At 52.4% G+C, this 143,378-nt stretch overlaps 1 protein-coding gene across 1 annotated transcript; it reads right to left on the bottom strand.

Annotated features, from left to right (window-relative positions):
• Nucleotides 1-76,223: 76,223 nt before the first annotated feature.
• Nucleotides 76,224-142,217, bottom strand: RGS9 (regulator of G protein signaling 9). The gene is made up of 20 exons (XM_079904708.1): nt 142,198-142,217; nt 141,623-141,703; nt 130,145-130,241; nt 126,569-126,619; nt 125,124-125,230; nt 124,876-124,927; nt 124,564-124,622; nt 123,417-123,493; nt 117,479-117,560; nt 110,680-110,751; nt 101,912-101,941; nt 101,121-101,182; nt 99,139-99,252; nt 95,769-95,884; nt 92,026-92,113; nt 91,415-91,553; nt 89,648-89,733; nt 87,052-87,169; nt 77,828-78,285; nt 76,224-76,466 (listed from the first exon to the last, which is right to left on the bottom strand). The coding sequence occupies exons 2-20, from the start codon at nt 141,677-141,679 to the stop codon at nt 76,316-76,318; spliced, it is 2,016 nt and encodes a 671-aa protein (XP_079760834.1). The 5' UTR covers nt 141,680-141,703; nt 142,198-142,217; the 3' UTR covers nt 76,224-76,315.
• Between the last annotated feature and the right edge of the window lie 1,161 nt (nt 142,218-143,378).

Genomic DNA, 143,378 nt, shown 5'->3' with positions numbered 1-143,378 from the left:
GCCGGGGCTACAGTTATCTGAAGGCTGGACCTGGAGGATACAGTCCCAGGTGGTTCATTCACTCAGCTCCTTGCCAAGTACACCTCTCTATAGGGCTGCTGGAGCCTCCTCACAGCATGGCCCGTGGCTTCCCTTAGGGTGAGTCATCAGAGAGGGGCGGACGAGAAAGAGGTAATTTGTTTAAGACCGAGCCCAGATAGTCACACTTTCTGTCTTTTCTGCGGTGGGTCAGCCCTATTCGGGTCAGCTCTAACTGACGTGGGAGGGAATTGCACAGGGCTGTGAACACCAGAAGATGAGGAAAACGGGGGACCATATGGAGCCCAGTTTTCACAGAGTGACAAGCCAGGCCAAGTGCTAAGGATAGAAATCAAATGAGATGTCCCACACCCAGGAAAAGGGCTGTGGTGTGGAGGTACACAGTTGTGATGACACGCAAGCTCTGGTTGAAGGTCACCTTAAAGGTGTGGCCAAAGGGGGCTGGTCCCAGCCTGGAAACCCCCCTGCTCACTGTGAGCCAGCATTACTGCTCTGATAAGCACAGCTGTCCCTGCTGGGCAGAATCAAGTTCAGGCTCAGGGTCTGCAGCAAGTCGGTCCTTAATGGAAGGCCCACCTTGTCCTACCACAAGACAGCTGGTGTGAAGGGATAGCACACACCAGAGAAGCAGGAGGTGGGTCTGTAGCTCAGGTTCCCTATCTCACCTAGAATCCGTCTCGCTTCTTGCTCTGGGAGGTGTGTATACTGCAGCAGTGTGGTGCACAAGGACTTCAGGGGTTCTCTTCCTCCTCTGGCTACAGTGAGATGTACATTTCCTTCTGTCCCTAAAAGGCAGTTGATCCCTCAGGCTTTGTGGTTTTGGTTAGACTTGCCTGGTATCCTCAAGGGCCTGCAGGGTCCAGACCAAGCCTGTTCTGGGAAGGGAGCAGATTTCTTGCATTCCAGAACTTGGAAGGGAGAGAGTTCTTCTCTTAAGAACTTGTTGAGAAAATCACAACTGTCAAAGCGTGAAAGCCCTGAGCAGCGGTGAGACAGAGGAGAAAGGCAGTGGAGGGAAACAAGAGCTCTGCTGCTCTGCTGGAGGAGAACCCCACGGACGCCACTTCAGGTCTGTGCAGAAAGCCTTGCCTCGGCAGGATAGCAGCCAGAGCCCCAAGACTCCAAGGCAGGGGCTCTGTCTGGTGGGTCCGGGCCTGGCAGCACGTGGGCTCCCCGGTGGGGCATTGCTCCATCACCGTCTGGCCACAGCGCGGGGCGGGGGAGCGGATGGAGAACTCTTGAACTGGGATAGCACCTCAATAAGGAGGAAGCTCATCCCTGACCAACGTCCCCCTCTGCATCTCTCACTGAGTAGGCAGCTCAACAGCGTTTCCGAGGAGCTCAAGGGATGTGACTGGCCCAGCAATGAACTTGGGAAAGTCTGTACCACTGGGCTATGTCCAGGCACAGGCTGGAGGATGGGCACTGGCAGCCCTCGCCTGCCCCATCGTGCCTGCTGGACTTCAGAGACAGAACATGAAGGGGATTTGGGAATTGGTCTTTACAGATGGAGCGAGAAGACTCCAGCTTCTCCCCAGGGACCCTGGTGCACCTGCATTTAGGCAAGAAGATGTCATAGGAGCCACAGGTAAGAGTGAGCTATGGCATAGAAAGAATATGATGAACCTTGGAACCAACCTACCTAAGGGGGAAAAAATGGGACCAGAATGGGTGTGTCAAGACCAGCTCTCAGGCTCTAGAGGACTCCGTGTCTGGAGACCCTTATAATCACTACCAAGACCATGTTTTTAGCCACCAAAGGCAGGGAGGGGGGGGACTCTGAGAATAAAGATGATTCTGAGGTTAATTTTCCCATGGAGTATTCACACTGAGCATGACCATCATGGAAACAGCTTAGGTCAGGAAACCTGAGTCGAGGTGCAATTCTGTCGTTTACCAGCGACAAGACCCTATGAAATGGAGCAGGGCCCTAAGGTCCTTCCCCACCATGTCCTCCACCTGCCTTTTGTCTGCGGAAAAACTTTAGCCAAAGAATAAGTTTAATCAGAAGGTGAGAAAATGCAGAAACAAAGGGAAACTGTCCAACAAGACTAAATAATAATAGTTTAGTCACTAAGCGTCATCAAGGACTTTTAGTTCCTCCTCGAGGGCTGTAGATAATATTCTGAGCCACGTCCTGTGAGCTGTCCTGTAGACACTGAAACCCCACCAGATGGAAGAAGTTAACTACATGATGACCAGACTGTAGCCATGACATAAGCTGCCACAATTCTGAGAATTGGCCTCAAGGAAATGAGAACAAACTGACCCTGGAACTGAAGACTAACTACTTAAAACAATCAAGATGATGCTGGTCAGACGCCGCATGACCAAATTCAAGATGACAGTCAGAGCTGCCTGTGCTCTTTCTATATGTAGGCCCTTCCCTCCACCTTTAAAAGCTCTGGCCCACTGGTTGTGGTTGGCCTTTGGACAGGAGTCCACCCTGCCGCCTCCCCTGCCCCCCCCCCCCCCGCCATTGCTGGCGTTCAAAATAAAAGCAAACTTTCCTTTCCACCAACCTAGCCTCTTTATTGGCTTTTGAGCGGCGAGCAGCTGGACCCCACTTTCGGTTACACCTAGACAAGTCACTTCCTTTTGGGGGAAGTCAATTTCCTAATCTGTGCAGCAAAGAGATTGAACTAGTTCATACGCAAGGGTTCTGGCTTAAGAATTCAAGCTACCTTTGTTCTAGAACTTGTGGTTCAATTGCTGATATACAATACCCACCAAGAGGAGACCCAGCACTTTCACGACCGTTACTAAAAGTTCACCTTAAACTTCAGTCCCCAAATCTGCCCGCAGGACTGATATGCCACCTTCAACCCCATGTACCATGATTTATCTTTCTGACACTGAGGCCTGTAGTGATTCTGACACTTAGATTTCTGCTAAATCTCTACTGTCGTTGCTTCCCCCCGACCACCCCAGTAAGTTTCTTTGATGTTCTATTCCCCGCCAGCTCTACCTGCCACAAGTTTGTGTGGCTGTTTCTTTGCAGCAAGAGCTAGGAAAACCCTATATCCCACCTGGGCCCTGTCTGCTTTCCATCTCACCTGTGCCCATCACTGTCCTAATGGCCACGCTTATAATGGTCCAGTTCCCTCTACTTTGTCCCAAAGGTTTTGCACCCTCTGCTTCCACGTTTCTATCTTTAGGGATAGTGTAGGGGGTCAATTTCTATTCTGGACAACAGCCCTTCCCCTCACCAGAGACGTGTCTGAAAGGCATTTGAACATTGACTTGAACTCTGGTTCTCTGTACCATTTCCCTCTCGTCATTAGTCTACACACAAGGAAAAAGCCTAATTCCCCATCCGCGTGACGAACCCCCCAAATGTGGGAACCCAGCACGTACGTATCTTCAAGGCTTTCCTTCTCTCAGCAAAGTAGCCCTAACAGCTTTCGCTCGTCTTCATTTGAAGAGTTTCCAGTCTTTTCACCAGGCCAGTTGATGGCCACCAAATGTGCTCCAGTTTCTCCATGTCCCTCCTCAAGTGTTTCCCAGAACCCACGACGGAGCTCCAGATGCCGCTGGCCCGAGCTGGGCAGGACCTGCTGCTTTCGATGCTGCGGCTAAGACTGCCTTTGCTTCCTGGCGAGCACGTCACACTACCGTCTCACGCTGATCCGCGAGCAACTGAAACTCTGCAGCGTGTTTTTCTTAACATGTGCTCTCGTTAAGCCCTTCTGTACTTGGAGGCTGGATGTCCGGGGCCCAAGGGTATGATCACGTATATATCTACCCAAGAGCTCCTTCCGTGCGGTTCAGGCCCTGTCCTAGCCTGACGAGGTTCCTCAGACCCGAGTCAGTCATCCAACTGCCCCTCTGCCTTTTGGTCAACAGCCAGTTTGATCCGCATGCTTTCTGGAGCTCAGTCCAAGTTATTGATTAAAAATGTTGAATAGAACCGGACCAACGATATAACCCAGTGCTATTAGAAATATTTCTTGGGGTCAGAGGTCGCACAGGGATGGTCCAGCTGCCAAACGCAGCCTGCAGATGTGTTTTGTTTGGTCTGCATGGTATTTTCTTTCCTTTTTTTTTTTTCAACTTTGATTCAGTGGCCAACATCTGGATTTCGGCTTCTCCTCAAAGACTGACTATATCTCAACACTGGGTCCGCATGGCAACAGCCCGCGGGCGTGGCCGAGGCAGCTATGGGTAGCTCTGTGGGCTGTGGACTGCACGTCCCACCTGGATGTATGTGGCGACTACTGCAGCCGTTAGTCAACACGAAGGCTCTCCGCTGTGTCTCTGTCCCCATCACTGTCTGCTATCAAGCACCCCGCGCAGTCCTACTACACGATGACATCTGTCTTGCGCCTGCAGGTGTTCTGGCAGCCCCTACTCCCCCTTCACCAGCGCTCTTTGAGTATGACAGTCAGCTACTTACAAGTCCACCTAGTTGTACCTTCTCCCAGGCCATAGAGTCTCCCTCGGGTTTTGCGAGAGGCCTTGCCAAATGCTGTACCAGACTCTATTTTCAGGGTTTCCTGCACCTCCTTGATTTACCAGATTAAGAAGGTGAAATCGGGATTAGCTTGGCTCGTCTTGGTCCTGTGATCTCTGGCGGAGAACCGGCCAGGCCACAGCGGCCACTGACACTTCCAGGGCTTCACTCCTTTTTTCCCAGCATCCATCCTGCTCTGTTCAGTCTGCGTATTCTCTTCCCAGAGAAATCCAGACGGAGAAGCAAGAGGAGAGGAGGAACTTCACTTCCTTTCCAGCATAAGTACTGGACCCTTAGACTGAAAAAGCGGGTCCACCCCTTTCATCTTCTTGTGTTAATTATCACTTTAAAAAAAGAAAAGCCCTTTATACTGCTGTAGTAGAGACAGTGAGAGGTTCACCAACCATCTACACTTTCCCTTTTTCAATCATTTTTATTTATTATTATTTTTATCGTTCAGCAGCGCCGCACAGCTTGCGGGATCTTAATTCTCCGACCAGGGATCAAACCCTGGCAGTGAAAGCGCTGAGTCCTGACCACTGGACCGCAAGGGAACTCCTGTGCTCTCCCTTTCACACTGTAGGGCTGTGTCTGGGAAGGGCTGCCCTGCCAGACACCACATTGTCAGCCCCCTTTGCATCCAGGCGTGCTGTATGACTCATTGCTTCCAGCGGGGTACGGAAGAAGGGGTGAATGTCACTTCTGGGCTGAAGAGCTCAGCCCAGCTCAGCTCACCCTGCTTTGCCCACTTCCACCAACTCCTGGTGTGGATTTCCGTATCACTGTGTGGAAGGCCACCTGCCTACCCAGACACCCTCGTTAACCTGGCACACGGGTGAGAAGCTAGCTTGGGTGACATCCCACCACTGAAATGTTGTGCATTGTTGGTTCGGGCGGCTAGCTTTGCCCTAACGGATAGAGTCAGCCCGAGCACCTTTCTGAAGTCTCAGCTGGCAGACGTCACTTTTCGAATTCTGGACCACTTCGGTATCTTTGCCCTGGTGAACTGCTTTCCATCTTGGGGTGTATGTGTCCTTTTAGAACCTCGGCTCTCCTGACACCCCCTTTGCAGCCAGTCTCCTCAGACTGCCCCCGCCCACTCTGCTTCCTCACTGGGACCCCTTGAAATTGCATTGTCAGAACGACATTTTTGCAAGTTTCCTGCTCTCTGGAAGCTTGTTTCTGTCACAGCCCTTGCAGTGGAATTGTGTACAAGACTCCAGCTCTGTTCCCAACATCACACAGCCTCTAGGAGCTTCTTGGATATAAATTATAGCAGAGACTGTATATTGGTTCGGATAGCACGAGATGCTAAAGAACCCCGAAGATGTACAAGGGCTCACGCCAAACTGATGTTTATGACTTACTTACATAAAGTCAAAACAGGTTTGCCTAATGGGAGACAGGCTTTCTTTCCTCTCATTCAGGGATCCAATCTCCTTCCGCCTTATGACTGCACCATCTTCAACACCTGGCTTTCCAGATGGTTCAATGGCCGTTGCTCCTGCATCGCCTGACCTACAAAAGAGTCTGGGAGATGTCTTCTAGCTGTGGACCCAGGGAGAAAAGAGTCAGTAAGCAGCGCGTCCATCTCTGTCACAAAGTGTAGTATTCGGGCTTCCCTGGTGGCGCAGTGGTTGAGAGTCCGCCTGCCGATGCGGGGGATGCGGGTTCGTGCCCCGGTCCGGGAAGATCCCACATGCCGCGGAGCGGCTTCGCCCGTGAGCCATGGCCGCTGAGCCTGCGCGTCCGGAGCCTGTGCTCCGCAACGGGAGAGGCCACAACAATGAGAGGCCCGCGTATCGCAAAAAAAAAAAAAAAGTGTAATATTCTTTGTACTTTGAAAACCACTTTCATAGAGATTAACTCACATTTTTCCTTTTTTTTTCTGGCAGGGTTCCGAAAAATGTATTTAGTTTTTTAGAACATCGATAAGAAAGTAAAGAAAAGTTTACAACCCCCTCATCCAGAGAATTTGAGAAGTGTTTGACATAATACTACTTTGTGTGTTCGTTATTTTCGGCTAGTATTCTTTCATCGTCATGTCTCAGTACTTCTCTGTGGTAGTATTGTTCTTTCTGGAGCACAGTCTTTCTTGATGTGGTCACCCTGAACATATTTGTTGAGCCCTCAATGGGGGTTAAAGAGTTTAAGATGTGAGGAGTCTTCTGAAGCCCCATCTTTCCCCCAGAAGCACCCATGGGTGCTTCTCTGCTGTCATGTTTGTCCAACTTAGAGACCCCCTGGCTGGGCTTCTGCTCTGCTGCGCAAGGGCTTTCGATTTCTGAATCATGGGATTCTTTTCCCCAAAACCCATCCTGCTGCCAGACTCTGCCCAAGCCACCGGGGGGTACAGTGGTAAGAGAGAGAGCCCGCGTTCAAGGAATTCCATCAAGGAGGCAGGGCACACATCTGTACTCCCGTGTGAAGATCGAGTCAAACAGCCTGCCCGAAGTTGCACCTGCCGTCACTGGCAGCCGAGGCCTGGGGTGCAGGTCTCTCAGCTCAGGTCATCCTTTGCACTGCACGTACCTGGGTTAGCGGTCATGCTTTCTGCACGTTTGTGCGAACGAGTTCGAGTCTGCCGGACGGACGTCAGAAAGAAACTCAACTTTGGGGAAAGAAACACTTTCAGAAACATGAAATTTAGATCTCGCCCCTGATACTGCGTTAGGTTGGCAGGGTGGTTTCACCCCCGGCTTCTAGGCTTGGGGGTGTGGAGACTGAGTGCTAAGTGGGGGGCTGCAGCCGGGGCCTCCCGCATGGCCGTTCTGCCTAGTGGTTTGTTCCAGTCCAGTGAATTTCTCCTCCCAGACATTCGCGCTAGGGATTCACTGGTGTCCTTCTGGCCAAAGGCCCAAACGTTTGGTTTGGGGCTTTGTCTCTCATGTTACTGCTTACCTAACATGCTTTCGTTCTACCTCCAAGGAACAGGGCTGCAGAAAAGCCACCATCTACAGAGGTCCCGGCCATGCTCAGCTCCCGCCCGCTTCAGCCTGGGCCGACTGCACCAGCCACACGCGGGACTTGCTTGGGAGCCAGCCTTGAAGATGCTCGGGTCTGGGCCTTTCTCAGGCTGCTCCAGGCCAGAGAGAGACGGGCTGCGTGTCGTCATAAAATAATCCCAGACGTGGGGGGAAGGGGTCAATGGCTTGGCTAGAGGTGAGGCTTTCAAGATTCATCTGTACAGAATGGATTAAAATCACCTTGGACCAAAAATCTGATGTTTATAACCGTTTTTGAAAAAGTATTACACCAAGTAAATTATGTTCATTGTAAAAACAATTCAGAACTAAAAGAACTAACAATCACTCCTATCATGATCACTCGGATAGAATTATTCTCAACAATTTGGTCTCTACTGTGAACTCAATTGTGTCCCAGCCGCCAAATTCATATACTGAAGCCCCAAGCCCCCACGTGACCTATTTGGAGATGGTGCCTGTTTTTGGAGGGGGTGGGCAGGCCACGCCTCACAGCGTGCGGGATCTTAGTTCCCTGACCAGGGATCAAACCCGTGTCCCCTGCATTGGAAGGCGCATTCTTTACCGCTGGACCGCCAGGGAAGTTCTGATGGGGCTTCTAGGAGGTAATTAAAGTTAACTGAAGTCATAAGGGCCGGTCCTAATCCAACTGGTGGCCTTGTAAGAAGAAGAAAAGAGCCCTCTCCCCTCTCACACACCTCCACGTGGACACACTGAGGAAAGGTCACCTGAGGACACAGACAGAAGGTGGCCGTCTGCAAGCCAGGAAGAGAGGCCCTCAGCAGAAACGTAATCAGCTGGCCCCTTGACCTTGGACTTGCCACCCTCCAGAACTGTGAGAAAATTAATTTCTGTTGTTTAAGCCCCACAGTCGTATACTTTGTTCTGGGAACCTGGTAGACTAACACAGTCTCAATGCCCTTCTTTCTGTGTGAAACTTGATTTTTATTTACTAAAACGGAAAATCTTATATATATCTGTCGAAGTTGCTTTCTTTTTTAAAAATTTTTATTGGGGTAGTACAGTTGATTTACAATGCTGTGTTAGTTTCAGGTGTACAGCAAAGTGAATCCGTTATACATATACACACATATCCACTCTTTTTTAGATTCTTTTCCCATATAGGTCATGACAGAGTATTGAGGAGAGTTTCCTGTGCTGTACGGTAGGTCCTTATTAGTGATCTAGTTTATATATAGTACTGTGCATATGACAACCCCAAGCTCCCAGTTTATCCCACCCCACCCCCTGGTAACCACAAGTTTGTTTTTACGTCTGTAATTTCTGTTCTGTAGATAAGTTCACCTCATTTGCTTTCTTATGTGAACTATATAGTATGAATTTGTTCTGTGTCATTAATTTTCTTACTTTTTTTCCTGAAGTGTAGTTGATTTACAGTGTTGTGTTAATTACTGCTGTGTGTCATTATTATTTCACATGTCATATATAATGGCTGCAACGTGTTCATCATAGAATATTCACTGGTGTGGACCTGCTACAACTTATTTAAGCAATATTCCATTGTTTGGACATTCAGGTTGTTTTGAAGTTTTCACTCTTACAGACGGTGCTACAAGGACGCTACTTGCAGCGTAGGCTCTGGACCCCGAGGACCAAAGTTCGAATCCTGCCTCTGCAACTCACTGGCTCTGTGTCTCAGCCTCTTCACCTGTAAAATGGGGATCATAAAAGAACCCACCACCCAGGGTGGCTGTGATGATTAGATGTGAGGCTCCAAACACAGAGCTTAGAACAGAGACGGGCAAACGCTCAAGAAGTAAGGAGCAGATTCAGAGCTGTCTCAAGGGTTCCCAAGCTCCTTCCCATCCAGATGAGCTGTGCCTTCTCTTCTCCAGGGTGGCTGCAGCAGGGTCTCTCCAGCCCCCTCCTCTCCTTCACCTTTTGCCCATAGTTAAGTACAACTCCCGCTTCCGTCAGCATGAGGTGCTGGTACCCGGGGCCACCCGAGCGCTAAGGGCTGTGGTCAGCTGCCCCCATGCCCTTGCATGCCCCCCATCAAATACCAGGCTCTCGAGAAGGAAAAACAGGCTGTCCCCAAAGAGGAGGGAGCAACAAAAACCGGTCTGTGGTTCCTACTGGAAGAGATTTAACCCGAGTGTGCTGAACAAGGGAATGTGCTTCTTTTCCAGGAGACTCTAGGTGGAGAGGCTGGGTTCCCAGCTAAACCCTATTTTCCTCCTTATTACGAATAGCAGTTTCATCTCTGCGGACAGAAAAGGAGACGGGAGAACAGAGAGCGGCAGCCTCACTCCCTCAAAAAAGAAAGGAATCCAGATTTCCAAACACTCAGACTTATTTCTCTTTCCAAAGGCAACTTCAGAAACTGTCCACCCTTCCATCAAAGAAGGGAGCTGTTTGAAGCCACCCTCTCCCCAAGCCCACCTGCTGATTATTCAGGAAAATATGATATTGACACGACTCTTTAGAATATAAAGGCTTTGCAGTGTCTGGGTACAACCCTAGGACTATCTTGCACCCACACATGATTAAAAATTTAGATGGCTAACTTTGAAACAATCAAACGCATTAGAAGCTTCTTAACGAGCTGCTATCTGAACTAAAGCGCTGCAAACTTCAGAAAAGTGCTTCTGTGGAAATTCTGTTGTCTTTGATCTGGTAAAGTCACCGCGGGGTGGATTTATTTCAGGTTTATTTTTTGGCATACTGGTCCTCCCGAAATATTGGGGGATATCTTTCTTAGCAAGATGTGGGAGAAAACAACGGTGCCGTCTCTTTCATTTATCTGCATTTTGACAGGAGTGCAGTTTATTAAGTTGGAAAGAGGCAGAGACATTATCTGAATCCCGGAGACTGGTGGGGATCGCCTCCCTTTTGTACCAGTGGGAGTTGGCGACATTTTGAACCTGCTCACCATTAAATGCCTTCCTGAGTGGTGGGAAAGCCTTTAAAGAGAAAGCTGGTGCGTTTATGATGCAAATTTGTTATGTTGACAGTCTTTGAAATCTGTCACATTCACATCCAGTTTAATGCCTTGCACCAAAAAAAAAAAAAGTCCCTTTTCTTTTAAAACACTTTTAAGATTTTCAAAGCCATTTTCATGTAGCAAACTATGGTTATACCTAATATATCCTGAAAGTATTTTAGCAGAGGAACTTATAGGATTCGGTTTTAAGTCACGTCGAGTTTTAAAACATGGCAGTCTTCAGATACGCTTTGACCAGGATATCTCTTTTGGATTAGTTAAAAGCTGTTCTTGATTTCCAGGTACACGAAGCCGGCACATAAGCATGTATAGGTTTAGGCAGTTGTTCAGCATAACAAAAGTTGGCCTTCTGAGTGGTTGCCTATGTTATTGCAGACTTTGGGTGTCGGAACCTTTTAGACCATTGACTACAGAGGTCTCCTATAGGCTATTGAAAACGTAGCTGAAACCCTGAGGCAGTGGGTCTTGTCCTCCAGGGAAAATGAAGCAATGTTTGGAGACATATTTGGTTGTCGTAGCTGGAAGAGAGGTACCAGGGCATCTAGATGGAAAGGCCAAGGACGCTGCTAAACATCTTAGAGTGCACAGGCCCTCCCAGCAAAGAGTTATCCACCCCCGACTGTCCATAGTAATGCACTTGAGAAACTCTGTCCCAGGAGCAGGCAGTGAAGGTCTCTCCCCACACGTCTGAACTGGGTGTCTCCATGCCTGTGCACTAAGCTAGTGCTTGCAAGCTTGCGAAGTGTGTGCACACCAGGGCTAGTTTTTGACAAGTAGAGATTCTCAGACCCACCTCCACACCTCCTGAAACAGGTCCTCCAGGCAGGGAGTTTCGGGAATCTACATCCTTTCAGATGTTCCCTAGGAAATTCTGATGCCGTTAACCCACGGTGAGCACCTGGGAACCATCACACTGAAGCAAAGCCGTCTCTTCATTTTTAAAGAGTCTCTGCCCGGCTCAGAATGATAACGGATACTTTGTAGACAACTCGGATGATCATGCCTACTGCTTTCCTGGTTCAGGACATACCACCAGCAGGGTGGCTGGCAGAGACGGGAGTCCCGAGTACAGCAAAATGTGACATGATCCCTAAAGCGGAGGTGTCAGACAAGTCACTTTAAAAAAGCAGATACAAATTCCCCAAGCGCAGCACTCATTAGGAAGAGCTGGGCAGAGAGACAATAAACAACTGAGTGAAGAAGTAAACAATGAACACATTAAAATGTCCGGCAGGAGCTTCCCTGGTGGCGCAGTGGTTGGGCATCCGCCTGCCAATGCAGGGGACATGGGTTTGAGCCCTGGTCCGGGAAGATCCCACATGCCATGGAGCAACTAAGCCCGTGCGCCACAACTACTGAGCCAGCGCTCTAGAGCCCACGAGCCACAACTACTGAGCCAGCGAGCCACAACTACTGAAGCCCACGCGCCTAGAGCCCATGCTCCGCAACAAGAGAAGCCACCGCAATGAGAAGCCCACGCACCACAGCGAAGAGTAGCCCCCGCTCGCCACAACTAGAGAAAGCCCGTGCGCAGCAACAAAGACCCAAAGCAGCCAAAAACAAATAAATAAAATAAATTTTAAAGAAAATAATAAAACTTCCACTAGTGGTAAGCACTTTGCAGAGAATTAAAATCGGGGGGCAGAGAGTGGGTGGGTAGTTACGTGAGTTTGCAGGGTCAAGAGACGTCTGTTTAGCTGAGATCTGAACAAGAAGAAACCAGCCACGGGGATGTAGCAGCCCAGGTCAACAGCACATTTGGGCAAAGGCCCTGAGGCAGGAATGAGCTTGAGGACGTTCGGGGGATGGGAAAGGAGACCAGAGAGGTCAGGCTGCATGGCCCCGAGGGAGAGTGGTGCGACGTGAACTCAGAGGACCAGCAGTGCAGGTGCTGTGTGTCCTGCGGTGGGGAATTTGGGTCTCATTCTAAACACAAGAGGAAGCCACGGAGAGCTTTAAGCAAGGTGGTGACAGGATCTGCTTTTGTTCTGGTGTGACCACCCTGCCAGCAGGCAGAGAATGGACTGCAAGGGCAAGAATGGGGGAAGGGGGGATGACATGGGAGGCACGCAGAGGTGGTGGACCCAGGTGGCAGGGACAGGTAGAGACAGGTAGGTGGATCCCAACTAGGTTGACGGGAACTGCCAGCGGGTTGGATGTGGGCGATGATGAAGAGAGAGGAGTCAGCAAATGGCTGTAGACACGTCGTCGGCAGAGACGGGGTGGGTTTCAGGAGGGAAGGGGTCGGGGCTCTGCTTTGTCTCTGTGAAGCCGGAGGTGCGCCATCCACGGGGATGTATCAGGCGATGATGAAACATGCCTGGGGTTCCAGGAAGAGGTAACCACACACTGGCTACCACTGACCTGTGGGTGGTACTTAAGTCATCACTGAGGGCTGGACGGAAGTAGGGACCCAACCTGGAGAGGGCGGAGCCAAGGAAGGGAGCAGCAAAGGCAAGGAGAGGACGGGAGAGCAATCAGGGAAGGGGCAGAAGATGCTCCCGGCAGGAGAGAGTGGCTCGTGCTGCCCCTGATGGGGTCCGCTGAGAGAAATGGCCACCTCGCACGGAGGGCTGGGTAGGATCCTGCCAGGAAGCCCTCTGGGTGTGAGGATAAGACGAGTAGCCGCTGACAAGACTCTGACCAATCAGCGCAGGCTCAGGAGGCATGAACTCTTCGGTGCCTGAATGGTGGGAGGGTCCAGGAGGTCCCGGGGGGAAGGGAGGGCAATGGGGCAGCCGGCGGCACCCGGAGGACTAGAGGCTGGGGCTGTTTACCACCTTGTACCCCCAGGGCTCCATATTTTCACCCCCCCCATACAGTGCAGACTGTACGGGTATCACAGTCTGTGATACACCTAGTCCCTGCCTCTATGGTATCACCAGTGTCAGTGTTTGTAAGAGTCTAGTCATCACCTGCATTAGAAGCCCCGGGGTCATCCTATAAAACCAGCTCACTGAGTCCCACCTTCGACCAGGCAAATGGGACTCCGCTCTTCGGTGATGTGCACGCCGGATGAACTTAAGAACGACCGTGCAGGGGGAAAGTCCTATGAGCATGAAGGACTTTGTGACCTGGGAGGTGGGTACGCTCCCAGCGCCTGACTGGGCACCCCTGATGGTGGGATGGGGGTGAGGGCCGGGTGACTGTGGTCTGCCTTCGTTTGTGATTGAATCCAAACCTCACAGTTTTGAACTCAGCCTTCCACCCAAACAAACCTTCTCAGGCTCGCTAATCCGTGTGACCGAGCGGATTTCAGCTGGGTCCACACTTCTTTATTGGTTGGCAAGACATTTTCATCTCGAACGGAGGCCCTCCTGCAGTTCAACTTCAAAGTGGCAAAGCCAAGAAGGCTGGAGAGAGAGCTTCAGAGACTGTTTACAGATGCCTTATCGCCCAGCGGGTGGGGAGAGCAGGGGTAAAGGAACGCATTTCTCCAGAGCAGTGCAGAACTGGCCTAATCTGTTGAGGCGATCTAACAGTAGCTTAAAGGATCTCGCCTACGAGGAGGGAAATTAAGTTTTCTGGCTCGTCGGTCACCCTGGATCCAGGCTGGGGGTTTCTAATTCGTAGATTTGTCCTTTACGGGCTGCTACTTACAGGACTCTGGGAGCAGATGGTGAGGGTGTGCAAACACACACACCCGCACAGGAATATCATCTCGTGCACGGGTATTTGCGTACGTGAGTGGGTGTCCGTGGGATTAAGAGAATGAAACGCCTCGCCTCTGACCGCACTGGGGAGGGAAAATGCCCACTTGGAACCACAATCTCTATTTCTGGGGGATTGCTTTTACCAGGTCACCTACAAATTCCTTTAATTGACTGACAGGACCGAGGGACAAACATATATTCCGTTTTTTCCTCCCCTCACCTAGGAAGGTTCCGTTCTTCCCAGTGCTTCTCCCTGGAGAAGGGAAATTGAATGTTTCTGAGGCGCAGATAGGCCGGCTGGGAGGTCAGCCCGTCTGGAGCTTAGAGGCACAAAGGACCCACTGGCGTGCGCATCGTTCCCCCATCCTCACCCCAAGCTGTGAGCGTGACCCGGGCATGGAGGCTTCTCCTTGGCGTCAGGGAGGCCCCGGCTGCTGGAAAAAAGCCAGCTTGGAACGTGGCCTGATGGACTTGGCCCTGGTTCAGAACAGAGTCCGCCGCATAAGCCACCATAACGGTGCTGGGGAGACAGAGGGGCCCCCATGTTTGGCTAAACGGTGGGGCATTTCCTTTGCACAGAGCGGACTTAATCACGTTTAAGTATAGGCTTGTTGGGAGTGAGGGTGGACAGTCAGAGCCATCCTTGATTTTCCCACAGGAGGGCTTGGCTTTCCTGGTGTCAGCCACTCAGCACCGGGGGTGCCCTGGAGGGGCTGCAGCCCAGCTCTCGTCTCCCCAGGGAAGCCAGGCTGCGGCCCAGCCACAGATGCCCAGGAGCATCTCCTTCGGACCATCTCAGGACTCTCCCAGTTTAGCCAGAGTCCATTACGGGTTCTCGGAATTCCCGGCTTTTTTCCCTCTCTTGTAAGGGTTTTCATTTTCTGATCGACTTCTTTTTTTTTCACTTTTTATGTGATCTTTTTAATTTTTTTAAAATTTTATTGAAGTGTAGTTGATTTACTGTGCTGTGTTCATTGCTTCTGTACAGCAAAGTGATTCCGTTATACATAATACATACATATATACATTCTTTTTCATATTCTTTTCCATTATGGTTTATCCCAGGGTATTGAATATAGTTCCCCACGCTATACGGTAGGTCCTTGTTGTTCATCCATCCTGTATAATAGTTTGCATCTTGTAATCCCAAACGCCCAATCCTTCCCTCCCCCAAACCTCCTTCCCTTTTGCAGCAACATGGATGGTCCTAGAGGTTCACATACTAAGCAAAGTTAAGTCAGAAACAGAAGGACAAATGTCATACGACATCACATATGTGGAATCTAAAATACGACACAAATCAACATATCTACGAAACAGAAACAGACTCACAGACACAGAGAACACACTCGTGGGTGACTTATTTTTTGAGGCTGAATTGCCCCATGGTCTTCTGGTGAAGCGAAGGCTTGGGCTGCTGTCAGCTACTGTGGAGAGCTTGGACCTTGAAGGACATGTGAGCTCTTAGCGCCTCGAGGAACTTTCTGAGAGGCAGGGTAGGGTCGGCCTCAATAGCAAGAACGCCAAAGCTGACGGGGGCTGGGATGCTGCCTGGGCCCCTGACTATCCCTCTCTCGGTCTCTCTCTCTTGTCTCTCTCTCTCTGTCTCTCTCTCTCCCTGTCTCTCTCTCTCTCTGTCTCTCTCTCTGTCTCTGTCTCTCTCTGTGTCTCTCTCTCTGTCTCCCTCTGTGCCTCTCTCTCTGTCTCTCTCTCTGTCTCTCTCTCTCTGTCTCTCTCTATCTCTCTCTCTGTCTCTCTCTCTCTGTCTCTCTCTCTGCCTCTCTCTCTCTCTGTCTCTGTCTCTGTCTCTCTCTCTCTGTCTCTCTCTCACACCTGGGGGAAGTTGCTTAGCCATTTTGTGCATCACCTTCCTGTTTTCTCAGTGTAAAGTAGGGGTAACGGTAGTGCCCCCCTCATAGGGTTGTTTGCAGATGCGTCAAGGGCTAATGCACGTGCAGGCCTTCAAATCAGGACTTGCCTGGCTCTTGGTAAATTCTGCACAACTCTTAGCTGTCATTGCTCTGCCCCTCGGGCGGTGCCCCTGACAACTGTGTGAGGGGTTTGCTCACCTTCTGAACCAGCCGCCATGTGATTCGGGGCAGGAGCTCACAAAGGCCCCCAGCCCAGGGGCCCAAAGCGGAGCTGAAACAGGACATTTCGCCCTGCAGCTATCGCAGGCGGGGCACCTCTGGGGCGCCTGCCTCTGTCTCTGCCCAGAGGGCCTGGGTGCCGCTCGGGCGGCTGCTTCTGGCAGTGACTCTGGGGCGGGCACCAGCTCTGAGCTGACCCCTTTGAATGTGCCTCTAAGGCGCCTCGTCCTCGAGTTACACCCCCCAGGGGGAGCCCCACCCCAAGGGCCTTCATACCTCCGCTCCATCCTCTCTCGGCCTCAGCAAAGCGGCAGCGCCCGTGCTGGGGTCTCACTAGTTCTTTTTCCTGAGTCTGTGGCTCCAGGCTCCTTTCTCCCCGGTGTGAGACATGCTGGCCTCCTCCCAGGTGCTCCTGGAGGGTCTCCCAGCTCCCACGGCCCCCACCGGGGTCCACCCTTCAACCGAAGCCAGAGCCGTCTATTCAGAGCACCAGTCAGAGCATCCCACCCCGGCTGGAGCCCCTCCAATAAGATACAGTCCCAACACGTTCCTACAGCCTGCAGAGCCCACCTCGATGCTCATGTCTCTCCGACCCACAACAGGCCACTTTCAGATCCTCTGACTTGCCGGGCTGGGTCCTGCCTCTGAGCCTTTGCCCTCGTGGTCCCCTCCACCCGGATTCTGCTTCTCTCAGCTCCTTCGACCCTCCAGATCTCCACCCAAAGTCACCTCCTCTGAGGAGCCCTCCTGGACCACCTGATCCAACGTGGCCTCTCCCCTGCCAGATTCTTCTCTCTTCACTCTGGGCCTTTTCCACCATCTGCACTGCAAACTCCCCAAGAGCTGCGTCCATCTGACACCCTCCTTTCCCCCAAGTCCCAGGACGGGACACGGCACCTGTTGACATACGCACATACACATTTTTTGATGGATGGATAAGATGCTGCCCCTGGACTGTTTTGTGGGAGCTCCTTGAATTCAGGATGGAGGATCAGGGCAGGTTTGAGGCACCGAGGTTGCAAAGGCTGCTGGGCTGCTCACCAGCGACGGGGGCTTGGCTCAGTTACTGCAACATCTCAGGTCTCAGACTCGTCATTTACAACATGGGAAATGCCAACCTGTCTTAAATGGTATCGGTCAGGAGGAGCCTGGCGCCCAGCAGTGAACTGTAATTACTCTGGTGGGCCTGGTCGCCATTGTGATGATGGGGTGGGGAAGTGGATTGTCCTAACACATCCTTCAACCCCCTTCCTAAACGCCGACTGTCATCCCCTTAGCCCCTTACATACCGCCACAAGGTCTAAATTAAAAGAAAACATTTTCCCTGGAAGGGGGACCACAGTCACCCTTTGCCTACACAAACCTCAGTACAAGCCAGGTTGTAGGTTGAGAGCAGAGAGGCTGCAGGGAAAATAAACACCCACTGGCTTAAGCGTAAGAGCGGGACCAGCTTGGGCAGGTGAAGGAAGGACCACGTTACGAGGTCAGGCACCCCACCTGCCCAGAGACATCCAGGTAAACCCAGCTGGAAGGTGGTTACGAGGGGACTTGAACCCGGGCCTCTGTTCCCTGCTGGAGGGCCTGGGCAGTTTGAGGGCCACGTGAGGGTGTCAGGGGCAGGGTGGGTGGGGAGAGGACAGAGCCAGGGGCTGGGCCGGGAGATGGAGCAAAGCTCAAGGTCTCAACCCTGGCCCACGGCCATCGCTGCTCCTGGCTGGAGAGCCCCCGAGCCCCGGTGACCCACCGGCTCCGCCCCAGTTTCTCCACCCGAACCGGAAGCCGGGCTTCCGGGCTTCCCTCCCACCCCTGCCGGGAGCTCCTGTAGGGCGGGGGGCCCACGTGTCCCAGGCTCAAGCCCCTGGTTTGGCCGGGCTCAGCTCCTCTGCTCTGGGGGTGATCACGGTCATCGTCGGGGGCCTGATTGTCAGGGTTAAAGAGCTCCGGTTTCGAAAGCCACTTTGAGCTGTGGGAAAGAGAGGGTTTGAAGGAGAGAGCTGAAAAGAGCAAACGAATGGGCCACGGGGATAAAGAGGCGCTGCTGGGCGCTGAGAGAAAAATCGCTTTGTGTCTCTGCGCTCGCATCACGGTTTTTACTCACTGGAGGCCGTCCTGCCATCACCATGTTTTCTCTGCCTCTCCTACCCATAGACATGGACTATACTGACCCCTGATCAGATCACACGGGCATGGCTGCGGACTAAACAAGTCAGGTTCACAGCTTGCCCATAACTTGGAGACTCGGAGAGAAGGACGGTCACTGAATGGGGGCCACCCCACCGTCCACCCGGCAAGTGCAGGGCAGCAGGGCCTGCAGGAGGGTGAGAGGGTCCGTGGTCAGAGGAAGGCAGGTACGTAAGGAGGCCGCTGTGCCGAGCCTTGACCAAGGAGAGGGGCCAGCGTGACCACTTCCACTGGCTGGACGCAGGCTGAAGTCCCTGCACTGGGCTTGAGCCCCGCTGGGGGAAGCTGGGTGTCCGCCCCGTGGTCTGAAGACAGGATAGGATGGCAGGGACATCGCCAGAGCGGAAGGTCTTCTTATAAATTTATTTATTTATTTATTTATTTTTGGCTGTGTTGGGTCTTCGTGTCTGTGCGAGGGCTTTCTCTAGTTGCGGCGAGCGGGGGCCACTCTTCATCGCGGTACGCGGGCCTCTCACTGTCGCGGCCTCTCTTGTTGCGGAGCATAGGCTCCAGACGCGCAGGCTCAGTAGTTGTGGCTCACGGGCCCAGTTGCTCCGCGGCGTGTGGGATCCTCCCAGACCAGGGCTCGAACCCGTGTCCCCTGCATTGGCGGGCAGATTCCCAACCACTGCGCCACCAGGGAAGCCCCGGAAGGTCTTCTTAGAAGGGTCGTTTCCTTGTCTTGGAGTCTTGATGGCTCAGGAGTAGGGGCAGGGGGTGAAGAGAAGGTCCACAGCATCCTGCTCTGAGCGTTCCTGAATAACAGGTACAGGTGGGCTCTCGGCAGTGTCTGCCAGAGCTTTCCACCCAAGCGCATCTTGCCTGGAGTGCGGGGGCGGGGAGAGGGGTGGGGGGAGGGGGGTGCTGGGCTGGAGTGCAGCTGAGTCAGTGGAAAGGGCTGATTTCCGATTCGAGAAAGCCTGCTCTGACCCTCGCTGGCAACACTCTCTCTTCTGAAGCCCAAAGTGGCTGGATTGCAAATGACGAGAAGTGGGGGCTGGGAGAGAAAGGTGGAGGCGTTTCCCCAGTGGATTAATAAAAGCCTCCAGAAGAAAAAGTTTCAAAGCTTAAACACTTGCTGATCCTCCAGATGGGATTTTTGTATCTACACCGATGCCAGAGGCAACTGCAGCCCATGCCTAATTATCTGAAAACAATTCTTCCCGGAATCGCTCCAAAATGCAGTCTTCTTTTAGCGTTTTGTGGGTAGGGGCGGTGAGAGTCCTCAGGGAGAGGGCAGAAGGAGACAGGCAGCGTTGAAAGCAAGAAGAAATCTGTTTTTTGAGATCCCCTTTTAAAAGGACACCCACTGTAATTAAAATTGCGAGGCAAATCCACTTAGATGTACAAATGCTTTCATTTTTCAGGGATGAGATTGTAATCTTTCCTCTTGCCCTGTTTTCTCTCTCTCTCACTATATATAAATATACATTTATATATACATACAAAAAGACGTCTGTATATAAATGTATATAAATACATATACGTTTTTTCCTCCCCGTTTCTGGGCCATTTGAGGGGAGGTGGCAGATATCATACTTCTTTACCCTTTTTAGGGTGCATTTCCCAAGAGCAAGGACATTCTCTTCTGTAACCACAGTAAATTACCAAATTTGGGAAATTTCCATTCAGACAAGGCTTTTCCCTAATCTACAGTCCATAGTCCATATTCTGATGTCATCAATTCTCCCAATAATGTCCTTTCTGGCAACGTTTACCTTCTGGTTTATGATCCATCTCGAATCACAGAAAACAAGGATGATTTTTTGGTCTTAATTGAACCCCATCAATTTGCATCCTGTTTTGTTTATATTTTCTCTGCTGGGTTTCAGAAAGGATTTCAAACAGCATACCAAAAGGGGGGCACACGTGTATAATAAGATAAAATACAAATTAAAAATATCCCACGAGGGAAATGACACAGAAGGGAAGAAACGCTAGAGCTGGGAACGAGATTACTTCAGAAAGAGACATCGCGTGAAACCCTCCACGGTTGTCGCTGGAGGTGAACCATGCTTCCGTCTTGAGCTTTCTATAGGCCAAAACAAAGAAAGAAACAAGATCAGAGAGACAAGACAGCAGGCGGTGGTCCCAGGGGGAGGTTTCTGTCTTGCTGGGTAACTTTATTTTTTCAGTGTTAATGCCTATGGTGCCTACCCTCTTCCGGCTTCTTCTCCAAGTTTACACCACCCTGGGATGAAGGGGAGAAGGAAGCTTGGAGACACTGTTAATCAACACGATGCAGACTCACCCCCAGGAAGCTGTCCTCGCATTCTTGTTCTTTCTTTCACGACACTGTCATCATTTGTCACTTCCTATGGTTTAACTGAACTTGACAGTCGTTGACATACACGTGAGTGTGCACTGCTTGACGATTGCTTCTCTCTGGCTGGATTGGAAGATCCTGCAGGGTCGGGCCCTCATCTCTTCTGTTCCTTAGAACAATCCCAAGCACCTAACCGCACTCCAGAGCTTTCGTGGAATAAACGAGTGTCCCCAGGAACCTGCCCTTCCCCCTCCGCACCCAGGACCCACTGCCTGTCACTCTTTCCTCCCCCACGAAACCTACAAATCCTGAAGGAGCCCGATCAGTGTCTCTGCTTGAACGTGGAATCCAGACTCTCAGAGGACAGACAGTTGGACAGCCAGCGGACAGCCGATAGGAGTTGCTGACAGGTGGATGCGGGGACTGGCCGAGAGGAGCTGGCGAGGGCCGGGGAGGTGAGGACCCCCGCGTGCCCCCTCTGCGCCCTGGAAGCGGGGCCCAGGTATGCCAGTGCTCCTTGTGAGCACCGGGCAGTCCTGTCCCCCCCCTCGGAGCTCAGGGCCTCGACAGGCGCCTCATGGCTGGAGGGCTCCAGCCCCCACCAGATGCTGGGCTCCCAAGGGTGCCCCGCCACCCACCCTGCCCTCTGGCCCCCTGGGGATCCCTCGGGGAGCGGTCGGCTCGGCCCTACCCCTTGCCTCCTTCTCCCTTCATCCCCTGGTTCCCTGGGATTCAGCCAGAGCCGCCCACATATCTTTTATTAATATTAATTCCAAAAAAGTTTTTTTTCCAGTGCTATTTACCATCTGTTTTTTTCCCTTGGCTGAAAATGATTGGAGATGAAACGCCTGCTGCCTGGTCCCCCGAGTTGTCTCGGAAGGAACGATGGAAGAGACAATGATTCCATTTTGTCCTCCAGCAAGACAAGCCCGGACCAACTCTCCTCCCAGGTCGCAGGGGCCGCCCTCCGTCCAAGGGGTCCAGCCTCCTGGCGTTTCTCGTCACCTGCCTGTTCAGGGTCCTGTGCATCTTGGGTCCAGAAAGACGTCTTGAGCGGGGGGCTCTGATTTCTCTCAGCCAAGTTCCCTCACGTTGCTCTGTCCTGACAAAGTCTGGCGCATTTGATGTTCCACTGAAGTTTGCACCATCGGTAAATATAAATAGCCCGGTCTTGGTTCCATTAGAAGCCCATGAATGGAGCAAAAGTATTCCAAACGGGCTCTGCCGTGAGGCCGTGGGCCCACCGGGATGGGGCTCCTGCTTCGCAGAGGGGAGGCGAGGCCAGGTGGGCTTCTCCTTCCCACTGAGCCAGACCGTTTGGCTTCCAGGCAGATGGGCTCCAAGCCCCCCTAGATCCATGCTGAATCATGGAATCGTATGCCGCTGTTGAAGGGAACTTGGGGGGGGGGTCACTTAGCAGATGAAATTCTGAGGACAGAGCATCCGTGATGCGTCAAGTTCATGGAAGCGGGATGAGAACCCTGCTCCTCGCGCCTGAGTGCACTTCCTGGGGGGAGGATCCCAGGCTTTCCCCACCCCGGGAAACAGCAGCCGGAGATGGGGGTTCCCCGGGGACGCTGTAGCTCTTGTCACCCAGGGCGCTGTGGGCACCTCCACGACCTGAGCCCCCATCCTGCCAACCTCTGTGGGCACAAGGGGCGCCAAGTTTGCCGCAGAGGGACCCGCCATCCCTCCGTGGGCTCGGCACGGGGCCACAGCGGGACTCGTTCCTTACAGGGACTCACTGGCTTTCCCTCGTTCCTGCCCTCATCTTCGGAGGTGGCCACCTTGTCAGGTCATTTTGTGCTACCCTCGGTGTGCAGGTTGAGCTGATTCAGTCTTCCATCAATCTCTCTCTCTCTCTCTTTCACTCCCCTTCTTCTCAATTTCCAAGGGCGGGGGAGGGGGAAAGAAACAGAATCCTTTTCAATCTGTGTTATAGACCACATATCTGTGTCTCCCCCACATTCATGTCCAAGGCACTTGGAGTGTGAAGGCACTTGGAGATGCCCCTTTGGGAGGGAATTAGGACCTGAAGGGGGCGCCCTCGTGATGGGATTGGTGCCCTTAGGAGAAGGGGCGTGACAGGGCTTGCTCCCTCCCTCTCTGTCTCTCTTTGTCTCTCTGTCCCTGTCTCTGTCCTTCTCTCTCTCTCCACTGTCCCCCACCTCCCCCTCCCACCACCACCTGACCATCTGCCCTCACCAGACACCGAACCTGCCGGCACCTTGACCTTGCACTTCCAGCCTCCAGAACAGGGAGAAAAGAAATTTTTGTTGTTTAAGCCGCCCAGTTTGTGATGTCTTGCTACGGCAGCCTGAGCAGACTAACCTACCGTGTTAAACCTCGCGGACGTTTCCAGTAGGACGGTCGCTCGTTCTTTCACTTGTATAGTATTGGCTGAGCTCCTCTGGAGTCAGGGGCCTGGCTGGGCCCTGGGACCCGGGACGGCAGGCATCCTCCGTGCCTTTTACCTTCAAAGTGCTTTGTGGTTCTCAAAGAGGGTGGCTTCAAAGGCGTCGTCCCGGCTCCTATCTGACCACAGAAACCTTTCTTTGAGGAGCAGTGTGCCGAAACAGATACTCTGAGGAACACTCAGTAATACTTTGGTCCAAAGGGAGTTGGGTGCTTTGGTTCGCGTTTCACCGTGGCTATTACCTGATCCCCCAGAATGGAGCCCCACGCTCAGTACCGAGCACCAGGCTGAACACTGGGAAGACCGAAAAGCAAAGAGACGGTAGGGAAAGAGAAACCACAGCGAATCGGAGAGGACAGGGCCCTTGGAACAAGGCGGACCAGGGTTCAAGACCTGGGTTTGCTATTTATGAGCTGTGTGACCTCTGACTAGTTACTTGACCTCTCTGTGCTTCCATTTCTTTCCGCGTAAAGTAAGGATATCTTGGAACATCAGGGATGCCTCAAGATAAAACAGATACAAGGTACTTGGTACTCACACATGTACCATAGGTGGTAGCCATCACTGTGTCATGTATAGGCCGCACCCTCGGCGGGCAGAAATCAGGGGACTCGGCTGCTCTGGTCCAGGGTCTGTGAGCAAATCCCCCAGCCGCCTCCCAACACCCATTCAGAAACCAGATTCCTCCCGGGGCAGCCAGATCCTGGTTGCCTTTTGGTCCCTTCGGAGCCCCCAGCCCTCTGGGCCCCTGTCCCCCACCAGCCCCATCTCCCACGTTGGCCCAGGGAGCCCAAGCTGGGGTCTGCGGATTAATCCTCTATTGCTCTTTACTCAGTGGTCATCGTTGCCCTGCACTTAAGTGGAGGCCTAATTACCAGCACCTAATTCACATTTTCCCTGGCAGGACGATAGCCAGCGCGTCCTTCTTTGATCTGCAAGAACTTTGCTGGAGTTTGAGACGGGCCAGGTTTGTGTTTCCACACTCTGATCTGTTGTATTATCCCCCCCAGAGGAGCCGGGGAAGCTTTTTCAGACTTACATTGTAAGTGTGCCTTGCCATGTCCTTGGCCCCTGTTTGTTTTTTGGTTTTTTTTTTTTTCAGTAAACAGGGTTGCCCCATCCCATGTTTAACTTCGCTATTAAAACTCTCTGCAAATTGATATAAGCTTTTATATACAGGATGGATAAACAACAAGGTCCTACTGTAGAGCACAGGGAACTATATTCAATATCCTGTGATAAACCATAGTGGAAAAGAATATAAAAGAAAGAATGTACATATGTGTGTAACTGAAGCACTTTGCTGGACAGCAGAAATTAACATAGTAAATCAACTATACTTCAATTAAAGATATATACTGATTAAAAAAAAACTCTGTGCGAATCCACTGAAATGTGGAATCGAAATACAGCCTGGACCAGTCGAGGTTTGACCCCCTCCCCCACCCACACCTGGTGTGTGCTGTGTGGTATTCGCGTGCTTTCTTTCTCTCCTCCGTGTTCCTGGGGGTGCTGGAAAGAATACGGGACCCAGGTCACAGAAAGGGGCTTGAATCTCTTTCCCCCGCAGGCTCCCTCCATCACAGTGGACACGGATCCTCCAAGACACGGTTTCCCCTTCTGAAAAGGGGGTTGGCTGAGAATTTCTCGGTGTATTCGTTTGCTGAGGCTGCCGTCACAGGGTACCACAGGCTGGGGGCGGGGGGGTTAAACAATAAAAATCTATTTGCTCGCAGTTCTGGAGGCTGGAGATCCGAGATCAAGGTGTCACCAGGGTTCTTCTGAGGCCTCTCCGTGCCTTGCGGACGGTCATTTTCTCCCTGCGTCCTCACGTGGTCGTCCCTCTGTGTCGTGCCCCAATCTCCTCTTCTTAGAAGGACACCAGTCATGTTGGATTAGGACCCACACTGATGACCTCCTTTTACCTTAATGACCTTTTTAAAGGAGCCGTCTCCAAATACAGTCATGATCTGAGGTCCTGGGGGTTAGGACCTCAACATATGAATTGCGGGCGGGGGGACAGGGGCACAATTCGGCCTGTAACTCCAGATGTAGCGTAGGGGGATGTGGTTGTATTTACCACGTGGTTGTATAGCACTCGTTGTTGGAACCGAATCTGCTGACAGCCCAGTACCTTCTGTCATTTCGCACGTTTTCCTTGCCAGCAGTCACCCACACGTTTCATGCCATACAACGTGAGATGAGGATGTTCTCGTAAAGGGCACCAGAAAGAACCCTTGCTGTTGGAAGATCATCTGAAACAGCATGAGACTGACTGCTGGAGCTGGATCCCAGCAAGAACTGAAGCAAGTTCCATACCTTCTGTGCTGGACCTCGTTTGCAGGCAGGGCTGTCAGAGGACTGTCGCGATGATGAAATGAGATGATGGCTATGCAGAGCTCTTAGCAGAAAGCTCGGAGCGTCCTACGTGCATGACCAGGAGCCCTAGGCATGGGATTACTTGGGATTAGGAGCTCTTGGGATTGCTTCCGGTCGGGCCCTCGGATGAAAGCCATCGATGGAAGACAGTCAGGCTAACGTGGGGTTGGTGCGGTTTGTTTCTGGAGTTGAGTTATTCAGGCACTCCCTGGCTTTTTCCAAGAGAAATGGTTCCAATTCCTTTAAGCTTGCCTCACAGGCCCTTGTTTCCACTGCTTTGATCACTTCTGTGTCTCCTGCTGGACACTCTCCAACCTCCCCAAAGCCCTTTCAGGAGGGCGACACAGACCCAACGCAGCGGCCTAATGAGGAGCTGACGAATGCGGACCCGAGAAGCTGGAGAACTTGGGGGCTGGGGCATGTCACGGGCCTTTTATGCGTGTGGAATCCAGCCGGCTTTGAAGAAGGCAAGGTGCTCGGTTGACTACGACCAGATGCCCCAGAGTCTCCGGGACGGGCTTTTTGGAGATGGTTCAGGTTTCAAATATTCTATTTGATGGTCCCCATAAACCTGTAAAACGTCCCAGAACGTCTAACTTTTCTGCTTCCACACTGCAGGCCCCAGAGTGCCTCCTACACAGGGATGGGACACTGAAGTGTCCCCCAACCTGGCAGGGGACAGATGACATCCCCATGTGGCGAGGTCACGTGGTGGCGGTACTAGATTTCAAAGACCCTTCCCTGTAGCAAACCGGGAGTTATTCTTCATGCCAGACCACTCTTTTGGGAGTCGGTATTCAGAAAGTGTGGTCCCTTGGACAGCAATCCCCAGTGGGCCTTCTTCTCCATCCCCGTGTCTGGCCCTGATCCGTAGCTCAGGGTAAAGCACCTAGTGGGTGCTCACCTGGTGCCGGTCACCCACTGGGAGCTGGTCCCGTCTTCATCCTCCACATATGGTGGCCGCTTTCAGCCCGAAATAGATCCCTGTCTAATTGAACTGTTGAGTTTCATCCGGTTTTTGTAGGGTCGTGTTTTCAATTTGTCGTGGTTGTTTTGAACTTTATTCTTGGCTTTCTGAGCGGGAGCCACTCCACCAAGTTTAGCATCATGTGAGGATTTGATGAGTACAGCCTCCATCCTTTTGTTTAAGTCATTAGTAAAGAGAGGCCCGGCACTTAATCCCCAGAGGGGCGGCATCCTTTCAAGCCGATGCCCTAGTACTGATTATGCAATAAAGCGTGGCTTTCCTTGCTGGCCCTAGAAAGTGCGTTCATTGTAGAACATTTACAAAGTGCAGATAAGCATAAGAAGGAAATAAAAATAACCTGTGATCCCACCATGCAGGTGTAAGTGCTGTCTTTTGGTGTGAGTCCTTCTTGTTTTAGATACACACGCACATTAATCAACGGCGATTAAACGATACACATTTCTGTTTATTTGTGAACTTGAACGTATAGCGTGACTTGAGAGCTAGTTACTCTTCATACTCAGCTACTACACGGACATGCCCAAATCAAAGGCTTTTATATGTAATGTGTACACACAAGCACACATGCGAGTGCAACCCAAGCTACAGCTGACCCCTGAACAACACGGGTTTGAACTGCATGGGTCCACTTAGACAAGGATTTTGTTCAGTAGTAAACATTACAGTACTACATGATCCGTGGTTGGTTGAATCTGTGGATGGGAGGACCCCGGGATGCAGAGGAGCCGTCGACACGGAGGAGACACAGATAGGGAGGATGAACTATAAATTATACTCAGATTTTTAACTGCGTGGTGGGTTGGCACCCCGTAACCCCTGCCTTGTTCAAGAGTTAACTGTATACTCCATGAATACCTCCATGAAATTGTCCAAGAAAACAACGGTAGCACTGTTAATTCCTTTGAGAAAGGCTCTTCACTATACTGGCCTCTAGGAGATTCCCAATGTGTGTACACATAGTAAAGGCTCTGAGAAGTCCTGCAGTAAAAAAAAAAAAAAGAAAAATCCTATGTAATTTTTTCAAACTCAGCATTCCCCAAATTTAATTATCTATAAAACCCTGTTTCTAGACACACCTATTACTATTTCTTCAAGAAACATTTGTAGAAATGCTGTTATCAAGTAAGTCTTGACATCAGGACAAAGAGTAATAATAATTTTTTTTTTTTTTTTTTGCAGTACGCGGGTCTCTCACTGTTGTGGCCTCTCCCGTTGCGGAACACAGGCTCCAGACACACAGGCTCAGCGGCCATGGCTCACAGGCCCAGCCGCTCCACGGCATGTGAGATCTTCCCAGACCGGGGCACGAACCCGTGTCCCCTGCAACAGCAGGCGGACTCTCAACCACTGCGCCACCAGGGAATCCCAATAGTACGTCTTTAAAGCACTTGACTTAAAGTCAGGAGACCAGATCCCACCTTTGCCTTTAATGAGCTTATGACCTTGGATAAGTTACTTTTGTCTGAGCCTTGGTTTAGCAAAATGCTTGGATTTCCCTGTTAACCCCAACATGCCCTGTTTTTGCCTTAAAGTGAAGATGAATTAAGTTGAATCGGTCTGGGATCATGTGCTCCTCACAGCACATGATCAGTGTGTCACAGCGTCACCTGGCTATTTCCTCCGTCTCACGGTAACGGGCATCCTTTATTTAGCACTCCATAGATTAGCTCACTGGGTCCTTAGGGCAGGTAGAAGGAACTGGAGGGGTTAATGCACTTGCCCGGTGGCCACGTAATCAGTGCGGGAATTAGGATTTGAAACCTAGGGCCCCTGCTCTTGTCACTAAGCCGTACCACCCCATTCCTCCCCCCCAGATGGTTGTTGATCCGTTCTAGCATCTTCCCAGGAAAGCTTCAGCCTGCGGCTCACTGGGTAACGGGGCTTCTCTGCTCTTTTCCTTCTTCAGAGGTGAGTAGTCATTTGCCACGTCCCACTCTTGGGGCCCCCTCGTCCTCTGTGATGCCACTAGGATAACAGGCCCACCCAGGCATGCACCAGTCCCTCGGGGATCCCTCAGGTGCACCTCCACAGGTCCTGCTGGTTTGAATAAATCTGGCCTCCAAGTTCTCCACTGTTTTCTCCTGTCTCCAAGGGAGCCTTCCTTCATCACGGAGACTTCGTCTAATCCCCTGGTGGTATCAGCTCTCTGTACCGCCAAAGGGAAAGGACCATTCCTGTTCACTGCCCTATTTTCTTGCCTTCCCCTTCCTGTCTTTAAAGGGAGTGTGTGTGTGTGTGTGTGTGTGAGGTGGGGGGAGGGTAAGTTTGCACCAGCCTCTCCAGCCTGCCTATTCTATTTAATAAGAAATAGCTAAGGGACTTCCCTGGCTGTCCAGTGGTTAAGACTCTGCACTTCCAATGCAGGGGGCCGTGGGTTCAATCCCTGGTTGTGGATTGAACACAAGCTGCGTGGTGTGGCCAAAAAGAAAAAAAATAAGAAAAAAAAGCAATAGTTAAGATCCACTGAGTGCTTTACTACGTGGCAGGCACTGTTCATGTGGGCTCTTATCTCGAGAACACTATGAGGTAGCGTTCTTAAATTGACGGATGAATCCATGGAAACAGAGAGGTTGAGTCATTTACCTAAAGCCACACAGCATGTAGGAGTTCGAGCAGAGACGAACCCAGACTCAGCCCTTCCTCCAGGGGCTGTGCAATTAGCGCCTCTGTAATAGCACCCCGCTCCCACCGGGCCCCTCCCCTCCTCCCCCACTTCCTGCCCACCTGGCACTGAGGGTGCGCCCACCGCCCCCAGCTTCTCCTCCACTCTGCACAAACCTCACTCTCCCCGGTCTCCCCATCAAGTCACACTTGCTCTGGTCCTCCCAGCCTTCTCTTAGTCCCTAAAATGCCCTCTCCTGCTTCCTGCCAAGAAGAGAGGACCTGAGGAGCCCCCAGAACGTCCCTGGGCAAGGTGGGTGATGCCGTTTGGGCCAAGGGGGAGGAAGGCCTCTCAGCATCTGCTTTCTGGTGCCCATCCTCCTGCAGGACCCGAGGGGACGTGATCAGTGTGTCACAGAGCCACCTACCGGCGTCTCTGAGAACAGGCCCTGGAACAGGCTCAGGCCTGAGACGGCAGATGGACACAGTTACTTGGCAGCGTTTTCCGTCTGTTCTGCCCCTTCCCGGGCCAGGCTAGACTCCCCGAGAAGGCCCGGGAAGACCCAGCTCTCTTCCTCTTGTCCTGCTCTGAGGACAAAGCCAAAGGGAAGGGGTCACTTTTATGGCGAAGCATCAGCCCCTGATGATGAGAGGCTGCTCACAGCTTAGGTGTCAGAAAGAAGACGGCACAGAGCCATTTAGAGCCAGATAAACAAGGGGTGGTTTTTCCGTCATATAAATGGAGGGACAGTAACAGCTCTTGCAGGTCGATTGTACATGAAGTGTGTTATTCAGGAAGGACCGTCCTCCTCGGCTGGCCGTCTCCCTTTGAGTCAGGGTTTCCAGCCCCATCTCCAGGGCCCGGCACTATTTGATGCAGAGAGAAGAGGCCACCATTCTGGTTAATTGCCATAATTTGCCTGTTCAGATATTGAGCTGTAAGGTGGCTGTAAGGAGGAGAGCATGGCCACTTCCAAGGAAATCAGTGACCGAGAAGACAGCCAGGGAGGCTGCACCTCAGATGTTGTGTCAAAGAACGCGGGACGCCGCTCCCAGCCATGCCCCCCGACCCTCCCCCTGTTCAGAGAAGAACATGAGAGGTGGGGCGAATACACACGCATATCTAAGTCCCAGCAAAGAGGTGGCGACACATGCACCCACAGCGTCGCCAAGGTTCTCTCCTGCCTGAACCCGTCCCAGCTGACTTGTCCTTCTGAATGGGGGCCTCGTTCTCCAGCCAACATTTGTGAATATCCAGAGGCACCTTGCACAGTATTGGGGTTTTAGGAAATGGCAAGAGGCTTAAATGTGATCGCCATCCTTCTCCAGTGTAAGAGGGAGAGCCTTCATACTTAAATATCGGGTCTAGTTATTCTCATGAGTATATTCCTAGAAGGCAAGTCCGAGGAATTTACACACTCTGTGCTTAAAGAAGATCTAAGCCCAGGAAAAGCTGGAGTGATACAGTCACTTAAGAATAGATACCAGGGTTTCCTCAAGACAGTCAGATGACTGTTCCCAAGTACTTGGTGCAGATGTAGTCTGACAATTGGAAAGGTGACCATGGATTGTGTAAACATGGAAGGCTTCTTAGAGGAGAGATTGAAAAGGGTCTTAAAGGATGAATAGGCTTTGGCAGGAGGAGACAATGCCAAGGGCAGAGGACATACGAGGAAGTAAACCCATTTGTCTGGAACAGGAAGGAAACCCTGTGACTGAAAGTCCCAACCCCTGAAGTGGATTGTAGCCAGTTTGCAACAGGTTTTGAACAGCCAGCTAAGGGGTCTGGGCTCTCTCGGGGTCCTGAGGCAGCCACTGAAGGTTCTTAAACGGGGGAACCAGTAGGATCAGAGCAATGCATCTGGACGACTGCAGCAGGAAAAGCGTTAAGAAACTGATGGAATGGTTCCAGAATGGGAAGAACAGTAGAACCCCATGACTGGGGGACAGAAGAATGCAGATGCTTTTGAGGATAGGGGGAGTCCCTGCATGCCCAGCTGGGGTAGAGGAGCAGGTCTATTGGGTCTTTCTTCCCTGGAGCTATTGACAGGGTGAAGTTTCAAGCACGGGGTGTTTGGTTTTGTTTTGGTTTTTTTTACCATCTTTATTGGAGTATAATTGCTTTACAGTGGTGTGTTAGTTTCTGCTTTATAACAAAGTGAATCAGCTATATATATACATATATCCCCATATCCCCTCCCTCTTGCGTCTCCCTCCCACCCTCCCTATCCCACCCCTCTAGGCGGTCACAAAGCACTGAGCTGATCTCCCTGTGCTATGCGGCTGCTTCCCACTAGCTGTCTGTTTTACGTTTGGCAGTGTCCATGTCACTCTCTCACTTCATCCATCGGGTGTTTTTAAAGGGGCTGGGCCTGAGCACGGTCTTTGGGTGTTCAGATGCAGCAGGAGTTTCCCTGGGCTGGGGCAGGAGGGGGGGCCAGGGTAAGACAGAGGCAGGCCCAGGACATTCATTCCATAATGTTACCTTGAGTCCTGGATGACGGGGGTGGGGGGGCAGCTAGCCTCACGCTCTCCAGCAGAAAACGCAGTCCACATGTAAATTTTAAGTTTTCTAGGGGTCACGTTAAAAAAAGAAAGTAAAAAGAAATAGATGAAAAGAGTGGTATATTTTAACCCCACCTATCCAGAATATTGTCCTTTTAATGTGTCATCAAGGCTTTAAATTGTTATGGAGATCTTTGACACTCTTTTCAGTTTGGTTTGTTTTGTAACGGGTTGGCCAAAAAGTTCGTTCGGGGTCGTCCGTAAGCTGTCTTAGAAAAAGCCAAACTAACTTTTTGGCCAACCCGATACCAACTCTTTGAAATCTGGTGTGTATTTCACCTGCAGAGCACATCTCAGTGTGGGCCAGGCCCATTCCAGGCGCTCGAGCGCCACAGCTGCCACCTCTAGACAGCACTGAGTTAACCTCGAAAGCATTGCTTTGCAAATCCCAGGTGACCTTCTTCCCCAGGGGACATTGCTAATGTCTAGGGACAGTTTTGGTTGTACCTGGGGGTAGAGACCAAAGATGTGCTAAACATCCTTCAAGGCACCAGGCAGCACGCCCACAGCAAAGAATGACCCGGCCCAACCCATTGATAGGGGCCACCGGACACTGGGCGGACGTGGGCACTCAGGGCCAGGTTGTCAGGGCGATGCCACTGCAGACACTCCCGCTAGAGCTCAGGCCTCGCCTCAGACCGGGCAGCCTTCCAGGCGCCAGTGTCAGGCCTTCCTGGTGCTTTGTGATATGGCATGGACTCCACCCTGAGCCACTCAGATAAGACAGATTGTGTTTGGAATGACTATAGTCCTGCAATTACCCTCACCCCACCGCACCCAAACCTCAGCATTGTGGTTGCTGGATTGTGTGCTTCCCGCTCAGGGCAACCGTGCGATGGACAGTCATGGGAATGGCCACCCCTACAGTTGTGCAGTGTGCAACCTATACGACTGTACGAGGCAGCTCCACTTCCAGAAACCAGGGAACTGTGTCTCATTATTGCAGCAGCCTCTTCTGGTTTTCTCCTCTGCCATCCCCACATTTAGAAGCCACAAAGTAACAGAGCAACTGATGATGATGTATGCAGTAGAAGAAGACTCTCTCTTTCCATGTGGGAGCCACAGTTGAGAATCGAAAGTACCACTGAATTTCTCTCCAGGGTTCCTGCTCTTAAGACAGGGATCCTGCTTTTTTTATAAGGACAACTTTCCCTCCTTTTTTCCTTCCTTCCCCACTACAAACATTTATTATAGGGCAAAGTTGTGAGCTCATGGGGGTTGGGGTAGGTCTCTGAGCAGATCAAGGCAGAAGGATCACTGCTGGCTGCAACGACATTTCTGCAGGAAATTAAGATAAACTTGGAGCAAACCGTTTTCGGTAGAACCGGCTCAGTAGATCTTCGTAGGTGATATGATTTTTTTAAATCCATCATCCAAAAACAAAGGCAATTCTGACTGAAAGCAAGAGTATATACAGCATTATGACTATGCATAGGCACTCGGGCCAGGCTTCTCTACTGGCTCACTGTGCTACCTTAGACAATTACTTAAATGCTCTGTGCCTCAGTTTCCCTGTTTGTAAAATGGAAAGATAATAGTACCTACCTCAGAGGGTGGCCATGGGAATTTTAACAAGTCAATACATGTAAAATGCTTCGAATCATGTTTACCACAGAGTAAGTGTTCAATAAATGTTAGCCTGTAAGATAAACAGGTTTTTTGTTTGTTTGTTTGTTTTTTTACTGCAGAATTGCTCAGTCTTTGACATGCTTATGTGCGTACCTGACTCCGGAAGCAGGGAGTGGGGTAAAATAGGTAGTATTTCCCTAGCTTATTTGACCACTGTTTTAGACTGGGCCCTCCAGGAGACAAAAAAGAAAGTGCTGATGCTTTATTTGTGGGGATAAAGGCAGTAGGGATGACGGGAGGAGAAAGGGGGCAAGGAGAGGTGCAAAGCATCATCACACGATGCGTCGTCTCCCTGGGTACCACCTGACCACGAGGCTGCCCAGCAGGCGTGCTTGCTGGGCACACAGGATTTCTCCAGACCCTTCATCAGTGATTCCAGATTCCATATCCGGAGGTGTGAGTTTCCGCCTCAGTGTTCAAGAAGAGCGAGGACGCCAGCCCAGAGCGGGGATGAAGACAGGCAAGGGGATCTGAGGGCGCCCACGGCTTCATGGCAAGGACAACCACGGAGCTCATTCAGGGGGAGTCTTCCCTTGGTAGGTGTTCTGGGAAACAGGCTGCAACCTGCCTGCAATGACTCAGAGAACCACAGTCCTGAATCTGACCCTCCAGGGACCACAAGGAAATTGCTCCAATAGGAAAAATACATGATTCGTTTTGGGAGGACCCCACCTGGTGAGGTCGGAAAGTGAGGTGTGATGCGGGAGGGGAGAAGCCGTGTCCACGCAGCAAGTACTAGTTCCCCAGGGCCACCGTCGCAAAGCACCACAAATGGGTGGCTGGGAACAACAGAAATTTCTTCTCTCACAGTCCTGAAGTCCAAACTCAAGGTGCTGGCAGGGCCAGGCTCGAAGGGAGGAGACTTCCTTGCCCCATCCTCACTTCTTGTGGTGGCAGACGAGCCTTGAAGGTCCTGGGCTTGCGGCCGCCTCACGCCAATCTCTGTCTGCGTCTAACCTGGTTCCTCCTCTGCAAACGTTTCTGAGTCTCCTCGGGGCCCTCCCTACTCCAGTAGGCCTACAGCTTAACCAACTACGTCGGCAACAACCCTACTTCCAAAGAAGTTCACATTCTGCGGTTCTGGGAAGGACACAAGTTTGGGGGGAACACTGCCCACAGGAGGGACAGCACGCACAAAGGGCAGGAAGAAGAAAGGGAAAGCCAGGCCACAGAAAGCGGCTGGAGCGGCGGCGTGCCTCCAGGGCTTAGCCTGACCCAGGAGTGAGCCTTCCCATCAGAACTTTGCTCTGGAGAGAACCTGGGCCCCATGTGGCCTGCAGTTTGAAGGGATCTGAGTTGAGCAACGTGACGTGATGATTTATAATAAGAAAGTATATTTGGTGTTTGTCCCTCGTCTGGCCAGAGCTCCTAAAACCCTTGGAATTTCCTAAGTGATGAGAGCGATCAAGGTGTCTTTTGTTATGTTAATGAAATGACTTTTGGACCCGCACCTAAGGAGGGGGGCTGGTTGCCAGGAGACCCAACCGAGTTATTAGACTGTTGGAAGTTTCAATCCCATCCCTCCACCCGCTACCCCAAGAGGAGAGGGGCTGGAGGTTGAATCAGTCGCCAGTGGCCAATGATTTAGTCAATCCTGCCTAGGTAATGAAACCTCCGTAAAAACCCCAAAAAGGACGGGTGCGGAGGGCACGTGGAGGTCTGAGGAGAGAGTCGTGCCTGGAAAGGGCGCGCAAGCTTTCCCCATACCTTGCACCATACGCATCTCTTCCATCCGTCTGCTCATAAATCACATCCTTTTACAATAAACGGGTATCTAGTGAGTAAAATGTCTCTGAGTTCTGTGAGCCACCCTAGCAAATTAGTGGAACCCAAGGCGGGGGTCGTTGGACCCTCGGATCTGTAGCAGTTCGGTCAGACACGCGGGCGACAATTTGGACTTGCAGCTGGTGTCTGAAGGGCAAGGGGCAGTCTCGTAGGACCGAGCCCTGCGCCTGTGGGATCTGATGCTGCTTCCGGGCAGACCGTGTCAGAGCTGAGCTGAACTGTAGGACGCCCTGCTGGTGTCGCAGAGAATTGCTTGGTGGTGGCTGGGGGAAAACCCCACATCCTGGCATCGGTGTCAAAATCTGGAGCAGGTTAAGCTGGGGAGCCTTCGGGATGGTTTTGAGATCTGGGCTAGGTCTTGAGCAGGCAGTGGATGGGGAGGGAAGGTGGGCACGGAAGGCCCAGAGCCCCAAACACATTGTACGTCGGCTCCGTGCGCGTTTTCGGTTCAGTCCGGATGGAGACACCGTGGCGGGAAGGGAGCCGTGCAAGGTGGCCTCGGAGGCCCAGGGTGCGCGGTCCTGCTGTCTGAGGACGACTCTGCCGGCCCATGTGCAGTGGGACCGTGCCTCTGACGTTGGACTAGGACGTGCTGAGCCACAGTCCCATGGCCCCTGACCCCAGACATCCCCTGGAGGACCCCAGCCTCTCATGGCAGCTTCTGGAGACGTTCCTAGAGATGGGCTTTCTGAGGCACAGCCCCAGACGACCTGCTGCTCCCCCGCCCGTCCCCCATGGGGGCGGGGCGCTAACGTCTGGTCCCTCCCGGGCTTCCCCCCTCCTTCCCCGACGCACCAGTAACCACGGAGGGGAGAAAGCAGGGGAGAGCAGTGCTGGAGAATGCTGGGGTCAGGAACTCGGGGAAAGAATCTCAAATATGAGAGGCTCTGCTGACATGACTCAAGATGTGGGTGGCTGGAAGATGCAGGGGATTTTAGATGAAAAGAGTTTCTGAAGACAGTTCTTCAAGGTCAGTGACAGGAGGGCCCAGGCCCATCTCCTGCCTCCTGCCTCCTGCCAAGAATTCCACAGGCCAGGACCCTCTTCTGGGAGCCGAGGTTGGAGAGTTTCCCAGGGAGCCCCCTCTCAGGGACAGATTCCATCTCTCCCCATTTTCTTCCTCTAGAATCAAAAGCTGAGGAACACCTCAGCTTGAGGGGCCAGGGGCAGGAAAGAGGCAGACACGAGCATGAATTCCATCTCTCCACTGATGAACTGTGTGATCTTGGGCAACTGACTTAACCTCTCTGATCCTGTTTCTTCACCTATAAAAGTAGATTGAGACACCGAGTATAGTGCCTGGAGTAGGTGGTAGATGCTCAATGTCATTTTCCTCTTCAAAAGATGGCTCGTGGGGCAAGATTGCATACGTGAATTACACTACCGACTGGGCCGCCCAGTCGGATTTCACGCATGCATGTCACAGACAGATTGAGAGCTACCAGCTGCCGATCACTGTCATGGGCGCTAGGGATTTGGTAGTGAACAAAACAGGATCCCTAAAAGCTTGCACTCTGATGGAGGGAGACAGAAATAAATCATCAGATGAATAAATCCGATAGACCCTTGAACAACACAGGTTTGAACTGCGTGGGTCCACTTGCATGCAGGGGTTTTTTTCCGTCAATACTACGGTACAACACAGTCCGCGGTCGGCTGAGTCAGCAAATAAGGAACCTAGGATATGGAGAGTCGACTGCAAAGTTAATACACGGTGGCACCCCTAAACCCCGTGCTGTTCAAGGGTCAACAGTATTTAATACATCAATTAATGCTAAGTGCTAAGAAGAAAGAGAGCAGCCCACGGGGGCCAGAGAGCTGGAAACGGGGACACATGGGAGGACCGGGGTGGAATTTGATTGATGGATTGATTGATCGATTGGGTAGCATTTTAAATAGGGACACCAGGGCAGGTCTCAGATCAGATGACCTTTAAAGAGAGACCAGACTCAAGCCAGGCAGAAGCAGCTACAGATGCAAAGCCCCTGGGCAGATGCAGGGGACAGCCGTGAGGTCAGAGCAGCTGAAATGCCAAGAACAGAGGGGTGAGGGGTCAGAAGTGAGGTCGGAAAGGACTGGGTCCGTATCCTGGAAGGTCTTGTTGACCACGGCAAAGACTGCGGGCTTTATCTGCAGTGAAATTCGAGCCATCTTATCAATCCTATTTTTTTCACAACTCAATTCATTGGTGCCAGGCCTGGGGCGAAGCACTTGGCGTACAATTAACCCTTACGAGGGCCCCTGAGGTGTGAGATCACTAGCCTCATGTTACAGAGGAGGAAGGAGGCTCAGGCGTGGAAAGCATGAGTTGATTGCCCAGGCCCAGAAGTCCCTGACTCCATACCCTCCTTCCGTCTTGGACTACCTTTCCCACCGGGCCTCCAACTCTCCAACTTATTTCCTTGTTATCCAAAGAAGAAGGTCATGTCAAGACCCGTGTGAAGACCAACACAGACTGAAGCGAGGCACCCACAAGCCATCGAACGCCAGAAGCTTGGAGAGAGACGTAGAATCTCCTTCTGGAAGGAACCTACCTTGCCAGCACCTTGATTTTGGACTTCTGACTTCCAGGACCATAGAAAGAATAAATTCCTGTTGCTTTCAGCCACCAGTTTCGAGATAATTTTCATGGCGGCCATAGGAAACAGATACAGGTGTGCAGCATAATGGAACGAACGCTGAATTTAGAACAAGATGACCTGGGTTTGAGCCCTGGCTCTACACCTCCTAGCTGTGTATCTTCGCTCAACTCCTTTCCGTTCACCCGGGCCTCAGTGTCCTCCTCTGTAGAATGGGTACACTAATACCTGGCTTCCAGAGTTGTAGTGAGAACAACACGAGATCTAAGACAACATGGGTAAGACCTGGCAGACTCGGCAGAGCTCCTACGCCATGGAAGGGTGGGCTTGGGCAGACGAGCTGATGAGCTGGAATCCCTGCTGCCCAAGACAGCACTCGGGACAGGGCCTAGAAGCAGCAACGCCCGGGCACTTGCTTCCAAACGCTCTAGCATGTTGTTGGCAACGTGGCTTCTCCCTGACGTCACCTCCTGAAGAGGAAGGGTGCCAACGCCCTGGCACTGGATCCTCAGCCGGTGCTTCCTGCCAGGAATCTGGGTGTGTGCGGGGGGTGGGAGCCCCGTGCCAAAAGGGGAGTCTTAGGGCTTCAAAGCCCAAGAAAAGACAGTTAAGTTTATGGCGGACTTAGTCAGGAAACTGTAAACCTAGGACATGGCCCCCGTACAGACGGTCCTTTGAGCACCGTCTCAGAACACACGGAACAGTCTGGGACCTGGTTCCAGCAAAACTGTCTCTTAAAAATAAATTCAGAGTCTAGACAGGGTCATCAGAACCTCTTTGCCACCCCCGGGTCTTCATACGTCATCAGGTTGGGGATCGTGCCCAGCGATAAACCAAGCAATTCCAAGTCCTGGGCCCCCAGCCCTAACCCAGCCCCACCCTGGGTCTGGCTTTCACGAAGCCCCTCCCAGTGGAGAAACACGGGAAGGAAACTGGAAATGGTACCTCGCACAGCCCGTCCAGGCGGGCCAAGTATAAGGCTGAATCAGCCTCCCATCAGGGGCTGACTCAGTCACTGCAGCCTTGATTGGTGAAACCGAGTTTACGCAACAAAAATGTTGCCTTGTGGGCCGTGCACCAGAGATAAACAAAATCGTTTCATAATGATAAACGGATCAGTGAATCAAGAGGACATAACGGTCCTGAACATTTTTGCTTCTAATAACAGTGCTTCAAAATCCATGAAGCAAAACCTGATAGACCTGAGAGCAGAAGGAGACACATTCCCATTATAGCTGGAGATCCCAGCACTCCTCTCTATAGCATCGCTAAATCATGTAGACAGAAAATCAGCAAAGAGGTAGTAGGTTTGGACAACACTATCAACCAACTTGACCTAATTAACTGGAAGTAACCCAAATGCTCATCCACAGGGGATGAAAAACCAAATTGTGCTCTACACCTGGAGTGAAATGCTGTCGGCAACAAAAAGAACAAACTATGAATCAGTCAGTGAAACGGATGAACCTCAGAATTATTATGCTTTGCGAAAGAAGTGAACCAAAAAAGAGTACATACTTTATGAATCCTTTTTCTTTTTAAATCTTTTGGCCACGCCGCATGGCATGTGGGATCTTAGGTCTCTGACTCGGGATCGAACCCGCGCCCCTTGCAGTGGAAGTGCAGAGTCTTAACCACTGGACCGCCAGAGAAGTCCATGAATCCATTTATATAAAGCTCCAGAAAATGCAAATTAATCTATAAAGACAGAAGGCAGATCGTGGTTACTTGAGGAGAAAGGTGTGGGGAGGAGAGAGAGGGAATATTAACAAGGGGCATGAAGAAACTGTAGGGGGACAGAGAGCTTCTCACTCTCTTGGTTGTGATGATGGTTCATGGATATAGATGTACGTCGAAATTTGTCCAGTTGTACATTTTATGTGCAGCCTATTATATGTCCATTACACCTTAAGAAAGCTGTTGTTTAAAATGTCTTAAGGGGCTTCCCTGGTGGCGCAGTGGTTGAGAGTCCACCTGCCGATGCAGGGGACACGGGTTCGTGCCCCGGTCCGGGAAGATCCCACATGCCGCGGAGCGGCTAGGCCCGTGAGCCATGGCCACTGAGCCTGCGCGTCCGGAGCCTGTGCTCCACAACGGGAGAGGCCACAGCAGTGAGAGGCCCGTGTACCGCAAATATATATATATATATACATATATATCTTAAGGCTTTCCAGAAGGCAGAGGAGAAAGTCTCCCCTTGGAATCTTGTTTCCCGGCTGCACGATCAGCCTGGTGCCCAGGCTCCTGTGTTCTGCTCCTGAGACATTCCTGGTTTAGAGAGAGCATCTCTAAGAGGCCCAGTCCGGGGGCCGAGTATCCCAGGTGAAACCCCTCCCAGGAAGGGAAGACAGACAGGGATACTTGGCAAGAAACGACAAAGATTTCACTGGGACAGAGTGACTTAGGGCTCTTGTTCGGGCCAGTGCTGGGCATCAGGTTCCCCTGGCATCTGGAGATGCAACACCCAACTCCACAGGTGTCTGTTTCCATCTGGGACCTGAGGGACTGAGGGCCTCTTGGGGAAAATCTTCTTGTACACAACTGTCGTTCAGTCATTGGCAGATGTATTTGGCAAACATGGGGCAGTGGTGCTGGGAAGGACTGGGTCATCTGAGAATCAGTCGCGTTGGGAAAAGGACTTTGGCCAGAGGGTGGCAGACGAGGCCACAGAACTTGAAGATGAGGGCTGAGCGTGGCTGGGACGGAGCGTGCTGGCCAGGCCTTGACCATGTGAGCCTGGGAGGGAAGCTTTTTGTGTGAACTCAATCATCCCACTAACCTGTGATCTCAATGAGATACCGTACTGACCCCCAGAACAGGTGTCCATAAACCACAGGCCAAATCCGCCCTATGGCCTGCCTTTGTAAATAAAGTTTTATTGGAACACAAACCACCCCGTTCGTTTCTGCTTGGTCCATGGTGGTCATACCACCACGGCGGTTACATAGTCGCGTGATTGTGGTAGAGAACATAATGGTCTATAAAGCCTGAAACATTTACTATCTGGCGGCTAAGGAAACGTCTGCTCACCCCTGGCCCTATTTGCCAGGCTTTATTACGGTGCAAATAATCTGTTTAACCAGTAATTTTAAGACATTTTATTTGAAAGAAACAGATATAGATGAAAGGATAACACGTAGTGTGTACACACACACACACACACACACACACACACTGGAATGTTCTTCAGCTGTAAAAAAGAAGGAAATTCTGACACGTGCTACAACATTGATGAAACTTCAGGACATTACGTGAAAAATCCAGTCACAGAAGGACACATACCGTATGATTCCACTCATGTGAGGTACTTAAAGGGGTCAAATTCATGGGGACAGAAAGTAGCAGGTGGTTGTCAGGACCTGGGGGACGGGGGAGGTGGAGAGTTAGTGTTTAATGGGGACAGAGTTGCAATTTGGGAAGACAAGAAAGTTCTGGAGGTGAGTGATGGTGACGGCTAAGATGGTCAATTGTACGTTATATGCGTTTTATTACAATTTTTTTAAAAAAAGAAAGAGAAAAGGGAAGCAGATAGGTGATGAAGTTGAATGCAATTTTCTGGGAAATTTCTTCTTTAGAGAAGATAGAGCACTTCAAAGAACTTTCAGACGTCTTCCCTCTCCTCTGCTGTCCAGGACGCACAGGTGGGCGGAAGCTGTCCCCAAGCACTGCACATCCAGGGTCACGTGGTAGCCGTCCCAGGTGCTCTGAGAGAGTCATGTCCTCTCCTTCCTCTTTGGTCGAGGCGGGTCCCCTCGGTTCATGGGGCCCACGAAGGCCACTGCGCCCAAGCGGGCTTCTCAGGAGAGGGCGCCGGGGAACAGGCTGCCCGACCCGGTGGGTGGGGTCCCTTGGGGGACAGGTCAGCAGGGAGGAGAGGCAGAGCCAGGACTGGCGTCTCCCCCAACCACTGCATCAGAGATCTCCCGGGAGAAGCACGCAAGATCACGGAAGTAGATGTGGAAAGGCTCTTACGGGTTGAAAGCACGTGATGATGGTTGGCTGTTTCCTCCGCCTCCGAAGGGTCACGTCTGTTTGTACAGGTGGGGCAGGAGGACAGGCCTGGGCCGAGAGCTCAGAGGGCCTCCAGTCGAGCCCAGCTCCCAGACCCCCTGGTTTTGTCACCTCTGGCGAAGAACTTCGTGAATCTGAGCCTGTCTTCGGGGGTGTAGGTGGGAAAACTAACATCTCGAGGGCGGCCATGATGAATCGATGGAGGGTTTATGGAAAGCATGCATGCGCTCTCCCGAAACTGGACCGGACGCCATGGCCCCCAGCCTCAGCTCAAGTTCCCACTCCCCACAGCCAGCCCGTAGCACAAGGCAGCGGATGGGCCCCCCCAGTCTTCTCCAAAGACTGGCCTCTCCTCCGTCCAGCACGAGGGGGCTTTCCACGGGGAGGGTGGTGAATGAGGTTATCGGACACCTGCTCGGGCGCTGGACAGGCTCACGTCTGTGTCAACCTGCCCATCCTGGGCCCCCAGGCCTGTCGGGGTGTTGAATGAAGCTGAGAAACCCACCGCTGGGCCGCCTTCTAAGTCCAACTGGGCGGCGTGGCCTGGGGCAGCGCTGATTATTTTGACAAGCTGATGGACGGGCAGAGCCGTGCGGTGGCCGCCGCTTCTGTCAAGATGGAGCCTTCTGTGCCTGAAGGGCAGAGGGAGTAACAGCTAGAGAGCCGGGGACCGTGGTCCTGAAGGAGGACCTTCCGAAGCACAAGACGGCCTCCTCCTGGCCACCCGGGGGACTGCGCCTGTCACAGCCCCTGTGGGGCTCCCTGTCTGGGGGTGGCCAGAGCCGACCACTCTGAGTGGGAAACCCCCCCCCCCGCCCCCCGGTCACCATCCTTTAGAGGCAGCGCTAGAGAGAGCTCAGGCAGCCGGATTCTTGCAGGACTCGTGCAACGTTGCCCTTGGACACAGTCTAGACCTGGGGGGGTTGGCTGTGATCGGCTTCCCCTCCTGCTGGAGCTGGGGAGAGGGTGCGTGGCAGGGGGCTGGGTGTGAGGGTGGTGATGGAGACACAGGAGAAAGGGCTTGACTTGCCACTGTTGTGTTAGGAATTGCAGACACCTCGGGCTTCTTAAAAAAACTCACGTTGACCCCCTTCACCAAAACAGCAGTTAAAACCCAGAAATGAAAACAATACTGCTTCTGTGCAGGTTCTTCAAATTAAATAAAGGGTGAAAGCAGAAGATAAAATCAAGTAGGTGGCTCTGGGCTAATTCTTCTCGTCTGACTCTCAAGCCAGGCTACACGTGTACAAAAGGACATTCACTTTTCGGGTGTTGCTGAGCGTGGTGGCATTGTCAAATGACACTTTGTTGAAAATATTAAAACCTGGAGGTCACGCCAAACCCAGCTTGAAAGCGGGAGGACATTCTTTCGTCTGCGCACCAGTGCATATTTGGAACCGTAGATGCAAATTCTTTGGAGACAGACGTGCTTTCCTGGCGGCAAGCACAGACAGAACGTTTGAAAGCAGGTCTCACTTGAATTTTTGACAAGTGTTACGAAGACATACCCTTCGCAGCTTGAGAGAGATGGAGAAGGAAAATCAGCTTGCGTGTCAGAGAGTGGGGAGGGAGGGTGGGGAGAGGCGGAAGTGGCTTCTGGAAGGAACCGTCTGACTCAGTTTCCACGTCCACCGAAGGCTCTCTCTGGTGTTAAGGAGGGGGCGGCAGGGAGGCCACGAGGGCACGTCCAGTGACAGCGTGGCAGCCATTGCGGTGGTGCAGGCACCTGGGAACCTGACAAGGAATCTGAATTTCTCCAGGGGCGTGGGGAGAGGGGGCAACAGAAGCTTGGGTTCCTGAAAACTCATGGGTGTTATCTAGTTTATAGTGGTTTGCATCCAGCCCTGAGCCTTGTGGTCCAGCTGAATCCTTGTAGGACTCACGGGGAGTTGCCCTCAAAGTCTACACCTGAGGGATTTGGAATGGGATTGCCCACCATCCTTTGGGGGCAGCCCTAGAGAGAGAGCACAGGCAGCTGAATTCGGACATTGCCCTCAGACAAAATGTAGACCTGGGGGATTTGGCTGTAATCAGCTTCCCCTCCTATTGGAGAGGGTGCATGAGGTCGGGGGGGAGTATAATTTGTCCCTTCGCCCAGCCTTCCTGTACTCGTGCTCTGTCACGTGTAAACAAGACTCTGGGAAGTTAAGGAGGAGGGACAAGCAAGGCATGTTGGGTATATGCACCAGGTGCCCGGAGCTGCCATTGCATCTTCCCAGCAACCCACATTGGAGAGGAGAAAATGCACGTGAGGGCAGCCACGTAACCTGCCGAAGGTCCCCCAGCGAGCAAAGGGCAGGACCAAGATGCAACACAACCTTGCCTGGCTTTGAAGCTCTAGTTCCTTCTTCTGTACGGAGCCACCTACGTGTATAAGAGAAAATCAGATGTCCAATGACTGGATTAAAGTCCCTTAGCAGTGGAAGAAATGAGACCAAAACATGCATGTCTCGGTCACTTAGTTTGGGCCGCTGTCCCTACGCATGAGTGACCTCCTGCATGTCTCACTGATATCTGATAGTTAAGGAAAAACCCTAGTGTGGCCAAGAGAAGTGAGTCTTGTTACCTCCTAAGCTCTCACGTGCTCTCTTAGCTTTCCTAAGCCACCCCCCAAATTCATCCCCATGGCCTTTTAAAACAATTGAGGTATAATTCATATACCACAAAATTCACTCTTTAAAAGTAGACAATTCAGTGGTTTTAGTATGTTAACAAAGTTGTGCAACCATCTCCACTATATAATTCCTCTAAAATCAGGAATTTCCTCACCTCTAAAAGAAGCCTTGTGCCCACGGTCCTTCCTACCCCATCTCCAAGCCTCAGGCCCTGCCAATCACTCGTCTACTTTCTGTCTCTGTGGACTTGCCTATTCTGGGCATTTCACAGATGGACTCGTGTCCTGTGTGGCCTGCTGTGTCTGGCTTCTTTCAGATAGCATAACGCTTTCAAAGTTCATCCTTGTGGTAGCATGTATCCGTACTTCCTTCCTTTTTATGGCTGAAAACTATTCCCTCGTAGGAATAATTTGTATCTATTCATCAATTTGTCCACATCGTTGCCAACATCTGTTACTGTCTGTCTTTTTTGTTGCAGCCGTCCTAGCGAGTGTGAAGGGCTACCTCATTGTGGCTTTTACTTGCATTTCTCTAAAGGCTACTGCTGTTGAGCGTCAATCATATGTTTATTGGCTGCACATCTTCTCTGGAGAAATGGCCAAATCCTTTGTCCATTTTTAAAATTGGTTAGTGGTCTTTTTGTTTCTGAGTTACAAGAGCTCTGGATGTGAAGCCCTTATTAGATGTATGATTTGCAAATATTTTCTCCCATTCAGTGGGCTGTCTTCTCACTTTCTTGATTGTGTCCTTTGAAGCAATTAATTTTGAAGTTCAATTGATCAATTGAACTTCAATTGAACTTCAATTGATCTACTGAAGTTCAATGAAGTTCAATTGATCAATTTTGGGGGGATTTCTTTGCCTTTGGTGTCATATCTAGGAAGCTGTTGCCCAATCCAAGGTCATGAAGACTTACACCTATGTTTTCTTCTAAGAGTTTTAGCTCTTACATTGAGGTCTTTGCCCATGCTGAGGTCATATGCGTATATGGTATGAGGGAGGGGTCCGACTTCATTGTTTTGCTTGTGGATGTCTCATTGTCCCAGCACCATTGGTTGAAAAGACTATTCGTTCCCCACCAAATTGTCTTGACACATTTGTCTAAAATCAACTGATCATAAGTATATGGATTTATTTCTAGACTCTCAATTCCATCCCATTGATCCACAGGTCTATCCTCATGCCAGGACCAAGCAGTCCTGATTCCTATAGCTTTGTATACATTTTTGATTACCGTAGCTTACTCTATGTTTTGAAATCGAGAAAGCATGAGTCTTCCAACTTAGGTCTATTTTTTATTTTATTTTATTTATTTTTAAATTTATTTATTTTATTTATTTATTTTTGGCTGCACTGGGTCTTCGTTGCTGCGCGCGGGCTTTCTCTAGTTGCGAGGAGCAGGGGTTGCTCTTCGCTGCGGTGCGCGGGCTTCTCATTGCAGTGGCTTCCCTTGTTGCAGAGCACAGGCTCTAGGCGTGCGGGCTTCAGTAGCTGTGGCATGTGGGCTCAGTAGCTGTGGCGCACGGGCTCAGTAGTTGTGGCACGTGGGCTCAGTAGCTGTGGCGCACGGGCTCAGTAGTTGTGGCACGTGGGCTCAGTAGCTGTGGCGCACGGGCTCAGTAGTTGTAGCATGTGGGCTCAGTAGCTGTGGCGCACGGGCTCAGTAGTTGTGGCATGTGGGCTCAGTAGTTGTGGCGCACGGGCTTAGTTGCTCCGTGGTATGTGGGATCTTCCCGGACCAGGGCTGGAACCCGTGTCCCCTGCATTGGCAGGTGGATCCTTAACCAGTGCGCCACCAGGGAAGCCCCTAGGTCTACTTTTTAAAGATTGTTTTGTCCATCAAGCCCCTGACCTCGGCCGCCTTTACCAAAAATGCGGGTAAGAAACCAAGAGCCACCTCCTCGCCCCAACCTCAAACCAAATCCTATTCAGTTGCCTTGACAAGCCCAGGCCAGCCAGACACATCGTCCCCTTTCCAAACTGACAAGCGTGTGCGTTCACGCAGGATCACCGTGGACCAAGGGGGTGACCAGCCAAGTCTTGAAGCCTCATCCGTCTTCTGATCATGAATCCTTCCAGGCTTTGAATCTGTCTGTGTCAAAAAAAAAAAAAAAGGAAAATACATTGCCACAATCCAGGCATCTTGTGTCTCATTTATATCTTGCCTCTGCAGTGTAAGACCTGCCCAGAAAGCCCACCTCTACCCCCTTCCTTCCTTCCCCTCCTCCCCGTTCCCACTCCTCCCCCCCCCCACCCTTTTGAGCTGGGTTGAGTCAGCCTCGCCTGTGTCCCGCCCCTGCGGTCTCCGGCCCAAGCTGCCCGCCACCCCCTGGGCAGTTCCTTGGCAGAGATTTGAAACGTTTCTATTGAAATGACATTTGAACAAACGCGGAGGGGTTCAGTTGTACTTCAATCAAATTCCGTCAGATCCAGTTGGGAGCCGGGTCCCTGTGGACAGTGCACACGGAGTTCCCTCTGTTTTCTGATTTGAATTGCTTTGTTCTTGGGCCAGGAAGGGGGAAAGAGGGGGATGCATTTGGCCTAAAATGAAACATTTCCCTTTTAAGTCAAAAACTTGAACGTGGCTTGAAGGAGAGAGTTTAAGCTCCATAATCCCCGGTCCTGAGCAAAGCAGTAACAAGCCTGCCGTTTCCTTTCTGAAGGAGGGGAGTCGGGGCAACAGCTATTGGGTAGAGCAGCCTGGCATCCCCGCAAGCCTGCCCGGAGTGGCATTTCACATGCTCCCGGGGCCACCGCTCAGAAATCGCGTCCCGCAAGGCAGCTGGGCCTGTTTCCTTTCCCAGTCTAGGCAGAGATGCTCTGTGTTTCAACTGCTGGGGGAAACAACCCCAAAGCAGCTTTTCTGCGGCTCCCAGCTCTTTTCTTCCACTTTTGCTGCCTGAGCGGGTTCCCCCCGCCCCTCACCGCACCATCACAACAGCAGCTACCGCTGGTCTTTAACCAGCCCTGCTGCCTGTAACCGGCAGCGGTTCTGTCACAGCCTTTCTTCTCTCCCCACCCACCAGCCATCAGCAAGTGATGGAGTCTTGAGGGAGCGGAGTGGGTGTCAGGTCTTTGGGTTCCGAAACTTTGGTTGTTCTCGCCGCAGACGTGAGAAAATCGGGCCAGATAACACTCTAAATTATCATCCATTTTGAAAACCATTTGAATCGTCGTGGAATAGCCTCAGAGGGATGTGAGCAGGTATCTAGTTAGATTTTCTCATTTTTCTAATGAAAAAGCGTGCATCTGCCTGAGTCCCAGCCTCCAGGCACGGAAGGCTTATTTGACTGGGACTTAGTGCTTCGAGCCTCTCCCTCGTAACACCTTCTGCCGGCTATTTATTTTTAAATTTTATTATTTTAATTTAATTTTTATTTTATATTGGAGCACAGTTGATTTACGATGTTATGTTAGTTTCAGCCAGACACATCGTCCCCTTTCCAGACTGACAAGCGTGGTGTGTTCACGCCGGATCACCATGGACCAAGGGGGTGACCGGCCAAATCTCGAAGCCTTCAAGCCAATAATGTCAAAGAAGCCAGTAATGTCTTCTTTCCCCACATGCTCTTCTAGGACCTTGGCATCCCCCTGCCCTTGAACCAGGGTGGGCCTGAGGGCTGCCTGACCAGGAGAGGATATAGGAGTGACGCCACGTGATATCAAAGGCTAAGTCACAGAAATGCCGTGCAGTCTGCCTGTTGCTCCTCTGGGGTGCTCCTTCCTTCCCCTCCCCCACCCCACACTTCTCTAACACATCTGTCTATACTGCGGGGTTCACCTCAAAAATTTCCTCCCCAAGAAGCTGTCCGTGATCTGTCCTGCTCCCAAGTGTACAGTGCCTGACAGTGGCCAAAGGGATCTGATCACCATACCCGAGAAAAAATCCAGGGCGAGGTGCTTCTGGGATTGGCACAGCATTTCTACGAGGCCCTCTGGGAATCAGCTTCTCTCTTTCCATGTTGTGAAACCCAGCATTTGACTTTCCATCCTTGGTTTGATCCCAATCTAGCTGCGACCTCTCCCAATGCCGTCTCCACACACAGCCATTCTCAAGTCACAAAGACGCGCGAGCGCTCCGCACGGAGTTCTCCTAGCGTCTCATTGGCCAGATCTGGTCACGTGACCACCCCCTAAGGCAATCCATAGAACTGGGGATTACACTTGGCTTCGTCCAGTCACGGTTTCTCCCTTGGGTCTGAGAGAGGCCCATCTGTCCTGACCATGTGGTCACAGCAGTTTTTTTGTCTGTTATCACTTAATGTGAGACAAATATCATTATCTTCCGGCCGGACTGAGTTTGTCAAGGATAAGAACGATATCTGAGTTACCCCTTTGTTCGGAGCAGCACACCCAGGGCCTGATATTTTAAGGAACTCAATGAATATTGCCTGAATATAGACCACGTTCATCTTGGAGTCAAATCCCTTGTGAATCCCATCTTCTTATTACTCCCGGCTCCTCAGGGGGGCCCCTCCGAGGCACCTGGGGAACTAGCTTTTGTCTTCTCAGCATTGTTCCCTACCTGCAACTTCTCACGAAAAATGCCAGTTCCCTGGTTGCTGGGATGGACACGTTTGCTAGGATGGTCTAATCATACACCCCATACCATGGTGATAAATGGGACCCCAGAGCTACCAGCAGCCGTGCTCTCTGCTTGAGAGGAAGGAGATGCCCCCCCAGGAAGAAGCAGTGAGAGTCTGTGGCTCTGAGGTCCTCAGAGCTGCCCTGTTACCCGCTCGGTATCCTTCGAATCAAGACCCGCTTTCCCTTAAGCTGGTTCGAGTTGGCTTCTGTCACTTACAATGCTGACTAATACAGCCCCCTGTCTAGACCTGGCCTCCTCCGCAGGGCTCAGTTCTTTGAAAACCAGTAGGTCAGCTTTGTTCACTGATGTGTCCAGTTCCCAGAGAGGTGCCCCGAGCCATTGCAAGGATGCCATAGAATGAATGATGACAATACGACAGAGGTGGGTTCAAATCCCAGATCTACTGTTTATAAGATGCAAATTACAGGAGCCACTGAAATGTACCGGAATTTAACCCCCTCCTTTTTAAAACGGAAATAACACACTGTCTGCTTCCCTCCTGTGATTGTTATTAGAAATAACAAACATATATGAACAGTCTCCCAGCCTCAAGGGCCTCACAAGAATTCTTTCTGCCATGTCTTTCTCCCTGTGGGCCCCGCTGATCTGACTAACGGGAGCAGCGTCCATGCCTCGTGATGTCTTGGCCTATGGGAGAGGCGTCTGTGTGTATCGGAGCTTCCGCCACCATCGCCTTCCAAGCAGAGTGGTCGGAAGTGGTGCTTATGCGTGTGTTGCTGTGTTTTGAACCAACCAATGCTGGCACAGCCGACTGACGTGAGCAGTGGTCTCGGCTGGCCAGTGGCCCTTGCGGTGCTTTGGTGGAAGAGCTCTACTCACCAGGAGTGACCTACAGTGGCCGTCCAATCAGATTCTCTCACTGAAAAATGAGGTTTGTAGAGAAAAGGAGAGAGAGGTGTGATTACAGGGTGGGGGAAGCCACTGAAAGACACCCAGAGAGAAGAAGACAGGAGATGTCACAGATGGTTTGAGACTTAGAAACTTCACATGGCAACATCCAGGAAATGGGAAGAAAGAAATCTGATGCCACTATGTCAATAGCAGCAGGGACCTACTGGCCAGGAGCTAACAGATGCCTTCTGCTCAAAGGGCAATAGGAGGACCAGGTCACTCTGCTGGATGACTGGCGTTGCCATGGAAATACCCTAACTCTTGAAATGCCCTATTGAAAAACCTGGCTATCAAAATCCCATAACTCCTGTTATGGTATAAGGTGTTCCCGTTCTTTGTGGGGCATGGCTGTGCAGCTGCTATCTCTCTAGATTCCCCGGGTCCCCTTATCATAAACCCCATTAACACAGCCTGAGCACACCCCTGTTCCATACAGTTTAAAAGAACCTATCATACCTTTCTCTCTGCCTAACATGTGCAGGTCTTACCTCAAAAGAAAGTTTGATGTAGACATTTCAGGCATTAGTGAAAAGACTCATTGGTACATATATTTTAAGTAAGGAAACATAAAAAATCACACCACACAGACCGCAGTGTCCAACTTCATCGACAGAACCAGAATTACACCACAAAGGACTGTAGTAGTTATTCTTTAAAATAGCACTACTCTCTACAAAAGACTTGAACAGGACTTCACACACACACACACAAAAGATACCCAAATGGCCAATAAACACATGAAGAGGCATTCAGGTACTCAGCTTCAATAAGGCAATGACATACCACTACGTGCCCATCGAAATAGAAAATACCAAGTGTTGGCAAAGAAGCAGAGAACGAGAAACTCTTACACACTGTGAGATGGGATGTAACCTGGTACAACCACTTTGGAAAACTGTTTGGTGGAATCTACCAAAGCGGAACACACATAGACCCTATGACCCAACAATTCCACTCCTAGGTATATGCCCCAAAGAAACACATTCACCAAACAACACGAAAAGAATTAGAAACAATCAAATGCCCGTCGGCAGGAGGATGGGTAAGATCTACCGCGTAGACTCCCAGTCGATAAATGTAGTTACTCGGTGGATCCTGTATGTCAATGAGCTTGAACAAACTTTAGAGAAACGTCATGGGCAAATCTCATAAACATACTGTATGATCTATTTATAGGATGTTCAGAAAGTTCCACCCACACAAAGTTTAAATCAGGCAAAACTAACCTAAGGTGTTAGAAGTCAGGGTGGGTATTATCTTTATCGAGGGGAAGGAAACTGGAAGGGGGAACCAGGGAGGCTCCTGGGGTTCTTGAAATGCCTGTGAAAACCCATCGAGCTGTCCCCTGGTTCGCCGTGTGAGCCTCTCTATTTATGTCAAACTTCAATGAGAATGTACCTTAAAAAAGAAAAAGACTGCCTGGTTCAAAAATTACACTGAATAGATCAATGTTGATGTGATTCATGTGTCTTTGTCTTTTAAAAACAGTTCAATTCTTTCAAAAACGATTCTTTCATTGTTGCATCAGTATAATTCATCATGGCAAGCTTTCCTTTCACACTGTACAGACAGCTGTGTCCTCAGGCCCCATGCTGGTCGGCCCTTTGTGCGGACTCATCTTGTTTATTGGCAAGGCCAGCTCTGCTCAGCACCTGTGCTCTCTTGGAACCTCTAACCCCATCCCAGATGCTTTGGCTAATTTTGCGTTCAGCAGGGAAAAAAGTTGTCTGATAGACAACAGGGCACGATGGAAAGAGCAGAGAACCAGATCTGCTTCCGTGGAGCCAGATCTGGACGATTAACACATTTCTGCCGCTTCAGGTAAGTTGCTTAACCTCTCTGAGCCTCAGGTTGCTCATCTGTAAAATGTGATCGTGGCAGTTGTGAGGAACGCATGGGATGATATAAAGTAGCCAGCCCCATGCCCGGCATATTGAACTTCCTGAGTAAATGTGGACTCTTACTGTTGTTGTTGGAGAAGGATCTGAAATAAGTTTTTTTCTAATTTCAAAATTAAGGATGTTCTGTTGCCAAACACATGAAAACCACAGGAAAGCACCCAGAAGGAGACAGAAATCGCTCAGCGATAACCCCCAAATTGTAATTTTGTGGTGTGTCCTCTTACTCCTTTCCTGTCCATACACCCTGGTCCCCAGCTTCAGGTGGGCAAGAAATAGATGTTGATTTCCTCTAGTTCAGCTTGAATTCTGTTATGAGCCCATCCCCCTGCAGGCAGGAATTCACCTCATCAGTTCAATCCCCTTCTTTTCCCTGGCGTCGTATCCAAATTCTCAGGGTGGGTGGAGGAGAGAAGGAGGGAGATGAGGAAGAACTGGGGGCCGGGGGATCTGGTCCATGGGTCTGGGCATCCATCTATGTGCTTTGCTGCCCACTGCCCCTCACTCCCATCTGCAGGCCCCGCAGGTCCCCTAGAGCTGGCGGCAAGCCGGGGCATGCCATAGAGGCGGTCTGAGGTCCCATCACAGGATCCTCTCCGCAAAGCACCCTCTCTCTGGGGTCAAAGGCCTCAGAGGAATTGCCTCCGATGCCCTTGGTTCTCAGAGCCTTTGAAGGATACTCCACCTCTGCAGCCCCCGGCAGCCTCCGCCTAAATGACAAGCAAGGCTCAGGGCTTTTTCTTTTTTTGTTTTTGGCCGTGCCTCAGGGCGGGATCTTAGTTCCCCCACCAGGGATCGAACCCGTGCCCATGGCAGGGGAAGCACGGAGTCTTAACCACTGGACCACTGCGGGAGTCCCAAGACTTTTTCTCAGGAACCCTCCAGCCTCTAAACTCTCAGCCTCTCTCCCTCTACCCCCTCCCCAACATCCCTCTGTCCCTCTCCAACTCCAATCTTAACCCCAGGGGACATTTTCAGGGGTGGAGATGGGGAAAAGTTTATCCATCATGCCTTCTGTTGTTGCAGCCCTCAAGACCCTTCTGTTTTTCAAGCCCCAAACCCTGAGCCTCTCCTTTTCCACTGCTTCCTGTTTTACATCCCTTCCCCGAGGCAATAAGCACCAAAGAGCTGAACTTTAATTCCGAGATAGTGTCTGCGAGGAGGTTCAGCAAAGGGTAAAAGGAACTGGAGACGCAAAAATATCCCTTAATGCTTAAAAGACATTGTCTGCACACACACGTGCGCGCGCACACGCACCCCAGGAGGACGCAGCTTTGCGGCCTGATTTTTCCATTTAGCGATGCCGTATGGACCCATGCCTGTGTCATGATGGCATCTTATTGACTTCATGCTGTGCCATTGCATGGGGTGCAGTCACTTACCTTAGTGCACCCAGCGTTGGAGAAATACATGACACATCTTCCTTGAGCCATGAGGGGTTTACATCCCAATAAACCCACTGTAAATTGAAAACATCTTAAGTCAAAAATGCATTTAAATCACCTCACCTACCAAACATCATAGCTTAGCCCGGCCCACCTTATAAGTGCTTGGAGCACTTAACGTTAGCCTGCAGTCAGGCAAACTCATCTAACACAAGCCAGTTTATAATAAAGTGTTGGATATCTCATGTCATTTATTGAATCCTGGACTGAAAGCAAAAACCAGAATGGCTGTCTGGATCCAGTGTGGTTGTCGGTGTGTTGGCTGTTTACCCGCATGATCCCCCGGCTGCCTGGGCGTCGCAGGGGCTGCCTCTGCGCAGGTTCAAAAGGGAGGATCGGACCTCACATCGCCAGCCCAGGAAAAGATCCAAATTCGCACCACCTTAAAGTTGAGAAATCATAAGTCAAACCACTGTAAGTCGGGGACTGTCTGAATCTCCAAATCTTTATTACCATAAATAACATTGCCACGCACGTCCCATGGGCAGGCCACGCTCAGCTGTGGGTTCTAAGACAAGGGTCATTATCTCTCTAAGCCTTAGTGTCTTGATTTATAAAACACTGGCACTACCTCACAGAGTCATTGGAAGAATTAAATAAGATGGTAGATGTAAAGATGTAAAGTGCCCGACAAAAACGTGTTCGTTCAAGGATGATGAAGATGGTGAAGATGGTGATGATGACAGTCACACAACTTCTTACACATCTCTATTTTCCGCAGGATAAAAACCTAAAAACAAAACTGCTGGGTTAGAGGTTCCTTAAAAAACTAAAAATAGAGTTACCATATGATCCAGCAATCCCACTCCTGGGCATATATCCATAGAAAACTCTAATTCAGAAAGATACATGCATCCCAGTGTTCACAGCAGCACTATTCACAATAGCCAAGACATGGAAGCAACCTAAATGTCCATCAACAGAGGAATAAAGATGTAGTATATAAATACAATGGAATATTACTCAGCCGTAAAGAAGAATGAAATAACGCCTTTGCAGCAACATGAATGGACCTAGAGATGATCGTACTAAGTGAAGTAAGTCAGACAGAGAAAGACAAATATCATATGATATCACTTATACATGGAATCTAAAAAAAATGTTACAAATTAACTTATTTATAAAACAGAAATAGATCCACATAGAAAACAAACTTATGGGGCTTCCCTGGTGGTGCAGTGGTTGAGAATCCGCCTGCCAATGCAGGGGACACGGGTTCGATATCTGGTCCAGGAAGATCCCAGGTGCCGCAGAGCAGCTAAGTCCGTGAGCCACAACTACTGAGCCCCCGCGCCACAACTACTGAAGCCCGCACGCCTAGAGCCCATGCTCCGCAACGAAGAGTAGCCCCCGCTCGCCGCAACTAGAGAAAGCCCACGCGCAGCAACGAAGACCCAACGCAGCCAAAAATAAATAAATAAATAAATTTTTTCAAAAAGAAAACAAACTTCAGGTTACCAAAGGGGAAAGAGAGGGGAGGAGGGATCGATTAGGAGTCTGGGATCAGCAGACACACACTACTGTATGTAAAATAGATAAACAAGGGCCGAGAAAACAAAACGGCTGGGTTAAACGATAGGTACATTTTCTAAAATCTTCTGAGAACTATTTTGATTTACCCTCCACGGTCCCTGCCCAGAACCCCGTTGCCAGCCCGGTGCACCTGTCTCCCGCCTGTTGGGCGCGTTGACTGCAAAGGGCTCACAGCTGCACCGTCATTTGGGGCGTCGCCCTTGGCCTATGGGAGCCACCCACGTGAGAAGCGCCTGGCAGGTTAGCCCCGTCCCCAGGGCGGGCCGCAGCCAGCGGCTGACTGACACGGGGTGCCAAGGCCAGCTCCCCGGCCTCAAGGTGGGACAACCCGTGTTTCCATTCCTGCTCCCAAGCTCCGCATGGGATCAGGTTAAGACCGGACTTCAGCTGAACCACATCGTGGCTCTAGCCGCTTCCTTCACTTCCTTAAAGGCTTTTCTCCTAAGAGCCTTCCTCGATCAGTAGATCATTTCCCTGGGAACCCCTTCCAGAGAATCCATCTTGAAACACCCATCCAATAGCAGTGGGGGGCGTCAGGTGGGAGGTCTTAGGTGCCTTGTGTGGTTGTCACTCTTTAAAGCGCGTGACCACACAGCTAGGCAGCACGAGCGTGTGTGCTGGTGGAATGGGGGTCTCCATCCCAGGACACCCTGCTCTGAATGGACGCATCTCCCCAAACGCACGTGCACGGGCTGCCCTCACCCAGCGAGCCAGTGAGCCTCGGGGCGAAGTGGGAACAGACAAGCCATGCAGTAACAAACAAACAAGCCAGCGCTACGAGAAGGCGGCAGGGAGCTTCACTGCCCTTCACGGAGAGAGGCCGAGGAGGCCAGCAGACAGAACCTGGGGGTCCAGGAGCGTGAGGGGGTGGGCAGGCGGAGGCAGCTGAGACGAAGTCCAGAATGGGGCCAAGGTGAAAAGCGGGCACCATGACCTCGTTCAAGTACATCCGTGCAACAAAGATGCTCACTGAATACGCAAACCACCTGATGCTTGCCTGGTAGGAAAAATAATAATAAAACACCTGGCACTGCCTTTGGGTAGATCAGCCAATATCTTTATTCTCTCTCTCTGTCTCTCTCTCTGTGTTTGTCTCTCTCTATGTCTCTCTCTGTCTCTCTCTCTGTCTCGGTTTCTCTCTCGGTCTCGGTCTCGGTCTCTCTCTCTCTCTCTCTCTCTCTCTCTCTCTCTCCCCCTCGATGACTGAAGTACCCACTCTGTATGGCCTTCTGCTCAATCCACACTGGTAATAGTGACAAGACTTTGATGTGCTCCTTATTCAACAGAATGTTGTTTGGTTCAAAGTGAGGAACAGAGGCAATTCTTTGCTTTTAAATTATTAGCTCCCTAAGTCTTCTGTAATGATGTAGTTTGACTGAAGTGTGCAGTTTATTAAGTACATAAAGACGACATTATCAGAGCGGAGAAAGGCGGCGGCGAGCTCTGCCGTTCAGCCCAGCAGCAGGGGTTCTAGGGGCTTTGATCTCAATCAATGCTAAGTGTCTTTGTGAGATAGAGAGCGAGCTGAAATTATCTTTGGCATGGCAGCAGCATCAATTATTCAAGTCCTTTTCCTTATGAATTAAAGTGTTCAACTTCCACCCCATTTGTGGGATTGGGGCATTTTTTTTCTTTTATTGTTGTTTTTCCAGTCAGGAAAGGCCCTTGGAATAAACCTCCGAGCGTCTGCTAATCATACCCCAGCTGATGACCTTTGAAAGGTCACATCTCCTCCTCACTAATTGCTTCCCCACCCTCACTCGGAGCCCTGGTCCTCTTCGAGGTGACCCGGAGGACTGCAGAGAAAACAGGGGCATTGTTTCTATCTGGCTTCGTGCCAGGATGGTCAGCAGAGGCCAGTGAAGTAGCCCCTTGACAAGAAGTGTTGGTTTGAAATCTGATGAAACGGAGGCGTCCCCGGGCTGTTAGAACACCCCCGCCCTGGCTGACCTCAGCTGCCCGCTGTACCCCCCAAGGAAGAGGTCAGCTATCAAACCGCCCTTCTGATCAAGACCCAGTTCCTTTGAATACACCCGCCCTCTGGGATGGTGATGTTTCCATCTGCAGGCCGAGACCCATGAGCGAGTCATCTAATCAATGTAGTGGATTGTGTCCAGCAGAACTGAAGAGAAGAGAAAAGGAGAGATCAGAATGCATGGGATGTATTAGGCTAAGTATTGTTCCTTGAAACTCTATTTCAGATCTGAGTGCCCTGGGTCAACATACAGCATCACCACCACCGCTTCCTCACCAGAAAAACCTTGAGACAAGGATCTGGGGGCAAGTGGTTTATCTGGGGGGGGGGGGTGATTCCAGAAAGTTCTGTGCTAGGCGGGGTAAGTGAGAGAAGAAGGAAGAAAGCCAATGAACTGCAAGTTAATTACTGGGCTGCCACCATGGGCCACTGGAGCTCCGTCCCTCTGGGGACAGTCTGAGTTGTCCCACCAAAAATGAGGGAGCTGAAACCTTGGTCCACAAATACTTGTCCTTCATCGGTCAGGGTCTCGCCTGGATATTAGCGCCCTGTCGCTTCTAGGAGGCTCCATACATAGACCAGATATGCCCCCGTGGCCAGAGAGCCCCTTCAGGCAGAGGGATGGGACAGAGTGGAGAGAAACTGTCTGTGATGACGCTACGGGAGACCAAGGGAATGTACACGGAGCACAGCCTCCTCTGCTCCACCACATAAGATGTATTTTGTATCATGGATGGCCGTCAGAACAGTCTGAACTGAACCCTAGAAGATAAATGTCAGAGATCCATCACCCATACCCCTGGAGTGTTCTTTAAGCCTTCTAGACTTTTCTCCAAAGCTCTGTATCAACTACATTCCCTGACTCACTACACTTACAAGGTAGTGACGTTGGCACAGCAGAAGCCCACGTAGGTCAATGAGCCCAGCAGAGTGCTGGCCTGGAATGGCTACTCAACAAAGGGTGAGTTGAATTTGGAACCAGTTTATGAACCACGGGGGCGGGGGGATCACTGAGCACCTACTGGATGCTTGACGTGGCGCTTGGTGCTGTGGGCAATCAGGGCGTCGAGGTACTGAAGATCTGATCAGAAGACAAGGCGAAGCAAAAGGCGCCAGCCTGAGAGCATCACGCAGCCGGTCAAAGACCGAGTCAGGAAGCGGGACCTGCCCCTGTGTGATGTTTAGGGTCACGGTACCTGGGTATCTGGTCAAGCATTATTCTAGATGTTTCTGTGGAGGTGTTTGGGGATTAGGTGAACATGTCAACGAGTGGATTTTGAGTACAGCAGATTGCCCTCTATCACATGGGTAAGGCTCATCCAATCAAAGACCTCAGAAAAACAGGCTGACCTCCCCCAGGCAAGAAGGAAATCTGCCAGAAGACAGCTTTTGGACTCAAACTGCAGCTCTCCCCGGCCTCCCTCCCCCATCAGATGTTAGACTCACCAAGTCTCCACTATCATGTGAGCCAATTCCTTAAAATCTCTCTCTCGATATCTGTCTATCTATCTACCTACCTACACACCTATCTGTGTATCTCCTTTTGGTTCTCTTTCTCTGGAGAGCACTGATTAATGACACCTAGATTCTCCCTTTTCACTCACCCCCACCCCCCCACAACCCGGTCACCAAACTCTTTGCTTTCACCTCTCTATTATCTCCAGAATCAATCCCTCTTTCCCACCCACACCATCCCCTCCACACCATCTTCTTACCTGGATCACTGCACTCAACACATAACCAGACTCTGTCTTCCCACCACCTTAGGGACCTACGGCACATGTGTTACATGTTGGCAGACTGGAAGCTGAGAACTTGACCTTGCCTGAGGTGACCTCAAGAGCTGAGCACAAAGGAGAAGAAGGCCAAGTAGGGGGTGGAAGGGGAGAGAAGAGGGGTACCTAAGATCTTCCTAGAGAAGGTGCTGCTGGAAGTGAGTCTTGGGAAAGTGGATCAGTGTTTACCAGGCAGGATGATAAAAGAGTGAGAACATTTCTGGAAGAAGGAAGTGGCATGATGGGTTTAGGGAACCAAACTCTATTTAAAGTGGTGTTTTTAAAAATGTACGTTTAAAATTGTAGTACCCACAGTAGGTGAAATGGGTGCTTACATATTCTGCTGAGAGTATTTTCCTGGAAGGCGAATGACCAACAGGCATGAAGAGCATTTGAATTTTTCTGCTCACTTGACAAGCAATACTCCTAGGAATTTTTTGGTAAGAAACGCCTGTAAAAGTGAAAAATTAGAAATATCCCAAATAGCCAACAAAATGGGATTAGTTCAATAAATATGCTATATTCCTTACAATTGAATACAATCTGATTATTTAAAATGATGTTGAGATGAATATTTATTGTCATGGGAAAGTGTTCATGACAAATTAAGTGAAAAAAGTAGGTATTAAACTGGGTGAAAGGTACGTGGGAACTCTCTGTACTACTTCACAACTTTTCTGTAAATCTAAAACTATTCTCAAATGTAAAAGTTTGTCTAAATACCTTAAAAACCAGATATTTACAGCACTGTCTTATTTGTACTGATATTTGACATACACACTGAAGAATATATTTGAAGGTGATCCTAGTGGTTATTCTGTGTGGTAGGATCAGGGACACTTATTTTCTTCTTTTTACTTATCTGGATTTTCTATCTTTTCTACAATGACTGTGGAGTACTTTTGTCATGCTTTTAATATGAAAAATAAAGTTTATCTTAAATTTATCTTAAATGTTCTTTAAAGGGAGCTTATCAAAGAGGGAAAGAAGAAAGACCAGTAGCCAGAGGAAAATAGTATCAAGAGATGGTTTAACATTTTATTTTAGTCTTTATTCCAATTCTAAAATAATATATTCTAATCATGTAGAAATCTGAACATTACTAAAATGTACAGAAAGTGTAATCATCACACATAAGCCTGCCTCTCAGAAATGATCACTGGGGAGTGGACTCTGGTGCTCCACTGAGAGCCCACGGATTCCTCCGACCATTTCTGGAGCTCCTCTCCTGGGTCCAGTGTGGCTTTGCTTCTCACCACCAGCACCTGTGACTCTCTTTGAAGGGCTACCTTCAGGATCCTGGCGCTGCTTTGCCTGAGTGTGCAGAGAGGGAGAGGTGGCTGGGCAGACTATACGCGAAGGAGTAGAACATGTGGTGAGGCATAATCTACACTCCTGAGCTTCCCTGTGGGAGGAGACTGCAGCTACTCTTAACTACACTGAGACTGCATTCTGACTTGGCTTCCTCCCCATCCCTATCCTGTTTCCCCCTCCCTGACCAGGTTCTCCTGGAAGCACTTCCGTAGTCAATCACCTGCACACGAATCTCCATCTCAGGGTCTGCTTTTAGGAAAACAGCTATGTTGTTGCTGTTGATGCTCAAATGCACCTCCTTCCCTTCTTTTCTCTATACATACAGCACGTGTTGCACGGCTCTGACACACTGTACTTTACGGACAACTTGGCTCTGATCTTCCCAGAAGCCAGTGCTGAGAGAGCCATGATTGGTCACCTGATTCAAGGCATCCATGGGATTAAAAAAAAGAAAACATAGCTGGAAAGAAGCAGAGGTATGTTCTAGCATTGAGTGCAGAGAAACATTTACCCTGTGACTTGCAGACAGCCACCTTCTCAACAACTGCCTGCAGTGATTACAGTAACAAAGTCCATAGCTGAAGGCAAAGGGCTGAAGTGGTATGGCTGAGGAAAAGATGCTCTGATACAATCCAAGGTTTAAATTCAGCATGTAATCAGGGATGGCACAAGCAGACGCCTGTGGAGGCAAGGTGGTGCACACGAGGCACCAGTGAGAACAAAAATGATCGGAGGGCGCATTTCCTGTGGGAGCCACTACACAGCTCCAATGAGGAGCTGCCATGTGGGAACATTGTTGCCAGATCTTCAAGAGGACCTGAAAATCAGAATTTATATGTAAAATATCTCAATTTTTAAATACTGGAAATCTTTTTTGTTTTTAAAACACCAGGCCAAACAAATATGATTGTGGGCCAAATTCAGCCCATGACTAACAATTTGCCACCACTGTTCTACGGGGGGAAATAATGCAGAGAAAGGGAAAAATGAGGCATGCTCTTCAAATAAGCCAACCAAAAAACTACCTCGCACAATTTACCTTTTCACTGCATTTGTCTATTGCTAAATGCGTATTGTACAGTCCGCTTTATCTTCTATTTTCATTTATCACAAGCGTTTTCTAACACCATTAAATGTCACCTATGAAAATAATATATATATATATATTTTTTTTTTTTTTTGCGGTACGTGGGCCTCTCACCACCGTGGCCTCTCCCGCTGCAGAGCACAGGCTCCGGACGCGCAGGCTCAGCGGCCATGGCTCACGGGCGCAGCCGCTCCGTGGCATGTGGGATCCTCCCGGACCGGGGCACGAACCCATGTCCCCTGCATTGGCAGGCGGACTCTCAACCACTGCGCCACCAGGGAAGCCCTATGAAAATAATTTTAATGGCAATATTACAGAAGTACTTAAAGTGCTAGGGAGTTTTTGTTTGTTTGTTTGGGGATTTTTATTTGTTTGTTTGTTTTTACTTTAGGAAATAACACTGCATTTCAGATAATTTCCTCCAACTAGACTCCTAGGTGTGGAATTACTTTGTAAGAAATTTTTTTAAGCTCTAAATTCATATCAAGATTTAGAAATGCTGTTGTATATATCAATAGTTCATTTCTTTTTATTGCTTTTTTATTGCATTCTACTGTATGAATATACCAAAGTTTGTTTATTCATTCTCCTGTTGATGGACACCAGGATGTTGATGGAATAATAAAAAGGTCTTTAGTGCCAAGTTTAAGAACCACTGAGATACACACAGAACGTAGATGATCATAAATACCAATGAGGGAAGGAAAAAATAATATTATGACCTGTATACCCCTCATCATACATGGTGGGTCACGTGGGTGAAGAGAAAGGTGAAAGAAAAAGTTGTTTGAGGACTAAGCTTTTTTTTCTGTATTCTACATAGGAGTGATAACACCAGGGAATTTCAGTTTTGTCTTGGGAAAAAGAAGAAAGAGTTGAAAGTCACCAAAAATGTGGCTTATGAGGTCAAATATGCAGAGTCAGCCTACAGGGAGAGAGGACTAACGAACACATATCTAGACACATAAGTAAGTGGTGGGGCTGAGGCATTTGCCTATGAAAACTCTTGTGACATCGAGTGGCCACACAAGACACATCCTCCCTGGGCACCATCAACGTGCACTCATGGTCTCTAACCACCAGTGGGTCCTCAATGCTGCCAGGCACCCTCCGCATTCCTCTGGCCCTTTCTCACTTCATTCTCCTCCAGATTCTGCGCTTGAATCTCTTCTCTTCTCTCCCTCTGCTCTGTCCCTCAATATCCTCCTCGAACACCAGGCCTTCAACGCTCCCATCATGTCTCTGAGGAAGCCCACAAAAGCTACATCACCCTTCCCGTCTCCTCTCCCAGGAACCCATTCGGCGTCTTCAGACTCAACGTCATGAATGTATCTCCCCCAAACCACTTCCTCCTCTTGGTTTCCTGGTCCCATCAAAGGCAGCTCCGTTCTCTAACTCACAGGGTTCCCCAGTCTCAGCGCCTTTGCCTTCACCCTCTCCTTTCCCCTGATGTCATGTTTCACGCCTGTTCGACCTCTGGGCTGCTCTTTCCTTTCTAGTCCCATTGCTGTCACCCTTGTGCAGTCCCCTTACCTCTCCAGCCCTATGGAGACTTCACAAGCTTGCTGTGGTTCTACCCATCTCAAACCCTGTCCCCAGATTTATTCTTCCAAAGTGTGGCTCTGATCAGCCACTGTCAGGCTCAAAAGCTTCCTGTGACTCTCCCATCACCTGTCAAGTTAAGTCCATCCTCCTGAGCGCCGCTCTGGGGTCCAACTAAGTTACAATATCACCTCCTCCTGGCCCTTCAGTAAACCGAGCTCCTCACTGTTCTGGAATGCTTCCCCCCTCTACCCTCTGGCCACCGCATTGTCCTTGTGGGTCCCTCTAGAACTGGAACCCTTTCCTTCTCCTCTTCCCATCATTTAAGTTTCAACCTAAGCTCATCTGTGGAACCCCTGACGGTACCAGTGGGGTGATTCTCCCTTCTCTGCAGCTCTGGGCTCTCCAGGCGATTGATCACATTCTGCTTTGTATCATTTTAATGCAGGTTTCAGCGCTCTGACTACCCGAAAGCCCTTGAGGGCTGAGGCCATGCGATCCATTCTTGCACCTTCCAGCAGCAGCCATGCAGTAAATCCTCGTAACGGGTGTTCAGTGAACCCTTAAATCACTCAGGTTGTTGAGACTTGCCGAGCCAGGACACATGTGTGGATAAAGAACTCTTCCCTGGCTCTGCTGCTAAGCGCACACACACACCAGCTCACTGGCGTTTCCTCACAAGCAGCGCAGACGCATCCCTCATTACAGACCCGCCCAACTGCTCTCTCTTCAGACCCAGATCTCTTGCCCTGAGGGTTTCCGGCCAACACCCCCAGACTAGAATCTCAGTCTCAGGGCTTAGATGACTTCTTAGGGCCTCTTCCTTTGTCTTCTCGTCCCCCGCTTTTCACTTCTGGGACAACCCCCAGGCGCAAGAGCAAAGCCAAAGCTTGACCCCAAGGCAGGGTCCCTTCGGAACCAGCTCGAGAGCAAAAGAAACCCTGCCTTCCCCGAGATGAAAGCTCTGTGCAGCCGGATCACCCGTGGCCTAATGCCACGCTGCCATGGCAACATGAATTTTAAGCAGTCATCGCAGAACCCGCCTCTCCTGTTTCAGCAACCCTGGAGCCGGCCTCTCCCGGGTGGGTCTTCCCACTATGAGCGTGCCGCGTGCACTCGGGGGACCTGAGTCACTTTCTGGGGTCAGGACGGCCCGACCTGGTAACTGATACCCTGAAACCTGTTAAGTGTGACGTCTGGGTCACACTTACGGCTCCAGACATAGAGTTTGTTGCTGGGGAAGATGTGGAGGCACCAGCAGCCTCAAGGGAATCACACCCAAAAGAAGGCTGGAAACAGAGTCTCACTCCTCTACCCTCCAGGAACCGGACCTTTCTGTGTCTTTTGCATCCATGCAAAGATGACTGACCTGTACGTGATCCCAAGGACGTCGCTGCTTCTAGGGAAAATAAACCACATATTGAAACAACACAAAACGCGTTGTAACTGAGGTCATAATAAAGGCTCCTCCGCTTCCTGTTAAGCTGTAGGCTGGGACCCCGGGTGACAGTGACAACAAACACCCACAGCCCCAGCGAGGCTGGGATGCCCCAGAGGAGAGGCAGGGAGGCACATGCCCTTCAGTCTCTGTGACCGTCCCCACTGTCCTGTCCCCCAAGGGTCGGGGTGCTCAGAGAGACTGAGGCCCCAGCACACTTGGCCTCGTGCCCTAGACTCTAGAAAACAGTGCTGGAGCCCAGGTGGTCTCAGCGCTGAGTAGATGCAGCACAGACAATGTAACAGTGTCAATATCAGCTCTGGCTAGCGTGCAAGGAAATGATTGCCCGCAGACCTTCAGGTCGGTAGAAATCTGAATTAGTACAGAGTTTTAAGAAGCTAGTTTGGGGACTTCCCTGGTGGTGCAGTGGTTAAGAATCCACCTGCCAATGCACGGGACACAGGGTTGATCCCTGGTCCAGGAAGAGCCCACATGCTGCGGAGCAGCTAAGCCCGTGTGCGCCCCAGCTACGGAAGCCTGCGCGCCTAGAGCCCGTGCTCCACAAGAGAAGCCACCACAATGAGAAGCCCGCGCACCGCAACGAAGACCCACTGCAGCCAAAAAATTTTTTTAAAAAAGGCAATTTGTTACGGTGGACTGGTCTTTAAAATATGCATACTTTTTAACCCAGGGATTCTTTTTTTTGTTTCTGTCCTGGAGAGGTACTTGCAGATGTGCCCAGAGAGGAATGCACCAGGGTGTTGGTTGCAACATTGTTTGTTTTCATGAAAACTTGGAAACAACTTAAAGTTCATCTACAGGAGAATAATCAAACCATGATACAAACTAAATGTATTGGTTTCCCAGCGCTGCTGTGACAAAGTACTACAAAATAGGGGGCTTAAAATACCAGAAATGCTTTCTCTCATAGCTCTGGAGGCTAGAAGTCTGGAATCAAGGTGCAGGCAGGGCAGTGTCCTTGTTTTCAGAGCGGAGTGTCCCTCTGAAGGCTCTGGGGAGTGTCCTTGTTTGCCTCTTCCGGTTTCTGATTGCCCTGGCAATTCACAGCATCCCCTGGCTTGTCGCTGCATAGCTCCAGTCTCTGCCTCTGTCTTCAAGTTCCCTCGGTGTGCCTCTGTGTATCATCTCCTCTTCTTAGGATTCCATTCATTGCATTTAGGGCCCAACCGAATCCAGCATGACTAACGTTTCAGTAAATTCACCATTAGGGGTTTTTTTTTGTTTTTTTGACTGCACGGCACAGCATTTGGGATCTTAGTTCCCTGACCAGGATCGAACCAGTGCCCCCTGCATTGGAAGCGGGGAGTCTTAACCACTGGACCACCGGAGAAGTCACAGGATTTTTGTTTTTTTTAAAGACATAAAAATTTGGACACCCATAACTGCTGTGAAGTCATTGACTTTTCACCTATTTCAATAAAAATAATAGAAAGTAATATGTGATGTAAAAGTGAGGTAATATTAGGGTCACCAATTCACAGTATTAGTCTCAATGCATAGTGACGTATCTGGACATTTGCTGTGTAATCAGGAGATTTTTATTTTAATAGGTGACCCGACATCCTCAACCCCCTAAACCCCAAACTAAATGTGGTACTGCCTTGGGGGCTGTACAAAGATGAGGTTATAGACATGACTCCTGCCCTGGAGAAGTCCCCTTTGTTGAAACTGATTGAGGTGAGAGTAATATGCAGTACAAATGCTTCAAGTTCTCCTTGCCTCAAAGCCAAAGAATGAGAGCGTATAGAGGATTAATACAGGGAAGGAACAGCACCAGGGATGCTGCAAGGCAAGTAGAAACCCATAACCTAAGTCTCTCTAACGTCTAATTAATAGCATATCAATGCATAATAGAAGCTAACGGCTTGGGTCAAAGGTTTGCGCCCTACTGGGAATGAAGCTTGCTCTCCTCCCAGAATAGGGAGCCATGCTTCCCTGCTGGCTGAAATAGGCTCTGGTCTGTCCTCATTCCCTGGGCTTCTAGAAACTGGATCCCAGAAGGTGTTTTATGCCAGCTCCTCACCGAGATGGGTGTCTCCTTCATTCCATGCCTTCTCATTTTATATGGATAACATCTCACCACGTTGTTTTGCATTTTATTGAAGGTCAGAGCTCTGAGATTATTTTGATGTGTTTCACATGTTCCTGAAGGGAACGAAATCCTTCCCCACAGAAGCCCAACTCACAGAGAGCCACATTCTGGGGTCAGAAAGACTTTATGAAGGCTCTTCCTTGCGTCAGTACAACCTTGCATGTAAAAATTGCAAATAGTCATTGAGCATTCACTAGGTACCAGGCACTGAATGGAGTTTTTTTTTACATAACATTTCCCATAATTTTCATACCCCTGTATGAGGCAGGCATCACACAGATCCCAATTTTATGGATGAGAGAACCAAGTTTGGAGAGTTTTATCAAATGTTTAAGGTCACTCAGCTAGGAAAGGGTAGAACCTGGATCTGCCCGGAGGTGCTGTGCACCAGGCAGTGGGCTTCTAGCTGTGATGCTCTGCCCCCCACCCCCTTAATAGAGTGTATTCTAATTCTTAGTTTGAAAGTATGTTTCCCAGCTAAACTATAAATTCTTGAGAGCAGGACCTAATTTTATTCATGGCAACATACCAAATGCCTAGTTGGCCTATGAAATTGGATAGATGGATGGATGGAAATGATAGGAAGGAAAAACCTTTTCCCTCTACCAATTTATGTCCATTGCTTGGGGGCCTGCAAATTAACTGACAAAAGAACAGATTAACAGATTAATTAAGGGAGGTTAATTCTCAGATTGACAGAGAAAAGACAAAGTTTATTCATGAGCATGAGAGCACCCAAAGAAATGGCTCCTGAACAGCTAGTTAAGGGTCTATATGTCATCTTAATCAAAAGGGAGGTTAGGACTTCAAGGGGAAGCAAATGGTGGGAAACTAACGAGAAACAAATAGGAGAAACAAGCAAAGGGTATGGAAAGTTTTGATAAGGCTTTGTTTATGTGATTTCTCAGGCAGGTGCAAGTGGTCCATCTCCTTTCTGGCTGTAAACCTCCCAGAGAGGGGATTTATGGCAGCTGTATTTTTGAGGCTTTAAGTCAGAAAGAAAAAAAAAATCAGGTAAGGTTTTTGCTGCTACTGCTGTTTGTTCAGATATTTTCAGCTTAAAATAGGCTTCATATCACATTGGTGGGTCCAAGTGGATGCTATCAGATGGATGGTTGGATAGATGGATGGATGAGTGGATTGGTGGGTGGATGGATGGGTGGATGGAATGATGAAAGTGGATGGTATAAACTCATCTGTGCATCTGGGGTGGAGAGTAAAGAGGCATTTTACAGCAGGGCCAGAGCCACAGTCAGCCTCACAAGACGTTCCGTATAAATCTCCCTGCTACCAAATCGCATCCACAGCTCGCTGAGGTGACCACAGTTCTAAGTTTGGAGATGCATTTTCTTGAGCCAGAGATCCCTCTTTAAACGAGCTACAACAGAGAGGGAAATAGTATAATTTGAGAATTTATATGAAATGTATACTTATAAATATATGTGTATAATAATATATTTTATGTATGTTATATTGTATATATACATATATATAATATATATTATATATGTTATATTGTATATATACATATCTATCTATATGTGTGTGTGTATATATATATATATGTCAGACAGCTGTGCTGCAGTGGAAAAGAAGACCCCGGATGAACTTCTAGTTCCAGCAACAGGACAGCTGAGCTAACACGGACTCCCTTCTGTTATAAAATGCAGAAATAATACTAAATGAAGATAACAATTACATAGGCCCTGGGGGAGAACAACAGGAGGCTCAGAGACTTGGTGGATCAGACCTAGGTCCCTTCCATCAAGCTGGAATACCTGAAGGGCTGCCCAGGACAGGAAAAGGGGGATCAGATAAAAGACAGGACTTCTCCCTAAGGTATAACAAACATATAATAGGAGCTGCCAAGAGAGGGCAGAGGAACCTTACTCAAAGGACAGTGGATGAGAATTTTGAGAATGGAAACAAGACATGACTCCTCAGCTTGAAGAAGCACCATCCTGAGCAGGACACACAGAAGCGTGCCCACCTCTAGACACACGGCAGGGAAGCTGCAGGACCCTCAAGATAAAGATCTCTTCTTGGAAGTGAAAGGGGGAAGAAAACCTATAAAATAACAACAATTGGACTTCTCATCAGCAGCAAGACAGGGCAGAAGGATGAAATAATATCTGAAATGCAGAGAGGAAATTACTCTCAACTTATTCTTTATTCCGCTAAATAATCATTTAAAGGTAATGATAAAAATCGTGACACGTGGACATAGAGAACAGACTGGTGGTTGCCAAGGGGGAGGGGGTTGGGGGAGGGATGGAGTGGGAGGGTGGGATGAGCAGATTTAAGCTTTTATTATACAAATAGAATGGATAAACGACGAAGTCCTACTGTATAGCACAGAGAATTATATCCATATCCTATGATAAACCATAATGGAAAAGAATATGAAAAAAAGAATATATATATATATATATATATATATATATATATATATACGTGCATAACTGAATCACTTTGCTGTATAGCAGAAATTAACACAACATTGTAATCAACTATACTTCAATAAAAAAATAATAATAAATATAAAAAATAAATTAAAGCAATACTCAAAGAAAAAAATAGTGTTAGGGTACAATAAGAATGAGGGTAAAACAGAGACATTTTCAGACAAATAACTCAGTTTCCTAATCAAAGCCATTGATGAAAGATCACTAAAAGATGCACTCTAGTGAAAAGAAAGTGGACCTGGAAAGAGGAAGTGGGATCCTAGGGGTGACGGTGAGCAAAGAGCTGGGTAAACATGCAGTTGAAGCTAAATCAGCGTTGACTATAATAAACAATAATAACAATCACAGTGACTCATTTGTTTAAAACCGTAATGGTACTAATAATAACATCAAGGTTGGCAAACTTTGACTCTGGAGCTAAATCCAGCCAACAGCCTCTTTTCATATGGCCCTTGTGGTACAAATGGTTTTTCCATTTTTGTGTGTGGTGGTAAAATACATGACATAAAAATTACCATTTTAACAATTTTTTTTTTTTTTTTTTTGCAGTACGCGGGCCTCTCACTGTTGTGGCCTCTCCCGTTGCGGAGCACAGGCTCAGGACGCGCAGGCTCAGCGGCCATGGCTCACGGGCCCAGCCGCTCCGCGGCATGTGGGATCTTCCCGGACCGGGGCACGAACCCGTGTCCCCTGCATCGGCAGGCGGACTCCCAACCACTGCGCCACCAGGGAAGCCCCATTTTAACAGTTCAGTGGCATTAGGTATATTCACGTTGTTGTACAACCCTCACCACCATCCATCTCCAGAACTTTCTTCATCTTCCCACACTGGAACTCTATCCCATTCCCCTCTGACCCTCAGGCCCTGGCAACCACCCCTCTGCTTTCTGTTTCTATGAATTTGACGACTCCAGGGACCACATATAACTGGAATCATATCGTATTTGTTCTTTTGCGACTGGCTTACTTCACTCAGTGTAATGTCCTTAAGGTTCATCCATGTTGTGGCCTGTGTCAGCATCTTCTTCCTTCATAAGGCTGAATAATATTCCACTGTATCGGGCTTCCCTGGTGGCGCAGTGGTTGAGAGTCCGCCTGCCGATGCAGGGGACGCGGGTTCGTGCCCCGGTCTGGGAAGATCCCACATGCCGCGGAGCGGCTGGGCCCGTAAGCCATGGCCGTTGAGCCTGCGCGTCCAGAGCCTGTGCTCTGCAACAGGAGAGGCCACAACAATGAGAGGCCCGCGTACCGCAAAAAGAAAAAAAAAAAAGAAAAAAAAAATTCCACTGTATGGGTAGACCACATTTCAGTTATCCATTCTTCCACTGATGGACACTTGAGTTGTTTCCACCTTTTGGGTCTTGCAGATAAAGCTGCTATGAGCATGAATATGCAAATATCTGTCCAAATCCATGATCTCAATTCTTGGGGGTATAGACCAAGGAACTGAATTGCTGGACCATATGGCAATTCTGTTTTTTGATTTTTTGAGGAACAACCCTACTGTTTTCCAGAGCGGCTGCACCATTTTACGTTTCCACCAACAATACACAAGGGCTCCCATTTCTCCTCATCCTTGCCAACCCTTGTTGTTTTCTGGGGTCTTTGATCGTAGCCCTCCTAACAGAGGTGAGGCGGCACCTCGTTGTGGTTTGAACTTGCATTTACATAAAGATTAGTGGTGTTAAGCATCCGTTCATATCTTTATTGTCTGTTCATTTTTGCTGACACAGAAGATGGAAGGGAGGATGGATGCAGGGAGGAGTATAGAAGTATTGTTCTGCTTCTTTATTAAGTATTAGAAGTAATCTGGGCGAAATGTTAACATGAGTTAATTCTGGGTCATGTGCATATGGATGTTGGTCATGGTATTCATTGTATTTTTATGGATTTTTAATTCCAAAATTGAATTTTAATGAACACACCCACAAAGAAAATAAGGTGCATTAGATTCCATTGGAGTGCTTCTACCTGTTACAAGTGGGGAAATCACACCTGCAGAATGAAGGTAGAGGTGCTCTCCCCCACAGCGCTGTAGTGAGAATGAAATGAAGCAAGCATTCATGGAGGGACTCTTTCAGGTAAGCCTGGAAGCTGTGGTTGTCCAAAGCCCTAATTCCCCAAGACAGGGAACTTCAGGACAACACAGCTTGGCGGCTGCCTACGGGTTGAGGAAGAAGAGCCGGTTAGAAGATGGAGAAAGGATTTCTTTCTCAAAGTTCTGAGCAGAGTCCTGCAGGAATTCTGCCCAGGACCAGCCCAGAGCATGGGCTTGGTCACGTCAGTCGAATCTCACTGGACCCCAGCACACTGTCTCACACGCAGTGCCCCCTCTCCCTAAACATTTGGTATCAGGAAGACAGAGGCAGGGACTTGCCTGGTGGGGCAGTGGTTAAGAATCTGCCTGCCAATGCAGGGGACACGGGTTCGATCCCTGGTCCGGGAGGATCCTGCATGCCGCGGAACAACTAAGCCTGTGCGCCACAACTACCGAGCCTGCGCTCTAGAGCCCACGTACCACACCTACGGAGCCCGCGTGCCACAAGAAATAAAAATAATAATAATAATAAATTAATTAAATAATGAGGGATGGAAGGGAAAGAATCGAAGGAAGACAGAGGCATTCGTCATCAACGTGTGGCCATACAGCGCCCTCCCACCAAAAGTGGAAAAAGCTTGTTTTCTGACACCATTTATTACCCCCGTACATCACCCCGCGCAGGCGCCTCCGGATGCCCCAGCCTCCAACCTCACCTGCTCAACGGAGGAGCTGACGAATCACTCAGGCTGAGGAGGGGGAGATGAAGGGGGCTTAATCAGGTTGCGGTGCCAGGAGTTGGAGCTGGACACGGAGAGATGACCCTCAAAGGGAGGCATTCACTTGGCGTGGTCCACAGGCCAGGGAGGGAGTTTTCTTTCTGCACGAGGTTTTCGGCAGAGTCTCAACACTTATCCGAAGCCTCTAGAAACAGGTCACAGGCCCCTCATCCCCTCAGGGCACAGCAGCCAGGAGACCGTGCGGCGACCCACCCCCCACCCCCCAGCCACCATCAGCTCCCACCTCGCCGGCTCCGGGGGCTCTGGGGCTGAGGACGGGGTGCGTGGGGAAGCCCAGTCCCCTCTGCTCCCCACGCCACCCCAATCCGGCTTTCCAACAAGCAAAGGACTTTCTCCACAACAGGTCTCTGAATCCCTAAGGGGAAAGCCCAGCCGCCTCTCTTTGGGGAGCCATGAGCCTGGGACGCCCCCTTCTGGTGAAGTGTGGGGAGGGGACTGTCCCCAGAGCGAAGGGCGGGGCCTCTGAGGCTGAGGGGATGGAGGTCCCGTGTCCCCAGACACACAGACCCCCAGCTCGCCTTCTCTGCACCCTGGGGCCCCAGAGCCCTCGGCTGACGCAGACGTCACGGTCCGTCTTCCGTTTCCTAAAACTAGCAACGGGCAGCATTGTCTCCTCTAAGGATAAACGATTTCACAGCCTCCAGGGGGCCACTGATGGTCCCCTCCCCAGAGGGCCAAGGGACGAACGCCTGAGGACTCCTGGAGAAATGGCCCTGGTGGTCAATTGTCAAAAGGAGGAAAATAAGCACATTCCCAAAACTCTGACAAAGGTAACGGGATTCTGTCTCTGTTTCCGCTGTGGCCCCAAAGACTGAGAATAAACCGGTAGGTGCCCACCACTCGCCCAAGTCCAGACAAGGTGCTGGACAGGTGTGCCCACCTGGTGGACCAAAAGGCATCCTTGCAGTCCAGCCTGTTGGGGAAGAGCGGTTGTGCCCTCTCTTCAGTTAAGTGAGGGGGTGTCACAGGGCCATTCAGGGGGCTTGGCTGTGCTCCAGAGTGAGAAGGGCAGGACTGGAGGAAAGTGAAGGTCAGCTGAGGCCACGAAGCAGAGGGGACGGAGGGAGGACCAGGTGCCCTGTTGGGGCAAAAGGATGCTGGCGTTGGAGGGGCTGCACTGAAGGGAGTGGCTGCAGCCATTTGAATCTCGCCCCAGGCAACCGGAGACGTGACCACAACTAAGATGTGGACCAGGGAACGCTCAAGGGCCCAGAGAGGTCCTCATGCAACCAGCAAGGGGACTCGTGGTCCCTTCTCACTATGGAAGCTGAAGCCAGAAAGCCCTCAAGGATCGAGGAAACCCCCCACCCAAGTAAGAGTCAGCAGGACGGGTGGTTTCTGCGTCAGTCAACTAAGTGCTTCCCTGTTCTCCCACCTCCCCGCTCCAGGGGCCAGAGGCTCCACAGTGAGCGGGAAAGGAGGAAAAGAAGCGCAGGGCAGACAAGAGGGAAGAAGCTGACCCCTGTCTCCGCAGCCCGGGCACCCCAGGCGGCCCAGCCCGGAGCAGCGCAGAGGCTGCAGGAAGGAAGGAGCTGGACCTCTGGACGAAGTGCTGAGTTTGCTCATTACGCTAACGTTTGAACTGCAAACAGAATTAGATCGAGATGGTTTTTGTCACCGACAGTGCTTGGAGGATTTGTTTTCTGAAAGGGACCAGAAAAGATACGGGACTCCCCAGAGCTTTCATTCAGGGTTAGGAAAAGAAAGAATGCACAGTGTAGGTTTAAAGGGAGAATGGGGGGCTTCCCTGGTGGCGCAGTGGTTGGGAGTCTGCCTGCTAATGCGGGGGGCGCGGGTTCGTGCCCCGGTCCCGGAGGGTCCTACGTGCCGCGGAGCAGCCGGGCCCGTGAGCCGTGGCCGTTGGGCCTGCGTCGTCTGGACCCTGTGCTCCGCAACGGTAGAGGCCGCAGCGGTGAGAGGCCCGCGTACCGCAAAAAAAAAAAATAAAAATAAAGGGAGAATGGGGTGTGTGTGTGTGTTGGGGGGGAAATACAGTTGTTTTCTTCTTGCACCCTATAAAGTTCTGAACAGTCAAAAAGTTACATGTGTCTCACCTCATTTTATGTATCTCCAAATAACCCTAGGAAGAAAGTCAAATGATCACCTTGGGTTCACAGAGATCAAGGAGCCGTCCCAAGCTGGAAAGGCGCAGGGGAGCTCAAGCATCTCCAACCCTACGCTCCACCGAGGACCCACAGACCCAACTTCCCCCGCTTCTCCTGAGCAAAAACAGAGCTCCATAGGTAAGCAGCTTTCCTACCCCCTTTCGTGGTGTTTGGCACCTCACAGGCATTGCATCTGAATGAATGAAAAGCCACCCAGCCAGGGGACAGAGCATGGCTGCATTTCATAGATATTTACAAACTGTTTGGCTACCTAAAAACTAAATAGCATTCCAATCCTCTCCTGCCCCACCTCCTGCATCCTCCCATTTTCCCATCCCCCAACCAAGCCAGTGTAACCATTCCAGTGTGGGAGTGCCTATGTGTCCACCAATATCCGTTCTCCCCACCTTCCTTCCCAGTATTAGAACCTCCGGAAGTTCAGCTGGCCACAAGCTGGACTGACGAAAGACTACAATTCCCAGCCTCCTTTGCACCCAGGTGTGGCCACGTGACCAAGTACAGGCCAATGGGAGGTGGGTGGAAATGACACCCTCCCCTCCTCTCTTCCCACTGTCTTCCAGGCATGACCACGGACATGGGGGTGGTGAATCAGCTTCAGTCACTACCCCAGGGCCGTGGTTGTCCACCTTGTCTGGACCTTGGGATCACCTGGGCAAAGGCTCTAAAACAGCCCTCTGATGCCAGGGCTCCACTTCCAGATTCTGACTTGATTGGACCAGAAGATTCTAATGTCCAGACAAGACAGAGAATAATCATACCAGCGCCGGGGGTGGGGGTGGGGTGGAGCAGCAAGGTGGAAACACCTCGGTCCCTGGATTTCCGCTCTTCCTGGGCGCGCACTCACCTGGGCCGCCTCCTGCCTTTGAGCAAGGATGTGACAGAGACAGAAACTCCTCCACGTGTGAACCACTGCCTCCCTTCCAGCGTTCTTTGTTACTGCTCTTTGGCCCGGACCTCACCTAGTCCAACTCGGGAATCCTCCAGTCTCCCATCATTGATGCTGGGAGCGTGTGGGCTTTGTTTCTCCGTGGGACCCTGGGGGCCTAGGAGTACAGCCGCCTAACACAAGTATGCAAGTCCAGGGTTGAAATCCTCCTGATTTCGAGACACACTGGCTGCTGGTAGGGTATGGATTTGCCTTTAATCTCACTGTAGACGAGCTTGGCAAGTAAAGGCATCAAATTAATTGGCCTGCTCGCCTTCCAAGAAAGATCTGGCCGATTTCACTTACTCTCTGGGAGAAATGTTTCCTTTCCCTTAGACGAGGGACTCTTGTGAGCCCCGAAGAGTGGATTCTGCAGAATCTAAGATGAGACACCCTTTCAGGGGTGAAGCATCTGTGTTCCCTGCAGGGGCAGTGAGTCGAGGTCTTGGGCACACACCTACCTGCGTTCATCTTTAGAGGCGTGCAGAGAGATGGCTCAGCGGCCCCAGTACTTATGGGCTAAATAAGGTAAGTTGTCTGAGGTTAAAAGCAAGTGAGGGGCTCCTACCTGCTAATTGGATTCTGATGAAGCTGACGATTAAAAGTGAAGAGAGCATGAGGGTTTGGCAAATCACTTCCTATCTTTTTTCCTATGAGGACTTTCCAGGCAACTTTTAAGAAATGTTTTATTCACCATGTAACCCTTAATCTCAACCCACTGTCCAATCCAAGTATGAGCCCAGCGGGACCCTTTGGGGCAACATTTCAGGGCTTTGGGCAGAAACCAATGGCAGTGTCGAGCAGCACAGGGCGTCACCCGTAACTCCTATTCCAGGGCTTCTCCACGGCGGCATTGACATTTTAGACCAGAACGTCTTCTGTCATGGGGTGTGGGCTGCCCCGTGCACTGTAGGATGTTTAGCAGCGTCCCTGGCCTCTGCCCACTCGATGCCGGGATCACTCCCCGCCCTAGTCATGGCGTCTGAAAATGTCTGCAGGCCCTGCTCAAGGTTCCCTGCGGGCAGAGCTGGACCCTGGCTGAGAACCGGTGCTCTAGATGAATTCCACGAATTGAGAAGTCACAGCTGAGTCCACAAGGGCTCAGCGCAGACTGCACCGATAGGGGGCGCTCCGTCAATGCTCGTTGGGGCTCCATCAAGGCGTGTGGAGTTAATAACTGGAGAAGAGGTGGGCGGGGCGCACCGAGGCGCAAACCTCCAGAAGTGCCTCCTATGTTCGTGCAGCGGACGTGAAAATGTGCGCTCAAGAGGCAAATGGACCGAGGGTCCCAATGGACCGAGGGTCCCCAGCACGTCCACACCACGGCCAGGCTGCCCACAGGGGCTCCCAGCCAATGACCTTGCTTGGTGGGGGTCCTAAGGCAGAACCATTCTCACAAGACACAGGCTCAAGGACACCCGGGCAGCCTGGCCAAAACTTTCTTGGAAAGGTTCCGCCATCTGAGACTCCCTGCCCACCGCCTCCCCAGAGGTCAGCCCCGCACCACGGTCCAAGAGCCCTCACCCTGTTCTCCAGCCTCCACCCATCATCCTTCACAGGTGTCTCCCCCAGCAATCCCCTTGCCCACCTCATCCCATCTTGGCCTCTGCTTCTGGGGGGATCGGAGCACACCTGGCATTCTAGAAGGATGCCTTTCCCCAGCCTCCTCTTCCTGTGTGATGCCACAGCCTGGGGCTTCCTCCCGGGGGGGGGGGGGGGGTCCGTTGATGAGAGCATCACATAAAAACCAGTTTAGACAGGGAGGGAGTTCTTTGAAGTGATTCAGTTCCCTTTGTCCAGAAAACCAAAGAAGACTTGAGATTATCTCATAAATAGCTAATAAAACCAGACACACACTAACATTCCAATCCAAAAACACTTTGACAAGGTAACCTTTTATCGGTTTTAAGGCGGCAAGTCAAGTCCTCTGGTCCACATGCCTTTCTTCTGACCAAGGGTCCGGGTCGAGGGAAGGGGTTGGCCAGGGGGAGCCCAGCCAGAGCACTCTTCTCCATCATCCAACCATCCTGTCTCTCCAGTCCCCAAATACGATCTTAATGCACTTTGGTTTAGAGCAAGCATGTCCCGCGGCCCCATCCAGCCGAGTGTGCAGGAGCGACTGCCTAGCCCGAGGCCCCGGGCTCAGCTAGCTTTGCCCTCGGCCAGGCTCTCCCAGGGGCAGATGACCTCCTTTTCTATGGCCTGGTCACTCCGTTCTCCTGTCCTCGTGTCCTCTGGGTCCACCAGGCAGGTCCCGCTCCCCGTAGGCACATCCATTTTGATCTGGAAGAAGCTTCAGGCACAAGAGGAAAGCAGGTGGGTGGGGATAGGAGGTCACCAAGTCCCCAGCTCACCCTGACATCCCTGAAGGGGCGTGGACACAGGTGCATTTGCCAAAGGCTGTGTGTGCAGGGACTGGCTGGGCGGATCCCTTTCATTGGGGAAGGAGGGAGACTCCTATTTTCTTGCTGAATGAAGAATAATTCAGAAAATGCTTTACTTTCATTTTCAAGGGGCTTTTGAGTTTGTATGGCTTTGATGAATTCAGGATGTTCCTATAGAACATGCCGGGACTTAATCTCAGCCCCTTTAAACTGCCTTCTCATGAAGTGGTGGCCACTGAGAACAGAGGTTTTAAAAGCCCCAAGCCTGTATGTGTGGCCTGGCTGTGGCCACAAAGCTAGAACATTCCCTCAGCAGAGCCAGTTGGGAGGAATCAACAGATATGTTCGCCCTGGATCCTGACCCCTCCCCTCCCCCATCCCCAGATGCACAGTGCACGGCAGAAGCCGGATACTTGGGTATCCATGGCAACCTCGGACCCCAGCAGGCGCCTTCTTTCAACCAGACCTGCAGGGCCCAACACAGGAGCCTGCTGGTTGGTGCAAGGTTGCCCCCCCACCTGCGGTCTCCCCCCAAAACCAAATAAAGATGGGGGCTGATTCTTTGCTTTGCATTGTCTGTAACTTTTCTTTCTGCCCTGGTCCGGGAGCGATCAAGCGCCCCTCAGAGCTTCTGTTCTGCACCCAGGAGCTGCTTCGGGGCAGGGGGTCCTCAGAGGTGGGAACAGCAGCACCCACGATGGGGTTTAGAGGGGCTGCCCCTGCGCAGAGACTGGACACTGTCAGCACCCCTGCAGCCCCTCTGAGCCACCGGGCAGGTGTGTGCAGGAGGGGGTGGGGGAGGGGAGGGAGTGCGGGGCCCCAGCACCATCTGTGGGTCCCACTGCTGCCACTGAGCTTTCCGGCCCTTTAAAAAATGCGATGGATTCATTAGATTAACGTTTTAGGGGTGGAGCAGGGTGGGTGGAAGAGTATAAAAAGGGGAAAAGAAGATGGAAAAGAAAGACACTCTTCTCCTTTTCCTCAGAAAGACAGGAGAGGGCAGCACTGAATGTCTGGAAACTACCCAGAGGCCGAGGGGTTTAATGGGCCTGTGGGTTGTATCTGTTCTCCCAGAATCCTCCTTACCCAGCCCCCTACTGCCCCCCTAGCCCAGCCCCCACAGCCCCCAGACCACAGAGCCTCGGTCCTCACCAGACATCCACGCACACCCGCGCGTGCACACACAGACACACACACACACACACCCCTCCATCACACACACACACACACACACACACACACACACACACACACACCCCTCCATCCTTACTTGGCTGCTCTCCGGGACCTCGGTCGTGGCAGCTGCCGGCCCGCCTCCCCCAGCGGCTGCACCTTCCCGTGGGGCACAGGGGGGCACCTGGGGGAGAGCCTGGCAAAGACCGGGGAGGCCAAACAGCCTCGTCTCAGGAACCGGCCGAGGGACAGGGCCACGCGGGCCTTGGGAGGGGCCCGGGGCCGCGGCTGGTCCGCGGAGGCCCCGCCGGTCTCAGCATCCGAGCGCCCGCGGGCGGCCTCCCGCTTCGGCTCCTCGCCCGGGGAGCCCTCCAAGGCCACCTTGATGGGCGAGGGGCAGACGGTGCTGCTGGGCCGCCGGAGGAAGCGGCCGGGCGAGGGGAAGGGCCTCCGCGGCGAGCGGCAGCGCGGGGAGCGGGGGCTGGACGGAGAGGGGGGCAGGGGGGCCCCGGTGTACACGGTCAGGTGAGGGCTGGGGGCCGCGCGCTGGTCCGGCTGCGGAGAAGGAGGGAGAGAGCGCGTAGTGAGCGGCGTGGCCGGTCCACGGCCCGCGGGCCGCGCTCGGCTGACTCAGCCACCTGGGCCGACGGCACGCCGCACACAGACCTCCCACCAAGGGGCCTGCCCGTCCCCAAGCCCTGGCCACGTCCCCAGGGCTGGGGTTTGCATCCCAGGGCACAGACGGTCCTTCTTCCAGGCCTGGGACACGGGGTGTGGCCAGGCTGGATTTCCAATCGGCCTGGGACTCCGCCCCCAACGAGCACCGCCTGCACCCACCGTCCATCATGCCCTCCCTGCTCCATCCTCGGGACCGCCTGAAGTCGGGAGGCATCTAACACCCTTTTCACAGAGCAGCGGAGGTGCCAGGAGGAGAGCTGATCCTTCCAGGCCTAAGACCACCCGTCTTGTCCTGAGCCCCGACCCACGTCCGCGGGTCACCCCTGGGGATGACTGCGCCCACCCTTTCCCATGCCCTTCCCCGCAGGCAGCGCAGCAGGACCTGGACCTTCCGCGGAGAAGGAGCCTGGAAACACAGACAAGGAGGTTATCGGTGGGGAAAGGGGAAGTAGGTCAGCAGATCAGCCTCCCTGGGCCACGGGGGCCGACCAGGGGGCAGCAGCGTGGGGTCAGGCAGGCTGTCGGGAAGGAGCCCGAGAGCTTCATCTGAGCTAACGGCAGAAGCGAGAATCCGAATCCTCAGCAGGAAAGCTCTCTGCTCTCACCTCTCCTCGGCCTGCTTTGTGTCCCCCCCGTCACCCCGAAGGCCTGCCCTGGCCATGTGCCACATCAAAGCCCAGTGTGGATGGAGCTGGGGGCTGTGCTGGTCCTGGCGGGGAGAGGGCTCCTGGGACAGCTGGACCGACACTGCCTCCAAGAGAGAAATGCCTCCAGGGAAGAAAAACCCTCTTTGAAACTGTCACAGCCACACAGGTGTCCCGCCTAGAGGGAGCCACCTGCCCCCGGGGGCCTGGGCACTGCCCTGGGGCCCAAGGAGGGCAGCTCCGGGCGCTGAGCTGGAGTCTGCTGGCTTCTGGGGAGTGTGCTGGTCCCGACCTGAAGAGGGAAGGGCACATCCGAGAACAGCCCTGAGAGGAAAAGCAAGGCCAGGGGGCCACAGGGACCTTTGCCGCCGGGGTTGGGGAGGGTGGTCTCCACTCTCTCCCACCGGCTCCCTGAAGCTCAAGCAACACTCGGTTCTGAAACAGCAGCTCGGAGGCACTGATGCTGTTCCACTGCTCAGACAGGCCGACAAACCAGAGCTGAGGCCGGAGCCGAGGCCACTGGGTTATTACACTAATCATCATCGTGATTATTGCTAACACGCAGTGACAGCTTAGCAAATGTGAGTTTCTGGGCTGAGCACTTTATGTGGACTATGGCATTTATCTCCCAGAGCCACTCGGTGAGGCAGGCACCTCTTATTATGCCCATTTTACAGATGAGAAAACCAAGGCTTCCAGAAGCTAAGCCTCAAGAATGCGGGGAACGGTGAGCAGATTTTGCAAAACCATGCTCACTGGCTCCATAGTTTGCGTGTGTCACGCCAGTCAGATGTCTCAGTGCAGGCTGAAGGTCAGAATCACGCAGGGTGCCCATTACAAATGCAGATCCCAGGCCCACCCCAGCCCACTGGAGGAGAACCTCATGGGGGGCACTCAGGGAAAGCAAAGTCTCGCAAACTTTGCTTGTGAGAAGGAGATGCTCTGCAAGTAAGCAAGACCCAGTAAGTAAGTACCCAGTGTGCACTGCGCTTCCGACACCTGTGTCCTACAGGGCACAGTCTGCAAAGGAGAAAAACAAGAGGGATGGCTGGGCCCTGATGAAGGGTTTGGGAGGTGACTGTCAGGTGTACGGCCCTGCAGTTTATGAAGCACTTACGATGTGCCAGGTGCGCAAAGCATCTATTACCACCCCATTTTAGAGACCAGAATACTGAGGACCGTCCCCATGCTCCCACCACAAACCCGTGAGTGTGGAACACAGAACTCTAAGGGGGCACCAAGATGCCCGCCCCTGCCCTTCAGGATGGGTGTGAGCTGTGGATGCCACGGGGCAGTCATCCCCAAGGTCAGGCTACGGCATACGGCATCGGTGACTCTAAAAGGAATTATCCCAGCGACCCTGATCTCATCACCTGATCCCTTCAAATCTGAGTCTGGAAGCCAGAGAGACAGAAGTCAGAGAGGTGCGGAGCACGATTAGGAATTCAACGAGGGAGGAGTTCACGGTTGTCTTGGAAGATGGAGGGTGGGGAGCGTGCAGCAAGGAGTTCGGGCGGCTTCTGGAAGCTGAGAGCAGCTCTCCGCCGACAGCTGGCAAAAAAATGGGGCCTCAGTCCCGTGACAAGAGACGGAATCCTTCCAACAACGTGGAAGAGCCTCCAGAGGAGAGGCACACAGCCTCGCGACACCTTGACTGTGTACCCTGAACAGAGACACCTGCCCAGTCTCACCTGGCCACCTATGAGCCGGTAAATGGTGCTTGTTGGTGCTAATTTGTCCCTCAGGGATCGCTAACTAATACAGTGACCAAATAAGACTCTGACTCCAGGTCCGTGTAACCCCAAAGGCTTTGCTTTTCCTACTTATCCACGCTGCCAGCCCATAGCCTGGGGGTTTTGTACGGGACTTGGGGTCCTGGGCCAAAATGCCAACCTAGGAACCAAGCTTTATTCAGAGAGATGGAGAGCCATCGAGTTAAGCGAGGACACACCCACCCCCAGTTCATTACCTTAAATCCCACTCACTCAGAATTTGCGGTCAACTCCTGCTATAATCCTCACTTTACAGATAAAAAAACAGAGGCTCATGGAGATGATGCAGCTCGACCAAGACGATACAGCTTAGGACAGCCAAGCCCCGCCACATCCCCCCGCCCAATTCTGGCCCTTCCTCTCCACCCCACTCCTCCGCCTAGCACCTGCTTTATTCCAGGATGAATGACAGGACACGTTAGGAAGGTGGCTACTGTCCTGCTTCACTTACCTGGCCTGATAAAGTCCCTTCTTCTGGGCAAACAGGCATCAGCCCGACTGGCCCTGGACACTCTGAGCAAGATGCCTTTTTCTACACACTCCCACCGCGACCCTGGCCCCTCCCATACCCACCACGGGTGTGAAGCAGCAAAGCAGCGGCGTGCGAGGCACGTGGCAAAGAAATGACACAACACAGACACAGTGAAGCAGTGCTTGGCTTTGTTTTCTGCTGCTGTTTTATTCTGCTGCAGGAGCATGACACGGAGCGCGTTCGGTGGCACGAGAACACGAGCACAGGCTTTCAATGAAAGGCAAAGCAGATGATGCAGAGACGCGACTCACTTTCCGTACAGAAACTGGCTGAGAATTTGCAGGAGACCCTGTGGCCACTTCCTGAGAGCAGGTAGGTGGAGAGGGCCACCTTCCGGGGGCCACATGCCATGCACCAGTCCCCCCTTCCCAGCCCCTCTCACTCACCCTTTCCCTGCTGCCCCCAAAAGCGAATGAGCACAGTTGGCCCCGTGGGGAAAAATCCATGTGGGCGAACACCCCATTTCTCCTACCGGTCAGCTCATCTGCCACCGCCCAGCACAAGACCTTCCCATCTTGAACAGACAAAACTGGGGACCCATGGACTGACCAGTCACTACACTGCTGCTGGTCAGCCCTCTCCTAGGAACTGCAGACATACGACGTGACATCAATTCCCCACTCTCTTCCCCTCAAATATATCCTAATGGTCCCTGGAGAGCTAGACTCTGAGAGAGAAGAGAAAGTAAGATGGTTTGGGTCAACAAGCCTTTAAATACACCTCAGGAAATGCCCTAAAGAACAATGAACCACTGTACTGGGCAACACTGACAAATGCAAGGAAGAACAAGCTTACTTTAAGACCATGAAGCTACTAGGGTTGGTGATGATGATACTGATGACAACAATGACGACAGTGATGGCTATGATGGTGATGATGCTGATGATGGTGACGATGGTGACGGTGATGATGGTGGTGGTGATGGTGATGACGGTGATGATGGTGATGGTGTTGGTGATGATGATGGTGATGGTGATGGTGTTGATGGTGATGATGATGGTGGTAACGGTGATGATGATGGTGGTGATGGTGATGGTGTTGGTGATGATGATGGTGATGGTGGTGGTGATGGTGATGATGGTGATGGTGTTGGTGATGATGATGGTGATGATGGTGATGATGGTGGTGATGATGGTGGTGATAGTGATGATGGTGATGATGATGGTGGTGATGGTGATGATGATGGTGATGGTGATGATGGTGGTAATGGTGATGATGATGGTGGTGGTGATGGTGATGATGGTGGTGACGATGATGATGGTGGTGATGGTGATGATGGTATGATGGTGATGATGGTGGTGATGGTGATGGTGATGATGGTGTTGATGGTGGTGATGATGATGATGGTGATGGTGGTGATGGTGATGGTGATGATGGTGGTGATGATGGTGGTGATGGTGATGATGGTGATGATGATGGTGGTGATGGTGATGGTAAGGATGATGGGGATGATGGTGGTGATGGTGGTGATGGTGATGATGATGATGGTGATGATGGTGATGGTAAGGATGATGGTGATGATGGTGGTGATGGTGGTGATGGTGATGATGGTGATGGTGATGATGGTGATGGTGATGATGGTGATGATGGTGATGATGGTGGTGGTGATGGTGATGGTAAGGATGATGGGGATGATAGTGGTGATGGTAATAATAATGATGGCTGTGATGACGACCACGGCAGCTGGCATTTACTGAGCACTTATATGCCAGGCATTTTCCTAAGCACTCTGCTCCCTAGCCCTTGTATTTCCACTCAACCCTCACAACAAAAGCAGTCTTTTCTCTAAAAGCCAAGCCTCAAAATGAATCCTGGTACCTTATGGCATAACTTACATTCTAGCATCAGACATACACCACATGGGTGGAGAAACTCAAGCTGTTTACAATACGGCATTAGTGGAATTAAGATGGTGCCTAAGTACGTGGCAGGATAGAGAATATCATAGTAATTTAAATGTATCAATACTATTGTCCAAATAAATACTATTTTTACACCATTTGAGATTCAGATGGACCCTGTGGGGCTACTGTTAGTGCATCAAAGCTGGCAGGAGCAGATACCAGTGGCTGGAGTCTAGAAGCAGACACACTTCCAAAACCTCAAAACTGGGTAGGGCTTCTTTCTACCAAACATGAGAATTTCCTGGTGGATCCCCCTCGACCCCCCAGGCCAGACAATTCCCCCCCATCTCTGTGCTCCGCTAGTGTGCTGCACACCACCCAGCCTATGTCGCCTCCATGTACCCTTGTCAGCCCCTTGAGGGCAGAGAACACCTCGTCCATTTTTGCATCTGTGCCATGGGCTCTCACACAAAACAGGTGTTTAAAATACATTTGTGGATGGAGATGAAGAGGTACAAACTACTAGGTATAAAAGAAATGATACCAGGATGTAACGTACAGCACAGGGAATATAGCCAGCGTTTTATAATAAGTTTAAGTGGAGTATAATCTATAAAAATATTGAATCACTGTTGTATACCTGAAACTAATATAATTTTGTAAACCAACTATACTTTAATAATAAAAAATATATAGAATACACTTGTGGAACACATCCAGAAGTGAAGCCATGTGTCATCTCCCTTCCTTCAGAAGGGTAATGTGGAAGCACTCATCCGTCCGATAAGGAACGATGACCTACTTTGTTGACATGTCTGTGCCTCTCCTTTGACTGGGGATTCTTGTGTGTCTGACACTGAGACGGTTTCCATCAATGCGTCTGACACAGAGCACTGGGCACTCTGCAGGAGGATGACAGGCACATGAAGCAGACACGTCTCATGAGTGAGGAGTGGGCTGGTGAATCGTTGCGTCAAAGATGAACAAGACATACTCTGTGTCCTGAAGAATTCAAGGTGCATTTCAACTCTCCCACCACCCTACCACCATTTTGCTAGGTGTGTAACCTCAGCTCATACCGGGGTAACTAGGATGGAGGGCAAATACCTCCAGTTCCATGCTTCTCCAACTTTCCCACGGAAGTAGGCCAAACAGCAGGAGAACTGGGCAGCCATGCTCTCCCAGGAGTCTGAGGGCAAAAGCCCGAGTCCGCCACAGCCAGGCATGAGATATCTTTGATGTCTCAGCTTTTATCTTAAAAAATTCATGTACAGCTTGCAGTCTAATTCGTAATATATTCATGATTATTTTAATGTGAAATTTAAAAAACTATCTAACTTCCCTCCCGTTGCAAATCTTCAAGTAAAATTGATGGCCCAGGCTGGGTATGCTCCTGGAATTCACTGACTCTGGTTTGAGAAACATGGATCTGGTCCCAACCCCTCATTTCAAAAATTATGAAGCAGAGAGGTGAAGTGACCTGCTCAAGACCACATGGCTAGCGACAGAATGAGGACAAGAGCCTAAGAGGCCTTGTCCAAACCCAGGGCTCTTTCCACCCACCATCCATCCATCCATCTATCCATCCATCCATCCATGTATGTAATATGTTTATGCAGAATTCACTAGGTATAAAGCATCAGGTTCCAAATAGTGAGTGAGATACGGTCCCTTCCCTCATGTCACTCAGTTTACAATGGTTCATCACCTGAAATTTCTGCTTGAGGCGCTCCCCCTGAGTTGGAGGACTCCAGCATTCTTCAAAAGAGAGATGAACCAAGCATCTCTGTAGTTGCTCTTCCAGAGTGTAAACTAGGCTATGACTGGGGAAGACGGGGAGAGTAATAGAATCCCTTTGCTAACACGAAACCAAGAGCCTCAAACCTCTTACAATGGCCTGGAAAGCCCGCGATGGCCTGCCTGCCCACCTCTTGGACCTCATCTTGTACCACTGCCCCTTTGTCTACCAGGCTCCTTTCATCTGGCCTTTCAGTCTGAGCCATTTCCCACCTCTGGGCCTTTGCTCATGCAGCTCCCTCTGCCTGGAAAGTTCTTCCTGCCTCACCTGCACTCCTTCTATGGCCAAATCTTTTTCATCCTCTGCTTATCCGCCGCCACCTCAGAGAGTCCCCCTGAGTCCACACACGCCGCATCCTCCCTACTACGGCACTGTGTGCATTAAAGCACATTCTATGGGTTTTATCAGATTTTTGTTTGAGTTGCCGATTACAAGGATGGCCTCAGTTCTTCAGCCCTCCACATCTCCCTGTCTTTTGCCAGGAGGCTTTGAAATTTCTCTCACTGAAGAGGTAGAATCGATTTCCCCAGCCCTTGATTCTAGGCTGGATTTGTGACTCGCTTTGGTTATTAAGAGGCACCAGTTCCAGGCCTTCATCTCAAGAATCTTATGTGCTTCCCCCGACTCCCTTGCAATTTTGCCATCCTCATAGGATCATGCCCAGGCCAGGCTGTTGAAGGATAAGAAACATGTGAGCAGAATCCTTCAACTCATCCCGGCCTAGGCTGCCACAGATCAACCCTCACCAGGTGTGGGAAGGAGCCCCACCTAGATCAACAGAGCCACAAAGATGACCCCATATGCATAAGCCATGAACACTTATTCTTCTATACCACTCCAGTTGTGTGTTTGCTTGTTACACAGCAGCAGCTACCTGATACACTTGGCTTCCTTATTTTTGTGTCAGTCCTGGACTATAAGCTCCATGAGGCAGGGAACATGTCTATTTTATTCACCAATGCCTGGCACATAATAGGTGCTCAGTTAATTTGCTGAGTGAGTCTTTTTGATGTAGAAGGTCGGTGCCTGCTCATCCACTTGCTTTATCTCTTTTGCATTCTTACACAGGTGTACAGGAGCAAACCCAACTTCAGGAATTACCTTTAGGCCTCCAAGGTCAGAGCTGGAACTATCCTGACCACCCCACCCCCCACCCCTGACCCCAGGCTGGCCTAACCTAAAGCTATGGAGGAGGGAAGCACCAACATCTAGGTAATATCCCAAAGAGTACTATCTTTGACCCTGACTCATTTTGAAAATGTCACAGGCCTCTAACCATCCCTCCTCCCATGAATGAAGACATCGGCCCCTTCGTCCTTTAACCAAAAGGATGCTCCATTTTACCTGGACTTCTCTGGAGGCCTCTGGCCTAAGGCCTTCATTCCTACAAGCTACTAATTCCCCTGGCATCATGTAAAAGGGGGATGGGGAGGCAAAAGCGAAGGAGAGAGCCCGCCAACCCTCAAAACTTAGGACTAAGAACAAGCTCAAAAGAAATGTCTCAGCAGAGTTTCTCCAGGCAGGTGTGACAGAGGGGCCCCAGGAAAGGGCATCTACAGCGGAGCCCTGCAGCCAGCCCCTGGCTGGGGCGCTCCGTCCCCGTTGCTTTAGAGGCAGAGTCTAAATTGGAGAGACGGGAGGAGGAGCTTCTGGACGCTACTGGAAACAAACATGCGGAACGACGCCCTGGGGGTAGTTAACCACGCCCTTCTCGCCAATGGCGGTTGACGAAGCAGCTTTTCTCTCTGGTTCTCACCCCCAAGGACTCCGGAGGGTAAGACAGGCGATGTCACAGCAACGGAGTCAGGTGCAGCCCCCCTCTCCCCCCCTCCCCCGTGCCCGCCCGGCCCCTTGGCGATCTGGAGGGATAGGAGGAAGCCCAAGACAGGGGTCCGAGGAATCGGGGGTGACCCCGACTGGCCCACCGCCCCCTGAATGGGGCGCAGAACCCTCTAGACTCTCCCCCACCCCCAGGAATAAATAAGTAACTGTGCATTTATTTGGGAGGCAGCTCTTTTCTGAGTTGGCTCCTGCGATCCAGTTTGCTCATGACCTGGGTGATGTCCACCGTGTTGGCCGCTTCCCGAGCCTTGGCTTCTTCTTCCAGCTGCCTGAGGATGACGGGGCTTGGGCTGGAGCGCAGGGTACGCCGCATGAACCGGAGGCTCGAGCTGAAAGGGAGGAGAGAACAGTGGCTAGTGGAGGGCCACGCGCTCCCCGAAGCGACACTGGCACACCTGGCGGGAGGTGAGGCCGGACTCCGGATCGGCCCCTTATCCCCGCGGGGAACCTCACGGGGGGCCCTCAGAGGCACATCCAGCCATGGCTCTTTTCTCCCCGCTGGGAGGATGGGACCAGACTGAGGACCAGCTGCCATCATATCTTAGGCTTAGACGCGGCCAGGAAGACTCAGATGGTGCCAAGTACAGACTACCGTTCATGAGGTTTAGAAATCAACGAGGCATCTTATCTTCCTGGAGGCCCTTCCAGAAAGAAGCGGACAAGGAGGGTCTGGATACTGGAAACCCAGGGGCTCTGGCCCCCAGGGAGAATTGGAACGCTTGTTTTCAAAAGCCAAGGTTCTGGGGCTTCCCTGGTGGCGCGGTGGTTGAGAGTCCGCCTGCCGATGCGGGGGACACGGGTTCGTGCCCTGGTCCGGGAGGGTCCCACGTGCCGCGGAGCGGCTGGGCCCGTGAGCCATGGCCGCTGAGCCTGCGCGTCCAGAGCCTGTGCTCCGCAACGGGAGAGGCCACAACAGTGAGAGGCCCGCGTACCGCAAAAAAAAAAAAAAAAAAAAAAAACCCACAGAAGCCAAGGTTCTAAAAAGGAAGGAAAGAGCGGGGCCATCGAAGAGCGAGCCTGCACGGGCAGAGCAAGGGAACGGGTCCTGAAGAGGGCTGAGCAGGCGTGCGATGTGCGCCTGCACCAGACCCGGCGGACCCTTCCTCCAAAGCACTGTGCGCATGCGCGAGCCGTCAGCCCCCTTCAACAAAAGCCAATCGTGGATCCCCGACCCCAAACTCTCCACCACGACCTCGGGAGCCACGACAAAGCTCTGAGTGAGGCAGGCGATGGAAAGCAGGCTTGGAAAATGAGCATTTCAGCAGCAAGGGGAGACTTAAAACCTAGGACCTCCCCAAATTTCAGGACCACGTAAGCCCCTGGAACTCTAGCATCCACCCTAGGGAGGAAGAGGGCTCCCCTACCCGTAAGTCAGGGCTCCCACCAGCCCTGCCTGCCTGGAGCTCCATTTAACTTGTTCTGGAAAAATTAAGTTTTGTGCGCTGTCTCACGCCTGAGAGTCACGGGGCAAACTCATACCCGCCCTGCCATCCCCACAGAGTTCCAGGCCGGGCTTCCCACGTCCCACGGGGGTGTTCTCACTCGCGGTAGCGGTGACAGCATCACCGGACAGCGGTACCCGACCTCACAGCCGAGCACTGCACCTGTGGTCTAGTGCCGTCCCAGCCAAGCACCCGGATGCCCCACAAAAGATCTCAGCTGATTTCTCAGGTCTGTGCCAACTTAAAAAAACATCTGGAGAGAGACATGCGAAGCTCTCCTCCCTTCCCGCCAACTTAAAAAGCATCTGGAGAGAGACATGCGAAGCTCTCCTCCCTTCCCCACTACTTCCTGGCAGAACTTCTGGAGCTATTATGACCCTTTCTTGTGGCTTAAAGAAAAGCTTTCAAGTCCCCAGGGACACTGAACTCCCTTCCTTACCCCGTGAACCTAGAAGAATAGCACCACAAAGACCTCCTTTCTCTCCTTTTCATAACAGGGCCATTATCCTCAAGAATGAAACCAAGTTGGGTTTTTTTTTAAGCTCCTTTGACAAAGGCTCTGGTCCAACCACCCCTCTTTTGAATTGACTGGAGACTCTGGAAAAAGAGCCCAGCGTGGGCTGAGCTGGCAAACGGGGCGGGGAACATCTACTAAGGGGGGGCCGGGGGAGGGGCGGACAGGACATGCGCTGGCGCTGGGAAAACCTCCGCCAAAGTCCTGCGTCTTTGTTCAAGCTGCCGTTTGGATACTCCTTTGAATCTTCAGTCCCTGTTGAGTTTTCTTTTTCCCCAAAAAAAGGAGCTCAAACTGCCCCTCAGAACATTTCATCCTTTGCCCAAGGGCTCTGCCAGATGGGATAGGCTCCATATCTCCAATGAGGAAGGTGAGAATGAACAAAGAAGGGCGTCCCCCCGGCTCAGCAAGAATACTTAGCGTTTCCCTGTACATTTTCCCTAAGAGTCTATATTTTTCCTGGGGTGCAGTCTGCTCTCCTCTCCACGGTCCTAGGCCATTACAAAGGACATTACCAGGATGTAGCTAAGTTAATTCCTACTCATCAGTTTGGAGGCGGAGAAGCGTAGCAATTAAAAAGCCAATGAGATGCTTCCATCTGTAATAAAGGTCATTATCCCAGCCCATAATCAAAACTCTGTGAAACCAGTGTTAGGGAAACAGAAGTTACTGGCAGTAATGACTGTCTGCATCTTGCCAGCGTGATTTCAGAGCATGGTGAGAAATACTTCCCAGTCCCCAATATTTTCATCCAGCAAATATGTTGATAACAGCCGTGTGGCTGAAAGAGACCCTCCTTTCCCTGTGAACAAAGCAGCAGGCCATGAGTGGCTGCAGCCCCTTCCACTTGCCTTCTCTTGGTCGTTTCCTGAGGTTCAACTGCTCTGGCCAGCATTTCCTTATAGACTGGGGATTTCAAGTAGCGGGCGTAAGAGTCCTAGCGGGAACAAGAGAAAAACAGTTATCATGAGAGGGAAAGTGTCACATCAAACGAATCCACTGGCCGTTTCCCCAGCCTTCCCTCAGCAGTGAGATTGCAAAGTGAAGAGGATGTGTATCCTTGTGTGCAAGGCATTCAGATGCGTGTCTAAAGCCACGGTGCTCAGGTGTGGTCCCCATGCCGGCAGCAACCATTTCCCTGGCCACTTGCTAGAAATGCACCTTCTCGGAGACCCGGGGAGTGGGACATGCTGGGTCTTGGCCAGATGCTGCCGCCCCTCACGCTAGAGAACCTTGGTCCACAGCCGCCCCCAAAGAATCTCGAGGGCTCTCCAGCGAAGTACGCACGAAACAGCAGACCCTTGCTTCCAACCTTGCCCACCCGCTACCTCCACTTCGAAGCCCACTCACAAGCCCTTCTCCCCTGAATTTCAGTAGAAAGGCAAGAGGATACCAAACCCAGCTCAACCTAAAACAGCCCCAGGCTCAGACTCCTCTTGTGTGGCTGTTTGCTGGGACCCTCGGCAGGTCCAGGGAAGCCGCTTCCTGAACGCCTGCTCCCCACAAGCCGACTGCAAACTCTAGTCGTAACATACATGGGACAAAGCCCACAGAAACATCTAGGAGAATTTCTCAACGACCAATTGAGAATTTAAAAAAATTTATTGAAACGGTACCATTCTAAAGACTAAGTAGTAGCAGTCAAGGTCATGAGAACTGTGGACAGAAGACGTAAATAGACATTTCTCCAAAGAAGACACACAGATGGCCCACAGGGACATGAAAAGCTGCTCCACGTCGCTAATCATTAGAGAATGCAAATCAGGACCACCGTGAGGTATCACCTCACACCGGTCAGAATGGCCATCCTCAAAAAGTCTACAGATAACAAATGCTGGAGAGGGCGTGGAGAAAAGGGAACCCTCCTACACGGTGGGGGGAATGTACATTGGTGCAGCCACTATGTCATGACGGTCTATGCGACGACTGCAGAGTGAGAAGCCTTAAGAAGGCACGCAGGGGCTCCCCTGGTGGCACAGTGGTTGGGAGTCCACCTGCCAATGCAGGGGACACATGTTCGAGCCCTGGTCCGGGAAGATCCCACATGCCGCGGAGCAACTAAGCCCGTGCTGCCACAACTACTGAGCCTGCGCTCTAGAGCCCGCGAGCCACAACTACTGAACCCACGCGCCACAACTACTGAGCCCACGTGCCACAACTACTGAGCCCGCGAGCCACAACTACTGAGCCCACGTGCCACAACTACTGAGCCCACGTGCCTAGAGCCCGTGCTCTGCAACAGAGAAGGCACCGCAATGAGAAGCCCGCACACTGCAACGAAGAGCAGCCCCCACTCGCAGCAACTAGAGAAAGCCTGCACGCAGTAACGAAGACCCAACACAGCCAAAAATAATAAATAAATTTAAAAAATAGATTAAAAAAAAAAAACAGGGCACACAGCCTCTGCAGGCAGCCCTCCCTGGCCAGAGGGCCCAGGAGCACAAGGAGGGGCCAGCCCAGCGGGCAGGAGGCAGAGACAGCTGACAACCCTGCATCTAACACCGCAAAGCAGTAACCACGCATTCTCCCCCTTTTCCCCACATCTAAAGAACCCTCCCGGTACCTGGGGAGGGAAGCGCTTCCAGGCCTCCGCGCACCCTCACCACGGCCGCGCCTACCTTCTTCATGAGCATGTAGATGTGGGTCTGCGCGGCGTCCAGCACGTAGCGGTGGGGATGCTTCAGCCCCTTGACTGTGATGTCCATGGTTTTGCCGTCTATGTTTATCCACCGCCTCGCCCCTGGGGCCAGAAACAGCCTGAGACGGGGAGGAAGACGTCAGCAAAAGTAGCCAGACCAGGTCAGTGAATGAAAAGTTCACAGCTGCTTGGGAGCGAGGGATTGACAGTTGTGGGTTGGGTCCCCCGGGCTGGAAGTGGTCTTTTTAGGAGACACTAAAGCATTTGAACAGGCCATCAAGCAACATTTCCTAGAAGCAAGAAAACAGCCCTGCCAGCATCGGGAATGTGAACTTGTGTTTGACTTTGGAATTCCCAACCTCTGGCAGAAAGAGAGCAAAAAGTGGGTGGGCTGACCCTCCCCCAGCTTTCTCCCAGGACCTCCAGCCTCCCGGAGCAGGGGTGAGGTGTCCACAGCTCGAGGTGAGGTGACTGATGGGCACGCGAGGCGTGGGGGGCCTCTATCCAGTCTCCGACCTCAAGCGTAACCGCGGGGGGGGGGCAGCTGGGGTGCCGGGGGGAGACCTCCCCACCAATCTGGCTCATCCTCACTTGTAAATCTCCTCCGCTTTCTCCTTGACCTTGGACTGATCTCCGTACTTCAGATCCTCACAGGCTTCCCAGAATCCCAGATTCTCCCCTGTGCGGGGGGGGGGGGGGGGGGGGAAGGGGTCGGGGGAGGGGGGAGGGTCCACGGGGACAGCCGGACAGGAGTCCAGATGGGAGGGGAAGGGAGGAAAGAAGAGAAACGGGTCAGCTGGGGTGCATCCCATCCTGGAGCAGCGACTACGGCGGGGACAAGACCACACGTCCTCTGTCCAGGGCCCCGAGAGGCTTGTTACCCCAGCGAGCACACCTACGTGCTCCAGGGGGCCACGTGCCCTGTGTGTGCAGCCCACGTGTCTGCCGGGAACCTGCGCTTTCCCCCAGGGCACACGAGTCAGAGCTCAGATGAAGCGCCAGAGGCGGTCTCGTTCCTCTTCATCCAGGAGGTCGCACACCTTGCTTGGACAAGTGACATCTGATTAGGCTGGGACGCATGCGTCTCTGCTCTGTAGGTTTTCTCCGTGAAGGGTCCTGGTGACTTTGCGCCTGGTCGATGACGCACGTGACTCCCACCTCCTTTGTGCACAGAGAGCCCGTCTCTTAGGGCTCCTCGCGGGGCGTATTCCAGCCAAAGACCCTCACGGAGACGCTGCCGAAGCAGCGATGCTGACGGGCTGGCTCTCAGGAAGGCCTGGTCACCTGAGCCGGAGAGTCTGCGCCTCTGGGCCCAGGGGGAAAGCCAGCTTCTGCCCCACCCCGTTTCCTTCCACCTTCTCTAACTGGAAGGGGGATTCTCCCAGCCCCCAGTAGTGGGAACGCCTCGGTGCGCCATCCCAGGTGGCCAGTTTTCGCCTGAGAAAATAAACGGGGTCAGTCCAGTGGGAGAGCAAGAGCTTATGTGTGCATGTGTGTGTGTGTGTACGTTGTGCGTGCACACGTGTCTGTGTATTCGCGTGTGTGCATGTGTGTGTGTGTCTGTGTGTGCATGTGGGGCAGGGGGGAGGTGAATCACACAATGCCATGGTGGGCGGAAATGGACCAGACCATCCCCTCCTCTCCATTCCCAGTATTCTCTGGAAGGCTCCCAGGTATTTTAGACTGGAAGAGTTTGCACGATCCTAAGCTAGTTGACCTCTGTCCCATAACTCCATAGAGATCCTTCCTCTTCAGCATGAAATTCAGGGTGCTCCTGGGACCGAGGTCACAAGCATGAGTAAACAGGCCAGCAGTGCTCTTAAGTGACAGCCATTGGTCTTACAGCAAGTGCCCTGTAGACCACCTTGCCCACGGCAAGACGGTTAATTGCTGAAGGGCAAAATTAAATGAGCAATTATTCACACTAGTCAAAAGGCGGAAACAACCCACACGTTCATCAGCAGATGAATGGATAAACAAAATGTGGTGCATACGTACAATGAGTATTATTCAGCCTTAAAAAGGAAGTTCTGACATAGCTACAATGTGGATGAACCTTGAAGAGAGCGTGCACCGTGAAACAAGCCAGACACAGAAGGACGATTACAGTCTGATTCCATTTATATGTGGCTCCCAGAGTCATCAAGTTCATGGAAACAGAAAGTAGAATGGTTCCCAGGAGCTGGCGGGGAGTGGAGGAGTGGGGAGTTAGTGTTTAATGGGGGTAGAGTTTCGGTTTGGGAAGATAAAAAAGTTCCGGAGACCGATGGTGATGACAGGTGCACAATGATGTTAACGTCACTGAACTCTACACTTAGAATGGTTAAAATGGTAAGTCTTGGGCTTCCCTGGTGGCGCAGTGGTTGGGAGTCTGCCTGCCGATGCAGGGGGCACGGGTTCGTGCCCCGGTCCGGGAGGATCCCACGTGCCGCGGAGCGGCTGGGTCCGTGGGCCATGGCCGCTGGGCCTGCGCGTCCGGAGCCTGTGCTCCGCAGCGGGAGAGGCCGCAGCGGTGAGAGGCCCGCGTACCGCAAAAAAAATAAATAAATAAATAAAATTAAAAAAATAAAATGGTAAGTCTTACGTTATGAATATTTTACCAGGGTAAAAAAAAAAAAAATTAAATGAGCACAGAAAAATGTCTACATGAATGTTCATAGCAGTACTACCCATAATAGCCAAAAAGTTGAAACAACCCAAATGTCCACCACCTGAGAAGTAGATAAACAAAATGTGGTATCTTCGCAGAATGGAGTATTATTTGGTCATGAAAAGGAATGAAGCATCGTTACATGCTCCAACGTGGCCGGACTTTGAAAATACTACGCTAAGTGAAAGAGGACAGAAAGCCACATATGGTATGATTCCATTCATAGGAAATGTCCAGAACAGGCAAGTCCATGAAAATAGAAAGTAAATTAGTGGTTGCCTAGGGCTGGGGGTGTGCTGGGGAGTTGGGAGCAGAGGAAGACAGAGAAATAGGGAGTGACTTCTATGGGTCAGGGGTTTCTTTTTGAGGTGGTGAAAAGGTTCTAGAGTTATATAGCGGTGATCGTTGCGCAACTCTGTGAACCTACGACACAGCACTGAACGGCACACTTTAAAAGGGCATGTGAATGATACGGCCTGTGAATTTCTAGCATGTGAAGCATATCTCAATTTTTTCAATTTTAATTAAATGAACTGATTATTTACGTGTTCTGTTCGTACCGGAAGCCTCGGGAATCTCATCCCGAGATCACCAATAGCGCTCTTTTAATAACGCAGGGAAATCTTGGGGATGGATTCTTACCAACACTAAGTAACGCCTGGGTGGGATAAGCTCAGAGTGTAGTTTGTTAGCCGACCACTAGATGGCGGCGGATCCACTTATTCACCAGTTGCTTCCGGCCTGTTCTAAAAGCAGCTCCCTTTCCCATCCAACTGCTCTGGGCTTTATCACCTCGCGGCAGTTAGGCTTGATCGGAGAAAAGCGATGTTCAAGAATCCATCTTAGCATGTGATGTGTGCATCCGGCAGTCGAACAGGCTCATGGCAAGTCCCGTGGGGTACCTTCAGGTGCACTCTCACAGGCCAGTGGGTCCTGGGGAGCCAGGCCGTGTCAAGGCTCAAATGCGATGCTCCCCACGACTGGGGACTTGGAGAGAAATAAAGGAACCCCATAAAAGTAAACTTTTCAGGGAGGGTGGTGAAGCCCATGGAACGCTCCGCCTATAGGGAAGCTGGTCCCGTTCTGGCCTTTGCTTTTCCCAGGTGTCTCCCACTGCAGTGTATCTACGAGGCTGCAGGGGCCTCCGGACGGCTGGGGTATAAAATGTGGCCCCATCCATTCCATTCACATCCTCCAAGGAAGCAGACCAGGAGCTGAGACAGTGGCTCTCGATCATGGCCGCATGTCAGAATCGCCTGGGGGGTTTTCAAGACTTCAGAGATTCCGCCCCAAACCAATTAAAAAGGAACCTCTGGGGATGGGATCCAGGTGAACTGCACGGGCGGCCACGGCAGAGGAGCCCTGAGCTGAAGAGAACCAGGTACATGGCGGCAGCAGACCCGGGAGCTCGGGGGTGGGAGACCCAGGGATCAGGGCGAGCCAGTGAGGGCAGCCAGAGGGGGTGGAGCCTTGGAAACCTGAGTCGTGTCCACGTGGATTCTGTGAGCAAAGCGATTCCCCCGACTGCGGGGCCCCCGGGAGCCAGTGGAGAGACCGGGTCCAGGATGGAGTCGGCCCACGCAGAGCTATGCAAACACCTGCCGAGCGACCTCGGAGCCCCAGGCTGGACATTCAGGAGTATTTCTAAAAGCAAATGTTTTATTTAAAAAACTCAGAGACCCACCACTGAATTCTTTCTTGAGAAAGTACTGGAAGCTCTGTCGACCCTTGGGGTCTCGGATCAGCTCGCTGAAGTTGAAAGCCCATCGTTCCACCCGCATCCTGGTTGGGAATTCCACCCTGCAAGGACCACAGTTTGTAAATGCTCCGGATACTCAGGCCGCACCCAGGGGGCCTGCGTGCGGCGAGGGGGCTTCAGCCCCTGCTAACCTCCGCGAGTCCCCCGGCCCAGGGCGCGACCCAACCCTCCCCTCCTCCGTACCCGCACAAACAAGCCGAGTAACCCCTTGCTTGGAAAATGCAGCCTCGGACACATCCCCTGGGCCTCGTCTCAGGATTTGGCCTCCCCAGCGGGGGGAAGGAGGCCCCCAGCAGAGAGCCTCACGCTAACCCTTCAGGGCAGAGGGACATGCACGCCTCCTCGAAGGCCTGTGGAGACCAGGGGGCCAGCCTGCCACACCTGACCAGAGAGAATCCCAGAACGGCCCCGGTGATGGGTGCTGCGGCCACGGCCACCCCCTCCACACCCCTTTCCCACGGGAACATCTGGTGACCCTTCCTGCCCTGCTTCAGGCCCCGTGCCTCCAGGCAGACACCCCACAGGCCCTGCCGGCCGTGCACCCTCTCCCAGAGCCTCCCCTACGACGCCAGGCCCACTCCACCGCCGCTCATTCTGAACACGCTTCGATCTCAGGAAGGACACGCGAGCCCAGCTAACACTAGCTAGCGAGCCCAGCTAGTGTGGGTCTCACGGTCTAGAAAATCCAGAAAACTGTTGGCTTTTCTCCTATTCCTTATGGAATTCTCCGTAACCCAACACAGCCCCTGGGAAACAGAGGTTCCCAAGTCCCAGACACCACGTTGTCCACTGGTGCAACAGCTGAGACCGTGACTGGGTACAAGTGATGTCTGTGGGATCTCGAGTCGGTCAGGCGAGCTCACGCTTCCCTAACGTCAGCGTGGAAACAATAAGGATCCCGGAATAACAGCTACCACTTACGGAGTCACCATCTGTGACGCACTGTGCTTTACACACACACCCATCGCTGGGTCCCTAAGGGAACACGGCCAGCTGGATAGCACTTCCAAGACGACGGAGGCTCAGAGAGGGTAAACCCTTGCCCGGGCCCACACAGTAAGAAGCAGGGCCCGGCATCAAACGGGTATGCCAAGTTCAGCGGACAGCAGAACCCCCTGGGAGACTCATTAAAACACGGGCTGCTGGGCGCCACCCCCCAACTTCCTGACTCAGGCTCGGGTGCGGCCCCAGAGCTTGCATCTCCCACGAGCGCCTGGAGGACGTTGATGCGGCCAGCCCATGGCCAACCCTGGGAGCGGACGCTCCGAGCCGGTCTTGTGAACCCTCGCGGCTCACTGAAATCAGTGGGCTACTGGGGCTCAGGAGGCAAGCCAGCCAATTAACCAGAGGCTTTGGAGATAAGGGCTGGGTACTGGGTTTCTGTCTGCTATGTTCTGTTTGTTTGGCCGCACTGCACGGCAATGTGGGATCTTAGTTCCCAGACCAAGGTTTGAACCCGCGTCCCCAGCACTGGAAGCGTGGAGTCTTTACCACTGGACCACCAGGAAAGTCCCTGTTTTTGTTTTTTTTTAAGCTTCCCAGGTAATGTTGATATCGTTCTAAAATCTAAACCATTAGGAAGAAGGCCGCCCGCTTTTGGGGGGTGGGGCTCATCTGGCATCCGCCCAGCACCCTCTGAGCAAGGGCTCCTACATAAGCATCACCTCTTTTCTTCACCAGCAAATCTCTACCTCGAGCTTCCATACTCTCCATTGCACGTAGCCTCCGGCAGCACCCACGCCTCCTTCCCAAACCCTCTCAGGACGGTCCCTGTCCTGGCCAGGGGGCCCTGCCTTTTCCCCCACAAGAGCCGACTTCTGCACGTCCTTGTGCACAGGGAGGTGCAGCCTGCCTCTTCCTGATAACTGCGCGAGAGACACAAGCTCCAGAAAACCGTCCTAATAACTAGAGGCCCCGGAAGACTCCCCAGAAGATGGTTCTAGAGTCTTGGGCTCTGCGGTTGACCCCCGACTCCCGCTGAGCATCCTCCTTCACCTGTCCGCTGCCCATAGCAGGCCACGCGGAGGGGTGAAAGGCCTCCGCTGCTACGCCTGCTCACCTGGCCGGATCTGTGCCACCTGGGTGATCCTCGTGCCTTAGGTGGTGATGGCCTTGGCGTTGACCCCGCTGGGCATGCACCTGACGCTCTCTGTTCTTCCAGCCCCCCCCACCCCACATGCTCCTTCCAGCCCCTTCTGCCCCTCCTGCTCCAGCTTTCCCTGAGCTGTCCCCCTCTTCTTGCCCCCTATGTTAGCTTGGGCTTTTCCCCCCTGCATCTTGGCCTCTGCCCCCTCTTCCAGACGACAGATTTATGCAGGCACAGGTAGCAGCAACAACTGTTCAAATTTCATAAACAGCAGAGGAGTGAGTGGTGTAATCCCTAAGGCAGCTTTAGGGCTCTGCCTTCCAGGAACTTATTTTTACTCTAGTCAGAAGTCAAAAGTGCGAAGCCATGAAGGTGATTGTTTTCTTTTCAAAAATGATCTATGGGCTTCCCTGGTGGCGCAGTGGTTGAGAGTCCGCCTGCCGATGCAGGGGACGCGGGTTCGTGCCCCGGTCCAGGAAGATCCCACGTGCCGCGGAGCGGCTGGGCCCGTGAGCCATGGCCGCTGAGCCTGCGCGTCCGGAGCCTGTGCTCCGCAGCGGGAGAGGCCACAACAGTGAGAGGCCCACGTACCACAAAAAAAACGATCTATGTATTGTTAAAGCAGAGTTACCACTTGACCCAGCAGTTCCATACTCCAGAGAAATGCAAAACATATGTCCACATAAAAACTAGCACACGAATGTTCACAGCAGCGTTATTCCCAATCGCTAAATGGCAGAGACAAGCCAAATGTCCGTCAGCTGATGGACGGATAAACGAGATGTGGCGCGTGCGTGTACATTAATATTTTTCAGCCGTAACTCGGGATTGAGTATGAATACCTGCTTCAGCATGGATAAACTTTGAAGGCATTATGCTAAGTGAAAAAAGCTAATCACAAAAGACCACAGATTGTGTGATTCCGTTGATGGGAATGTCCATAATAGGCAACCTGTAGAGACAGAAGGTTTAGCGGTTGCCTAGGACTGGAGGGTTTGGGGGGAGGGGGATTTGGAGGGTAATAGCTAAAGGGTAGGGGGTTCCTATTTGGGTGATGAAAATATTTTAAAATTGTGGTGATGGCTGTAGAATTCTATGAATATAGTAAAAACCGTTGGACTGTACACTTCAAGTGGGTGAATTATACGGTGTGTGAATTCTAACTCAAAAAGTTACTTTTAAAAGGACCCCGATATCTCGAATACATACAGTTTGGCATTTAAATCCCAGAACTGGGTGTCATCCGTGACCCAAGGATTGCTAGGAAGGCAGCCCGACATGATGGCGTCGTTGGACGAAAACTGCTCACTGTACTTGACGATCCTGAAAAGCAAACGGAAAGCGATTCCCTAGAAGTTCAACACCCCAGAGACCAAATCAACACTCAGGTTGACCGACCAGCCTGCCCTCCTTCAACTTGACGGATTTAGTTACATGCTTGTTACTGTCTTCTTAGAAAAACGCTCTAACAGCCCTCGGGATTGGCAGGTGTTGAACAAGACCTGTCCTATTCTAGTTGTGAAATGAAACCTCACCAAGACCTTTCCTATTCTAGTTGTGAAGTGAAACATCGTCTCCCAGACCAGTTCTTTGTGACTCCTCCGTACGTAGTTCATTAAAATACAGCCTCTTTACGTCGGATCATGAGTTTTCAAAATGCAAAGCTGGCTCTTTGCACGTGTTCAAACAGGTGTCTTGGCGCCATCTTGGGAGCACAAGGTCGCCACGGACTCGGTGAGATTCTGTCGTGCCACCCTGGGGTCCACCCTTGGTCAAATAATGCCTGCATTTGGGAACTCAGACCCAGTATTCACAGCCGTGGTCTCACTGAGACAAACGTGGGCAAGAGCTAATTCCTCCTGGTCGGGTTAGACCTTCTGAGTCAACACGTGTCCTGGTATCTGGCAGTTTGGAAAAAACCTGGCATGCCTTCACCCTACAGGTGGGGATTGCATCCGTAGTATACACGAAAGGCACCTGCCACGAAGTCTGCCCACAGCCATGAGCGTTTGATAGAGCAGGACCATGCCCGAGAGACACACCAGAGCTCTCGGTTTACAGTTCCGTGCGGAACTCAAGCCCCTGGGCTCCATTTCCCCCACGACCTTCTTATTCTTATCAGACCTTTACAGTGGAGCAGCTGAAGGGAAGGGGAGAAAATGCATCCACAGGTCCAAACACTATAATGATGTCAAAATTATGGTAATGAGGCTCTGAGACAAACAAAAATTGGAAAGTGGGCCTACGAGGTATCCAGTGTAGCCTCTGAACCGCCTCTAATGGACTTTCTGTTTGGTTCCATGAAACTGGGTTTCTGGAACATCAGAGCAGATGGGTCTGGCTTTATCACAGAACAATAAGCATCATTAGAATCCAAAGTGAGCGCCCACTGAGTACCCGCGTGCAGACCCATCTGACTCAGCAGCCACAGACAGAAGTCACTGCAAAAGGTGGGTGAGGTCAGGGCACGTATTTTCGGGCAGGTGGTAGTTTTGCAAACTACGGGCTTGGGAGGATGTCAAAAAATATTCGGAGATTTTGACAAGAGCCTAACCCTAACCGCACTGGAAGAAAGGCACTGGACAAAACACAGTATCTCCCACCCCGATCGGTACCTGTGGGCAGAATAAATGACTAGTCATGTCGTGTGTCCCCAGAGATCATCCAAGTCCATTTTCAAGTGTGCAGAAAAATTGCAGAGCTAGAAAGGTGCGCCTCCAAGGGATTCCACATTTTGAAAGGGTAATCGCTTACATTTGGGGGGCACTAAACCTTTTCATGTCTTCCAAACAATGCCCTCTGGGAGACTGGATCCAAGTAGCCTGAACGTTCAAGAATCCGACATAAATTTCCAGTTTCTCCCAACGGGATTTTAACTCAAACATTAACAACGGATACTTCTCAGTACATTGAACACAGAATCCAGCCGGTGAACTTCTGACTCTTCCCACTTTCCCATCCACACAGACAGGCTTGTCTAGGGCCTCAGCCAACCCTGATTTGGCCTAGCCCGAGACCTGAACACTAGCACTGAGCGAAGAACCAGGAACTAAACCCCTAAGAGACTGCTTTTGTCCCCGTGAGTCCTTCAGGTTCTTACGTCAACCTATGACTCGTCAAGTTCACCTTGAAGCAGTCCCCCTCCTAACTATTGTGCAAACCCCACCAAGACCAGCAAAGCAGGGACGTACCCGCCAAGGGACACGGAAGACTTCACCGTGGACCTCAGTAAGGCCTGTCGGTAATACATGATCTGGAAGAGAAACAGTTGTTAGATGTCCAACTGCCCCACGGGGGTGTCGCCAACGCCGACACGTACGTATGGCTCCAGACCAGAAGCCATGTCCCCATCAAAGCACCCCATTCCGTTCCCTCAAGCCGGCCACCCCGGGACCAGCAGGGCTCAGGTCTGCAGCAGACGGGTGGCCCCCAACTCCAAATGAGGAGCCTCCTTCACTCATCTCATCGTGTGTTAGTCTCGGAAAAGGCACCAACTGGGAAAAAAAAAAGTTCTAAGGTGCGTTAAAGTGAGACATGGGATAGACACAGAAGCTTAGCTTTTCCCCCAAATGCCTCTGACTCACAGAAGCAGATCTAACTAACCTCACGGCCAACCCTTCCCAGGGCTCTCTGTCTTGCAGCCCGGATACAAGATTTGCCAACACAGGTCGCTTGTCACCCTGGACAGATGCTGAGCGGCCCTGTCACTGTAGCAGCAGGGACCAGGGTGGAGGCATCCGCTCCACGCCCCCCAGTTCTGTGCCGTCGGAGGGCATCTCGCACCCTGAGCCTCAGCGGCAGCCCCAGCCAGATCTTACATGAGATGCTTTGGCTTCTGTGCCGTCCGTTAATTGGGAAACGGCTGTTTGAACGTTACACATGGTTTTCATTTCATCACTGAGTGCAGAGCATGAAGCCAAAGCACATATGATTTGTAAGAGGATTAAAAATCAGATTCCCTTGAAACTGGGAGACTAATTACCTCTTTTCTGACAGAAACCACTGTTTGTTTCTGTAAAAGAAAGAAGCAAAAACCATTAAACAGATGTCATGAAATCATTACAGTCCAATTACCCATTTGAAAAACAAAAACCCTTCCCCAAGAGAAAACTGCCCGTCTCTTTTGACTTAAAGGATAGAATTTCCCCATCACCAGCCCTTCCACCCTATTCTACACAACTTCTAGAGAATAAGACCGGCTACGAGGTTTGCTGAGGGAAGGGGATGCTTTACCACTGTAACTTTATCCCACTCTCCAAAAGCCAAGATGAGTTCAAGACTCGGGATTGCTCCCAACCCAGCGTAGCGCCTACAGAACGTCTGAAATGGAACGGGGGGGCGGGGGGGAGAAACTAGCGACTTGACCAATACCATATGTTGCGGGAGGAAAGCCACGCTGTCAAAAACAAAGCACACAATTAAAAGACTCAAGAGAAGCCTCCGCTGCAAGCTGAGTCCAAGAGCTGAGCTGTGACATGGAAGAGCTCACATCGGGCCCTGTCCTCTCTGAAGCCGCTGAAGCAAGTTTGCGTCCCCTCTCTGGACTTTTCGAGTCATAACTGAGGAAGGATGGCTCCAAGAGGGGCGCCATGTTTAGGGTCTTGGAAGCTCCTGGAAACCATTCAGACCCGTCTCCTACTAAACTCTCCTACCATCTGACATGCTTCCCCGGTACCACTTGTCTGCCCCACGCAAATCTTGGAGGCTGGGCATGGTGGGTGATGCCAATTCAGTATTCCTAGGTCTGGTCCAGGGGCTGCCTGGAGCTGACTCTTACACTTCAAGCTGAGCATCTAATTGCTGGCTGCTAAAACCCGTGCTGCTGAGTGCAGCCAGGTTTGCGCTTGAAATAGAGTCAGAAGTCCAAGGAGGACACGATCTCCCTCAGCCAGTTAGTAAAGTAAGTACTGGCCCAGAACCCATTAGCGAGGAAGGAAGGAAGGTCTGAGCTGGAACGTCATGCGCAAGTCTCTCCTTTCTAATCCACGCTGGGTTTCATTTTGCATCATTAGATTGTTTTTATGGGCTTGCTTTTCGCAGGAAATCCTTCTTCCTGGGTGGGGTAGGGAGAGTTAACTCAGAAAGGTAATGCTCAGGTAGGCCTCTCTAATCTGCCACCCCTTCCCAAACTTCCTTCTTCATAGCACTGATCACAAGTATAATTAGATATTTGTTTGTGTGACTCTTTGTTTAATCTATGTATCACCCATTAAGCACCATTAAGAGCAGGAAGACCATGTTTGTCTTCCTGAGCATAATGTATGGCACAGAGTAGATGCTCATTAAATGTCACACAAATGATGACTGCAGTGTGCTTGGAGGCCTAGAAAAATGGAGATGTATTTTAAGGTTAACAGAATAATTTTCCACTTAAAAAATTGAGAACCCTCCCCAAATATTTTGGCAATCACACTGATTATCTGTTCCAATTCTCTAACAGCCCTAACATAGGGCTGTTTTAGAAGACACATGTTTCAGGTAGAAAAGAACCCTGGGGTCAGAGTAGGGGAGCTGGACTTTTGTGTAACAATAACCACCAAGCAATAGTACAAAGCAATTTACACCTCTCTGAGCCCTTACAGAGTTTGAGGGAGAAAGGTTTTATTTTTCTGATTTTCAGCTGAGGAAACCAAGGCCCTGAGATCTCCTGGTCAGTAACCGGCTGAGGCAGGATTCAAACCCAGATCTGCCCTTTGCAAAGCCAAGGAGTGATCCAGGAAAGACAGAAAATGATCTGCTCTCTTCACCAATGCCTTCCTCCTTGCCCTGAAGCTGAGGATACCGCCGAAGGAAATGTCTTCTCTGTCCGGCCATTTAGTTTAAAATTAAAACAAAACAGAGTGCCAGGGCCCCAATCACAAGAGGAAGCACACACACAGAAGACACTCTGTAAGTAACACTGGTGATGGTAAAACACACTCCCAGCTAGAAGGGAAATAAGATCTGGGGACCTGAAGCACAGCACAGTGACTACAATTAACGATACTTGTGAGTTGGTCAGAAAGTAGAGCTTAACCGTTATCACCACAAAAATCGCAATTACGTCAGGGGGTGGAGGTGTTACCTCACCTTATTGGCGGTCACCATCCTGCAATATCTACATGCATCCAGTCACACACTGTACACCTGAAACCTACATGTGTTTTGTGCCAATGATACTTCCGTGAAGCTGGAGTCCGGAAACACGAGCGCTGGTATAAAGACGGCGACTGTACTATAAAGCAGGTACCACCGTAAACACCCTCCTTTGAAGCGACCAGGCCCCAGGATGAGCCGTCCTGTGGGCCACTGGCCTCTGGCCTCGGGGACCCTGCGTGGACGAACACAGACAAGACAGGCAGACTCTCGGCCTGTCCGATGGTCTCTGGGCTCCCCGGGGAGCTGTCCTTGCAAACCGGTCGCCAGCACCCCCATTTCTAGTCCACTTAGCGTGGTCTGACTTTGGTTTAATACCTTTATTTCTGGGGTCATTATCTCAAGCTTCAGGGTTTTAAAATTTTTATATTTTAATTCCCTTCTGGACTTTGCTGTCCCTTTAGGGCTCTGTGTCGAAGGTGTGGTTTGCTGTGGGTTTTCTTGAGTCCCCAAATTACCAGCTATCTCCTGGGAATCAGACTGCAGTGGATTTGATTGAGTCTAAGAGTTTGCCCACCTCCACCCTGGATTGTCCGTGTGGATTTCAGCATTTCTAAAAACAGCCGTCCAGGGACTTCCCTGGTAGTGCGGTGGTTAAGACTCCGCACTCCCAATGAAGGGGGCCTGGGTTCGATCCCTGGTCAGGGAACTAGATCCCACATGCATGCCTCAACTAAGAGTTCGCATGCTACAACTAAGGAGCCCGCGAGCCATGACTAAGGAGCCCACCTGCCACAACTAAAGACCCAATGCAACCAAATAAATACCAAAAAAAAAAAAAAAAGCTGTACATAGGATCTGCCTCCTGTGGATTGACATATAGGGTATCTCTGTGTTTTTAGGAGTGCACGTGTATCCGGGAAGTGAGGGAGAGGGTTCCGGACTTTTCTGAAAGACGGAGAGAGAATTTGATGGGGTGGGAGTTGTTATAAGAAAGAGTATCGACTTTGGGGTCAGAGAGGTCAAAATCCCTGTTCTGTCACTAATTGGTGACCTGACTTTGGATGACATATTTGGCATCTCAAAGCCTCTGTTTTCTCATTCGTAAAAGGGAAGAGAAAAGGGGGGATCAAATGACAGAATCCTTAAGTGACTGGCATAAGGCGGGGACTCAATGTACCCTGGCTACTGATCAGGGTTCAGATCCTGCTGCTGAGAAGATTCAGGGTATGGCATTAGCCCCAATTACGAGATAAAATACAGGATGCCCAGGCAATACTGGGGACGTATTCACGCCAACAAAGTTATTCGCTGCTTATGTGAAATTTAAATTTAACTGGGCATCCTGTATCTTACTTGCTAAACCTCACAACCTACTTTCAATATGATTATCACCTAGCCAAAGGCCATAAGAAACATTAACGTGCAGTTATTAAAAAATACACGGGCTTCCCTGGTGGCGCAGTGGTTGGGAGTCCGCCTGCCGATGCAGGGGACACGGGTTCGTGCCCCGGTCCGGGAAGATCCCACGTGCCGCGGAGCGGCTGGGCCCGTGAGCCATGGCCGCTGAGCCTGCGCGTCCGGAGCCTGTGCTCCGCAACGGGAGAGGTCACAGCAGTGGGAGGTCCACGTACCGCAAAAAAAAAAAAAAAAATACACACACACACACACACACACACACACATTGGTCGCGCCGTGGAAGGACGCACAACCCTGGCTTTCTCGGCAGCTGGTCCACCTGGGATGAACTCACTTCTTTATCCTTCATCCCAGTGACAGGTGTCGCTACAGCAGGAACACTCGCCTAAGGGACTGTCAAATACTCTGCAGTCTTGGGGTTCTGCCTTCGGACTTTTCACTCGCAGAGCTGCCCACATAGGGACGCATCCAGATCTTGTTTACACAGCTCTGCAGCCAGCTTGCCGGCCCTGAAACCCAGATGCAGGCTGCAGACGACTGTCACAGGGCAGGAGGGCTCAAGGCCGTGCCCTGGAAGACCCTGGGGTGACAGTGGACAGTGGCGCGGGAGCCCCAGACAGGGCTGGGCAGGGACCCTGGGGTCAGGCAGCCAGGCGGGAATCTGTGCAAACAGGGCTGAGAGCCCAGCAAGCCATGGAGTGAAACACAAGGCGGGGAGAACCACAGGGAACCGGGGAACACAGGCCTGGAGAGCAGAGAACGGGTCAAAGGCCAGAAACCAGGAAATCCGGGAACGGAGGCCGTTAACGCAAAGCAGACACAGGAAAGAGATGGGGGCAGCCGGCTGGCCAAGGAGCCGAGAATCCGAGGCTGTGAGCCTCCGAACGAGGTCTGTCCTGCCATGTCCTTCCCGATCAGGCTGGGGCGGGGGGGTGACCACACAGCTTCCAGGGCCCAAGGCAAGATGAAAACGCCCGGCCCCTGGTCCGAAAAAGTAGTAAGAATTCTAAGACAGCAGAACATCAAGGCAGGTGCGGGGCTGCTGAGCGTGGAGCTGGGGGCCTGAGCACAGGCCGTCTGCTCCTGAAAGGGGCCCTGGGTGCAGGACCGAAGGGTGTGGTCGGGGAGCAGAGGTGGTACCCGGAGGACCTAAATGTCCCCGGGGCTGGCCCAGCCTGGGCAAACGGCTCAATCTGTCTGTTTCCGTTTTGTCCTCTGAAAAAGGGAACTTATATAAGCCTCACTTCCCAAGCTGCTGGAAGAAGGTAATAAAATCCAGCAAAGCTTCTAGAAGCTGCGTGACGGACATCAGGGCCCGTCAGCAGGACACGGAGTGGGCTCAGGGGCCCGTCCGCTGGGGCGCAAACCCCAGCCTCACCGTCTCCGAGACGTGTGACTCGGGTACGTTGCCTGGTCCCTCGGCCTGTCTCAACTGTGGAGCAGAGATGCTGAAGCTTCTGCCTCGTGAGCTGCTGAACCTGCACAGAGCCCCGACCGGGGGGAAGCGGCCGGCCCCGCGGCCGGCACACAGGGAGCTGTGGGCAAGCCTCAGCCCTGCCCCTGCCACCACCGGTCACGCAGGAGCCCCAGGAAGACAGCCGTGTGTCCCCAGCTGGGGGACTACATGGCGGGAGGGGTTATTGCTCACGGAGGGCTCCAGGCGGGGGCTCTGCAGAGCACAGTACTTAATACTGGACGCACCAGGCAGGGGTGTGGACACTGGCGTGTGCCTGCCTCCCCCCACCCCCAGCCAGGGCAGCAGGATGAGAAGAGACAAGGACAAGAAGGAGACTGGCGAGGGACAGTCCCCCAAGCAGGGTCGAGGGCCTCCAGACCCCATAAACGCTCTCTGGCAGCAGGGAGACAGTTGTAATGACAGTGAAAGCTGCAGTGTACACGTCGGATCCCGTTCTAGACACTTCACATAAATGACCTCGCTGAGGCCCCTGAGGAAGGAACTACTCTTATTCCCATTTTATAGATGAGGAAACTGAGACCTTGAGCTCAAGAGCTTGTCCAAGGTCACAGCTCCAGGGGGTGGCGGAGCTGTAGTCACTCTGGTGTCAGAGCTCCCTCGAGCACACGGCACTGGCCCTCGTCACAAAACGACCCTGGTGACCCTGTCGGGGTCAGGGAGGGAGGGCCGGCCCCGGGCACTGCTGCCCACAGCAGGCTGGGGCCCGGCCACCACTCAGCCCCTCCCTGCAGGGCCAAATCCTCTGATAACGGGAAGGTGGCCCCCCACCTCCAGGCATCAGGACTGAGAGAGGACACGCTCCCTGTGTGTCACCCTGACTCTGGCTGGCTCCTCCCAGGGCTGGGTGCCCCAGCGGCCAGTGGCCATCAGCTTGAGGAAGTGGGTCACCCAGGGTCGTGGACACCTGCCAACCCCACAGCCTCCTTCCTGTGCTCGATGGTGTTTGTGGCTCTTGGATCATTTTCCCCTGTTTAAGGAAAAAGAGATCTTTTCACGAATTTACGAATTCTCGGAAATGGGTCATCTCTTCAAAGCGGCACCGAGATCTTCTCTGAACGAGGCAGCATCCGACGCCTCTGCACCCCCAAGGCCTCCTGGACACACGCCCCGTCCTCCGGACCCTCTCCTCTCAGGCCAGATAAACAGGGGACACTGGGTCCCACTGTGGGGAGGGTCACACAGGTAAAGCCCAGCCCCTAACAGCTGGCTGTGACCCACGCTGGCCGAGGGGAGGACGGAGGGGCCCCGTGCGCACGAGGATTACGGTTCTTTGTTCTTCTTAATGCACCAGGGCAGCCAGAGTGCAGACAGGAGAGAGAGAGCTGGTGGGAGAGAGACACAGAAGGCACAGAGTAAACAGCAGTGACAGCGCCCCGGACACACAGTGCCGCGGCCGCAGCCTCACCCCCCGCCCCTGCGCAGACTCCGGGCTGAGAGCATCTCGGCCCCGAGCCTGCCCGCCAGGGAGCCTGGATACACTTCCTCAGCGGCGGGGCCTGGCGCCCTCCTGCGAAGGCACCCCAGATAGTGCCCGAGAGGAAGCAGCTCACTCAGCATCTGCGCTGTCCTGCCAGGGCTGAAGCTAGAGATCCCGCCCCACGCACACGCGCACAGGCGCACACACGTGCACAGGCGCACACACGTGCACAGGCGCACACACAGACACATGCACACAACGCACAGACACACACAGACGCGCACACGACACATGCACACACGCACACAGACGCATACACATACATACACACACACACAGACGTGCACACACAGACACACACAGACACACAGACATACACACACAGACGCGCACACGACACATGCACACACGTACACAGACGCATACACATACATACATACACACACAGACGTGCACAGACACATACACACAGACACACACACACACACAGACACACAGACATACACACACAGACGCGCACAGACACATACACACAGACACACACGTACACAGACACATACATACACACACACACACACACAGACACACAGACATACACACACAGACGCGCACAGACACATACACACAGACACACACGTACACAAACAGACACATACATACACACACACACAGACACAGACACACACATATACACACAGACACATACATACACACACATATACACAGACACATACAAATACAGACACATACATATACACACATACACACATACGCACGCAGACACACAGACACATACAGAGACACAGACACACACATATACACACAGATACACATACACACACATATACACAGACACACACACACACACACACAGCAGCGCCTGGTCCGAGCGAGCGATGGGCCTTCCCCCTCCCCCCTCCCCCCCGCCACACCACAGAGGTTTCCACAGCTGCCTGATTCCTAATAACTGCAAATCTCCCAGCCGGGTTCAGTATTTTCCTTGATGACTCTGTTTCCTTGGTAACCGAGCCTGACAAGGCCCTGGCAATGATCTGTTATCTGACGAGAGGAACGTAGGAAAGGCCGCTGAAGGCTGACAGTGCCAAGCGTGCATCAAAGGAAGGGTGACTGAATTACGGATGAGGGTCCCAGCAACGGCCCCGGGGGATGCCCTCTGGGGACGCGACGTCCCCTCCAGGGGGACTCCAGCCGAAGCCTCCAGCCCACACACTGGGGGGGTCCCCAAAGCCATCCTGAGTTCCAGGTCCCGGTGGGCAGCACACACGAGTCAGAGCCTCCGGGCCAGCTTTGGCCTGCGCCCTCCTCTTGCCCCTCGACGTCCTTCCTCCTCCTTTCCGGGCTCACCCCCCCGGCTCCCGCCCAGGGCTTCAGGCACTGGCTCACGGATGACACACTAGGCTAACAAGGCCCCTGACCCCTTGCTGCCCAAAGACAACGGTAGACAGAAAGCAAGGAAACCACCTACCGCCAGTTTACGTGGGCTTAGGCTGGTTTACTGGCATCTGTGGTTCTCAGCCCCGCCGGGGGGCACCGGACAAAGTTTGGAGACAGTTTTGATAGTTGGGACTGAGGGGCAGGCAGGGAAAGGCTCGGAGCTACTGGCTTCCAGGGGGTTCAGGCCAGAGATGCTGCTGAACACTCCACAATGCACAGGACAGCCCCCAGAGCACGGTCTGGCCCCGAGTAACAGTGCTATGGTCGGGAAACCCTAACCGGGATGCCCACTCTTTCAGCAGCTTCTGCACCAGCTTTCTTTAAATAAAAACCCATCTTAGGAAATCTGCCATCCATCATCAATGGTGGCCTACTGGGGGGAAAGGGTCCTTTTAAAATAAAAAGCACAGGAGAATCTTTGCAAAGATCCCACCCAACGAGATGCAAAAGGAAGTGGGACAGTACAGGTCCTGTCACGCGGATTAAGGTTTAAACCCAAAGTTGATTCAAGGGTTGTGAGCCTGGGGCCTATAGACTTCGGGGCGGGGGAGGGGGGACTGGCAGAAATTGTGTTTGAAATGCCTGTCTGCACACCCCTGGGTGAAATGGGTTCATAACTTTCATCGGGTTTTCAAAGGGGGAAGTGACTCAGAAAAGTCTGAAAGCCAGCCATCTAGATCCCATTGGCTCTGACCTGCACGCTGCCGACTCCGGTCTCTCTTGACCAGAACCCCTGCCATGGCCTCCCTGCTCTGACACCACACAGCCCATAGGCCTCCCCTCTCTGGCAGTCTCAAAGGGGAGGTACCAGTGCCCCACAGACACAAACAGACAACAGACATGTGGACACCCTCCCAGCCTGAGACCCTGGCCTAGGCCCCGCCCAGCGTACGCAGCAGAGACCTACCTGTTTTACCTGAACTTCACTTGGATCGGTCACTCGGTCCAGGCCATAGTCCAGCACGTCGTTCATTCCCGGCTGAGTGGGGAAACAAAAAGAAAAACGACATAAGAACCGCTGCTGGGAGAGTCTCCGGTTTCTGACTAACTCTGGACCTTGGTCAAGCCGCCGATCGTGAGGCCAAGCTGAGGGTCGTGGCCCAGCCTGTGGGGAGCTGCAGGGGTGTGCACGACTCTCCAGGCGAGCTGGTGAGTTTCATGGGGCTGTTCCACCACCACAGCATCCCCAGAACCTAAAACAGAGGGATGGGGAGAGGGATGGAGGGAGGGAGGATGGATGGATGGAGGGAGGGTGGGTAGGTGATGGATGGATGGATGGATGGATGGATGGAGGGAGGGAGGGAGGGAGGGTGGGTAGGTGGATGGATGGATGGATGGATGGATGGGTGGGTAGGTGGACGGATGGATGGATGGATAAGTGATGGATGGATGGAGGGAGGGTGGGTAGGTGGACGGATGGATGGATGGATAAGTGATGGATGGATGGATGGAGGGTGGGTAGGTGGACGGATGGATGGATGGATGGAGGGAGGGAGGGAGGGTAGGTGGACGGATGGATAGATGGATAAGTGATGGATGGATGGATGGAGGGTGGGTAGGTGGACGGATGGATAGATGGATAAGTGATGGATGGATGGATGGATGGATGGAGGGAGGGAGGGAGGGAGGAAGGGTGGGTAGGTGGACGGATGGATAGATGGATAAGTGATGGAGGGTGGGTAGGTGGACGGATGGATGGATGGATGGAGGGAGGGAGGGAGGGTGGGTAGGTGGACGGATGGATGGATGGATAAGTGATGGATGGATGGATGGATGGATGGATGGGTGGATGAGGGGTGGGTAGGTGATGGATGGATGGATGGAGGGAGGGAGGGAGGAAGAGTGGGTAGGTGGACGGATGGATGGATGGATAAGTGATGGATGGATGGATGGATGGAGAGTGGGTAGGTGATGGATGGATGGATGGATGGATGGAGGGAGGGAGGGTGGGTAGGTGGACGGATGGATGGATGGATAAGTGATGGATGGATAAGTGATGGATGGATAGATGGGTGGATGAGGGGTGGGTAGGTGGATGGATGGATGGATGGATGGGTGGATGAGGGGTGGGTAGGTGGATGGATGGATGGAGGGTGAGTGCACAGATGGATAAACAACCTGCAAACTCAATCAGAGTTCACTGGGATTGGCACGTGGGACTCCCGACTCCCTTCCCGCTCTACAGTTCATTGTGTTGCAGAGTCCAGGCTTCCGTCAGGCACCCAGAGGTTCCAATCCCGGTCCTGCCGCTTCCCAGCTGGGAGGAAGGTCTTGGCAACTACTCTCCTCGCCGCCCTTCCCACCCTGGGAACCGCGGACGATCCCTCCTGCCTGTCGGGTTCTCGTGAGGGCTTAGCACACGATGGAGTACGAAGCTGTCAGCAGGGCGTCACCGTTACCAAGCAACGGCCGTGTGCATCGTAAGGGCGCGTGTGTGAACACCTGGCCCAAAGCTGGCCTCAGTGTGCCTGTCTCCATCCGGCCTCCCCAGCCAGCCCCGCTCGGTCTCTCAGCCCCTCGAGGCCAGCGATTCGGGTCTTCCACCTCCTCTGTTTGGTGCGGACACCCGTCTGGTACAAAGAACTCCCCCCAGGGTGACGGAAGACAGACATCACACACACACACTCGCATACTCCCACACTCCTCACATGTACACACTCACTCTCACACTCAAGGACTCGCTCACGTGCACACACCCCCTCCCACTCACAGCTCACATCATCACTCTTTCGCACTCTCACAGGTATGCACTCACACCCGAACGCAGCCACATGTGCTCACATCTGCAGCTCACACACATATGTACCGGCACAGCCACACACACACACACACGCACACACACACGCTGCCCCCCTTGGGGCCCCTGCCCCCCAGCAGGCCCTCCAGCCTCAGGGGCTTCCGTGCAGTCGTCTGCTCGTGTCTTGGACCCCTTCTCCAACTCTTGGCTCTGCACTTGATCCACACTCTGATGTGAATTCAGCTGCTCCACGGTGCACCTGTGTAACCGGCGCAGGACCCTGAGCTGGAGCCGCCCGCGGGCCTTGTCCTGCGGCCGGTCCCCGCCGGCCCTCCCCACCCCTCAGCTGCTCCCATCGAGCTGCGGTCCCACCCCGGGGCCCTGCCTTCAGAACTCTCCACAGGGCTGCCTTTCTCCTGCTGCTGTTTGGGGAGACTCCCAGGCTGCATTTGCTCACGCACTCATTCATTCATTCACTCCTTCCCTTATACACTCATTCATTCACTCACGCACTCATTCATTCATTCACTCATTCCCTTATCCACTCATTCATTCACTCATGTACTCACTCATTCATCATTCACTCATTCATTCATGCATGCATTCATTCACCCACTCACTCACTCATTCACTCACGCACTCATTCATTCATCCACTCATTCACCAGGTAGCATGGGGGTCTCTGTTCTCCACAACAGTCACCAGAGCCACCACTGACACAGTTTCTGGGATGCAAGAGGCAGCTGGAACGCAGATACCGCAGAGCTGATCGTCGGCGCACAGGACACAAGGGCCACGGTGGCCTGGCGGTGGGCTGTCAGCAGACAGGGAGCCGCGCAGCCGCGTGCAGCCCGGGCCAAGTGCAGGAAGCCCCGCCTGCCCAGAGACGCCAAGCCCACCACCACCCCCTCCAGCTGGAGGAAGTTGAACGCCAAGGCGTGGTGCCCGAGAACATCCCCGACGCAAAAGCCGAAGAGACAATCTGCTAACGGCTCCTTAACTCAGGTTAGGAAAGGACCCTCGTACCCCCAAGGGCTGCCCACGAGGAGGGGACAGTCCCAGAGCCGGCATCCGGAGAGGGCCGGGGTGGGCGCTGGTGCCACGTCCCGGTGACACGTGGCTGCGCCGCATCCCTCCCGTCCCTTGTCTTGTTCTCTCCTCTTCTCACCATTACTCTCTCCCCTGACGTACAGTTTGGACCTTTTTGGTGCACGGCACAGAAAACAAAGAATGAATAAAACACCAGATAGTTTTAAAAACAAAACAAAACAGGGGACAGAGAGAGAGATGAGGTTGACACAGGGAGACACAGAATTCGAGGGAAGGGTTGGAGGAGCCTGATCTTGGCGTGAACGTTACTTCCGCGGACAGCTGGCCCCAGACCCCTGGTCTGAAGCAGGACCCCAGCCCTCACAGCTGTCCCCGCACCCGTGCAGGGCACATTCATCTGTGTGTTCCAGTCTCAGCCCCTCCACCAGACTGTGAGCTCCCTGAGGGCCACGTCTGTCTCGGCTCCCAGTGGAAAGACCCCCACTGCCTCCTGGGCCCCTGGCACAGAGTGGAAATTCACAAAACAGATGTTTGGGGCTTTTTTTCTTAATCTGGATCAGAGTCGATGGAGTCTCCCATCCTGTTTTAATGGTAAAACGTTGTATGTCAGACCCCTTTCCTAGGTTCATAAATGGCCTTTGAAATATTATTTTCACAGTGTCACAGTGTCCAGTCACGGAGCTGTAACTTAATTTACTTTGCCCCTCTCTGGACATTCAGTCTACCCTCAGCAGGAAGTGGAGGACAGACATCCTCTCGGGTGAGTGTCTGCACTTGTGGTTGAAACAAAGGCCGTTTAGCTCGACGCTCAGACCAGCAACCGCCTGACTTAGAGCACACGTGCCACAGGCCGCCTCTGTCCCCGGACCGCATCCTCCTTGTACCCATGGTCCACGTGTCAGCGGCCTGTATCCTGGGGAGACACGGATGCCACAGATGGCACAGCAACAATGCACGGGGGGCCCCAAGATGACTTTTCTAAAGGAACCGTTTCTCCTTCTGTCCGTTTACACAATGAACCTTCGTTTGCTTCGTGCCCAGATCTGTACCCTGTTCCGCTGGGGAAAAGTGTGAGAGGAACATGGCTCTCCAGTGTCAGCAGTTTGCACTTGGAGCTGCCTGAGCTGAGAGAGGGGCCTGCCCGTGGGCGCACCTTCCGTGGCAGCAGCATGCCAGACAGAGGTGTGTTCACGTCCCAGCGCTGCCCAGGCCGCTGCGGCTTCCTGAGGCTCGATCTCCCCACCTGAACGACAGGGCAATGACACCCCTATGTCACAGCATTTCCGTCAGGTCCCTGGGATCAGCCAGGCTCAGGGCTTAACCCGGGCGCGTGGCAGGTGCTCAGCGGCCTTCGGCTGTTACATCACGCCCGGCGCCCGGCTCCCCGGCTGGTGCAGACTCAGGGCCCCGGGAAGGTTTCGCGGATCCAGGGCCAGACAAACGAACAGGGGATGAATGTGCTCGGTAAGTACGGCAGCTGGCTACAGTCACCCCACCCAGCCAAATGCTTTGTCTGCCCGGCTGGCTCCTTCCCACCCAGCTGACAGTGTGTCTGGGGCCCCTGGAGACGGTCTGACGGCCCCCAAGCGCCTGGGCTGCTGCGTTGTCGGTCAGATTGCTCAGTTTCCAGCCGAGACAGACTTCAAACCGGACGCTCTTCAAACGGGACGCATCCGTCATCCTGACGCCCTTGGGCCACCGAGAGGCTGAAGGCTTTACGAAAGTCAGGGAGAGAAGGAGCCAGGGCCACCCGGCCCCGGCCCCGACTCCTGGTCCGGTTTTGGGCGAGGGGATCGGCAGTGAGGGGGCCAGGGCGGGGAGAGAGGTTTTGTGTCCGGGGAGCTTCATGTCTGCTCCAAGCACAGCAGGCTTCCTTCTGCACGTGGCCCCCCCCCAGTGCCGCCAGTGAGGGACAGGCACCTCTGAACCCGGCACCATGTGCGTGAGAGTGGCAGCAACCACGTGATGCTCTAGGGACCAAGGAGGTGACAAAAGGCCTTAAACGCACAACAACATCACGTGACACTGTCACCGGAGGCAAAGGAGCATGGAGACCAGGAGGGAAGGCTCTGCAGTCTGTGGGTCCAGGTGGCCCGGTGCTCGCTCACTGGCTGTCACTGGCAAGTCAGCAGCAGCCCTGGGCCTCTGCTTCCTCATCAGCAAAACGGGACTAATCACGTAGCCTCTCAGGTAGGGCCGCAGAGATGGAACGAGAAAGCGCGTGCAGGACGATGCTTGGCGCACAGCCCGGGGCACCGCAAGTTCTCCACTCAGGTCTGCGGTGACGGTGACCGTGACAACGCAGGTGATGGAGGTGGAGGAAGTGGGGATCGTGCGGGAGGTGGTGGTAGAAGCCACTGTCAGGGACACACTGTTGAACGTCTGTGCTTCTGTATCACACAGGGAAGAGCCACTCGGCCACCTGCCCGGCGTCGGGGCCGAGAGCTGCCCCGGGAGGCCTGGGAACAACGCGGATAATCTGCTTCTCGTCGTGTCCCTGTAGACCTCCTGGCTGCAGGGACAGAGGGGAGGAGAGGGTCCCAGGGCAGCTCGCGTGCACAGACTCTGTCGCCTGGCAAGGGATTCAGGCACACGGGCATCCCACAGCACGGAGTCTCCACACGTGATACAGAGGCCGTTTTCCACCCTACAAGGAGCAGGACCGCCTCGGTCACGGGTGCCACGGGGCACCAGCGCCTCTTACCACCTGAGAGCCTTATCCACCATTCGCCATTCTCCTCACCAAGGGTCCCCCCCGGCTTCAGGATGTGATGACAATATGGGCTGAGCACGGCCTGCCTCCCTCGCACACAAAGATCTCGCTCCTGCGCTACCCGCGGGACGGCGGGTGTGGGCTCTGACCTCCAGGACCCTGTGCTCGGCCAAGCAGCCTTCCGCTCAGGCCCCCGGGGACCTGCGTCGGGCGTCGGCCACGTGGTCTAACTGGAGGAGGTGCCCTGAAACCAAGCAAAAGCAAACACGCCTCAACCCCAGGGCCTTAACCTCGGCAACAAGGTATCGGAACCAACGTCCTCGCAGCTGGAACACCTTACGGCTGCCTGTCTTGGATGCAGAAAGAAAAGTAGCGAAACGGCCCAAGTCTGATGGGCTCCAAGTTCAAAACTCCAGAAGCTTTGGCCCCGTGAGGGACGCAGTCCGCTCTCCGGTTCTGAGAACTTGGTTCCCGGTCAGGCAAGAAAACTAAAGGGGGAAGACGAGGAACGTGTGTTCCGAATGCTCCACTTCGCAGAATTCCTTCCGCTTCTCCCACCTCCAGTGCCCGGCAGGCAGCGCACGGGTCTGATGCGGGAGGGAACCGAGGCGGCAGAGGCGCCCGCGGTGGGCGGCGGTTACAGCCTGCTTCTCCGCGCTGGGGACGCGGCTTCCCTCCCAAGTAAGGAGCCGCTACAAGTCGCATCTCGCATGTCCAGCTTGTGCCTCTAGGCCACCTAACGTCCCGAAGCCAGACACGCCACGTGTTCTAAGCCCTGAGGCCGAGCACACATTTATCCCCGCCCCCATCTCTGCCGGGGACCGGATCCGGAGAGGAAAAGGACAGCAGCAAGAGACGCACGGCTTCCGGTTCCCTACACGTGTCCTACCTTTTCCTTCTTACACTCCTCTTCTAAGGCATCGAGTCCTAGCCCTCACACGAGGCAGACTCATTCAGGTCCCTCCGCTACGGAAATGCGCTCAGTCCTAACAGCAACGGATGGGCCACGGGCGGACTCCATCCAGACGGTGAATTTCCTCTTGCAGCCAGAGGCCCGTGGATGTTACTCCACAGCGAGCAACAGCTCCTGCAGATTCAATTCTAGCTCCAGGCAGAGATGAGCCACAAAAGGGGGATGGGGAGCAAGGTTGGGAGTGGTCGGGCGCAGGAAGAGACGGGTGAAACCAGGGGGGAGGTGGCACTCACGGGGCATCGGTGCACCAGCCAGTACGCCTTCTCCTGGCGATCCAGCGCGTACCTGTCCGCTTTATTCCTTTCCTTTCCAGCCCTGAAAAGCCAAAACCCACATTAAAGGCCGGTAAGCTTTTGCATCTGTTGCTCACGGATGGACGCCCTTCCTGCTGAACCCCATTCCGGACCACTCTCCCAATCTGCCCAAGTAATCTCTGCTTTTGCCATAATGAGAATAATGAAAATAGCGAACATTAATATCATCCTTATGTGCTAAGTACCCTGCAACATACTTTTATACGTATTAACTCGAACCCTCCCAGGGAGCAATTCTCAATTTGCAGTTCAGGGGCTGAAGCAAAGAGAGGTTGAATGTCCCACTGAGGGTCGTGCTGTCACCAGGGGGCAGAGGTGGGACCCGAACCAGGGATCTGGTCCCCGAGTCCAGCTCCCCCCGAGAGCACCAGCGTGTGATGCGATCGTGCAGCCATGACCAGCCCGAGGATCAGACCGCCTCCCCCAGCGTCTCCACTGCAGTGAGCGTGGACGACATTCTCGGCCCACCTGGCTTCCGGATGTTTCCCTGCTCTGATAAACAACATAATCAACACCGGAGTCAGGAGGCAACGGCAATGCCAGAGCCTGGGATGGGGAAAACGCGGGCCCTGGGGAGTTCTGGTTTCTCTCTAGCCGTCAGTGCCACTCTGTCACTTCAAAGAGTTCGCAGCAAGGCAGGGTTTCTCTGAGCCCAGCTGATTTCTGTGAAAGGCTATTCATGCTCCCTCTCATCTCTCAGTCTCCCTCTTTCCCATCACAGGTAGGAAATGACAGGGGTGAGGGCGTGTTCATTGTCATACCCCATCCAGCGCCATTGCCACGGCGACGTGCGCTCCGCTAGGCGGGCGATGCTTGTTTGCCCAGGCAACGCAGGATGACGCACACGCCCTCCTCAAGACAGAGTCGGCGGATTTACGTGCCAGCTCATGTATTGTGAGTAACATAATATCCAGAGAGCCAGGTGGGTGGAGAGTGCTCTTCCAGGGGGGTGTTTGCCAACATCCTCTGGAAATTAACTATAAACACTGTCACTCCAACTTCCCCCTTGCCAACTGAAATGGATTTTCTACCGGGTTAACTACCCCGTGTCCTCAGGAAGGTGGGCTGCAGATGGCCTGAGGCACTGTGGACTTTCCATAATGCTGGACCACCTTGGCAATAGAGTTGATCGCTAATTTACTGCAATGCCCTTTCTGGCTTTGCTCTTGTGTGACAGAGGTTATTGGAGGAGAGTGGTGATGAACGGCGTTCAAGAGAACCAGTAAACAAAGAATTATCTTAGTTTGTCATGTTGTGATCTTTATAGCAACAGTATCCCTTAGTCGATGACACTTTGACTCAGTCATGTATTTACTGATCTCCACTATGTTCCAAACACTGGGAGAATTCGGGCGAACCAAATAGACTGTAATGGACTGAACGTTTGCATCCCCCAAAAACTCACACGTTGAAGCCCTAACTCCCAGTGCGACAGTATCTGGAGATGGGGCCTTTAAGAAGGAATTAGGGTTTAGAAGTAATTAGATGAGGTCATGAGAGTGGGGCCCTTATGACAGGATTAGTGCCCTGGTAATAGGAGATAACAGAAGAGTCTCTCTGTCCATCTCTCTCCCCCATGTGAGAGCACAACAAAAAGGCAGCTGTCTGCAAGCTGAGACGAGAGCCCTCGTCAGAAACCAAACCCTGCCACAACCTTGATCTTGAACTTCCCCTGCTCCAGACCTCTGAGAAAATAAATGTCTGTTGTTTAAGACACGCAGTCTACGATGCTCTGATACGGCAGCCTGAGCAGACTGACACACAGACATATTTCCTGCCCTTCCTTGAGTACCTTTAGGTCTAAACATTCCACAAATAGTCAAGAAGTAAATATAAAATTACAAATTGTGTCGTGAGCTGTGAGGACACATTCAGTGCACTATAGTGCAGAATCAGGGATGGCCAGTGTGGTACTTTTTAAATAGTATGTCTACAGTCCTGTGACCCTCCTTCCACTGCCAGGTGGGTCTATGTCTTCCCCCACTGAGACCAGGTGGGGTTTGTGGCTGTGTTGACCAACTGAGTATATGACAAATGACACCGTGTGATTTCTGAGGTTGGGCCATCGAAGGTGGGGCAGCTGCCACCCTCCTCAGTGAAGTATTTGCCCTTGGGGCTTCCAACCACCTGTAGGCAGTGTTATATGCCTGGTGCTGTGAGGAAGCCCAGGGCAGACCTTCCAGCCCTCTGGCTGCAAGCACTTGAGAGGCTCTGATCCACAACTGCCCAGCCCAGCCGTCCCAAACTCCAGACCCACAGAACCCTTGAGAGATAATAAAATACTGTTGCCACTCTGAGCCATGGAGTTTCAGGATGATTGTGTGCAGAATAACAGCTAATCAGAAAAGCTTATTTGATTGGGATTGATACACACACACTTCCGTGTATAAACTAGCTAACTAATAAAGCCCTACTGTACAGCACAGGGAACTCTGCTCAGTACTCTGTAATGACCTAGATGGGAAAAGAACCTAAAAAACATTGTATATATGTCTATGTCTAACTGATTCACTTTGCTATACACCTGAAACTAACAAAACATTGTAAACCAAATATACCCCAATAAAAATTAAACAAGAAAAAAGAAATAAAAGCTTCTTTGAGCACATGACATTTGAACTGAGGGTTCTCTCTCGAAAGGGTGGGACTGGATCCTGTTTGTGTTTCAAAACTGGGGGCATATGGGAGCAGAGGATGCTGCCGTGGCCCAGCTGACAGTGAGGTTGGCTCCAGGGTGATGGAAGTCGACAGAAGTGGATGGGTGTGGCAGAAGGGATTCTGCCAGCAGTACCAGCGGGACTGGATGACTGAACACAGGACACGGGTCGGGGAGAGGTGAATGGGGGTTCGTTGTACTGATACGCGTAATGCTGAAGGGAGAGAAGGCTTGGGGAGCGAGGGGAAAACATTCAAGTATGGACAAAGTTAGGCTGAGGTGTGATGTCAACGTGAGATGTTGAGTTTGTAGCTGAGATGCTGACTCTGGGATTCAGGAGAGAGGTCTGTGCGCAGAGACTCAGGGGAACGAAATGGGTGCCTCGTGAGCCAGACTACATGGCCACCTGATTCTGTGGTGAGATCCTGTACTTGTATTAGTTAGGCTTCTCCAGAGAAACAGAAGCAGTAGGAGGATAAAGAGAGAGAGACAGAGACAGAATTTATCTATTCCAAGGAATTCGCTCACACGACTGGGGAGGTTAGCAAGTCCAAATTCTGCAGGACGCGCCAGCAGGCTGGAGGACTAGGGAAGACCTGATGCGGCAGCTCAAGTCCAAGCCCGTCTAGAGGCAGAATTGCTTCTTCCTCTGGGAACCTCAGTCTCGTAACGCTTTCAACTGTTTGGATGAGGCCCACCCACATTGGGGGGAGTCATCCGCTTTACTTAGAGTCTATTGATTCAATACTAATCTCACCTAAAAAACACCTCCACAGTGACATCTGAGACGGGTACTGGACCAACTCTCTAGGCACTAGACCAACGCTCTTGGCCCAGCCAAGCGGACACACAAAATTAACCACCACAGATCCTAAACCTGAAATCGGAGGCAGCCTTTGAGGGAAGCAACAGAATCAGTGGGGAAGAGCCAGCATCTCAGCAGGAGAGTGGCTTTCAGGAAGTGCCCATCCCGAGGCGTCTAGAAACAATTGGCCAAGGGGCTGCCCCGTGATGTGGGCAGCTCAGAGCTCTACCCAGGCTGAGGCCAAGGCCTGAGTGGCGGGGCTTGCGGGGGCCACTGGGGGTACCTCTGTGCTGCAAGGCAGCTCGGGGGTCCACAGTCCTCTGGGTCATGGGCTCATCCTGCTTGGAGCAGAGAGGCAGAGGAAGATGGAGAGGGGTCAGGGGTGGGGCGGGGGCACATCCCAGTCAACTCTGTGTCCCTGGGGCCCGGCCCAGTGCTGGAACCCAGTAGGCACTAAAAACCGCCCACTGAGTGGAAGTAGCACTAGGCCAGGCTGGACCACGACCCCACCAAGTGACCTTGGCCAAGTATTCTGACCCCTCTAAGCCTCCGTTTCCCCAGTTGCAGATGTGAGAGGCGACAAGAATTACTGCTCCCGGCATTTCCTCTCCCCAGCGTGGGATGAGACAGTGCACGGAACCCACCCAGTGGAGCCTCACACACAAGTGCACGTGACAAAGGTTAGCAAACTGCCCCCTCCCCCCCGCCGCTCCCCCCGCCGCTCTGTCTGAAAAACACCCAGGCAGAGGCACGTTCACGGCGAAAGGGCAGAGCCAGCTCTCCCCATAATGCGCCTCCGTGTGAATTCAGGCCTGAGAACAAATTCCCCCCCCACCCCACCGTGAGCAATAAGCCATCCTGCCTTCCGGATTCCGGTCTGCCCGGACGGCAATCCTGTGTAACGGTGCTCACCGCTTGGTATGGTTAATTTTATGGGCCCAGGGGTGCCCAGGTGATAGGTCAGCATTATTCTGGGGGTGTCTGTGAGGATGTCCTCGGATGAGGGTGCTTTCAGTTGAAGACCTGAATAGAACAGAAAGGTTGATCCTCCTGCAAATAAGGGGACGTGCCCTCTGCCTGGTGGCCTCGAGCTGGGACATTGGTCTCTTCCTGCCCTCAGGCTCCAGCTGAAACATCAGCTCTCCTGGGGGTCCAGCTGGCCGACTGCAGGTACGGGGACGGCTCAGCCTCCATAACTGTGTGGCCTAATTCCTTGTAACAAATCTCAATCTCTCTACTCTCTCTCCCCCCTCCTTCCCCTCCCCCACCTCCTCTCCAGCTAGATCGACACACAGAGATTCTGTTTCTCTGGAGAACCTTGACTCACCCACCACTACGCTTCTTCCAGGGCTGCTTCAGGAGGACGGGGTCTCCACCATCCAGCCCAGCCATGTGCCAGCCGCTCTAGACCTCCTGGGGTCTGGACCTGCCAGGGTGAGTGAGGCCGGGCCGGCTGCTCTGGTGATCACGGGTATTGGTCCCCAGGTATTCCTGACCCTCCTGCATCTCGGACACACAGGAGGACTGCACGCCCCGTGCGCCCTCCTTCGAAGCAGGCACAACCACGTGAGCTGCCTTGGCTAGTGAACTGTGCGCAGAAGTGACGTGAGTCCTGGAGTGGCTGCAGGCATGTCAGGGCCCCAGCTGGCCCACGGTGGGCACGTGACACGAGCAAGAAATGAGCCTTGTGGTTGCATGCCTCTGATTGCTGGGTGACGTTTGTTACGACAGCCTAACCTCGTCCTGACTGATACACGCTCCCCAACATGTACAGCTGGCCCTTGCAGACAAGGCAGGGCCCCCAGGGGGAACTTCAGGCCCAGTTTTGAGCCGGCAAATGAGGGTGAGCGGTGAGTGGGCTCTAACAGGTGACTCTGATGACAGCTCTCCCATGTTTAAGATCCTTCCATGGCTCCCCACGGCCCTGAGCACAAAACCTTCTCCCGATCCGCTCCTGCTAACACATCCAGCCTCAGTTCCGCCAGTTTGGGGCTTTGCACTCTCTGTACCAGCTCCAAGGGACGGCATCAGGCGGGCACTCCCATGCCCCCAGACTCTGGTTGTCTGCTTAGAGCACCCTCCCTCCCACCTCTCCTCTCCTCTCCCCTCCATCCACCATCACCATCCCTCACCTGGATACACCCTCTGCAGCCTCCAGATTCAATGCTGTTTCTGCAGCTCCTTCTCCAAACCCCGACGTGGGGCTCTCAACTCACTGAGGCACCATGGCCTGTCTGCTTGTCTGCTGGGCTCGCTAGACGATGCCTCTACCTTCCCTATGCCTCACCCACTGTTTAACACATAAACACTCCATAAAAGTTTATTTTATTAAAAAGAAACAAAGAAGGAAGGGAGGAGGAGAGACAGCCAGGGGACCAACAAGATCTTTGACTCACCGGTACTGCTCTTTGGCCTGCATGATGACGAAGTCCCACTTGTAGTTGATTTTTTTGTTCAAGAAATTATAATTTTCCTAGAGGAGGAAAACAAAATGAGAACACTGAGCCCCACAACCTATGCTGCGTGCAGAGGGCAGGAAGCCTTAAGTCAACAACGAGACCCAGCCAGACGGTCTCCCAGCCCAGCTGTGCAGAGGCAGTCATTCACAGGGCGGCACCGAATCTCCACAAGCCTTCACCACAGAAGCCACAAGTTGGCTTGGTTTTTTTTAATAAGTGTATCCCAAATCTGATAAGGAAGAGGGGGGCAGTGTGCAGGAGAATATGGGAGCTTAATATTCAGCCACAGAGCACAACAAACCCACAAAGCTGCTGTGGCGCCGGCTTTCTGCAAACATGTTTGTAAAAGGCAAAAAGCAGCAAGATTGTCGCCGCCTGCCCAGAAGTCTAGCCTTGTGAGGGTTAGGGTGTGCTCCTTGAGAGTATGACTCATGCTGCCTAAAACAAGTCTGCACTCGTGTCTCCCCGTCTCAAACTCAAGTTCAAATGTGTCCGTCCTGTAATATGCATCATCACACATATTAATGAAGTCCTGTTATTGCGGGACAGCAAGAGGAAAGTGGTGGCTACTGTGAGCCCAGGAGTTACTGAGGCAAGGCCTTGAGTTACAGCAGGGGAAGCTGAACCCCAACACGGAGGAGAATTTACTTCAGCCGGCTGCTTCTAAATATATGGAGGGATGGATGGATGGATGAGGGATGGATGGATGGATGAGGGATGGATGGATGGAGGGATGAGGGATGGATGGATGGATGGATGAATGAGGGATGGATGGATGGATGGATGGATGAATGAGGGATGGATGGATGGATGGATGAAGGATGGAGGGATGGATGGATGAGGGATGGATGGATGAGGGATGGATGGATGGATGGATGAGGGATGAGGGATGGGTGGATGAGGGATGGATGGATGGATGAGGGATGGATGGATGGATGGATGAGGGATGGATGGATGGATGGATGAGGGATGGAGGGATGGATGAGGGTACATATGAATCGATTAATGGGGGGAACAGAGGAAAACAGCTCAGGACTATATTCCACTCAATTATAAGGACCTATACTTGAAAGCATCTCTGTACCTTTTCATATTCTTCTAAAATCCCTCTCTTCTTGATATTTCTCTTGGCCAGATAGATGGCTGGAAAAGAAAACAATGACATTTCCCATCATCCTCATATTTCAAACCCCTCTATGCGTGAGACTGTCGTGCTCAGCTCAGTGAAGAGAACACTCAGCTGACCCAGTCCCTCCCCTGGGAATCACTCCCAATACAGGTGAGAACTGACATAAAGGTCGTGATGACAGCAAGCCAAGTGTCACCAAAACGCAGCAAGTAAGTAAGCGGCATGGCAAGCCCTCCCCAAGGCATAGGAGGAGGGGCGGAGCCTTACCATAGTCTGTGTCTTCAGCCGGCCACTGCTGGGTGGGCCAGAAGTACGGTGTCTACAAGAGAAACCAGGGAAGCAGGCTTACACACTGGGCTGTGAACCCCCGGCCCCCAGCCCTCTAGCTTAAAACATAAAGCTGCCTTAGCCCCCTCCACTGTTTCTGAAGATCTGTGAGGATGTGAAGCCAACCAATTACCTTTTCAGATGACACTAATCCCCTGTTAACACCCAAGGTCAAGGCCAAGGCTCACCTGAAATCGATAGAGGCTGTTGTCAGGCTTGAGAACGAGGTTCTTGGGGTCTTGCAGGGGGTAGATGTAGCCGTACTTGACAATAAAGTTGCCCAAGTTCTGTGCCTCTGGGGAGAAGGGGTTGAGACAAGGCAGTTAAGAGCAGGGGCCAAGCGCAGAAGCTCACGGCCCCGCCCCCGCAGAGCACCCCAAACTCAGGGCAGGTACCCCCATCCTAACAGCACTTCAGCCGAGAAGTGGGGACAGTGGCTCCTGAACTTAGCTGCGGACAGGTACCAGCTGGGTAGCCACGGCTAAAAGGAGGGTCCCCCAGCCCAGCCCCCGAATGTAAGTAAGTCTGGAGGGCAGTCAGTGACCCCAGTGTTGACGGTGCCACAGGTCATCCACTGCAGGCGTTTGGGGTGACAGGTGGGGAAATCCTGGAGGAGCATCGCTGGGCCCTTTGGGTCTGGAGAAGTCCAGAGGCGCAGGGAGAGAACGTCTCTGCTTGACCAACAGACACCTCTTCATCCCGAGGGGCAGGAAGGTGAGGCTGTGTTTATGGTCAACTTCTACCCCAAGCTCAGCTCTGTCTGCACCCTGGGTCCAGATCCCAGGCTCCTCCCCACGTCCCTTCAACTCCCACCCGCCTCCAGTCTGCTCAGAAACACAGTCTTGGTTCTGGATTTGCAGCGATTAAAGGATAACTGTCCTGGTTCATTCTCAGAGGCACCAGTGAGAGCAGGTGTCTTTCTACCATCAAGACAGAATCCCAGCCCTCCCATCCTGCAGGCCCAATGACCCAACCCACATCCAATCCCACAGCTCAGCCTCCCAGGAGCGGGGAGGCTTCCTCCCCACCCTCCCTCTTCATATCTCCCTCCCTCTTATCAGAGACCAGACCCTCGTTGTACCAACAGCCTTTTCGCTAGTGGCAAGTCAGGTCCCTGAGGCTTTCTCCTCCAATCCATCCTTCAGACTGCTGCCTAACATCCCAGCTTAAATCTGATTACTGTACACACCGCCACGCTGCAAAACCCTGCGTGGGTTACACTGCCTCTCTCCCAGATAAAATTTGGAATCCAAGAATGTACCAGGTGCACCCCACCTGTCCACTGCCCTCCACACCCAGCTGAAGTCACTACTCCCCATTTCCCCTGTTACCGCTCCATTCCTGGTTCATTCCATGTTTACGTCTTTGCTAATTTCCCCGCTGGGAAGACAGACCCTCTGAGCTTCCCTCCAGGATTCACAGGCATCGCTTGTTTGGCGACCAAGGGTACGTATGCATCACCCCCTCCAGGAAGTCTTTCTTGATTACCCATGAAGTTCTCATCTCTCCAATTAAAATGTCAATTTCTCAGAGACGCGGGCTGACCCCCGTTTAGCTTCTACCCTCCAGAGATGCCCCCAGGGTGACGCGCACACAGCAGCCCTTGGTCTCGGAGGAAAAGACGAGCTCTCACCCAGACTGGAGACCCACAGCCGCTGGGTGATCCACTGCAGAACATCACTCCCTGCAAAGCAGAAGCATTTGGCCACCGTCAGAGCCTCCCCGACCTCCACGCCCCCCTCCACACGGTCGCCCAGCCGGCCTCCTCCCTGTTCAGCCGTGATCTCGTCCTTCTGCTCAAAAGCTTCAGGGATGCCCCTCCTCCCCTCCCCCCAGCAAAGTTCAGTCCGAACCCTGCAGCCCATAATTCGGGGCCGTCCATGATCCGACTCTGGCCAGGTTTCCAGCCTAACGTCCCCTACACCCTTCAGGCTTCACCTCTCTTGTGATACTTATTCTCTTTCCTTACAATAATTGGTGCCTGGACTGTCACTCACCGAGTAGGAAGTAAACAGACTAAGACTTAACAATGAAAAAAAAAAAAACAGACCCAAAGCAAGCTGTCCGTGGAACTCTGAATGGAGCCCGGAGCCAGGGACGGGAGGGGAAAGGGGTGCGCCAAGGGCAGGGCTGGTTCTCCCACACCCCCAAGTTCCCAGGCAGAACTCTGAGGAGTCAGAGAATTCTAAAGCGAAACCTGGCTTTCCAGGTCATTGTAATGACGCTTTTGTCGAAGCGGTTAAGATGAGCCGCTTTTTTAGGAACACTTTGTGGGGTGATGTACAACTTCAGACCGTGGAATGCGGGCTCCGTGCGCCCTCTCGCCCTGGGCCCTGCGAGGCCGAGGGGCTGGCCTGGGAGCGACGCAGACTGCAGGCCGGCGTGGAAGAAACCAGGGGAGGCACACGGGGACAAGAGCAGGAGGGAATGTGCACCCCTCCGCCCCCAGCAAGTGTTCAGATTGATCTAAGGGCCAAGGCAAGCCGGGTCCCACCAAGTCCAGAGCTGATGCAGGACCCCAGGGAAGCCGCGGCCTCCCACTCGGCCCGGGCCCTCTGGCCCCATCGGCAGAACACACTCCTTGCAGGAGGCGGGCGGGATCATCTCGGGAGAAAGATGCACCCCAACTCCGACGTCATCTTGCAAATGCCAACAACCATATTTTCCAGCCACCCCGGCCTGCTTTCCAGAGGCCGAGCTGGGTCCCCTGCCTGTGTGGAAACCGGCCCACGAAACACACCAAGGAGGAGGGTCAGGGTCTGAAACCCCGCTGCCTGTGTCCTTGTAGCTGGACTGTCACAAAGGACACTTCCTCGCTCACTTGGGGGTGGCCAAGGGGCGTTTCTTCTGACACCCGCGGGGGGGTGGGAGGGCTTAGGGCCCCTCCCCCACTCTCTGGGCTGAAGGAGCTGCCCGCAGTGTGGCTGAGGGTGGACCCCCTGTCACTGCCCTTCCTGCGCACGCCCCGGGCCACAGATATCCAGCTATCAGCTCTCCACGCCCACATGCCCACCGCGACGGCTTTCAGAGGCTCCCCTGTGGCTCCTGGCTTTAGTCAGCGCTTTGCTATTCAAAAGCAAAATTCTTCACCTAAACCCCTACTTAAAAATCCCAGGACTGGGTGTTTTAGACTCTCCACCCCAAGTCTCTACACGGTGGTGTGCAGACCAGGAAAGAGAGCCCCCGGCGGAGAGCAGACAGGTTAGCGCTCCCCACCAAGGCGCTGAAGGTTTTCTCATCCACTTGACCGCTTCCTGAAATGGGTCGAATGAGGTTACGGGGGCCCCGGTGTGTCCACCACGTGATCTGTGCCGACAGCACCACAGGCTGCTCAGAGCCCACGTCGGCCACCGTCGTCCCCTTAAGTCCTGAGTCCCCTGCCCTCTGAGGAGTCGGGTGGCACTGATCCCGGTTGCTTTGATTAGGGCCGATACTGCAGGACAGGGCTCCTCCTGGGCTCCGACCGCAGCTGGGACTCACCCGAGTAGGATGAACAAGGCAGAACGTGGCTGGGTGGGCGGCCCCCCACCAAATCCAGGGAACCAGGGGCCCCACCTGCCAGGAAGGAAAGCAGCTTGCAATCCCGGACGGGGGATGAGAGCATGGACGCTGGAGCGGTGTAGCCGGGCTCAAGCCCACGCTCAGCCCTGGATGCGTTTAGAGACCTGGGGACAAGATGCTAGAACTCTGCGTCTCCGTGTCCCCGGCTGCAAGAAAGGGCTGGGGGGTCACATCTCTCCCTACGCTTATCGTGGTGACACAGCCAGCTATGGGCCCCGTGGGGCGTCACTGAGCACCGGCCAGTGCACACTAGAGCCTTGTCTGGTTCCTGCAGGCACCCCCTGGGGCAGGGATCACTATTTCTGCTTGTCAAATGAGGAAACGGAGACTAGGGCTACACGGAAAAAAAAAAAAAGAAAGGCACCCAAAGGATTCAATCCCAGGGTGCCTGAGTCAACGTCCAGCGCCCTTTGGACAGTTCGAGACCAGGATTGATTCACGCGCTCGATAAACTTTTGTTAAACTTCCACCCTGACCCCCAGCTGCACTAAGCGCAGGGGTTACTCAGATGAGCTAGACGAGATCTCTCCCCTCGAGGGTTGCCCAATCCAGTGGAGAATTCAACCAGAATTCATGACAACCAGGAGCTGGGAGGGGGTGGGGTCAGGGGTCAGAGGCAGCCTGCAACGTCCTGGGGCGCCCAGGCTGCTCTGGGTCCTAGTCTTTCCCAAGTCTAGACCATTGGAGTTTTCTTTTCTTCTGTGAGCTAGCCTGTCGCATGCCAATCATTCCGCCGTCTGTCACTCACACTCTGGGAGCCCGAGAGACGCTGTGCTGGCTGGGACACGCCTCCTTCCGGCCGGCTTGCCTCTGCAGAGACCCCAGTGCCTTGAGTGACAAATACTCAGGTCATGGATGGGGTCAAGAGCGAGGGCTCACAGGGGACTCAGCACAGCGGCGAGTCCCAGGCTCGCGCTCTGAGAAGCTGCCCTCCTCTGCCAACAACACGACTCGGTGGGAAAGGGACTCCTTACTGCAAACATCACAAAACAAACGCAACGCACGGATTTTACCAAAATCACAAAACCATCGCAACGCACGGATCAAAATGCATTCTTATTTGGGGGTCCAGCCCCTTCTGCCGATATCCTGAAATGACGCCCTTTATCCCGCCCCCAGAGAAAGGAGACTAAGGTGCCCTGCCCTTGGGGGAGTCAAGAAGGGTCTGAATGTTAATTAGAAGACAGGGAAGGATGGAGAAAACAAAGGCCAATTCTTTTTTTTTTTTTTTTTTGCCAAATAGTATTTTTTCTGCTGCTTGATTTTATTAAAACAAATCAAACAAGACAATCAAATAAAAAACAACAGTAGAAGTTTTTAAAATGACCTCCTGGGGACGAGGAATGGCTTCACAAGGGGACCTACTGGATTCCTTTCTCTTTCCTTTCTGACTCCTCGCCCAGAAGGAGCCTGCACGAATGGGCAAGTAAGCAGTAAGTATACGCGGCTTTGTGGGCCACGTCACGGTCTCTGCACAGCTACTTAACTCTGCCATTGCAGACAATACATAAATGAGGACGTGCATCTGTTCCAATAAACCTTTATTCACAGATACAGAACACGGGGCGCATCTGGCCCACGAGCTATAGTCTGCCCACCTCTGTGTACGGTCTGTTCCAGGCCAAGACCAAATCACAAGATACATTACCCGTCATGGCGTGAGGGACGCTGATGACCGCGACCTTCTGGTTCTGCACTCTGACCCCCATCTCTGGGTCCTGCATGTCCTTGACGAGGGCTTCAATCTGCAAGACAGAACCGCCAAAGCTGGCTACGCAGAACCATCTCGAAGGCTGAGTGAGGCCCTTCTGGCAGCATCGAGGGAGCAAAAGATGCAAAGAGGAACACGGGGCCCTTATACCCAGGAGCCCACCGCCTAGGTGGGCAGCGCACAGCTGAGAACTAAACGCGCGCGTCAGAGGCACAAACACCTCCCCAGGTGTGAGAGCTCGGACGGATTCATTCTGCCCAGGAGATGCTGCAGAGGCTTTTAGGAGAAGGTGGGACTTGGCAAAAAAAAGGGTTTTGTTGGCTAGAAAGTGACAGAGCTACAAGGCACGGGAGAACGACAGCGCCCAGGGTGGGAGTGGGACGGGGGTAGGGGAGGGGCCGGGTCTCAGGGGGGCCACAGAGGGTGGGCTCTGTCCCAGCAGCTCTGGCTGGGGAGCGGTGTCATCGGGCCCGCACCTGAGAGAGGAGCATCGAAGCACGAAGAAACCCGCCCCAACAGGGAAAAGCAGGGGCCTGTTCACCACCACTGCGGCCGTCCGGGCACAGGATGATGGCGCTTCCACCCCTCCCACTTCCGCCCCTCGGTCTGTCCTCAGCAGGGCAGCCCGTGCGAGACTTTCAATTATTTTTGGCTGTATCTCTCCTCCGCTTGAAACTCCGCAAGGGCCATTCCACTCAGTCAGTGGCCAAGTTCTCCTACTGGTCTACGTGGCTGGGATCTCTTCCCCCCGACTCTCCCCCTCATAGGCTCAGAAGCCACGCCCAGCTGCATCCTACCTCGTGCTGCAACCTCGAACGTCCCCCCCCATTCCTATAGCACTCACCTTCCAGCGTCCGAAATAATCTACCTGCTGATCATAACGTTTGCCATGTGTCTCCCTCACTCCTAGAAAGTAAGGTCTTCAAGAGCAAATCTTCCTTTTTTTTTTTTTTTAATTTTCTGGCCGCGCTGCACAGCATGTGAGTTCTTAGTTCCCCGACCAGGGATCGAACCCGCGTCCCGTGCAGCGGAAGCACAGAATCTTGACCACTGGGCCGCCAGGGAAGTCCCGAGGGCAAATCTTTTGTCTGTTGCTGTCTGCTGCTGTATTCTGACTGCCTGGAACAGCGCCCAGCACGTGGACAGTACCCAGTAAACAGCCAGCGCATGAATTAATAAATAAATAAAGGCAGGGGCAGAGAAGATAACAAGAACGCATGGCTTTTAGAGCCCTCGTTCTGACTCTAATTACCTAGGATTAACTGTAGGTGCAAGTGACTGACTGGTGCAGTGAGGGTGGCAAAGAATAACGGCAAAGTTTATAACTTAGACGATCGGAGTTGCCAGTTACAAAAATAGAAATTTCAAAAGGAGGAGTGCTTTGAGAGAGCAGACACTTCTGCTTTTGGAATGCTGACTGTGAAGGGCTGCTGAGATAGCCACGACGTCTGGAAGGGGATTGGAAAGGAAATGTCCCAACTTCAAAGGACACGACCGTCAGAGATAAGAACTCGATTCACGAACATCGACGAGAGGGTTGACACCAGAGAGAATCCACGAACCATCGGAGGAAGCTGGAACTGCAGGGAGACACCCACAAGGACAGCCCTGATTGTCTTCAGAGTATTTTTTTTTTAACATTGATGAATACAAAACATTTTTCCACTTGAAAAAATTAATAGGAGTAAAATTAACTGAAGGATATTTTAAAACAAACTGGATGGGTTGACACAATTGAAAAAAGACACCAAGCACTTCTCTGGTCAACGCTGATGACAGGCATCGACAAAGCCTCACGTGCAGACACTTCAAAGTTCATGCTCCAGGAAACTCCTCGCGAGGGGAAAACCGTGCACACCCCCAGCCCCCCCAGGTGCCTGCAAACGATCAGTCCGTCATTCAACAACCAGGCAGCCATGGTGGACTCAGGGAACCAAAGATAAAGAGCTCTGGTCCCTGAGCTTAAGGAGTTCACCGTCTAGTGCAAGGATATTACAGGACGATACGGGAAGTACAGTGACCAGGGTGAGGCCACGGTGTCCTGACAACACACCTGTGCCAGGGAGGAGGTGGCCGGGAGAGGCACTCCTGGAGTGGTCGTCATAAAATGACGAATAGGAATGAGGAGGCAGAAAGGGCAAAGGATGGCAGGTGAGGACCCTAAGGCTCAGTGAGCAGCAAAAGCAGAAACACAGAATACGAACGAGTAAGTGGAAACAAAGACCTCTCCTGTCCTCCTCCGGCTGGAAGCCCTCTCCTGAGGTCAGGGCAGCTGCGCACGGCTGGACAGATGCTCACGGAGGGTCTCCCCTCAAACCCAACCTGTCCACGTCCCAACCACAACCCAAAGCAAAATGGCTCACCGCGCCGCTCTTCCCCCGGTTTAACTAGCTTGGTTACATGATCCTTTCTCTCCTGCTGCTTCATAAAATAACTCCTCCTCACACTGTACAGCCCTTTACAATTTCCAAAGTCCTTTTAGAGTTTGCGTGTGCTTGTGGCCCGAAGAAAAGGAACCCAAGATTCTCATGTCCTCAAGGTTCTCTCGTAACTGCAGGAGTCCACTCAACCTCTCTGAATTCCCTTCCTCTACCACAAAACGACAGTATATTCACAATTGATAGCATTTTGTTACCTCTTAGAATCTAAGTAATTGTGTAAAAATGCTTTGTAAGGACAGATATATAAGCAGAAAGATATATACTTGGGCTTTCCTGGTGGCGCAGTGGTTGAGAATCTGCCTGCTAATGCAGGGGACACGGGTTCGAGCCCTGGTCTGGGAAGATCCCACATGCCGTGGAGCAACTAAGCCCGGGAGCCACAACTACTGAGCCTGCGCGTCTGGAGCCTGTGCTCCACCACGTGAGAGGCCGCGATAGTGAGAGGCCTGCGCACCGCGACGAAGAGGGGCCCCCGCTCGCCGCAACTAGAGAAAGCCCTCGCACAGAAACGAAGACCCAACACAGCCAAAAAAGTAAATAAATAAACAAATGCGGGGTTTAAAAAAGAAAAAAGGAAAAGAATTTAAAATTAATCAATACAATCATAAATAACATGTAGGTCAAATAATACAGCATAATAATAAAAAAAGATACATACTTTATAAGGAGAGAGATTTGTTAGTGTTTGTGGGTTGGAATCATTAACATCAGTAGTGTTCGTATCATCAGTGCATCTTTAAAATTGTGCACGCAGAGCTGTCTTTAGATGCCTGGGAATAAAAACCCTGCTCTACCAATCATCCAAATATAGATGTTTACTGAGCGTGTATTAGGTGCCCAGCCCTGGCAGGGGGGTTGGTACAGGAAGATAAAAGACAGCCTCCCGGGCCTCAGAGAGTTGGGAAGATATTGGTGTGAAGATAAACAAATGAACTAAGATAAACACTAGGGATCTGGGTGCGAATAAAGTTCAGTTCAAATCATCCTCCAATGAGCAGGTGAGGTGAATCACTAAACTTCACTAAGGCTCATCCTCTGTAAAGCAGAGATGAGCACAGTACCTACGTCGTCAGACGGATGTTGTGAAGATCAAAGGAGATGAAGCAGCGAAAGCACCTAATACCACGCTATGCACAAAGAATCTATTAGACAGCAACTGCAGGCTGAATTATGCACCAAAAAACAGGGAAAGCAGGGATGGGAGCAAGAGCCGGGAGGAGGAGAGGATGGCGGAGATGATCCCCAAACATCACACAGAGCGAGAAGGATTTTCCCAGCCGGCCGCCGTACTGCAAGGGAGGGACGGTGCGAGGGGCCCCGCGCTGGCTGACGCAGGAAAGTGAAAGGCTGAATTTGGAACCCTCGGGCACGGTTGGTGGGAATGCAAAATGTATGCAGGTTCCTCCCAAAATGAAAAATAGAACTGAGACAGGCTGGGACCTGGGGCCCTTTGCTGCAGTGCCCACACCTGGACACACGTCACCTCAAGCAACAAAATACAAAGAAACTATAAGGGACGAAAAAAGACTGCACGCATGCCCAGTTGGGGCAAATTCTGGACAAGATACAAAAAGGCCCAAAGAACCCAGCTGCCACTTCCGAAGAGCCAGGAGCGACAGCAGGGTGCTGCACAGGCCCCCTGCACTCGACACCACCAAGGGGTGGGCAGAACGCCTGAGCCACCACTCCCGCCCGACCCCCGGACGCACCCCTACCCTCACCCCACGTAAGGAGCCAGCTGCCCCCCCCCAGCCAGCCAGCAAGGGGACCTGTTGTTTGTTCTCAGTCCCCCTGCTGCAGCAGCGGCCCCAGTAAAGCCTTGCCTGAATCTCTTGTCTGGTCTCTGTTCAATTTCTGTTGCTCAAGGAGGCCAAGAACCCTGGTCAGTGACAGAACTACCAGATGATCCAACAATCCTATTTCTGGGTATTTATCGAAAAGAATCAAAATCAGGATGGCGAAGAGATATGGACCCTCCCCGGTTCACAGCAGCACCGTGGTCAACACCCAAGATGTGGAACCACCTAAGTGTCCACTGGTGGGTGAACAGGTAAAGAAAATGTGGCACATCCAGGGATTATGACTTAGCCCTAAAGAAAGGAAGGAAATTCTGGAATCTCCGACAGCCTGGATGAACCTGAAGGACGTTATGCTAAGTGCGTAAGCCGGTCTCGGAAGGACCGCACGATTCCACTACCTAAAATCGGCTAATTCACGGAACCAGTGGAAGGGCAGTTGCCAGGGCCTGGGGGAGGGGGAGACGGGGAGATGCAATCACTGGGCATGAGGTTACAGTCAAGAAGATGAAGTAAGTTCTAGAAACCTGCCCTGCAATATTGTTTCTATAATTAACAACATTGTGAATTATACACTTAGAAAAATGTAGGAGGGTAGTTTCTTGTGTGATGTGTTCTCACCACAATAAAACAGAATTTTTTTTAAAAGAGAGAGAAAGAGAGATGGCCAGGCTGCGCTGGAGGTGAAAGGTCAGGCGGGGAGCCCCGAACTGGAGACACGCCACCCGCCACCCCGGAGGCTGGCAGGCCCCCCAAGTCCCCAGGGCGGGAGAAGGGGTGACACACGACGTCCTAGGTCAGCGCCGAGGGCTGGGCTGTCCTATTTCCACCTGCTGCTAAACCGGCACCGGCAGCAGAACCACAATCCCGAGAAGCGGCCGAGATCAGGGGCAAAGGTCACGGCCGCTCCGGGCCCAGCGCCGGACCCTCAGCTGCCCGCGGGACCGGCCGGGGCCCAGGGCCGCCCGGGGCTCCTCGTGCAAGACCCAGCGCGAGCCCGTCCGCACAGACGCGCTCTCGGCTCGCGGGATCCTTCTGGAACGGAAATGACGCGTTTCCGCTCCACTCGGAGCTGCAGTGCTTGGCCTCCTGCAAGGTCGGGGCCTGGGGGCGTCTCGGGCCACGGGGGCACCGAGCGGCTCCCAGCGGAGAAGGGGGCGCGGGACACCCCAGGAGGTGGCCGGAGGGCGGCTGCTTCCCCCGGACGCGGGCGGGGACCAAGGGGCCACGGGCGGCAGGGGTCACCTTTTCTGGAGTTGTTTTTTCTAACTGAATCACAGTGGATTTGCGGTGTTGTGCCGGTCTCTGCCGTGCAGCAAAGTGACTCAGTTACACGCATACAGACATTCTTTTTTATGCACATCCTCTCCCGTTATGCTTTTCTGGAATTCTTGGCTGGCCGTGAGCCTCGGATTCACCTGCTCCTCCCAGAAGTGCCCGCCATTCTGACGTCGGAGCCCGGGCCTCCCCTTTCCCAGGGTAACTGCCGGAGGAAAGTCCACATTTGCTCCAAAACTTTTATCAGCTGAAACAGCAGCATTTCATGGCGTCAGGGCGCCCATATATTGGAGAAGAAAGAGAAACCCCCGCTCTGAGTTAGAAACCTGAGCTTCTCCAATAGAAAGTCAGGGGGTTTGATTCCTTCTCTCTGCATTAGAAAAAAAAAAATCTAGTTATAAAGAGTTTGAAAATAACCTTCAGAGGAGGAATAATGAGAGCTATTTTAGGAACACAATGAGGGGAGTCAGATTTCTTTCTGGCGGGTGTGTCACCTTCACAGAAGAGAAGGGCTGGGGGCAGCAGGGAACACCACAGGGACCTCGAGAACTTTCTGAGGGCGTTCGGCCCACTGGGGTTTGGATCCAGTTTCCTCAGAACTTTCCTTGTGTCAATTCCCCTGAGGGGTCTCCCCAGGCACCCAACAAGGAAACCGTAGGACTCGGGCTGCTGGTTCCGTCTCTGTTATGGGCTGGACGGTGCCCACCCCTCAAATTCATAGGTTGGGGTCCTACCTAAGCCCCAGGACCTCAGAATGTGACTGGACTGGGAGAGAGGGTCCTTGACAAGGTAACTGAGTTAAAAGGAGGGCACTAGGGTGGCCCTGTGACAGTGTGACTGGTGTCCTTTGAAGAAGAGGAGATGAGGACACAGACACCACGGGGGGCGAGCACGTGGGGACACGCGGAGAAGACGGCGTCTGCAGGCCCCGGACAGAGGCCGCCGGAAAGCACGCTGCGCACACTGTGCCCGGGCCGGCGGTGCTCTGCCGTGGCGGCCCCAGCCCAGTCATACAGGCTCTGGGCTCCAGCCCTGCTTCCAGCAGAGGAGCCCCTCTGCCCACCACAGACAGGGGACAACCCGAGTTGTGTCCCCAGGTCCCCAGAGGGTGAGGAGCCCTTGCCTTTCTGCTCCCAACTGCTGCCAACTCTCGCGCCCTCCTCCTCGCGCCTGGTGGGCACCCCCCCAGAGACAGGGAGGCACGGCCACCCCCGCCCCAAACGTCAGGCGCCCTCCCGTCTCCCACACGCAGCTCCCCGCGATCCTGGGCCACACGAGGACGGCGGGGTAACCAGGCGGTGCTGAACCCCGGGTGACGCCGAGCTGGGGGCGGGATGGGGGCGTCAGATGCCACGTGCCTCTGCGTGACTGCAGGCGTGTCACCAAGGAACAGGAACGACGGCTCCGAAGGCCTCGACATCCCACCTTCCACGCCCACGCTGCCCCTCGCTGTCACTCCCTGTGCGAGATCTCGGGCTGGGATTTTCCTCTGAGCCGGAGAAGGTTCCCGGGGGATGGTAATAATCAGTACTTTTCTGTACAGAGAGGGAGCAAGTGACCTGCAACCACGGGGCTGTCTGGCAAACAGAAGGGGCTCCCACTAAGGAGCCTGTCCGCCCAGAGGCCAGCGGACCCCTGGGCCATCTCACCCCGAAGCCTCTCGGACCCTCAGGGGCACCACACACGCTCGATCGGCGCTTAGGCCACCCCAGCCAGAAGCCCAGGAAGCATCCTCCACGACCCCGGTCAGCTTCTGCGGACTCTGCTTTTGTTTCTGACCCGTCTCCTAACAGGCCTCTGCGGCACGTCTCACCTCCCTCCTGGACCGTCCGGCTCGGCCCACCCGGCCTCTGCCTTGGGCCTGGCAGGTCCCCAGCCTCCAGGGCGCCCTCCAGTGGTGGTGCTGTTGACATTTGGGGCCGGCTGTCCTGTGCACCGTAGGTGTCTAGCAGCGTTCCTGCCTCTTCCCTCCAGCTGCCAGGGGCAGCCCCCTCCCTAGCTGGGACAACCCCAAATGTCTCCAGATGTCACCAAATGTCCTGGGGCTTTCCTCTGGGCTGTGCATTCAAATCACCTGGGAAGCTTTTCTGTATTTGATTTTATACATATACATATATATATATTGGTTTTTGGTCGCACCGCACAGCATGTGGGATCTTAGTTCACTGATCAGGGACGGAAACTTTGCCCCCTGCAGTGGAAGTGCAGAGTCTTAACTACTGGACCGCCAGGGAAGTCCGTGGGAAGCTTTTCTTTGAAAACACCAACGTTTTGGGACTTCCCTGGTGGCCCAATGGTTAAGACTCCACACTCCCAATGCAGGGGGTTCGATCCCTGGTCAGGGAACTAGAGCCCACATGCCGCAGCTAAGACCCGGTGTGGCCAAATAAATAAATAAATATTTTTTTTAAAAAAACCAATGTTTGGACTCCATCTGACTTGACTACTTAATTATCTCCTAAGTAAATGAGAAACTCTAAGGAAGGTGACCTGATAACAATGTTCCTTAAAGTGCAGCCAGGGTAGAGAAGCACTCCTACCCTCTAATCAGAATCATCTTTCTAACATGGGAACCAACTCGTTTTATTCGTACCCGATTTTAAAACGTCAAATGGCTTCTCAGCGAACACAGAAAGCGTCAGACCCCCGGCTGGATGTGCGAAGCCCCCAGTTCCAGAGCCTCCTTCACTACCAGCCTTTCCATCACCAACTTCCTGCCCACCCCTGCCCCCCGGCCAGCTACCCCAACCCCTGAAGACTCTCCCACGGCACAACGCTATTCCACACTTCCAAGCTCCGCATTCCCCCAAATGCCACTCATCTTCCCGTCCTCCTGGCAAAAAAAAAAAAAAACACCTACTAATTTTTCACACCTTCACTCAGTTACAAGCCCTCCTGTGAAGGCTGTTGGTCCCCAACCCAGATGGCACTGACCACTCCCTGCTCTGCGTTTTATATACGTGCATCTCCTCTAATGACGTCTCCCACAACCTGCAGAACATTCTTCTTACTTATACAGCGGTCCTTCTCTATTAGACCCTAAGCTCCAGGAGGAAGGGGCCACGTCCTAATCCCACAGTGTCCCCAGCATCAGGCACAGCGCCCAGCACAGACGCGCACGACTCTGTGCACGTGCTGAATGAAAGAATGATACAAGCGAAAGCTCCCGTGCTCTGCCCGGGTCTCCTCCCTTTTGTTTCCGCACCCCCTTGCCCCGCAGCAGAAGGAGATGCCAGACGCCACACAGGAAAGCAAAGCAGTCCAGGCTTCTCCATGAGGCACCAGGACAGTCAGACCTGAGGCGCATCCCAAGGGCAGCAACAGCTGTTCCTGGCTGGTGTGGAGATCGGGACGTCACGGGGGAGGGGCGGATGGAGGGGGGATGGGCCAGCACTAGGACAGGAGCTCACAGGGGCCACGGGAGGCGGTCCACTGTGCGGCATCCCACGCACACACGCACTTAGCACACGCACTTAGCACACGCCGTTCCTCTGCCTGGAACAGCCTTCTTTCTCTCTGCCTAGAACCCCCATTTATCCTTCAGTTCTCAGCTCCGCGTCCCCCAGGCACCTTCGGGCAGGCCTTCCCACGGCCTCTCCTGCCCCCAACATCACAGGAAAGCTTACAGCACTGGATCACATTTGGCGACAATCTGTATTTTTCCTGGTTCCACCACTTAGCGGCTACGACTGGGGCGAGTGACTTCACCTCTCTGAGCTTCCCGCTCTGTAAAATGGTGATGATAACTCTGTCTCATGGAATAGACGAGAACACTCATGTAAGGGCCCCACTGGGGACACAGCCTACTTCAAAAATATCCATTGAGTGGTGGGTGAGAGTTGCGCCCAAGTCCACATTCCTTAGGCCTGGGCTCCTCTCCAAAGGCTGGGCACCTCGTTCAGCTGCTTCACGGTTGAGGGCCCCCTGGCACAGGCTCCTGGGACCTGCTCTGTGATCTGACCGAGGACCTCAGAAGACACAGACAGACGGGGTCTCCCCCCATCCAACAAGGCAAAGGGAGAGAGCAGCGCTGAGGTGCGGGCAGGGTCTGCAGGGCAGGGGGGGTGGGGAGAGCCGGCCGTCACAGCTGAGGGGCCCCCGAGCTGGGCCCGGAAGTGGGGGGGACGGGGGCTCGGCCGGTGAGAAGGGGAAGAAGGGCTTTCCCAGTGGAGGGATCTGAGGCTTGAAGGGCACAGGGTTCCTGGAAAGACGAGGAGGTCACTGAGGCCAGAGCCCCCCTGAGTGAGGGGGGCTGCTCTGTTCTGTGTCCCTGCAGGGCAGGTGTGGGAGGCCGGCGGGAGGTCAAGCCGGAGGGGTGAGTGGGAGCAGGGTCCTCAGTGGCCGGGCTGGGAAGGCTGGACATCACCCTGTGCACGGGGGAAACCAGCGGAGGGTTTCAGAGCGAGGGGATCCATGTCGGTTTGCGAAAGAAACCCAACATGCCGATGAATGGTATTGTGGAGGCCGGCAGGTGGGGTGGAAGACAGGAGGCTGGGGTGGAAGAGAGGAGGCAGGGGTGGAGGACGGAAGGCTGGGGTGGAAAAGAGGAGGCAGCGGTGGAGGAGGATGGGCTGGAGACCAACACACCAGTCAGAAGGCCCAGGTAAAGACAGGAATGTCTACCACATAACAGTCCTGATGAAACACAATGTCTGAGGCTCAAAAACAAACAGAATGTCTCCAGACAATCGCTCTCAGAGCCTCAGCGCCCGAGCTGCCCTGTCTGGGAGAAGACGGCAGTCCTGGGAACTCCTGGAAGATGCCTGATGGCTCTCAGAGATCCAGTCTGGGCAGTTTTCTCTGATTTTAGGAGGTGGTGTCTGCAGTAGAGGCTCTCAGGGCTCTTTCCCAGCGAGACAGCACTCCCCCTCTGTTTTATATCCTCACACCTCTACCACCTGGAATACGCACAAGCTTATTCAAGTAGCTGGACCGAGGGTGACCAGCTGTCCCAGTGTGCCCGGGACTGGCCAGGTTTTAGCGTTGAAAGTCTTAGACAAATCAGGACAGTTTTGACTACGCCAATTTGCTGAGCTCCAAGGGCTCAGGGCAGGGCTCTTACTGTCACAAAGCATTCAGCTAATTCTACTCAAGACAAGCCTAAGACGGTGGACACCACACTGTGAAAACTGGCTGCAAGTGGGAGGAAGGGCGGGCAAGTGACCCAGGACCTAATCCTCTGCTGACCCCTTCTGATACCGGTCATCTCAAAAGCCTAGAACAAAATGAGCCATTTCATCCCCAAATACATCACCACACAAGGTGCGTTCCACCCCGCACAAGTCCCCAGTATGGACACCCCCTGTGCCCAGCCACTTGCTCTGAGAAAGCCTTTGCATGGGGAGGGTCCTGACTTCCGCTGCACACAGAGAGACCTGAGATCCACAAATACACACACTTGAATAAGGAATCTAGGAGCGCTGCAAGTGGGGTGTCCCTTTAGCCTGCAAATCACACCGTTTTCACGGTCTGTGTGTACACACTCACCACACACACACGCTTTCAAATACTGCAGTGTTGAATCAGAAAAACAGCAAACATGTTAATTTAACATCTGGGAGCCTCTAATAGTATCAGGAGACTGTCTCAAATCTGACCCAGCCTCGCTGAACTGCCTTCCTGCGCCTGCTCTCCCAAGTAACAGGTTGTTTTCAGCCTCCAGCCGGCAGTCGCCCTCGGCTGTAGATTCTCCACTATAAACAGGTAACAAGGAAACCTAATCATTAGAGTCTTTAAAAGACGGACAGACAGAAACACAAGGCAAATAAGTCACTTAATGACATCAAGCGGCACTAACCGACCACAAGGGCTGCCCCCCGCCCCTGCCCACATCGCCGCCGGCACTTCCCGGTGTTGGTCCCCGCGCCCCTCCCGGGCCCAGGTGATGGGACCGCGCTCACCTTCCGCAGAAATGCCATCCTCGGCCTGTACTGCTGACCTTGGTGTCGGATTGTCATCCTGGACCCTGGCGGACGCAGAACCTGGACACAACCGGAGGGAAGAGAAAGCCCTCGGAGAGCGAGCCGGCGTCCCCGTGCCCGGGCTGGGTTGTGCTGCTCGCGGCGCCCCCGACCCGCGCGCCCGCGCCCTCGGGAAGCTGCCCGAATCCGCGCCGGCCAATCAGCGCGCCGCGCCGCGGGCCGGGCGTGCTCCGCGCCGGCGCCCACCTGCCGCCAGGGGGCGGTGTCAGGCTCCGCCGGGGCCCGCGGAGCCGCAGGTGAGCCCCGCGCTCCCGGGACCCGCGTGGGAGGGTCTGTGGCCGAGGGCGAGCCCTTAAGGAGGATGGGACTTCGGTTAGGAAGGGCGACAGGCACGGGAAAGGGAGGGAAGGGATAGTTTCGGCGTTTGGGATTCACATATATACACCACTATATTTTAAATAGATAAAATGACTATACTCCAGTAAAAATTAGTTTCTAGAAAAAGGACATTTATGGCAAAAATAAAATAAAATAGATAATCCTGAAAGACCTACTGTACAGCACAGGGAACTTTGCTTAATATTCTGTAATAACCTAAATGGGAAGAGAATTTGAAAAAGAATAGGTAGTACATGTATATGTATAACTGAATCAATTTGCTATACACCTGAAACTAACACAACATTGTAACTCAACTATACTCCAATAAAAAAATTAAAATTTTTAAAAATGTTTAGAAGTGTTTAGGGGAAAAGCAAATTCTACGTGGAATTGGTGAGATGTTGGTTAACAAAAGAAAGGACGTGAAGAATAAAGAAGGAAAGTTGAAGTCCCTGCTGGGCCAGCTGCCTGGTCTATTTTTTCAGTTTCTTTTCTGTTATACGTTATTACAAGAGATCGAATATAGTTCCCTGTGCTATACAGGAAATCCTTGTTGTTTAAGATGCTCTATATCTGGATGGGAGTGGTGGTTATACTCAGGTAATCATGTTTGTCAAAACTCATCCAACTGTACTCTTAAAATTGGAGCATGACATTGTCTGTAAACTATACCCCAATAAAAAGACTGACCCGAAAAAGCAAGTATTATCTTGCAAGATGGCAGAGGGACATCGTGCTAAAATGAAATTCTCCTGTGACTCGGTCAGGTAAGTGGACATCTAATCATCATCACGACCATCACCATCGTCATCACTATAGTCATCTGCAGCCTCCTCTTCATCAACACACAGGTGTGATTCAGGACCTATATGGGGGTCCTGCTGCCCTGGATACCATACAATGGGATCTCCATGAGCCTGGCCCCTGTAGGATAAACCACATCCAAACACAATGATATGGTCCTTTACACAGCAGTGCCCTTTAAACCCCAGTTCCAAGGTCACCTCCCAGGAAAATGTCCCAACACCTCTGGTCAACACAACAACTAAGTTCAGTCCACCGTGCTTAGTGCTCAGGAGATAAAACCTAAAACATCCTGCTCTCAGCCCTTGTGCCCTCCTCCCAGACTGGGAGGAGGGGCAGAATCCTCAACAGTTCATCTCTCCATGATGGATGCCTCAGACCGCCTGCAGGCAGAGACTTTCTTAGAGGGGTCAGGGTTAGAGCAGCCGTGGGACACCACTGCCCTCACCCAGGCCCGAGGGATGGTGAGCCGGAGCCCTGGTGGGGGGCTGTCATCCTGGAGGGACACAGCCATGGCTAGAAAGGGTGCTGGCGGAATAAATACCCCGAT

The sequence above is a fragment of the Stenella coeruleoalba genome (assembly GCF_951394435.1).
Source record: "Stenella coeruleoalba genome assembly, chromosome: 19".
NCBI lineage: Eukaryota > Metazoa > Chordata > Mammalia > Artiodactyla > Delphinidae > Stenella > Stenella coeruleoalba.
The sequence above is the reverse complement of the archived record's forward strand: the minus strand, read 5'-3'. Positions and strand labels throughout refer to the sequence as shown.

Coding starts and splice junctions, on each gene's coding strand:
- RGS9 (XM_079904708.1), bottom strand. CDS start 141,679: ATGACAATCCGACACCAAGGTCAGCAGTACAGGCCGAGGATGGCATTT. Junction 126,620..130,144: donor CGTCCCTCACGCCATGACGG/GTAATGTATCTT, acceptor TCTGCTTTGCAG/GGAGTGATGTTCTGCAGTGG. Junction 76,467..77,827: donor AGGTCCCGGAGAGCAGCCAA/GTAAGGATGGAG, acceptor TTGTGCCTGAAG/CTTCTTCCAGATCAAAATGG.